The 144179-nt window shown below is 38.2% G+C and overlaps 1 pseudogene; it reads left to right on the forward strand.

Moving 5' to 3' along the window:
• The first annotated feature begins 68964 nt into the window (after positions 1 to 68964).
• Positions 68965 to 72769, forward strand: LOC101439134 (leucine-rich PPR motif-containing protein, mitochondrial-like; annotated as a pseudogene).
• Positions 72770 to 144179: the final 71410 nt, after the last annotated feature.

Consider the following 144179-nt stretch of genomic DNA (forward strand, 5'->3'; position numbering starts at 1 on the left):
CTATGAGTATATCCAATCATTACCATGCACCCTGGACATATGTTCTCTCAGCTATATATCACCTGTCATTGGTATCCCATACCAGTATCCCTCCATTGCCATTGTTGAAACACTCTGAGATCCAGAACTCCCCGAAATTTGAAGCCCAATATAATGTCATGGTCCCTTACTAGGGAATAGCATATAGCGATGGGTTTAAAGGATAGATAAAGAACTTGGATAAAGTTAGATAAAGAACTTAGATAAAGAATGTTGACTTGAAAATATTCCACATCCTATCCTTTCCCCCCCCCCCCTAATTATTCAGCATTTCTTCGTAGGAGTCCTAGACCACAGCAATGCATATATATAATATACAGCACTCCCATACATCCACCACAACACCTTTTTCCTTCCACAGCGATACTCTTACACCCTATTCACATCATATTTACTTAAGGTGATGTACAGAGTCTGAGATATTAGCTTTCTAACATGGTAATATCTGTGCTTACATTATGGTGCATACTTTAGGATACACAGTTCTTTACATTTTTAGTTCTCCTATGTTTTACATTATGGTTTACATTATCAGTCTGTCGTCTCCTATATGTTATGGTGTAATATTACATGTTTTATATCCATCCTTGTGTACTCTCAAGAAACTCCTCCCTTGCCCCCCATTTACTTTGGTTCCACACATTTAACGTCCATTTTCCCTTCCACCTTGGTGCCCACAGTGACAGCCAACCTCCGTTTCCTGAGGGGCCACTTCCAGAGATAGATGGAATAGTGTTTAGGGCCTAACTTGCTCATCAGCCCCAATGCCCTGGGCGCCACCCTTTCTCTCGAGGGATAGAGTTCCCTCTATTTGGTGGCATTAGTCCTCCCCAGGATGTGGGTCCACCCCCACTCTCACTACTTGGGATTCTGCCCCATGGTGTCACCCACTCTGGCAGAATGAGCATTTAGACATTCCCCAGGAGCCCGTCCTGCATCAGACCCTCCCCTCCGAGCATTCTAAACAGGTAACCCTCTTTATTATATTTTGATATGATTTTCTCGGCATTTTACTCTCCACCACCTCCTAACCCTCTCCGGTGTTCGTATGCTACCCCTCCCTCCCCCCACTTTTGGGCAACATTACCCAACCGTCCCTCCCCAGCCACCCTCAAACCCGTAAAGCCCCAACCAAAGGCAACCCCTTGCCCCCATTTTATCTCTTCTTTGTGTTCATACTTACCACCATCTCGTCTTAAGTTCCACCCCTGCAGACATCGGCTCATATCCTTCCTCCACCCTCCGATTTCCTGTAAGCCTATTGTTCAGTCTCTTGCTATCTAGGGCAGCTTGTTTATTTCATAGCATTGAGGTCATGTAGTATTTGTCCTTCAATGTCTAGGTTGCTTCACTCAACATAAGGTTCTCAAGATTCATCCATGTTATCACATGTGTTTGTAGTGTGTTTGTTCTTACAGCCGAGTAGTATTCCATTGTGTGTATATACCACATTTTATTGATCCACTCATCTGTTGATGGGCATTTGGGTTGATTCCAACTTTTGGCAATAGTGAACAATGCTGCTATGAACATTGGTGTACATATATCGGTTTGTGTCCTTGTTTTCAGTTCTGCTGGGTATATACCCAGCAGTGGTATTGCTGGGTCATATGGCAAATCTATGGCTAGTTTTTTCAGAAACCGCCATACTGACCTCCAAAATGGTTGGATCCTTCTGCATTCCCACCAGCAGTGGATGAGTGTTCCCCTTCCTTCACATCCTCTCCAGCACTTGTATTCTTCTGTTTTTTTCATAGCTGCCAATCTTATGGGTGTAAGATGGTATCTCATTGTAGTTTTGATCTGCATTTCCCTGATAGCTAAAGATTTGGAACATTTTTTCATGTGCTTTCTTGCCATTTGTATTTCTTCTTCGGAGAAGTGTCTGTTTAAGTCTTTTTCCCATTTTTTAAATGGGTTGTTTATCTTTTTATTTTCAAGATATAGGAGTTCTTTATATATGCAAGTTATAAGTTTCTTATCAGATATATGATTGCCAAATATTTTCTCCCACTGTGTGGGCTCCCTTTTTACTTTCTTGACAAACTCCTTTGAGGTGCAGAAGGCTTTAATTTTGAGGAAGTCCCATTTATCTATTAGTTCTTTTGCTGCTCGTGCTTTTGGTGAGATATTCATAAATCCATTTCCTATTACAAGGTCCTGTAGATGTTTCCCTACACTGCTTTCTAAGGTTTTTATGGTCTTGGCTCTTATATTTAGGTCTTTGATCCATCTTGAGTTGATCTTTGTATAAGGTGTGAGATGGTAATCCTCTTTCATTTTTCTACATATGGCTATCCAGTTCTCCAGACACCATTTGTTGAATAGGCCACTGTCTCCCAATTGAGAGGGTTTGGTGGCTTTATCAAATATTATGTGGCTATATATGTGAGGTTCTATATCAGAGCTTTCAATTCAATTCCATTGGTCTATGTGTCTTTCCTTATGCCAATACCATGCTGTTTTCACCACCGTAGCTTTATAGTATGGTTTGAAGTCAGGTAGTGTGATTCCTCCAATTTCGTTTTTCTTTTTCAGTATGTCTTTGGCTATTCGGGGTCTCTTTCCTTTCCAAATAAATTTCATAGTGAGTTTTTCTAATTCCTTAAAGAATGCTGTGTTGATTTTTATTGGGATTGCATTGAATGTGTAGATCAGTTTTGGTAGGATAGACATCTTAATAATGTTCAGTCTTCCTATCCATGAACAAGGAATAGTCTTCCATTTATTTAGGTCTTCTTTGATTTCCTTGAACAATCTTGTATAATTCTCATTGTATAAGTTCTTTACCTCTTTAGTTAAATTTATTCCTAAGTATTTGATTTTTTTATTTACTATTGTGAATGGTATTTGTTTCTTGATTTCCTCCTGATCTTGCTCATTATTGGTGTACAGAAATGCTACTGATTTTTGCGCATTGATCCTATAACCTGCGACTTTACTAAACTCATTTATGTGTTCTAGAATCTTCGTTGTAGATCTCTCAGGGTTTTCTATGTATAGGATCATGTCATCTGCAAATAATGAAATTTTGACTTCTTCCTTTCCAATTTGAATGCCTTTTATTTCTGGTTCTTGCCTCAGTGCTCGTGCAAGTACTTCTAAGACAATGTTAAATAGGAGCGGAGACAGTGGGCATCCTTGTCTTGTTCCTGAGTTTAGAGGGAAGGAGTCTAGGATTTCTCCATTGTAAACAATATTGGCTTTAGGTTTTTCATATATACTCTTTATCATGTTCAAAAAATTCCCTTGTATTCCAATCTTTTGGAGTGTTTTTATCAAGAAAGGGTGCTGTATTTTGTCAAATGCTTTTTCTGCATCAATAGATATAATCATGTGATTTTTTTCCTTCAATCTGTTTATATGGTGTATTACGTTGATTGATTTTCTTATGTTGAACCATCCTTGCATACCTGGGATGAATCCCACTTGGTCGTGGTGTATAATACGTTTAATGTATTGTTGAATACGATTAGCAAGTATTTTGTTAAGTATTTTTGCGTCTAGGTTCATCAGAGAAATTGGTCTGTAATTTTCCTTTCTTGTGATGTCTTTGTTTGGCTTTGGTACTAGGGTAATGTTGGCATCATAGAAGGAGTTGGGTAATGTTCTTTCTGTTTCGATGTTTTGGAATAGTTTCACCAGGATTGGTGTCAGTTCTTTCCGGAATGTTTTGTAGAATTCACCTGTGAAGCAATCTGGCCCTGGGCTCTTCTTAGTTGGGAGATTTTTGATAACTGATTCTATCTCTCTGCTTGTGATTGGTTTGTTAAGATCATCAATTTCTTCTTTCGTCAATATGGGCTGCTTATGTGTTTCTAGGAATTTGTCCATTTCCTCTAGATTGTCATTTTTGTTAGAATATAGTTTTTCAAAATATCCTCTTATGATAGTCTTTATTTCTGTGGGGTCAGTGGTGATATCGCTTTTCTCATTTCTTATTTTGTGTATTTGCATCTTCTCTCTTTTTTTCTTTATTAGTGTTGCTAAAGGTTTGTCAATTTTGTTAATCTCAAAAAACCAGCTCTTGGTCTTGTTTATCTGTTCAAGTGCTTTCTTATTTTCTATTTCATTTAGTTCTGCTCTTATCTTTGTTATTTCCTTCCTTCTTCTTCCTGTTGGGTTACTTTGTTGTTGTTTTTCTAATTCCTTCAAATGTGCAGTTAGTTCTTCGATTTTTGCTCTTTCTTCTTTTTTGATATATGAATTTATGGCTATAAACTTCCCTCTCAGTACTGCTTTTGCTGCATCCCATAAATTTTGGTATGTTGTGTTATCATTATCATTTGTTTCAAGGTAGTCATTGATTTCTTTTGAGATTTCCTCTTTGACCCACTGTTTTTCTAAGAGTGTGCTGTTTAATTTCCAAATCGTGGTGTGAAATCTGGGCTTCTGTCCCTTGCAAATCTCCAGCTTGACTCCACTGTGGTCAGAGATAATGTTTTGTATGATTTCAATCTTTCTGAATTCGTTCAGCCTTTCTTTGTGGCCTAGCATATGATCTATCTTGGAGAATGATCCATGTGCGCTTGAGAAAAATGTATATCCTGCTGTGTTTGGGTGTAGCGATCTATATATGGCTATTAGGTCGAGCTCCTCTAATATACTATTCAGATGTTTTGTTTCTTTGGTGATTCTCTTTTGAGATGTTCTGTCCAGAGTTGATAGTGGTGTATTAAAATCCCCCACTATAATTGTAGATGTATCTATTCTTTCACTTAGTTTTTCCAGCGTTTGCCTGACGTATTTAGAGGCACCCTTGTTAGGGGCATAGATATTTATGATTGTTCGATCTTCTTGACAGATTTTCCCTTTCACTAAAATGTAGTATCCTTCTTTGTCTCTCACAATTGTTTCACATTTAAAGTCTATTTTGTCTGATATTAATATAGCTACTCCTGCCTTTTTTTGGTTATTGTTAGCTTGTATGATTGTTTTCCAGCCATTCACTTTCAATCTCCATGCGTCTCTGGGTCTAAGATGTGTCTCTTGTAGACAGCATATGGATGGGTTATATTTCCTTATCCAATGTCCCAGTCTGAATCTTTTGATAGGTGAGTTTAATCCGTTGACATTCAGTGTTATTACTATCAAGGAATTATTTGTGTTAGCCATATTTTGATTGGATTTGTGTTTGTCATATTTTGTTTGTATATTTTTTTGGTCTTTTTTGTTGTTGTTGTTGGTCTTATACTCTCCTCCAACTTTGCCTTTCCTGTTTTTTCCTTTCTTCCTGCAGAACTCCCTTTAGAATTTCTTGAAGGGGAGGTTTCTTGTTGGTATACTCTTTCAGTTTCTGTTTGTCTGTGAATATTTTGAACTCTCCATCATGTTTGAATGCTAGTTTAGCTGGATAGAGTATTCTTGGTTGGAAGTTTTTTTCCTTTAGTACCTTGACTATATCATACCATTGTCTTCTTGCCTCCATGGTCTCAGAAGAGAAATCAGCACTTAATCTAATTGAGCTTCCCTTGTATGTGATGGTTTTCTTTTCTCTTGCTGCTTTTAGGATTTTCTCTTTGTCTTGAGCCTTGGATAATTTGATAAGTATATGTCTTGTGGTGGGCCTGTTGGGGTTTATGACTTGTGGAGTGCGCTGTGCTTCTTGGATATGTACATCTGTCTCTTTCAGTAGATTTGGGAAGTTTTCAGCCATTATTTCCTGCAACACTCCTTCTGACCCCTTTCCCTTCTCTTCACCTTCTGGAATGCCTATAATACGTATGTTTGAGCGTTTTGCATTGTCATTCAGGTCCCTAAATCCTAATTGGATTTTTTCTATCTTCTTATTGACCCCTTCTACTATCTGTTTGATTTCTGAGGTACTGTCTTCCACATCACTAATTCTCTGCTCTGTCTCTTCTAGTCTGCTGATATTTGCTGCAAGTGTATTTTTGATTTCTTGAACTGCGGTGTTCCTTCCCATCATATCTGTTATGTTTTTGCGTATGTCTGCAATTTCCCCTCCAAGTGATGTCTTCATGTTGTTAACCTCTTTCATTACTGCATCAAATTTGTCGGTGATAAATGTTCTGAGTTCTTTCATTGCTTGTGCCAAGTTTTGCTCCCCTTCGTGATTATTGGTTTGTTGATTGGATTCAGTCATGTTTTCCTGATTATTGGTTTGGTTTGTAGATTTTTGTTGCTTTCTGGTCATCTCTTTATTTTGACGAATTTAATCAGTTCCTTAGCTTCTTTGTCTGCTTTTGGAGGTTAATTAGTTGTTATTTTTGCATAGGTGTTATATCTTCTCTTTGTCACTTTTTTCTTCTTACTCAAGTTACTTGTTGTTGGTTAAGTTCACTTTAGAAGAAAGTATTAGTGTTGGGGAAAGGCAATTGTGTCAGCAAGGGTAAAGTGTAAAGTGGTATTGGTAATGTATGTTAACAAAGCAAGAATATGAGATCTGGGAGGATGGAGGTTAGATTCATGTAGATTGTATAGAGTTATAGCTGTAGGTAGAGTATCTTTTATGAAGTAGATGACTGAATATAGGCGGAATATGGTATGAACTACAAAGCTATTGTTTTCATGAGAGAGGGAAAAAGAAAAGAAAGGTAATAGTTTCAAGAGTGGATAACAGACAGAAAACAGAACAAAGGTATTAGAAATTAAGAGTTAGACACTTTGTGGATCAAAGAATGGGAGGTGGGGGGTGGAATATAGGAGAGACAGTAGATGATAGTGGTTATCAAGATGCAGGGGAAGAGGGATAGTGTAGGTAGCCTAAATCAGTTCACACAGAAATGAGGCAGTGGAGGATGGGAAAACCCAGCAAATGTGAGGTGTTCCCTGTAGCACGTATTGTGTACTTGAATTAAAATAAAATAAGTGGAAAATGAGGGACAAGAGGGAAAGAGAGAACCGAAAAAAAAAAACACTAATTATAATAAAGAAAAAAAGAAAGACAAGAAGAAAGGAAGAAAGAAAAAGAGGATAGGCAAACGGTGGGGAACAGATAGGGGGGAGAGAGATCCAGGTATACACGTGTCACAATTGCAACACTATCTAAAACAACAACCAAAAAAACCCCTAAATATCTGTATAAAAAAAAAAAGGACTTTGGGGGAGACGCTAGGAGAAAAGACTAGGGGATAATGCAATATTAGCAATCAGGGCGTCAAAAAGAGTAAAAAAATAAGATAAAGTGAAAATAAAAACAAAACAATATGAACCAATAAAGATAAAATGCAAACGTTAAGGTCCAGGGCACTCAAGGACCCCAGGTAGACCCCAGAGCGTGATGGATTCAGGGGTGGAAAGTCTGAGACACTGAAGACTCAAGAGGTGTGAGTCTGGGGTGTGGACCGCCAGAGTTCAGGGGACCCAGACCTGGCAAGCTCAAATCTGGTCCACAGAAAGCTTAGGAGCCCCGCAGTGCAACACAGCCCTCAGGGATCCCCGTAGCTGGGTGCCAGCCCTGTGGGGGAAGCCAGATCCGCGAATTTTATATTGAATTTCTGATCCCTGAAATTCACCTAACTCCTCGGGGTATCAGCCTTTGGACAGCTCCCTCCCTCTGCTCCCTCGCAACGGCCACTTGAGGGCGCCTCTACACCACGGCCAGTTCAATGACCCAGATCCCAAGCCCCGCCGGGTGGGGTGGGCTTCAGCTGGAAACGCCGAAAACAGACTCTAAGATCCGAAATCCCAAACTTCGCAAAATATCCCCCAATCAGCTTCCAGACGTGTCCTCCTCCCTCACTGCACCCTACAACAGTCTCCCAATTGTGTCCCCTTATTGTCCAAAATCCAATTCCGTTGCAGATAGGCAGCCGGACCTGTGGGGATGGGGCTCCAGGCGGAAGCGCTTTCCCCCCTGTCCCGCGACCAAAAACGTCCCCCGCTTCACAAGAAAACACCGTCTGTCTCCCCAAATCAATCTGCAAAGGAGTCTTGTCCCAACAATCCCTCACCAGCCATCCCAGTATCCGCGAATTTCTCAGCACCGCAAAGCCTCCAGATAAAGGAAAAAAAAACAAAAACCCTGGCCACCTCGGCTCCGGAGCTGCAAGAGCGCCGGCTACCGCGGCTCCGCCCACCCAAGGAGGGAACTTCCCACGCCCAGCTGGGATCTCCGTTTATATATTATAGAGGTATCCTCTCTGTTACCTTCCCACTGAATTGACGTCCAGACACCTTCCAACCAGCAAAAATCCCCGAAACAGCGCGGTCCTAAAGAGCCTTCAACGCTGCCCAGCCGCCCCCTGCAGAGACACTACCAGGCAAGCTCACGCAGCCACCATCTTGCCGAAAAGCTTCTTAACAGTGATATTAAACTACTACATTGTCAGTCACATTTTGGCAGGTTAAAGAAAATCAACATGGAGTTGGACAAAGTTACTTTAAGAGTTGTAATTCATGTTTAGTTGCAAAGATTATTACAAAGTATGAAGTAAAGTTTTAGGCATTTCTACATCTTAAAAATTTAAACTCTAGAAAATCATATAAGTAAAAGGAGAAGCAGCAGCAGCACAAAAAGTGATAATACATTAATAACAGTAACAACGATAGACTATACTATTTACCAGTCCCTTACTATGTGGCTGGCACTGTGCTAAGGAACTTATATTCATACTCTCATACAGTACCTTAAGAGGTATTATCCCCGTGTTTTATCTTCAGAAATTGAAGCTCAGAATATTTAGTTGCTTGCCCAAGATAAAACATCTATTAAGTAGCAAAATCGATACATGAAAATATGATTTTTAAAGGCCATTCTTTTTTTTTGTCCCAAGTTTTAAAAGCAGTTTTATTGAAATATAGTTACATACCATATAATCTATCCAAAGTGTACTTTATTTTATTTTTTAATTATTTATTTATTTTTAAAAATTACATTCAAAAAATATGAGGTCCCATTCAACCCCACCACCCCCACCCCCCACTCCCCCCACAGCAACACTCCCTCCCATCATCGTGACACATCCATTGAACCTGGTAAGTACATCTCTGAGCATCACTGCACCCCATAGTCAATGGTCCACATCATAGCCCACACTCTCCCACGTTCCATCCAGTGGGCCCTGGGAGGATCTACAATGTCCCGTAATTGTCCGTGAAGCACCACCCAGGACAACTCCACGTCCCGAAAATGCCTCCACATCTCATCTCTTCCTCCCATTCCCCAAACCCAGCAGCCACCATGGCTACCCTTCCCACACCCATTCCACATTTTCTCTGTGGACATTGGATTGGTTGTGTCCATTGCACATCTATGTCAAGTGGGGGCTTAGATTCCACATGGATACTGGATGCACTCCTCCTGCTTTCGGTTGTAGACACTCTAAAAGGCCATTCTCTTAACCTCTCAACTTCTACACATTCATAACTCCCAAAAGTACATATATGTACTTCACCTTTGTGTGTTAAATGGATTGTGTGTGACTTCATTTTAGATAGAACACAAACTCAATCAGAGTATAACCATGGGAATACTTGTTTTTCAATATTTAGAAAATTATGAAAACTTCACAGCAAACATTTCAAAAAGTCATTTATAAAGTACACTAGTAAGCTAGAAATTTTTAAACAGAGGCAGTGCTGTGAGTAGAAGGAACACTTTACCATGAATTTTGAGGTTAGAATGGTGTAATAAGTCTCCATATGACACATGTTTTCTTCAAGTGCATTAAATGGAAGCCTAGTGACCCAAGGCGTAACATATCTTCCATAACGGAAGTCTTTGGTTGAACTTCAGAAGACACATCACCTGGGGCCTAACATCAGGCCTGGTAAGGCAGCTCTGAATGCCTACCTTCTACAGGGAAAAATGGGGCCCAGAGGCAAATGAGTGTTACATTTATAGGGCTTACCTAAAAACACACACACATACACACAAAACCTACAAATGTATTACAGTAGTAGCAGTACTTCAAAAATCAATGTAAAAATACATTTGAAATACTTTATCAAATACCATTAAAAACAAACTATAAAAAGCCTGTTAAGAGAAAAATCTGGGTGACTACTCATTTGCTTTGCTTTAGCAACATCCCAGCTTAAACTCTGAACTGACAAAGTATAAAAATAAGTTCCAATAAACAATAACTAGGCATGTCTAACTTTCATGAGATACAATAAAGCTTCAGTGAGTGCATCTATTTATTTATAAGTAATTCAACTGTTATTTGCAATTACATTTATACATATACATTGATCATAGCACTATATTTACAAAAATATATTGAGTTTGTTATCATGTTTACCCAGTGTCTGCTGGTCTGAAAAATGTGTGTAGGGAGACATGCATGTGTGTATGCATATTTATTTTTATATAGTTAAATGCACACACAGAGAGAAGTGTCCTAAATCTTAGTACTGTTTATACACATACACACAAACACTTATATACAATTTTCATGTTATATAACATATAACATGTTTATGAGATGCATATTTATATAGGCATATCATGTTTACTTGTTGCATATTTATATTACTTAGCAGAGAGTTTCCCTATACTATCATTTTTTAAAAATCTTTCCTGGTATCTTTCTTCTAGCAGGAAGTAGAGAAAAGGGGAGTGGGATCAGAATTGAATGCTACAGTTTTCCCATAGTTAATCTGGTCTGTCTCTTGGGAATGCAAAACTAGGTAGCATATAAATTACATTATCTACCCCCAACATGTCCTCTAAGACTTAAACTATTGTCATACAACTCACCTTAGAATTACTACTTGCCTGCAATTAAAAGTTTTCTTAAGAAAATGAGCTGAATGATATGCAATGACTCCTACAGCCTCAGGAAATGGTTATGTTCATAAAATTCCCAAGCTAGGCTTTATCCCTTGCTAAAATCTCTCAGGATTCATTATGAATGGTATTTTACTCTATTCACCAAGACCACACAATTACTAAAATGAGTGATGCATTACAAGATGGCCTCATTTACAGTGATCCAGTATGGGCAAGGTGGCAAGCCCTACCTGATGTGGGTCATGGTGATGGAATTTAAGAACTTTGTGTGGCAAGCAGTGATAAGAAGAATTAAAACTATGGCAGTCACTAGAAGTCAAGTGCATATTCTTAGTCATAATGTGTGAATAACACAGAGATTAGCTCTTAAAGGTGGTTGTAAAATCAATGTGGACAGTGTAAACGACTAGGTTCCTATCCTAGTTTCTCCAATTATTAGCTATGTGACTGTGATTCAGTTCTCTAGATTATAAATGGGGAAAAATAATATCTATCTCATACAGTTGTTGAAAGGATTAAAAAAGAATATATAAGAAGTGCTTATTCTGTGTCTGATACATTGTAAATGTTTAATAAATTGTAACCTTTGTTAGCTATCACCTTTAGTGGCAAAGCGGACAATGATAAAAAGTTTTACCACCCATTTGGTGTCTGTGGGATTCACTGATGTTATTGACTATGGGGAATGCTATGAGAATCTTCCTTCAGGTGTTCAAGGCTTGTAGTTTCTTCTAACCCAATTTAAGCAACTTGAACATGTGGTCAAATTCAACTGTTTTCCTTGGAGGGACCTGTGAAACTTATAAGAGAATTGTAAATGCCAATAAGGACAGCACTGAGATATACTCCATCTTTCCCAAATAGTTATGGAACTAGATGCCTACTATGCATGGAATATTGTTTTGGGAACTGGGGATACAGAAGTAAACAAGACAAATGTTGTCCTTGCTCTCATGTAACTTATTTAATGGGGAAAAGATACAATAAGAAAGAAATAAGTAGTAGTAAGTTTTCTGAAAACAATAATACTGGGTAAGGTGAGAGTGATACAGAGGCTGGTGTATTGGACAGGGAAATCAGGGAGAGCATTTTTCAGAAAATGATGTTTTAGCTGAGACCTGAGGGATCAAAAGGAACTGATGATGGAAAAATCTGCATGAAGGAAGAACATTCCAAGAATTTGGAACAGCGACTTTCAAAACGTGAAGTGCAAAGTAGCTTAGTGTATTTGTAGAAGAAAGAGAAGGTCAGAATAGCTGAAACATAGTGAAATAGGTAGAAATATAATATGAAATGAGATCAAAGATACAGAGAGAGGACAGATCATGCAGGGCTTTGTTTTGAAGGTGAGGGTGAAGACCTTGGATCTTACTTTGTGCACAATGGTAAGGCACCAGAAAGTTTTGAGTAGGGCAGCAGCATGATAGATTTAAATTAAACCTTAATTTATTACCAAAAAAATCCTTCATTTATCACTAAATCATTTCATAGTTAGATATTTTTTAAATTTTAAATAAATAAGTTGAGATAAGTCTAAATTCACAGACTATTTCATGATACCTCTATAACTTGTTGCCCTCAATTTGAAATGGAAACACCCAATGTTTTAGTTTGGTAAAAACTGTCAAGAGCAATATACCGGAAATGGGTTGGCTTTTACAATGGTGATTTATTAGACTGCAAGCTTACAATTCGGAGGCCATGAAAGTGTACAAATCAAGGCATCATCAGGAGATGCCTTCTCCCCAAAGACTGGGACATGGCAGCATTTCCCAAAAGACTGGCACATGGCGACATCTCCCTTCTCCTCTGAGTCTCAGTGGTTCAGCTTCTGGCATCCTCTGTTCAGGGCTCCATTGATTTCAACTTCTTGTTCTCTTGGGGTTCTCTCTTTTCCTGTGGCTTACTTTGTCCCTGTGGCCTTTTTTCTATGTATATTTACCCCATTTATAAAGGACTCTAGTAAGATGATTAAGACCCATCCTGGGCTACACCTTCCTAAAGTAATCTAATGAAATGGCCTTTAACTGAATCTAATTTAATCAAAGGGTCCAACCTACAATAGGTTTACAGCCACAGGAATGGATAAATTTAAGAGCATTATTTTCTGGTGTTGATAGAAGACTCACACTACATCTAGTTAACAGAGGGAAAAATGTGGTCATCTCTGAGCATCAAATACCTTTCTCTATTTCCATGTCTCCCATAGGTAGTTAAATGAATGCACACTCTCAGAATTCTAACAACCCTTTTAATATTTGCATTTTATTGTCTTTGACTGATTAATTAATTCTTCACTTTAAAGACCCATATTTTAAGCTCTTATGCACAACAGCCTAAAAAAATAGTTGTTTACCATAGAACACTCATGGCAAGGTAAATAAGAATATCAAAATAAAATCCAGTGGGCAAGTGAGGTATAGGAATCACAATCACAAACATCTACAGGGCAAGGAAGGTAATGTGAACAGTGAAGTAGGGTGGAAGAAGATAATAGGGAGTGGAGAAGGAGGTGAGAAGTTCATGACCCATCTAAAGGAAGCAGGGGCAATGCAATGGTAGGGCTCAGGATTGTAGGCCTGGTGTTGCCAGATTTTCTTGTTTTTCAAAAGACAGAAATCCAGATTGTTCAAGTGAAGGTAACATTTTCTTAACTGTAAGATCTAATAAAAAATATCTTATGAGATATTTATCCCATGGATTTATCCCATGGACTTCCAGCAGGCAACTTTTTGGTACGAATAAACAATTTTCTTTTGTACAGTTAAAGGATGCTATCTTTCACCAAAGTGTGTTTTATTTCTTAGTTTATTATTATAGACATTCTAAAACGTTTTCATTGCACCAAACTCATTGTTGACAACTCAAGTAGGTAGTAAAGTTATACCATGCATATACAACCTCCACAGTCTAGATTTGGATTTTAACTTACTAGGTAAGTTGAGCACTGTTTTAGTTGGTTAAAAGTTGATGGGAGAGGCAACCAGCAAGATGGCAGCAGAGTAAGGAGTTCATAGAGTCAGCTCCTGTTAGAAGGCTGTTAGTAAACACCCAGAGCTATCTAGAGCTAGCTGAAGCACCTGTTAGGTGGCCCCAGGAGACCAGAAAAGCATCCTGCAACATACTTGAAGGAATGGGAGGGAAAAACTGCCCATCTGCAGAGAAGATTAGTAAGTAGAGCGCTCCACGCCACAGAGGCTGGTGCTCATCCTCCGCTGGAGGCACAAGCTGCCTCAGAAGCTGTTCTGAGGCTGGAATTTAAAGCTCCACTTCCCCAAAAATGGGGGAGGAAGAAACGGTTGAGCACAAACTTCAGCTACTGATGAGTAAATTCAGTGCTAGTAGGGACCGGCTTCTTTCATTCCAGATCAGATTGCAGCTCTAGCATAAGGCCCAACCCCACCTCTGGCAGGGAGGAAGCTGGGGGGATCTGCACCAGCCTTTCCGGGAAATTACCAGCCAAGCTGTGGAGGACGGTGATCACCCTACTTTGGCAGCACAAGCTGCCCCAGGAGCTATTCTGTGGTTGGAATTTGAAGCTCCATTTCCCAAAAATAGGTAAGGAAGAGACAGTTGTCCACCAATTTCAGCTACTGAATGGTGGGATTTGGCTGACTAGATTATAACCCTAAGATCAGCTAAAGTTTGAACTTTTCCAAGTAGGAAAGAGGCTGGTATCCGCCATTTTGACTCCAACCTCAGCATGAGGAGAAGCCAGGTGACTGAAAATCACAGTGACAGTGGGAAATGGTTTCTTTTACCCATATCAGCCTGCAGCCCCAGCCTAGGCGACAGCCCCACCTCTGGCAAGGAGGAGGGTGGTGGACCCTGTACCAGCCTATCCAGGTAACTGCAGGTAACTATGGTTGGCAAAGAACGAAAATCAGAAGTCCACTGGGGCAACCGTGGTCAGATTAAACCCACACTGCATGGACTGCTGCCAACAACTGCAGCTACATCACCACCCCAGGCAGAGGAGAAAGGGAAGTGAAGCTTCATCCATCTCTCTGGGCAACTAGAGTCTAGCCCTCATGACTTGAATTATTCTACATAGCTGTGACTGTGTCCCTACCTTGGCAAAGGAGAAAGTTGGGAGAAGCATCATTGGTTCCTGGGGTAATGAGGGCAGCTTGAGCCTCCACAGCTTAGAGCACCAACTACATCCTTGGTTCCTCTTGTACAACCAGTAAGGGAGAAATGGCAGGAAGCCCTATACTAAAGAGAAAAACTACACCCAGAATAAATACTTTAGTAAGTCAGATGCCAAGACACCAACAAAAAATTACAAACCACACCAAGAAACAGGAAGATATGGCCCAGTTAAAGGAACATGTCAACAAGAATCCAGATGACATGAGGGATTTGAGACAACTAATCATAGATGTTCAAGCAAATCTCCTTAATAAATTCAATGATATAGCAAAAGAGATTAAGGATATTAAGAAGACAATGGATGAGCACAAAGAAGAATTTGAAAGCATATATAGAAAAATAGCAGATCTTATGGAAAATAAAGGTACAATAAATGAAATTATAAAAAACATTGGAATCATATAATAGCAGATTTGAAGAGGCAGAAGAAAAAATTGGTGAGCTTGAAGAAATGGCCTCTGAAAATGAACACACAAAAGAACAGATGAAGAAAAGAATGGAAAAAATGGAACAAGGTTTCAGGGAACTAAATGACAGCAAAAGATATGCAAACATACATATCATGGGTGTCCCAGAAGGAGAAAAGAAGGGAAAAGGGGAAGAAGGAATATCTGAAGAAATAATGGTAGAAAATTTCCCAACCCTTTTGAAGGACATAGATATGCCTGTCCAAGAAACACCGTGTACTCCCATCTGAAAATATCTGAACAGACCATACTATTCAGAATGTCAAATGCCAAAGACAAAGAGAGAATTCTGAGAACAGCAAGAGAAAAGAAAAGCATAACATATAAGGGATATCCAATAAGATTAACTGCTGATTTCTCACCAGAAACCATGAATGCAAGAAGAAAGTGGTGTGATGTATTTAAGATACACGAGAAAAACTTCCTGCCAAGAATCTTATATCCAGCAAGAATGTCTTTCAAAATGACGATGTGTTTAGAATATTCACAGATAAACAGAAACAGAGAAATTCTAACCAAGAGACCAGATTTTCAGGAAATTCTAAAGGGTGTGCTAGAGTGTGAAAAAAAAAAGAAAGGAGAGAGAGACCTAGAAGAGAGTCTAGAAATGAAGATAATATCATTAAAAACAACTAAAAGTGTTAGAAGAGTGGTGAAAATAAAAACGGCAGATAAAACTCAAATAGTCAGGAATAAACTTAACCAACAAAGTAAAGTACTTGTATTCAGAAGACTGCAACTCAATGTTAAAAGAAATCAAAAAGGCCTAAACAACTGGAAGAACATTCCATGCTCATGGACTGAATGATTAAATATCATTAAGATGTCAATTCTACTCAAATTGATATACAGATTTAATGCAATCCCAATAAAAAGTCCACCGGCATTTTTTTAATTGAAAATACGATTATTAAATTTATTTGGAAGTATAAGTGGTCTTGAATAGCCAGAAACACCTTAAAAAGGAAACGTGAACTCTCCTGTCTAGATTTTAAATTATATTACCTAGCTATAGTGGTAAAAACAGCATGGTACTGGCATAAAGACAGACACATAGACCAATGGAACCAAATTGATAGTTCAGAAACAGACCCTCAGTATGGTCAAGGGATTTTTCACTAGCCTGTCAAAACCACACAGTTTGGGCAGAACAGTCCATTCAACAGATGGTGCTGAAAGAACTGGATATCCATAGCCAAAAGAAGGAAAGAGGATACCTATATCATATCTTATCCAAAAATGAACTCAAACTGGATCAAAAACCTAAAAATAAAAATAATAACCATAAAGCTTCTAGAAGAAATTGTAGGAAAATAGCTTCAAGACCTGGTGGTAGTTGCTGGATTCTTAAAAGACATAAGAGGAGGACTGAGATGGACTACTGATGTTTAATGTAGCAATTTTAATTAGCTTTACTGTAAAAGTGTGGAAATGTATAGAGTGGGTGGTGACACATAGTAACAGCTAGTTTATAAATGGGAATATGGCTGAAAATGGTAGTCTAGGTATGTAAATGCCAATTAACAGAATGCTAGAGAATATTCTAGTTACAGAAGAGCACAGCAAACCAAGAGGTAGATGAGAATTGTGATTGATGGTACAGATGTAGATAAAGATAAGCAATTAATAATATAAAATACAAGAATGTTCTTCTATTACAAGGTGTTAAGAATATCCTGATATATGGGAAAAATACAACTAATTTAACTTATAGACTATAGTTAAAACAGTAATAATGTAATATTTCTGCAGCAAAAGCAAAGAAGGTAAAAAAATGTTAAAGGTCAAAAAAGAACATGGGGTGTAATTTTATAAATATGATTAAGCATCTTTTCTTCATTTCTTTCATTAACAGGGATACCTTGCTCATGTCATTTAACCGATCTGTGCTCATTTATGTATCTTTCTGAACACTGGACAAACATCTGAGTTTGATTTTAGGATTAAATAAGATAAATGTACCTGCACAGAATTTTTTGGAGTAATGCTTCCATAATTTGTTATGCTGCCTTTCCTGTTTATTTTTTGAAGTTGAAATAAAGTTGATTTAAGATTAAAAGCAGGCCCCCAAAAGCAGGGCTGACTTATCCACTAGGCTCAGAAGGCATAAGGCCTTGGGTCCGTGATAACTTAAATCTTTGGTCCATTCATATTTTCTTATTCTCTAATTGTTCCAATTGTGTTTATTTTCTATCCTCATCTAGATTATAAGCTTCTTGACAATAAGGTCTATGCAATATACTTTTTCATGTATATACACTATGCTCAGAAGAGTACTAGGCACAGAATAGTTTTTAAAATGTTTCTTGAATTACATAAGAAAAATTAAAAAAATAAAATTTTCAAAAAATAACATGGTTGCTTCTTACTGAATTTTCTGTTTCTTTAACCATATCTTTCTTTCTTTTTTTCTTATTGATTATAATGGCGCCTACAGAAACATATTCCCAGGTTGTTTCCTCTGCAACAGTGTTCCCTAGACAAGCATCATCAGCAAAACCAGGAAACTTGTTAGGTATGAAAATTATCCAAGCCCAGCCCAAATTTAGAAGAAAAAAATCTGGGGATGGGGCCCAGCAGTATATATCTCAACAAAACTTCCAGGGGATTCTGACACACTTTAAAGTTTGAGAAACACTGCCCTACAGTTTCTTTAAAAAAGTTTCTGCAGCGATATCTAATCAACCTACTATTCATTCATTTATCCATCAAGAACTTAGTGAATGACTAATATACACCAGGCATTACATCGAAGCATTCCTGTATAATCAAATTCCAGAGTTTTAAAAATTTATTATCATATTTTACAGCAACTGGGATAAAATTTAAAATTTTCATTTTATTACAGGCAAAATTCTATTTGAATGATTAAACTGGGGTCAGAAAATCTGTTGCTTATTATGCTAAATAATGTTTTACTGAAACACAGCCACACCCATTCTTTTACATGTTTGTCTATGAATAGTTTCAGGCTATAACAGCAGAGTTGAATAGCTTCAACAGAGACAGTATGGCCTGCAAAGCCTTAATTGTTTAATCTTTGTTGTGGTTTGAAGCTGTATGTACCACAGAAAAACACTTTCTTAAATCAAATTCATTCCTGTCAGTGTGAACCCACTGTAAGTAGGACATTTTGGTGAGGTTACTTCACTTAAGGTGTGGCCCAGGCCAATCAGGATGGGTCTTAATCCTATTACTGGAGTCCTTATTAAACAAAATGAAATTCAGACAAATAGAGAAAGCCACAGGTAGCAAGAAGCTGACATTCAATGGAACCCAGAAGAGAAAGGAAAGACCAGGAATCACTGTCATGTGCCTTGCCATGTGACATGTCAAGGATTAGCCAGCAGCCAGCCCTGTCTTCTGGGAGAAAGTGTAGCCTTGATGCTGCCTCAAATTGGATTTTTCCCAGCTTCAAACAATGAGCAAATAAATTCCCATTGTTTAACCTGATCCATTTCATTGTATTTGCTTGATAAGCCCAAGAAACTAAAACAATATCTGATCTTTTACAGAAAAAGTTCCTCAATCCCTGGACAGCAACACTAAGCTGGCTCAGCCCCTAACTTAACATCCTAATACTGGCATTCAATAACCATACTAGCAGCAGCAGTAATAATTCAAAATTATCATAACAACAACAACAATAATAGTAATAACAGGTAACACAGCTTCACAGGTGATTTTTACCAAACATTCCAGAAAAAACTAACACCAATCTTGATTAAACTCTTCCAAAAAATTGAAAGAGAAGGAACATTGCCTAACTCATTTTATGATGCCAACATTACCATAATACCAAAGCCAAACACTCTACAAGAAATGAAAATTACAGACCAAGCTTTCTAATGAAACTACATGCTAATATCCTCAGCAAACTACTTGCTAATCATATTCAACAACACAGCTAACAAATTATACACCATGACCAAGTGGGTTTCATACCTGGTATGCAAGTATGGTTCGACATAAGAAAATCAAGCAATGTAATACACCACATAAACAGATCGAAAGAAAAAAATCACATGATAATATCTATAGACCAGAAAAAAAAAAAACATATGACAATATACAGCACCCTTTCCTAATAAAAACACTGCAAAAGGCAAGAAAAGAAGTAAACTTTCTGAACATGATAAAGGGTATATATGAAAAACCCACAACTAATATCAAATACAATGGTGAAATCCTAAAATCTTTCCCTCTAAGATCAGAAACAAGACAAGGATACCCACTTTCACCCCTCCTATTTAAAACTGTGTTTAAATGTCTCATGCACTGAGGCAAGAAACAGATATAAAAGGCATGCAAATAGGAAAGGAAGTCAAAATTTCACTATATGAGGAAGACATGATCCTATACATAGAAAGCCCTGAGAAATCTACAAAAAAGCTTCTAGAACTTATAAATAAACTCAGTAAAGTCGCAGGTCATAAGATCAAAGCACAAAATTCAGTAGCATTTGTGTACACCATTAATTAGCAATCTGAGGAGGAAATAAAGAAAAAAATACCATTTACAATAGTAGATAAAAATCAAAATCAAATACCTAGGAATAAATTTAACTAAAGATGTAAAAGACTTATATACAGAAAACTACACAACACTGATAAAGGAAATCAAAAAAGAGTTAAATAAATGGAAGAATATTCCCTGTTCATGGATAGGAAGTACACATATCATTAAGACGTCTATCGTACCCAAACTGATCTACACATTTATCATTTTTTAATGAACTGCAAACACTAACTATGAAATTTATTTGGAAGGGAAAGAGGCCCTGAATAACCAAGGACATATTGAAAAAGAAAAATGAAATGGGAGGAATCATACTACCTGAATTGAAAACATACTACAAAGCTACAGTGGTCAAAACAGCATGGTATTGGCACAAGGACAGACAAACTGACCAGTAGAACTGAACTGAGAGTTCTTATATAAATCCTCACATATACAGTCATCTGATATTGGGCAAGGCCACCAAGTCAACTCAACTGGTAGAGAATGACTATGCTAAACCAGGCTACCTCGGTGAGACCCTGATGGAAGTTCAAGGAAGACCTTAAATGCAGATGGTTGAATACAACTGTTGCCATCATGTCTGGCTGAGGAGCCCTGTATATCACGTAGTACCCGAAGAAATCTGTTGAGTAAGTAAGAAGATGAAAGCGACTGTAATGTTCGGAACATAGCCTGCTTGAAACACACAATGAAACATTTAATTATGAGCTGTATTAGGCTAGATGTACTTATGATTAACCAGAAAAATAGATTCATATGTTATGATTCATTGTTAATTCTGCATCAAGGTGAGAAGCGGGGAATATACACTGGGAGAAAAACTAATAAAGGAGCACCTTCTTTGAGCATACAATGGCATGTATGCATGTACCTTTTTCATGCCTCTGAGTCTTGCTGGACAAGACTCTTTCCACTTCTGAACCCCAACAAATGGCCTCTTCAACAAATAGTGCTTGAAGAACTGAATATTCATATGCAAAAGAATGAAAGAGGATTACCATCTCACACCTCCTACAAAAATCAACTCAAGATGGATCAAAGACCTAAATATAAAAGCCAAGACAATAAAGATCTTGGAAGACAATGAAGGGAAGCATCTACAGGAACTTGTAATAGGAAACGGCTTCATGAACTGCACACCCAAAGCACAAGCAGTGAAAGAAAAAATAGATAAATGGGACCTCCTCAATTTTAAAGCCTTTTGTACCTCAAAGGAGTTTATCAAGAAAGTGAAAACACAACTTACACAAAATGAGAAAATATTTTGTGACCTTACATCCGATAGGAGTTGAATATCCAGGATATATAAAGAAATTCTATAATTTGAAAATAAAAAGACAAACAACCCATTTAAAAAATGGGCAAAAGATATGAACAGATGCTTCTCCAAAGAAGAAATACAAATAGATAAAAAACACATGAAAAGATGCTGAACATCAGTAGCTATTAGGGAAATGCAAATCAAAACTACAATGAGATAGCATCTTCCACCCATTAGACTGGTGGCTAATAAAAAAAAAAACAGAGGACTACAAGTGTTGGTGAGGATGAGTGGGAATGGGAACCCTCATCTGCTGTTGGTGGGAATATATGCAGTGGATCTAAGACCCATATATAAGAGCCAGAACTATGATGCTTCTAGAAGAAAATGGCGGGAATTATCTTCAGGACCTTGAGTTAGGGATGGGTTCTTAAGCTTTAAACCCAAAGCACAAGCAACAAAAGAAAAAATAGATAAATGGGACCTCATCCAAATATACAAGCTTTGCCCCAAAAGATTTTATTATGAAAGTGAGGAGACAACCTACTCAATGAGAGGAAATATTTGTAATCCACATACCCTATATGAGTTTGCTTTAAGAATTATAGGAAGAAACCCTATAGATCAACAAAGAAAAGACAAAAATCCCATTAGAAAATGACCTTGAATTAAAGGCTCAACGCGGATCAGCAGAATATCCCTGTCTACATATAATAACAGGACTTTAAAATGCTGTTTGACCTAATGTAAGGGGGAAATGGAAAGGAAAAAATGAGTTTATATGGCTATGAGTCTCTAAAAAAGAGTCTGGAGGTTGCCAGAAGGATTGCCCTTATGCACACCTGAGCAGAGTCTCAGAGACAGATAAAGTAGATATAACCCCAGGTATTGGTTCTTTTGAGGGCTAAAGAGACCCACAGGTTCTATGGTCATGGCAGATGGGGTTCACTGCCATGTCAGTTGGCCCTTCTTTGGAGCTGGTGTCTCTGCATGATGGAACTGGACTGAGATTGGATCTCTTTTCACAAGACTTTCATCTGCTTTACTGGAATTGTATTTGGTGCTGGGGTTTAAGATGTATCTAAGGGATTTGAATCTCTGGACAGACAATGTGATAGCCACACCCTGAACCTCAACAGACTTCAACTCCTACACTCTGATTTATTGGACTTACCCCACTCAGCTAACATGGAGTTAAAGAATGTCAACCACCACTCCATGGAGCCTAGAGTGCCTACAACTGAAAGCAGGAGGATTGCATCCAATATCCATGTGGAATCTAAGCCCCCTCTTGACATATAAGTGTAATGGACACAACCAATCCAATGTTCACAGAGAAAATGTGGCATTGGTGTGGGAAGGGTGGCCATGGTGGCTGCTAGGTGCAGGGAATGGGAGGAAGAGATGAGATGTGGAGGCGTTTTCGGGACTTGGAGTTGTCCTGGGTGGTGCTTCACGGACAATTACAGGACACTGTAGATCCCCCCGGGCCCTCTGGATGGAACGTGGGAGAATGTGGGCTATGATGTGGACCATTGACCATGAGGTGCAGCGATGCCCAGAGATGTGCTTACCAAATGCAATGGATGTATCATGATGATGGGAGAGAGTGTTGCTGTGGAGGGAGTGGGGGGTGGGGGCGGTGGGGTTGAATGGGACTTCATATTTTTTAATGTAATATTTTTTAAAAAATGAATTAAAAAATGTAAAAAAAATAATACAATTTTAAAAAGGGGAAAAAAAACTGGGTAAAAGTATTGAATAGACATCTCTCCACAGATGACATTCAAGTGGCCAAAACAACACAGGAAAAGGAGCGCAACATCATTAGCCATTAGGGAAATGCAAATCAAAACCATGAGATATCATTTCATACCCACTAAAATGGCTACTACTAAAAAAAGAGAAATTATATGTGTTGGAGAAGAGGAAGATAAATAGAAACACTCAATCATTGTTGGTGGAAATGTAAAATGGTACAGCCACTGTGGAAGACAGTTTGGCAGTTCCTTAGAATGTTAAGTACTGCATGGTCCAGAAATCCCACTTCTAGGTATATATCCTAAACTAAAGAAATCAGGGATTTAAACAGATATTTGCACATCAATGTTCATAGCAGCATAATTCCCAGTTTCCCAAAGATGGAAGCAACACAAGTGTCCATCAAATGACGAATGGATAAATAAAATGTGGCATATACATACAATGGGATATAATTCAGCATTAAAAAGAATGAAGTCTTTAAGAGTTCTACTTACAGCTGAGTAAAATTCCATTGTATATATTTACCACAATTTGCTTATTACTCAGCTGTAATGAGGAATGAAGTATTCATCCATGGGAAAACATGGATGAATCTTGAAGACCTTGTAATGAGTGAAGCCAGTCACTAAAGGACAAATATTACATTACCTCACTGATATGCCCTATGTAAACTGAGCAGACACAAAGAGCTAAAGTCTAGAAAATAGGTTATCAGGAGACAAAAAGGGAATACAGTATGGTAAGCCCATGCTCACTATGTGTAAAATATATTATAAGGTGGAAGGGGGTTGGTTTGGCAATGGGTGGGGTTGATAGTGGTGCAGGGATGTGAGAAGGGTTCATGGTGCTGGACTGTGAGGGTAAGCAGGGTGGAGGGGTAACAAATGGTAAATAGGAAACCAATATACACACAATTGTAAGATGTTATTAATAGGGGAAGATGTGAGAAGGGAAGGTGTGGGTATATGGGAGTACCTTATACTTTTGATAAAAATTTTATGTAATCTAAACCTCTCTAAAATAAACTTTGAAAAAAAGCAGCATACTCAATGGGAGAAAATAAATAGAAATGGTTAAAAGCACATCTTAGGCTTGTAATTAGTAGTGCTAACATATTAGTATAATGTGGCTCATTTTTTGTTTTGATTTTTCTGTTTTTGGAGTAATGCAAATGCTCTAATATTGAGGGAATTGGTAAATGCACAACTCTGTTATTAGACTAAATGCTACTGATTGTACACTTTATTTTTTATTTTATTTTATTTTTTTTAATTTTTTTATTTTTTATTGACTTTGTAATAATATTACATTAAAAATATATATGTGAGGTCCCATTCAACCCCACCCCCCCACCTCCCCTCTCCCCCCCCCCCCAACAACACTCGTTCCCATCATCATGACACATCCATTGGATTTGGTAAGTACATCTTTGGGCACCTCTGCACCTCATATACATTGGTTCACATCATGGCCCATACTCTCCTCTATTCCATCAAGTGGGCCCTGTGAGGATTTACAATGTCCGGTGATTACCTCTGAAGCACCATCCAGGGCAGCTCCATGTCCCGAAGACGCCTCCACCTCTCATCTCTTCCTGCTTTTCCCCATACCCTTTGTCCATTATGTCCACTTTTCCCAATCCAATGCCACCTCTTCTATGTGGACATTGGATTGGTTGTGTCCATTGCACCTCTATGTCAAGAGGAGGGTCAGATTCCACCTGGATGCTGGATGCAATCCTCCCATTTTCAGTTGTAATCACTCTAGGCTCCATGGTGTGGTGGTTGTCCTTCTTCAACTCCATCTTAGCTGAGTGTGGTAAGTCCAATAGATCAGATTGTAGGTGCTGGAGTCTGTTGAGGCTCAGGACCTGGCTATCACATTGTCAGTCCAGAGATTCAAATCCCCTAAATATATCTTAAACCCCAACATTAACTGCACCTCCAGCACATTAGCATGAAAGTCTTATGAAGGGAGATCCCATCTGAGTCCAGATTCATCACACATAAACACCATTTCCAAAGAAGGGCCATCTGCCCTGGTAGTTAACCCCATCGGCCATGACCATAACTCCCATGGGTCTCTTTAGCCCTCAAAGGAACCAATATCTGGGGGTTGTATCTGCTTTATCTGTCTCTCTGACTCTGCTCAGTTGTGCATGAGGGCAAACCTTCTGCCAGCCTCCAGACTCTTTTTTAGAAACTCGTAGCCATATAAACTCATTTCTCCTTTCCATTTCCCCCTTACTTTAGGTCAAACAGCATTTTAAAGTCATGGTATTTTATGTAGACATGGATATTCTGCTGATCCGCATTGAACCTTCCGTATAAGGTCATTTTCTACTGATTGTACACTTTAGATAAATTGTATGGTTTATGAATAAAAATTAAGGGAGGGGCATGGGAAAAATACACCAAATGAAAGATATGGACTACAGTTAGTAGTAATAATATGATAATGCTCTTTCATAATTTGTAAAAAATATTTCACAACAATGCGAGGTATTGGTGGTGGAGTTATTTATGGGAACCCTGTATGATATGCATGTTTGTTTTGCAAGTTCACAACTTTTAATATACACTTACTGTTTATGTATGTTCATAGATCAATGATATACCACAATAATTTTTTAATGAAAAAAAAACCTGAATGGTCATGAGAACTAGCTTGTGTAATTGTGCAACAAAAGCTGATCTTTAACTTCTGGCCTTTGAAAAATAAGAATGAGAGAAGGCTGAAAGACAAGAATATGTAAATAATACAAAATTATAAGAGTTGTATGGAGAGAATGGAAGAGAATCTGTTAAGTGGAAGCAATCATTTAATAACAATAAAAAGAATGATGCCCAAAACAGGCCACATATATTTTACTGTGGTTTTAGTTATAACAATTGAATTTTTTTTTAAATTAGAGTAGTTATAGGTTTACAAACAATCATGAATAAAATACAGACTTCCCATATAGGGCCTTATCATTAATACCTTGCATTAGTGTAATGCATTTGTTAAAATTAATAAAAGAACTTTTAATAAATGTACTATTAACAATAGTCCATCATTTACAACAGGGCTCACTGGGTTGTACAGCACTATGTTTTTAAAAAGTTTATTCTAGTAACATATACAACCTAAAATTTCCCCCTTTGAAACCATATTTAAATATATAATTCAGTGGTATTATGTCAAGATAATCAAGTGTAGGGAAATTATAAATAAGCCTAAATTAGTTAAAAGAAATTTTTCTTGGCTTTTGTTTTTGGGGAGGTTTCAGTTATAGAAAACTTACAACTATGGCAGCGGAGGATCACTGCGGCAGGGTGTTGGTGGTGAGGGAATGTGTGGGGAAGTGTGCACGTAGGAAATGCATCTATGGAATATGAATGTGTTCATGTGGCCATGGAGTGTTACCTTAGTGGGTGGAGACCCACATCATTATCAATAAAATATTAAATTCCCATCGTGGAGAGTCCTGCTACCTTCTCTAATATAGTGGCAAGAATCTCTTGAATATGTAGGCAATGCCCAGTGAGAGCCAATATGTCAGGCCACTGAGCTTATGCTTGTACTTATGAACTTTATTCTTGCAAAACTGAAACTTAGCCTAGTAATGCCTATTACCTAAGAGTTACCGTCTGAAAACCTCCTTGTTACTCAACTGTGGCCTCTCTCTAAGCCAAACTCAGGAAATAAATGCACTGCCTTCCCTCCGGCATGTGACATACTCCTAGGGACAGGCCTCCATGACACCGAGGGATTATTACCAAGTGCCAACTAGTGATGTATTTGGAAAAAGGCCTTGAAAGAATGGGGGAAATATTAATTACAAAAGAGTTTTTATGATTAGGGGATTTCAAAGTGAGGTAGGAGGGCATTTCAGAGGTTACGCTTAAGCAGGTCTCAGGAGGATCTCACTGGCTGCCACAGTAAACAAGCAGTGATGCTCCCAAGAGTTGTAGAAATATCTGGGTACTCTAGGCAGAGCACACAACCCCGTGAAATTGGTACCCCATTGGTGGGCCTTAACTTGGAATACATGTTAACCTATTTTCCCAATATAACAAAGTTAGACTCATTTATAATTTCCATGCACGTTTCTTCTGCCCCTTTTATTTGAGCCTATAATTAGTCTATACTATTTCAGTACCTTAATTATTTCACAGAACTGCCTTCTTGCCTCCATGGTATCTAAAGAGAAATCTGCACTAAGTCTTACTGGACGTCCCTTATATGTGATGTTTCATTCTTTCCCTTGCAGCTTTCAGAATTTTCTCCTTATCTTTGGCATTTGGCATTCTGAATATTATGTGTCTTGGGGTAGGTTTATTTGGATTTATTTTAATTGGAGTACATTATGCTTCTTGGATATGTATATTCCTGTCTTTCATGAAAACTGGGAAATTTTCAGCCCTCCATCAACATCTTACATTATCGTAGAACATTAGTTACAGGTTATGAGAGAACATGATCAGACTACTACCACCAACTGTCTTTTGCATATATTTGGTATTTTTAAATACACCTCCTATTATTAACACTGTGTATTAGTATTGTATATTTGTCATAGTTCATGAAAGAACACACTCATATTTATACTATTAACCACAGTCCACACTCCACCACATGGTCCAGCGTTATACAGTCCCAGTAGAATCTATATCAATTCAATACTCAGTGGCTCTACTTTCATCACAGAGTTCTGCAGCCATCACCAAAGAAAACCTTTGAACCCTTTCCTTAGTGCCCCCCGAAAAAAAATCCCATTCCCTATTATTAACCCTTAGCATTGATACAGTACCTTCTTTGACAATGATTCAAGAATATTTCAATATTGCTTTTAACTATATTCCAAAAAGTACATTAATTGTATTTTTCTCAGACATCACTATATTCTTACCACCTTGTAATAGTGGCATATGTTTGTTCTACTTCACAGAATAACATTCTTGTATTTGTATTTTTAACCCCAATCCTCATCCAACTCTGGGTTCATTGGGATTTTCAGTCCCTAGATTATTCTCTAGCTTTCTTTTAATTGACATTTACATCCCTAGACTACCCATTTCGGCCACAATTTCATTTATAAAGCAGCCATGTTACACTCACTATAATGTGTTACCTTCAACTCTATCAACTTCCCTACTTCTACAATCAAGATAATTGAAAATACTTTGTACACTGAGCATTACTATCCCTTCTCAGTCCTCATCATGTCTCCTAGTAACCTATAGTCTAGGTTTTAACTCTATGAGTACATTTTTCACATTTAGTTCATATTAGTGATACAATACACTATTTGCCTGGCTTATTTTACTCAGCATAATGTCCTCAAGGTTCATTCATGTTATCAAATGTGTCGCAATTTCATTCCTTCTTTAATTATCATGGTATTCCATCATATGTATAAGCAACATTTTGTTTATCCATTCATTGGTTGATGGACATTCGGGTTGTTTCCAACTTTTGGCAATTGTGAACATTGCCACTAAGAAGATCAGTGTGCAAATGTCTATTCATGTCACTGTTTTTCAGTTCCTGTGGATATACTTCTAGTCAAGGGATTGCTGGATCATACAACAGTTCTGAATAAAGGTTCCAAACTGTACTCCACAGAGTACTCAACATTCCCATCAACAAAAAGGAATGTTCCTATTTTTCCACATGATCTCCAGCACTGGTTAACTGTGGGTTATTCATATATGCCCTTTATCGGGTTGAGAAAGTTTCCTTCAATTCTTATTTTTTGGGTTGTTTTTTATCAGGAAAGGACGCTGGATTTTGTCTATTTCCTTTTCTACATCAACCAAGATGATCATGTGATTTTTCTCCTTTATTAATGTAGTGTATTACACTGATCGACTTTCTTGTGTTAAACTGCCCTTGCATGTCTGCAATAAAACACACTTGATCATGATTGATAATTTTTAATGTATTTTTGGACTCAATAAGCAAGTACTTTCTTAAGGAATTCAGCATTTGTATTCATTAGGGAAATGAGCCTATAGTTTTCTTTTTCCTAATATCTTTATGTGGCTTTGGTATTATGGTGACATTGGTTTCACGGAATGAGCTTGGTAGCATTTCTTCCCATTCAATTTTTTGGAAAAATTTAAGTTTAATATTAAATCTTCTTTGAATGCTTGATAGAATTCACCTGTGAAGCCATCTGGTCCTGGGCTGTTCATTTTGGAGAGTTGTTTGATGACTGTTTGAATCTCTGCTTGTAATTGGTATGTTGAAGTCTTCTGTTTCTTCTCAGGTAAATGTAGGTTGTTTATGTTCCTAGGAATTTTCCCATTTCATGTACATTGTCTAATTTGTTGACATATAGTTGTTCACAGTATCTCCTGTGATCTTCTTATTTCTGTAGGGTCAATAGTAATGTCCACATTTTCAATTCCGATTTTATTTATTTGCATCTTCTCTCTTTTTGTCAGTCAAGCTAAGGGTTTGTCAATTTTGGTGATCTTCTCAAAGAAGCAACTTTTGGCTTTGTTAATTCTGTTTTTTTTCTGTTTTCATTTATTTCTGTTCTGATCATTATTATGTCATTCCTTCTGCTTAATTTGGGCATTGATTATTGTTCTTTTTTTAGTTCCTCCAGCTGTGTAATTAGGTCACTGACTTTAGCTCTTTCCTCTTTGTTAATGTAAGCATTGAAGGTTATAAATTTCCCTGTCAGCATTGCTTTCAGTGGATCTAGTCGGTTCTGATACGTTTTATTGTCACTTTCACTCACCCTGAGGTATTTACTCTTGCAAGTTCTTCTTTGACCCACTGATTATTTAAGTGTGTTGTTTAATCTCCATATATGTGTCAATTTTCCCTTTTTGTGTCTGGTGTTGATTTGCAACTTTATTCCATCATGAATAGAGAAACTTATTTATATAATGCTTATCTTTTCCAGTTTATTGACAACTGATCTGTGACCCAACATATGGTCTGTCCTGGAGAAAGACTGTATATCCTTTTGTTCAGAGGTGCAATGCTCTGGCTCTATATATGTCTAATATGTATGTATAAGTCATACTATTCAAACACTCTGTCTTTACTGATCATTGTCCTAAATGATCTATTGAATTGTACTGAATGATGAGAGTTGTGTATTGAAGTCTCCAACTAATATTGTAAAGACATTTATTTCTCCTTTCAGTTTTGCCAGTGTTTGCCCCATGGAATTTGGGGTATCCTGGTTAGATGCATATATATTTATGATTATTTCCTCCTAGTGAAATGACCATTTTACTAATATAAAATGTCCTTCCTTGTCTCCAATAACAGCTTTGCTTCTAAAGTCTGTTTCATCTGATGTAAGTATAGCTACTCCAACTTTTTTCTTGGTTACTGTATGCATGGAATACCTTTTTTTGACCTTTCACTTTCAATCTATTTGTATTCTTGCATCTAAGGTGAGGCTTTTGTAGACAGAATACAGATGGCTCATGTTTTCTTATTGATTCTGTCAGTCTGTGTCTTTTGACTGGGGAGTTTATTCAATAACATTCAATGTTATTATTGTAAAGTCAGTTCTGACTTCACACATTTTGACCTTTGGGTTTTATCTGTCATATCTTGTTTTCACCAATTTTATAACACTTTCAATTACTTTTATTGTTATAATCTTCATTTCTAGACTCACTTCCAAGCTCCTCTCTCTCCAGTCTTTTCTCTTCAGGCTGTAGCACTCCATTTAGTATTTCTTGCAAAGCTAGCCAATGTGTTACAAACTCTCTTAGCTTCTGTTTCTCTGTGAATATTCTAAACCTACCCTCATTCTTGAAAGAAAATCTTGCCAAATATAAGATTCTTGGTCAGCAGTTTTTCATTCATTATCTTAAATATACCATACTGATATGAGCTATGGGTAGGGGCTGTGCATCTCTTCTCAAATAACCTGGGCTGTGTGTGCTAGACAATAAAAAAATGCAGCCCCACCTTTCGTAACCATGCCAACCACTCCAATCCCAGAAAGCCAATTAAAGCTGTATAGTCTCTATAGACTTTCAATATTCAGGGAGGATGCAAACTAAATATGTTAATTCAAGCCTACCTGGAATGTGGGAAATATGTGTTATCTCAAGCTTATCTAGCAGTCAAACAAAGCACCATTTGACTCTTCACTCCTATATCCTCTGTATAAAAGGAATCAGAAAATTTTATTTGGGGCTCGGGTTTTCAAGAAGAGAAACTCCTGAACCTGGTCAGTCAGAAATTTTTTTTTTCCTTCCAAAATTATTACTGAGTCCTGGCCTTCCATATGCAATTATTGGATCTCTCTGCTTCCACAACAATACCACTACATTCTTGCCTCCATGGTTTCTGATGAGAAAAAAACATTTAATCTTATTGTGCATTCCTTGTATGTGATGTCTCTTTTCTGTTGCTGCCCTCAGGATTCTCTTTACCTATGGCATTTCATATTCTCATTAGTATGTGTCTTGGAGTAGGTCTATATGAATTTATTTGGATGAGAGTAGGTTGTGCTTCTTCAACATAGATATCTCTGTCCTTCAATAGGGTTGGGAAATTTCCTCAAATATTCCTTCTGCCCCCTTTCCCATCTCTTCTCCTTCTGGGACACTCATGACACATGTATTTGCATCATTTATTTCCCTGAGACCCTATTTACATTTTCCATCCCTTTATCTGTTCTTTTTTATGTTCACTTTCAGAGGCCCTATCTTCAAACTCACTGACCATTTCTTCTCCCTCTTCTGTCGTCACGGCACAGGAAGTGTGGGCGGCGCCATTCCTGGGCAGGCTGCACTTTCTTTCGGGCTGGGCGGCTCTCATTACAGGTGCACTCCTTGTGCGTGGGGCTCCCCTACGTGGGGGACACCCCTGCATGGGGCGGCACTCCTTGCACGCATCAGCACTGCGCATGGGCCAGCTCCACACGGGTCAAGGAGGCCCAGGGCTTGAACCACGGACCTCCCATGTGGTAGACGGATGCCCTAACCACTGGGCCAAGTCCGTTTCCCTCCAGTGAATTTTAAATTTCATTTATTGGGCCTTTCATTCTCATACAATTTACTATTTTTCTAGTATGCTTTCAAATTCTTCTTCATGCCCACCCAGTGTTTTCTTGTTTTCCTCAATCATTTTAGCCATCTCATTGAATTTATTAAGGAGATTTGTTTGAATATCTATGAAGAGTTGTCTCAACACATTTGTTTCATCTGAAAATTAATTTGTTCCTTTCATTGAGCCATAAAAGTCCTGTTTGTTGATATGGATTGTATTTTTTTCTTGGTGTCTCAGCATCCTGTTTACTAGATATATGTATTCTTTGCCCCTTTTTCCTCCTTAGTCTAGGGCTTTCTATTTGGCTGGGTCAGTGCTAGAATTATGATACTTGGTTCAACTTATTTTGAACTTTATGGTTTCTTGTGTTATGGTATTTTTCATGTTTCTTGCCCCTTCTCCCTTGCTCGTGGCTGAATAAGAGCCAAGGATGCTGTTGGTACTGCAAACTGTGAGGGTGAAGCTGCCTACACTGCCCCAGGAACAGATGAAGCTTCTCCCATCAGATGAAGCCCCTCCCAGGGAAAGGCACAGATTTGTAACCAAGTGCAGTAATCCAAGCCATGCAGATCATGACCATCTGTAGTTTCCTGGTGAGACTGATGAATATCCACAGGTGTGGGCAGCAAACTAAGCCATGCAAGACAAAACTGACCACAATTGTCCAACTAAACTGATGAAGCACCAGCCCTTCACCTCTCCTGTCAGGGGGAGGAATGGAACCCCCAGTGTGCCCAGCAATTAAGTCTGTTCAGGTCTAAAGCAACTGCATTAGATCAGAAAGAATGAGGGAGCTGGAGGCACAGATATCTCCAATAATCTAGTTTGTGCAGGCCAAAAGCAGCTGCTACTGCCCGGAGAGGTTTAGGGTGCACTATTCATCTTCCTGGCCTGTAAGAGGTGGGCATGGAATCTGAGATAAACAGTCTAGTTCATACAGGCTAAAGGTGGCTACAGTTGCCCAGAGAGGTTGAGGGAACACAGTCCCTTCTTCCCAACCAGGGGTGCAGAAAGAACCCCAGAAATGCCCAACACACTAATCCATGTGGGCTAATAGTGCCTGGAGTTGCCTAGAGAGGTGGAAAAAATACTGTCCCCATCCTATCCTATTGGGAAGAAATGTATCCACTGGTTTGCCCACCAGTCTAGTCGTGGGGGCCAAAAGAAGCTGCAGTTGCCCAGAAAGGCTGAGAGTGCACAATTCCTCCTCCTGCCCTGTCAGGGATAAGAATGGAGCCAGACATGTGTCCAAAAATCTAGTTCCTGTGGGCCAAAAGTGCCTGCAGTTGCCTGGAGAGACTGAGGGAACACTATCCCTTCTTCCCCGTCAGGGCAGGGATGGGTCCACCGGAGTGCCCAATACTGTAGTCAGTACAGGCCAAAAGCTCTTGCAGTTGCTTTAAAAGGTTGAGGAAAACACCACCCCCTCTCATTTTCAGGGACTGGAGATGTATCCACAGGTCTACCCACCAATCTAGTCCATGTGGGCCAAAAGCACCTACAGTTCCCTGGAGATGTTGGTAGTTCACCCCAGCTTCTTCCCTGCCAGAGGAGGGTTTGGAGCCTAGGGTAGGGTTGCAATGTGACCTCAGTGGAAAGAATCTGGACTATACGTTCACTGTGATTTTCAATCACCTCCACTTCCCCTCATGCTGGGGGTGGAGTTCAAATATAGGCTACCAGCCTCTTTCTGACTTGAACAGGCATATACTTAAGGTGTTAATAGGACTGAACTTTAGCCAGAAGTATTTACTAATCAGTACCTGAAATCAGTGCCTATCTCCTCCTCTTCTGTTTTTGGGAAATGGACCTTCCACCTCCAGCCAGGGAATAGCTTGAGGCAGCTTGCATCACCAGTAGGGGATGGGCACTGGCTTCTGTGGCACAGAGTGTTCTACTCATGAATTTTCACTACATATGGGCAGTCTCCTCCTGTTCTTCCAAGGATGTTGCAGGATGCTGTTCTGGTCTCCTGAGCCCCCAAACAGATGACTAAGATGGCTGTGATAGATTACCAATTGCACTGCAGAATGACCTGACTCTTGGAGTGCCTTACTCTGCCACCATCTTGCCCCCTTCTGCCTTGTAATTTTTTGCTTATGTCTAGGCATATGATTATGATGCTGAATTTACTCTGATGTTCAGGTTTTCTCTTGCCTAAAGATTGACTGTTAACTAGCTGTGTTCTACCACTGTTCTTGGTTCAACTCAATCTAAATATTTAGGATTGCCACTGTTGAACTTCTCAAACTAGGGCTAAGGACCTAGTAATGGGTTGAAGGCCACTTTCCAAGGACCTTGAAAGAGAGGAGCAGTAAAGGCACCGGATTGGCTCTTTTATGTATTTCTTACTATTTTTCCCTTCTTTGAGGGCAATTTCCTGTTCTGGCAGTAGATAGTGCTCTTCAGCAGACCTCTCAGCACAGGCCCAAGATGCAACTGTACCCCTGCATTGGTGGGTACAGAAGCAAAGTCCTCAGGGCAGGCCAAGTCTCACAATCAAACTTTCTCAGAAACTGCTCTCCTCCCTTCAAAAGCAGCATCCTCCCTCCCTCTACCAACCAGTCCTGAGCAGTAGGGAGGTGTTTGAGAAGCAAATTACCTTTAGCTTCCTGCTTACTCTCAGGTCAAGCAATGTCATGGCCCACTCGGCCTGGAAGACTGTCCCCCTCAATACATCGGAGCAAGTTAACTGGCCAAAATCTGAATTTGCCAGAGACTGTTTCCCTGCCTCTACTCTTTCTTAGGGAAGAGGATCCTTGTAACCCTCAGTCCTCAGCCATCTGACAGGGGCTAGAGGACCCTGAGCTGTTTGCTCCAAAGGAGGGAGGCGGGGTACCAGGACTTTTTCAGCTAACCAAGGGTTGTTTACTTTGCCCCTCTCTTCTGGATGGTGTCTAGCATCCCCCTGGTGTTCTAAGCCTAGAACAGTTTTCTAGTCACTTTCTGCCTGTCCTTCAGCTGGAAGAGAAGTGAGCCTCTGCCTCTCTAATCCACCACTTTCCTGAAAGTCCACTGGCTCGCTGCACAGGCACTGGTTCACCACACAGGCACTCACATGGGCACTCAGCTCACCACGTGTGCACTCGCACAGGCACTCGGCTCACCACACAGGCATGCTTTCTCTTGTTATTTGTCACCGGGAGGCCCCAGGGATCAAACCTGTGTCCTCCCATATGGTAGGCAGAGGCCTCATCACTTGAACCACATCTGCTTCCCTAGTAGGAAAAATTTCATAGCTTGCTTAACTAGAAAATATATATTGGCTTTAATGACTTTTCATTTAATGTGGTTCAATTTATATATTCTAACAAACTAATGGGTACTAGGTAATACAATAAATAAGCTTCATTTTCTTGGCTAAAAAGTACCTATTTAAATTGATAAAAGCCTCAAAGGGCATTTATTCATTAAAGTTATTTCTAGTAGTTAAAATGTTAAACTTTTTAGCAGAATTCATTTAGAATGCAAGGATATGATATTTATGCCATTTACAACAGTACACTTGAGAACACACTGTAACTTGCTCTGAGAAATGCTTAAGAGACTAATATAAAAACAATATAAAATGGGGGTTAGAAATCACAGAGTAAGTGACACCTTATTCTGATAACCTGGTAATTAAAAGGGTAGGCTATGATGTATAGCTATTATTAATGTTATTATTTTAGGACATTATGAGAACAACATTTATAAGAAATTATAAAGCATTATGAAAGGAATCAAATATAAAATTAAAGTTAATATCCTTAGATCAATAAATGTGTTTCTCTTATAATACATACATGGAATTGCAAATATAAAGTGTTGGAAGAACTCAAGAGCTATATTAATTACAAAAGGACCACACAAAAGTTTAATATGCTACTTCATACACAACAGAAAGTTTTTTTGTTGTAGTTTTTACTAGACATACATTTAATTACATCATTACTTGAAAGAATTACTTCACACTGGAGAGAGTGAGGCATAATTTTTACAAGAAAAATTAAATCTGAACCACATGTACAATACTGTGATAAATTCTGCAAGGGATAAAAAGTTATTGAAGACTAGCAATGAAAGAAATCTTATCATTGATGTGGAGACAGTGGCTAGCTATAGTAGTTGCTGAGGGCAGGAAGAGCGAAGAAGAGATGTGATGTGTGGGCATTTTTGGGACTTGGAGTTGCCCTAAATGATATTGCAGGGATAGATGCTGGACATTATATATCCTGCCATAACCCCGAGTGGACTGAGTGAGAGTGTAAACTACAGTGTAAACTCTAATCCATGTGGTGCAGCAATGCTGCTCCAAAATGTATTCACCAAATGCAATGAATGTGCCACAGTGATGAAAGAGGTTGTTAATGAGGGAGGAGTGGGGGGGTGGAGTGGGAAGTGGGGTATATGGGAACCTCTTATATTTTTAATGTAACATTTTTTGTGATCTATATATCTTTTTAAAAAAAGACAAAAAATAAGAGAGTGGAAAAATTTTCTTAAAAAGTTATTGAAGGCTTGATAAAGGCTTTGCCTTAAGGTTATGATCATCTTTAAGGGAAAACAGTTTTCTTTTTCAAGGATTTAATCCTTCTGAGTCTCATTCTGAAATTTTATATCAGTACAGGATAAAATCAACAAAACTTTTAAATGTTCTTTTCCTTTCAAACAACAGTTAAACAAAACCAAATACATATTTGCAAATGTATGCATTAGGAAAAGAAATAAAGGGATAGGGATTTAGTAGGAAAAAATGAATGATTTTGAATACACCATTTTCATAAAATGCTGGTAAGAAAGCCAGTGAGCTTCTGCTCACTTCTCACAGAATGGTTTATTATGTCCCTACACCTTACCTTAAATCTCTGTAGGAGTGTGTTTTAAGTGGCACCATGTGAAAAATACTGTTAATCTTTTTGGATCAGGCAGTGTTACAGAAAGAGGAAAAGAGTTAAGAAAACCAAAGAACATTCCTCTTAGCTTTACAATGAGATGGTCCTAGAGGACACAACACTCCTTATTCACTCCAACTTTGACCAGTAATCAGAGAGGGAAGAGCTTGTCTGGAAATATATACCGACCTATCATATTCAGAAGTAAACTACTTTCAGGAACACATAATATTCTTACCTCTGCTCATAAAATCCAATATTTAGGAAATGTAGATTTGAGGATATCTATGTATAGTAGTATATCAGACTGGATTTTAAGAAGGGACGTTTTGCTACTACCAAAAATCTAGATCTTCTATTAAGCATAATTTTTTTGCACTACTGAGACTGAAGGTAATAAGACAGATGTCCAAAAGAAAAAGAAACCAACTTCTCCCCCAAACACAATACAAATGCTAAGGTAAAATTGAAGCTTTCAGAAGTAAACATGGTAATAAGGAGACTAAGCCTTATGTCAGTATCACAGTGAAAGAGGTGTATCTGGCACTTTATTGTTAAGCAAGGACCCTCCAAAGAGAGCAAAAAGGGCCCAAGTGGGTAATGCCTCCTGGATGAAACAAACAGAAATAATCCCTGAAAGAAAACATCTCTAACTTGGGTCTCCAGATTTCCATGAACAAAAATCAATCATATATAAGCTCTTAATAAAAAATATGCATTGCACAAGGAAATAAATCATGAGCATGAATCAAGAGAAATAATGCATGACCATCAGGAACTTTAAACATTAGATTTATTGGAAATAGAATATAAATCACCTATACAAAAAAGGTTTAAAAAAATAGTGGATAGAAACACAGATATGAGCAAGCAAAACAGAGTATCAAAAATGACAAGGTTTTGATAGGTTGTGTCATAATTTTCGTTTGTTTCAAGTTAATTACTGAATTCTTTTGCAATTTCCTCCTTCACCCAATTTGTCAAGAGTGTGTTCTTTAACTTCCATATCTTTGTGCCTAATCTGGTTGACCGCTCCTTACTGATTTCCAGCTTCATTCCACTGCGGTTAGAGAAAGTTCTTTTTATAATTTCAATCTTTCTGAATGTATTGAGAGTTGTTCTGTGGCCTAGCATGTAGTCTATCCTGGAGAATGATCCATGTGTGCTCAAGAATAAGGTATATTCTGCTGTATTTGGGTGTAACGTTCTGCATATGTCTATTAGGTCCAGATCCTCTTATGTATTATTCAAGGTTTCTGTTTCTTTATTGATCCTCTGTCGAGATGCCCTGTCAAACAGTAATAATGGTTTACTAAAGTCCCCTACTGTAATTGTAGGGGCATCTACTTCTCCACTTAGTTTTTCCAATGTTTGCCTCATGTATTTTGAAATGCTCCAATTAGGTACATAAATATTTAGGATTGCTCTTTCTTCTTGATAGGTTATCACTTTTATGAATAGTGTCCTTCTTTGTCTCTTACAATAGTTGTGCATTTGTACATACAGTGGAATATTACTCAGCTATAAGAAGTAATGAGGTGTTGACACGCAGGATAGATTGGATGAGTCTTGAAGATCTTATGTTGAGTGAAGCAAGCCACTTAAGGACAAATATTACATGACCTCGCTGATATGAATTAAGCAAATTGAACAGACTCACAGAGCTAGAATCTGGAAGATAGGTTTACAGGAGACAGAAAATGAGGTTGTGGGCGAAGGCTTATATGGGCAAAATCTGTGATAACGTGGAATAGTGTACTTGTGCAATGAATGGGCATGACAGTGGTGTGTTATGGGAAACGGACTTACCTATTTGTTGCTTCCTGTTATTATAGATGATATTGCAAATGTTTCCTGATATTGTAAATGTTACTTTATTGTAGATGTTGCAGTTGCTTCCTGCTATTGTAAAAGATGTTGCAAATTGCTTCCTGCTATTGTAGAAGATATTACAAGTTGCCTCCTGCTATTGCAGAAGACCGTTGCAAGTTGCTTCCTGTAGCAAACAGGTACTCGTTAGATTTCAAATAAATACGATGTGGAAACTAGGGTTGAGGCTCTCAGTTTCCAAAGCTGTGAAGTCCTCTGTTCCCATCTTTGTTTCCTCTCTTGTGTCTTTCTGTCCTTTTATTTCTTCAGTTCTGTGTCATGTTCCCCTCGCGCAGACCCATTGCTGAGCTGGTCTCAGCAGTGGTGCAGAGATGATATTGGGTTGGGCAGTGCTGGTTTGTGAGGGGAGTAGGGTGGGAAGGAAGCGTTCGGCTTTCCATGGAACTGGGGGGAAGGCTGGGGGAGAGAGCAGGTAAACTCTGAGGACCTGCGGGTAGGTGGCTGAAATTAAAACATTGGGAATGTTCTGTGGGCAAATATGGCAGGGGATGGTTACTAGTTTAGGGTGTTGGATGTGGGGGGCATGCAAGACAGGGCACACCTGAGGCAGGCCTCTAGGGAGTGTATGAGTGTTAATCTTGTCATAATGGGTTGTGTCAATGGGTGGAGACCCACATAATGAGCAGGAAGGTTTTGGACTTCCATCCTGGGGACGCCGGCTATGTTCTGAAATAGACAGGCAGGAGTGTCTTGAAATCTTAGGCAGTGCCTAATAAGAGAAGACAGACCAGTATGTCAAGCCCTCAATCTGTTGAAAGTAACTATGAATCTTGTTCTTCAAGGAGTGAAGCTTGGGGGTTGCCATGGGTCCTGAGGGAAGGAGAGGAAGAAATAGAATAGATGGAACATGGAGCATTTTGGGGTTGATGGCATTATACTACATGATCTTGCAATGATTGATACAGGTCATACAAAATTTCATCAAAATTTATAAATGTATCGTCCAAAATGAAAACCATAATGCAAATCATTAACCATGGTTAGTAGCAATGTTTCAATATTTGTACACCAATTTTAACAAATGTACCATGCACCTGTAAAATGTTATTGAAAAGGGAAAGGTTAAGGGGGTGGATGTTGGCTATATGGGAATCCCTATATTCTGTATGTGACTTTTCTATAACCTAAAGCTTCTATGAAGACAAAATGAAAAAAAATAAGACACTGGGGGAATAAATGGAAGAAAATGTCACTGTACATACAAGACAACATATCTTACAGAGATGAAAGAAATAATGACAATTTTTTTTTAAATTTTTTCATTATTTTTATTCCAATTTTTTTAAAATTGTATTTTATTTATTATTTTTTAAAACTAGCATTATTTCATTTTCTAATTAATTGTATTTGGTTATTTAATTGACTTCATTTCTAAAGAAGTTTTGGATCACAGAAGGGTTACAACTATCACAGGGGAGGATCACTGATGCGGGGTGTCAGTGATGGGAAATACATGGGAAGAGGTTCACCTGGGGCATACCTATAAGGCATATAAAACTGTTCAACTGCTCAAGGAGCAATGTCACAGTGGGTGGAGATTCACACAATAGTCAAAAGAATATTGAATTCCCATCCTGGGGAGCTCTGCCACATTCTCTAATGGAACAGCAAGAATCCTGAGTACTAGTGAAGAATGATGGTCCACTGGCAGGTCCTTGATATTGGTGACTGTGCTTATGAATCTTTCCTTTTGAAATTGAAACTTAGCTTAGTATTAGAGGGTGCATAAGAGTTACCCCCTATAGCCTCTTTGTTGCTCAAATGTGGCCTCTCTCTAAGCTGAGTTCAGCATATAAATGCATTATTTTCAGCTCCGCATGGGACTTGACTCCCGGACACGAGTTTTCCTGGCACCAAGGGATTGCTACCAAGCACCAACTAGCAATGCAACTGGAAAAAGACCTTGACCAAAAGTGAGAAAATGTAAAGACATATGAATTTATATGGCTAAGAAACTTGAAAATGAGTTGAGGGGTCATTCCAGAGGTTACATTTATACCCATATGATAGTTGGAGGATTCCATAAACTAGATGTTCAATAGAACATTTAGATATAAGTTTGGTAAGGAAACAGAAAACATTAACAATGTGATAAATTAACTAGTATTAAAAGACATATATAGAACACTGCACTGCAAAACAGCAGTATATATATTCTTCTCAAATGCACATGGGTCATTCTGCAGGATAGACAACATATTGGGAAAAAAAAGACAAGTCTCAATAAATATAAAAAGATTGATATTATACAAAGTATATACTCTGACCAGAAGTGATTCAAGCTGGAAATATCCCAAACCGTCATTTTCTGGTTTCTCTGTGCCCAGTTCAGTTCTCAGCTTATCTCTTTCCTCTCACATTTTATTATAAGCTGCAAGAAGAAACCAGGTTTCACCTTCCACAGTTAGTTTGGAAATCTCTCCAGCACGTGTTGCTGCATCCCTTCCCCCAGCCTTTGTTATCTCCTTCCTCCAGCCGTTGCTGTCCTTCCCGCCAGTCCCGCCCACGTTGCCAATATATAATCTGCCTTCTTCCCTGGCTACTGCCTACCTCATAGCCGCCTGCACAACTCCGCCTATCCACTACCGCCCCGTAGTTAACCCGCCCCAGCTCCTGCCCCTCCCTCTACCCAACCCTATATAACCAAGTGTATTTCCGCAATAAAGCAGACTTGTTCCTGCGCTCAGGCTGTCTCCGTGGTTTTTACCGCGCGTCCCCCACGCCTGGAGAACCTAGGCCTACGCGCTGGCCTAGGGGCTTCCCGCCGAGCCGTGGAAGGCTGCCCGGACCTCGTGGGCCGCTAATCACTGCCAGCGAGCCCACAAGCACGGATATTTCATATTCAATTTCTGGCTTCCACCTGACATCAGGAGTCAATTTTGCAGTTATCTGCCACAACACATTCATTATTCCTACCTAAGGCCTCATCAGGAATACCTTTAGCATCCATATTTTTACCAACTGTCTCTACAGAGCAATCTAGGCCTTTTCTAGCAAGCACACCACAATTCTTAGAGAATCTACCCCTTACCATTTATAAAGCCATAGTCCACACTTTGGTATTTCCAATAGCAGCACCCACTCTAACAGGACCAAAATCTATACTACTTTGCTAGGCTGCCGAAATGTAGATATCATGAAATGGGTTGGCATTTAACAATGGGTATTTATTAACTTACATGCTTACACATTTGAGGCTTAAAAAAATGTCTAAATTAAGGCATCATCAGGCTATGCTTTCTTTACAGAAACCAGTTACCAGCAATTCTGAACTGTTCTGTCACATGGAAAGGCACGTGGTGGCATCTGCCATTCCTTCCCTTCTCTTCTGGATTTTTTTTGCTTTCAGCTTCTTGCTTCCACGGCTTTCTCTCTTTGTCAGAATTTCTTTCTGTTATAAAGGACTCCAGTAAGAGGCATCTTGAATTAGGTGGGTCACATCTGCCCGTAAATAAAGATCCTACTCACCAAAAGATGCTACTTACAATGGATATCCCAAGTACACCCACAGATATGGACTAACTTCACCAAATGCAATGATTGCGGCACAATAATGAAACAAGTTGTTCAAGTGGGAGGGGTGTGGGATATATGGGAACCTCATATTTTTTAATGAAACATTTTATCTGATCTATGTACCTTTAAAAAAACTTCAGTTAAAAGTTTTTAAAAGATAAATATATCTGGAGTCCATACACCTTTAAACGAGCACACAGTAGAACACCAAATAAACTAACAAACAGAAACCCAAGACAAAACAGAGGCCCAGAAAGAAAGGGAAAATCAGGCATACTGCATTCTCCTTGGCCAGACCTCCATGACAGGAGGGCTAAAACACAGAAAATCTCTGTGTTATCATGAGGTACTTAAATTATGAACAAATAGGAGGGACGGGGCAAGATGGCATCTGAGTGAGTGCACCTTATAATCTCTTCTGCAAAGAAGTGGCTGAGTAGGGTTGGAGTCCTGCTGGACCAGGCTGTTTCAGGTGTTTGCAGGGCAGGAGGTGTCTATAAGTCGATTTGGCGGGATGGTGACAAAGGAGATTCTTGTAAGAGGTAGAATTTTGGGTCTCTTTCACAGAGGTCAGGGTTGTGCGTGGGACCCTTCCCCCAGGGGCTGGCGGCCCAGGGGCGGTGATTCCTGGAGGCTTTGCTGTGCTGGGGAGTTCCTGAGCCCTGCGCAGACTGTTTCGGGGGCTTGCAGGGTGGGAGGTGTCTGGAAGTCGATTTTGTGAGACAGTGATGGAGGAGATTCTTGCGAGAGGTGGAATTTTGGATTTCTGACTCAGAGGTCAGAGGTTCTGTTTGGAGTCCCTCCTCCTAGAGCTGGCGGCTGGGCTGCAGCAAACCTGGGATCTTTGTTGTGTGCAGTGTTCCCAAACCCTGAACGGGCTGTTTCGGGGGCTTGCAGGGCAGGAGGTGTCTGGATGTCTATTTGGAGAGACAGTGACAGAAGAGATTCTTGCAAGAGGTGGAACTTTTGGTTTCTGACACGGAGGTCACAAGTTCTAGGAGGAACCCTTCCATCTAGGGCTGCCAGCAAGTCCACGGTGGTCCCTGAACTTTTTGTAGTGCAGCGGCACCCCCAGCAGGCTGTTTTGGGGGCTTGCAGGGCAGGAGGTATCTGGATGTCAATTTGGTGAGACAGTGACAGAAGAGATTCTTGACAGAGGTGGAATTTTGGGTTTCTGACATGGAGATAAGAGTTTGCAGGCAGGACCCCTCCCCCTAGGGCTGGGGCACAGCTGCAGGGATCCCTGAAGGCTGTGTTGCGTTGCGGAGCTACCAGGCCCCTGTTAACTGGATGCATGGTTGCCAGGTCTGTGTCTCCTAAACCCTGGTGGCCCACACTCCAGAGGCTCACACACCTTGAGTCTGCAATATCACAGACTTTCCATCCCTGAATCCACCGCGCCCTGAGGTCCATCTGAGGTCTTGATTATACTAGAACTCATCATTTGTGGTTTTTTTACTTTTTACTTTTTTTTTTTCTGTCATGGTTGTTAACATTGCATTATCTCCTGATCTTTTCTCCCACTTTATCCGCCAAGGTCCTTTTTTATTTAGCTTTTTTTTTCTCTTTTTCTTTCTCTTCCGTGTTTAACTCCCTTTTCTTTGCCCACCCCCTTATTTTCTCCTCTTTTTCTTTCTTTTCTCTCTTTTTCTTCTTATTTTATTTTATTTTATTTATATAATAGGTGCTGCAGGAAGTGCTTCACATTTGCTGTGTTTTATCATCCTCCATTTCCTCCTTTCTGTAAGAATTGATTTTGGCCACATACACTATCCCCTTTCCAGCACATCTTACTATCCTCCATCATCTACTGTCTCCCTTACATTCACCTGCTTTTCTTTGGCCCTCAAATTCTCTAACTTTTAATTTTAATAATACCTTTGTTCAGTTTTTAGTCTTTTATCCACTCTTGATACTATTATCTTTCGTTTTTCTTTCCCTCTCTCATGAAAACACTGCCTTCTTAATTCATACTAAGTTCCTCCCCATATTCAGTTGCTGTCTCATGATAGGTACTCTACTTAGTGCTATAACTCTACACAACTTATATGAGTCTAATATCCATTCTCCCAGATCTCACATTGTTACTCTGTTAACATTTATTACCAATACTACTTTACACATTTCTTTTCTTACTCATTTTGCTTTCCCTGGCCCTAATATTTTCCTTAAAAGTGAACTTAGACAGCAACAAGAAAATAGAGTAAGAAGAAAAAAGTGACAAAGAAAAGACGTTAGACTTATGCAAGAACAACAATTAACTAATCCCCAAGACTAGACAAAGAAGCAAAGGAACTGATTAAGCCTGTCAAGATAAAATGATGACCAGACAGCAACAAAAAACTACAAACCAAACCAATAATCAGGAAAACATGGCTGAATCCAATGAACATATTAAAAACCAGGAAGGGGAGTAGAACATCAGACAAGTAATTAAAGATCTCACAACATATATTACAGACCAACTTAATGAAGTAAAGGAAGAGATTAACAATATGAAGAAAACACTTGGAGAGGAAATTGCAGACATACACAAAAAGATAACAGATATGATGGTGATGAACACCACAGTTCAAGAAATCAAAAATACATTCTCAGCAAATAGCAGAAGATTAGAAGAGGCAGAGGAGAGAATTAGCGACGTGGAAGACAGTACATCGGAAATCAAACAGATAGTAGAACTGATCGATAAAAAGATAGAAAAATCCAGCTAGGACTTAGGGACCTGAATGACAACGCAAAATGCACAAACATAAATATCATAGGCATCCAAGAAAAGGAAGAGAGGGGAAAGTGGACAGATGGGGTGTTGGAGGAAATAATGGCTGAAAACATCCCAAATCTACCGAGAAAGATGGATGTACATGTCCAGGAAGCACAACACACCCCAAACATCATAAATCCCAACAGGCCCACCCCAAGACATATATTTGTCAAAATATCCAATGCTCAACACAAAGAGAACATTCTAAAAGCAGCAAGAGAAAGAAAACCATCACATACAAAGGACGTTCCATCAGATTAAGTGCTGACTTCTCATCTGAAACCATGGAGGCAAGGAGGCAGTGGTATGATATAGTCAAGGAACTAAAAGAAAAGAATTTCCAAACAAGAATAACCTACCTAGCTAAACTAGCATTCAAAAAAGATAGAAAGTTCAAAATATTCACAGATAAACAGAAATTGAAAGAGTATGCCAACAAGAACGCTGCCCTTCAAGAAATCCTAAGGGAGTTATGCAGGAAGAAAGGAAAAAAACAGGAGAGGCAGAGTTGGAGGAGAGTGTAAGAGCAACAATAAAGACAAAAAGAGAAGGAAAAAAACAAACAAAATATGACAAACACAAGTCCAATAAAAATATGGCTAACGTAAATAATTCCTTGAAAGTAATAACACTGAATGTCAACGGATTAAACTCACCTGTCAAAAGATTCAGACTGAGAGATTGGGTAAGGAAATATGACCCATCTATATGCTGTCTACAAGAAACACATCTTAGACACAGGGATTCATGGAGGTTGAAAGTGAATGTTGGAAAACAATCTTAAAAGCAAACAATAACCAAAAAAAGGCAGTCGTATCTGTATTAATATCAGAAAAATAGACTTTAAATGTGAAATAATTGTGAGAGACAAAGGATACTACATATAAGTGAAAGGGACAATCTCTCAAGAAGAACGAACAATCATAAATATTTATGCTTCTAACAAGAGCGCCTCCAAATATGTGAGGCAAACACTGGAAAAACTAAGCGAAAGAATAGATGCCACTACAATTATAGTAGGAGATTTCAATACACCACTATCAACTTTGAACAGAACATCTCAAAAGGGAATCAATAGGGGCGGGGCAAGATGGTGTCTGAGTGGGTGCACCTTATAGTCTCCACTGCAAAGAAGTGGCTGGGCAGCGTTCAAAATTCTTCAGGACCAGGCTGTTTTGGGATTTTGCAGGGCAGGAGGAGTCTGGACATCGATTTAGTGGGACAGTGACAGAGAAGATTCGTGTAAAAGGTAGAAATCAGGCTCTCTTTTACGGAGGTAGGGGCTGCGCGCAGGACGCTCCACCCTGGGGTGGGGGACGTGGCAGCAGCGATTCCTGGAGGCTCTGCAGTGCTGGGGAATTCATAAGCCCTCAGTGCGCTATTCAGGAGCTTGCAGGGCAGGAGGCCTGTGGAAACTGATTTGGTGAGACAGAGACGGAGATTTTTGCAAGGCATGGAATTTTGGTTTTCTGACACGGAGTTTAGCGCTTCCAGCTAGAGCCCCGCCCCATAGGCTTGGCTGCTGATCCGTAGCATCCTTAAATCAGCTGCAATAAAGAAGCGTCATCGGCAGGCTGTTTCAGGGGCTTGCAAGGTGGGAGGCGTCTGGAAGCTGATTAGGTGAAACAGCCGGAGGAGTCTTGTGAGAGGCGTGGAATTTTGGTTTTCTGACACGGAGTTCAGCTCTTCTGGCGAGAGCCCCGCCCCCTAGGCCTGGCTGTCGGTCTGCAGCATCTTTAAAATGGCTGCAATATAGAGGCGCCCCCAGCAGGCTGTTTTGGGGGCTTGCAGGGTGGGAGGAGTCTGGAAGTCAATTAGGTGAAGCAGACGGAGGAGTCATGTGCAAGACGTGGAATTTTGGTTTTCTGACACAGAGTCCAGTACCTCCGGCTAGAGCCCCGCCCTCTTGGCCTGGCTGTCAGTCTGCAGCGTCCTTAAAACGGCTGCAATATAGAGGCGCCCCCAGCAGGCTGTTTCGGGGGATTGAAGGGTGGGAGGTGTCCTGAAGTTAAATTGGTGACACAGCAGAGACCGTAGTGAGAGGAGGAATTTAGGGTTTCTGACACAGAGGTCAGAGTTTGCGGATGTGACCCCCCCCCCATAGGGCTGGGCACACAGCTGCGGGGATCCCTGAAGCCTGTGTTGTACTGTGGTGCTCCCAGGCTCCCTGTTAACCAGATTTGAGGTTGCCAGGTCTGTGTCCGCTGAACCCTGGTGGCCCACACAACAGAGACTCACACCTCTTGAGTCAGCAATATCACAGACTTCTCATCCCTGAATCCACCACGCGCTGAGGTCCATCTGAGGTCCTTGATTGTCCTAGCCCTTGACGTTTCTGGTTTTTTTTTTTCCTCTTTTCTTTTTCCCTTTTTCCTTTTTTTAATTTTGTTTTGTTCTTTTTTTATTTTTTATTGTCCTGGTTGCTAAAATTACATTACCTCCTAGTGTTTTCTCCCATTGTATCCCCCAAGGTCTTTTTTTTCATTTATTTAGGGTTTTTTTTTTGTTCTCTTTCTTCCGTCCTTTTTCTTACTTGTTTCCCTCCCTTTTCTTTACCCACCCGCCCTTTTTTTTCCTTCTTCTTCTCTTTTTTTTCCCTTCTTTCTGATCCCTCTTTCTCTTCTTATTTTATTTTATCTTAATTATACAATAAGTGCTAGAGGGAACACCTCATATTTGCGGGGTTTCCTAATCCTCCGTGGCCCCTTTTCTGTGTGAATTGATTTTGGCCCCCTACACTATCCCTTTTGCCTCACATCTTGATATCCTCCATCATCTACTTTCTCTCCTATATTCCATCTCCTTTTCTTTGGTCCCCAAATTGTCTAACTTTTTAATTTCTAATACCTTTGTTTTGTTTTCTGTCTTTTATCCACTATTGATACTACTGTCTTTCTTTTCTCTTTCCCTCTCTCATGAAAACACTGGCTTTTTAATTCACACTATATTCCACCCATATTCAGTCGACTACCTCATTATAGGTACTTTACTTACTGCTATAACTCTATACCACTTACATGAACCTAATATCCATCCTCCCAGATCTCATATTGTTGCTCTGTTAACATTTATTACCAATACTGTATTACACATTTTCCTTTCTTACACAATTGCCATCCCTGGCTCTAATATTTTCCTTCAAAGTGAACTCAGCCAGCAACAAGAAATTAAAATAAGAACAAAGTGACATAGAGAAGATATAACACTTATGAAAGAACAATAGCTAATTAATCTGCAAGACTAGACAAAAAGGCTAAGGAACTGATTAACCCCCCAAGATAAAATGATGACCAGACAGCAACAAAAACCTACAAACCAAACCAGTAATCAGGAAAACATGGTTGAATCCAATGAACAAACAAAAAACCAGGAAGGGGAGCAGAACTTTGGACAAGTAATTAAAGATCACAGAACATATATCAGAGACAAACTTAATGAAGTAAAGGAAGAGGTTAACAATATGAAGAAAACACTTGGAGAGGAAATTGCAGACATACGCAAAAAGATAACAGATATGATGGGAATAAATACCACACTTCAAGAAATAAAAAATACACTCGTAGCATATAGCAGCAGATTAGAAGAGGCAGAGGAGAGAATTAGCGATGCGGAAGACAGTACATCAGAAATAAAACAGATAGAATTGATCGATAAAAAGATAGAAAAAATCAAGCTAGGACTTGGGGACCTGAATGACAATGGAAAACGCACAAACATATGTATTATAGGCATCCCAAAGGAGAAGAGAATGGAAAGGGGTCAGAAGGGGTGTTGCAGGAAATAATGGCTGTAAACATCCCAAATCTACAGAGAGAGACAAACATACATGTCCAAGAAGCACAGTGCACCCCTATCATCATAAAGGCCAACAGGCCCACCCCAAGACATATATTTGTCAAATTATCCAACACTCAAGACAAAGAGAAAATTCTAAAAGCAGCAAGAGAAAGAAAACCATCACATACAAGGGAACCTCCATCAGATTAAGTGCTGATTTCTCATCTGAAACCATGGAGGCAAGGAGGCAGTGGTATGATATAGTCAAGGTACTAAAAGAAAAAAATTTCCAACAAAGAATACTCTATGTAGCTAAACTAGCATTCAAAAATGATGGAGAGTTCAAAATATTCACAGATAAACAGAAATTGAAAGAGTATGCCAAGAATAAACCTCCCCTTCAATAAATTCTCAAGGGAGTTCTACAGGAAGAAAGGAAAAACAGGAGAGGCAGAGTTGGAGGAGAGTGTAAGATCAACAATAAAGACAAAAAGAGAAAAAAAACAAACAAACAAAATATCACAAACACAAGTCCAATCAAAATACAGCTAACATAAATAATTCCTTGAAAGTAATAACACTGAATGTCAACGGATTAACCTCACCTATCAAAAGATTCAGACTGAGACATTGGATAAGGAAATATGACCCAGCTATACGCTGTCTACAAGAGACACATCTTAGTCCCAGAGATTCATGGAGGCTGAAAGTGAATGGTTGGAAAAAATTTTACAAGCAAACAATAGCCAAAAAAAGGCAGGAGTAGCTGTATCAATATCAGAAAAAACAGACTTTAAATACAAAACAATTGTGAGAGACAAAGAAGGATATTATGTATTAGTGAAAGGGATAATCTCTCAAAAAGAACGAACTATCATAAATATTTATGCTCCTAACAAGGGTGCCGCTAAATACATGAGGCAAACGCTGGAAAAACTAAGTGAAAGAACAGATGCATCTACAATTATAGTGGGAGATTTTAATACACCACTATCAATTCTGGACAGAACATCTCAAAAGAAAATCGCTAAAGAAACAAAACATTTGAACACCATATTAGAGGCACTGGATCTAATAGACATATACAGATCATTACACACAAATACAGCAGGATATACATTTTTCTCAACTGCACATGGATCATTCTCCAACATAGACCATATGCTAGGGCACACAGAAAGGCTCAATGAATTCAGAAAGATTGAAATCATACAAAATAATATCTCTGACCACAGTGGAGTGAAGCTGGAATTCTGCAAGGGCCAGAGGCCCAAATCTCACACCAAGATATGGAAATTAAAAAAACACTCTTAGAAAAACAGTGAGTCAAAGAGGAAATCTCAAAAGAAATCAATAAATACCTCGAAACAAATGATAATGATAACACAACATACCAAAAGTTATGGGATGCAGCAAAAGAAGTACTGAGATGGAAATTTATAGCCATAAATTCATACAGCAAAAAAGAAGAAAGAGCAAAAGTTGAAGAACTAACTATGCATTTGGAAAAATTACTAAAAAAACAATAAAGTAATCCCACAGGAAGAAGAAAGAAAGAAATAACAAAGATAAGAGCAGAACTAAATGAAATAGAAAATAAAAAAGCACTCGAAAAGATAAACAAGAGCAAAAGCTAGTTTTTTGAGAAGATCAATAAAAATTGACAAACCATTAACGAGACTAACAAAGAAAAAAAAGAGAAGAAGCAAATATGCAAAATAAGAAATGAGAACGGAGATATCACCACTGACCCCACAGAAATAAAGACTATCATAAGAGGATACTTTGAAAAACTATATTCCTACAAAAATGACAATTGAGAGGAAATGGACAAATTTCTAGAAACACATAAGCAGCCAATATTGATGAAAGAAGAAATTGATGATCTCAACAAACCAATCACAAGTAGAGAGAATCAGTCATTAACAACCTCCCAACTACGAAGAGCCCAGGGCCAGATGGCTTCACAGGTAACTCTACAAAACATTCCGGAAAGAACTAACACCAATCCTGCTGAAACTCTTCCAAAAAATCGAAACAGAAGGAACATTGCCTAACTCATTCTATGAGCCAACATTACCCTAGTACCAAATCCAAACAAAGACACCACAAGAAAGGAAAATCAGAGACCAATATTTCTAATGATCCTAGATGCAAAAATACTCAACAAAATACTTGCTAATCATATTCAACAGCACATTAAATGAATTATACACCATGACAAAGTGATTCATTCCAGGTATGCAAAGATGGTTCAAAATAAGAAAATCAATCAATGTAATACACCATATAAAAAGATTGAAGGAAAAAAATCACATGATTATATCTATAGATGCAGAAAAAGCATTTGACAAAATACAGCACCCTTTCTTGATAAAAACACTCCAAAATATCAGAATACAAGGTAATTTTTTGAACATGATAAAGAGTATATATGAAAAACCTACAGCCAATATCGTTTACAATGGAGAAACCCTAAAGTCCTTCCCTATAAATTCAGGAACAAGAAAAGGATGCCCACTCTCTCCCCTTCTATTTAACATTGTCTTAGAAGTACTTGCTCCAGCACTGAGGCAAGAAACAGATATAAAAGGCATTCAAATTGGAAAGGAAGACATCAAAATTTCATTATTTGCAGATGCCATGATCCTATACATAGAAAACTCTGAGAGGTCTACAACAAAGATCCTAAACTCATAAATGAGTTTAGTAAAGCCGCAGGTTATAAGATCAATGCGAAAAATCAGTAGCATTTCTGTACACCAATAATGAGCATTATCAGGAGGAAAACAAGAAACAAATACCATTTACGATAGTAAATTAAAAAAATCAAATATTTAGGAATAAATTTAACTGAAGATGTAAAAAACTTATACACAGGAAACTACACAAGACTGTTCAAGGAAATCAAAGAAGACCTAAATAAATGGAAGAATATTCCCTGTTCATGGATAGGAAGACTAAATATTATTAAGATGTCTGTCCTACCAAAACTGATCTACACATTCAATGCAATCCCAATAAAAATCAACACAGAGTCTTTAAGGAAGTAGAAAAACAAACTATGAAATTTGGAAATGAAAGAGGCCCCAAATAGCCAAAGACATTTTGAAAAAGAAAAATGAAATTGGAGGAATCACACCACCTGACTTCAAAACATAGTACAAAGCTACAGTAGTGAAAAGAGCATGGTATTGGCATAAGGAGAGACACACAGACCAATGGAATAAAATTGAAAGTTCTGATATAGAACCTCATACATATACCCATATAATATTCGATAAAGCCCCAAAACCTCTCAACTGGGAGAGAATGGCCTATTCAACAAATGGTGCCTGGAGAACTGGATATCCATATGTAGAAAAATGAAAGAGGATTACCATCTCACACCGTATATAAAGATCAATTCAAGATGGATCAAAGACCTAAATATAAGAGCCAATAACCTAAAGACTTTGGAAAGCAGTGTAGGGAAACATCTACAAGACCTTGTAATAGGAAATGGCTTCATGAACATCTCACCAAAAGCACAAGCCACAAAAGAACAAATATATAATTGGGAATTCCTCAAAATTAAAGCCTTCTGCACCTCAAAGGAGTTTGTCAAGAAAGTAAAAAGGGAACCTACACAATGGGAGAAAATATTTGGCAACCATATATCCGATAAGAGACTTAAAACTTGCATATATACAGAATTCCTATATCAAGAAAATAAAAAGATAAGCAACCCATTTAAAAAATGGGGAAAAGATTTAAACAGACACTTCTCCAAAGAAGAAATACAAATGGCTAAAAAGCACATGAAAAAATGCTCCAAATATTAGTTATCAGGGAAATGCAAATCAAAACTGCAATGAGATACCATCTTACTCCCATAAGATTGGCAGCTATGAAAAAAACAGAAAAATACAAATGCTGGAGAGGATGTGAAGAAATGGGAACACTCATCTACTGCTGGTGGGAATGCAGAAGGATCCAACCATTCTGGAGGACAGTTTGGCAGTTTCTCAAAAAACTAAACATAGATTTGCTATATGACCCAGCAATTCCACTGCTGGGTATATACCCAGCAGAACTGAAAACGAGGGCACAAACTGATATATGCACACCAATGTTCATAGCAGCATTGTTCACTATCGCCAAAAGTTGGAATCAACCCAAATGCCCATCAATAAATGAGTGGATCAAAAAAATGTGGTATATACATACAATGGAATACTGTTCGACTTTAAGAACAAATACACTACAAACACACATGATAACATGGATGAATCTTGAGAACCTTATGTTGAGTGAAGCAACTCAGGCACTGAAGTACAAATACTACATGACCTCAATGATATGAAATAAGTAAACCTGCTGCCTCAGCAAGCTAGAGGCTGGATGATAGGCTTACAGGAAATCGGGGGGTAGAGGAAGGACATAAGCTGACATCTACATGGGTGAAATCTATGATAAGCCGGAGGTAAGTATGTGTACAAGGAAGGGATAAAATGGGGGCATAGGGTTACCTTTGGGTGGGGCTTTGCAGGCTTGAGGGGTGTTAGGGATAGGCGGAAGGGTAATATTGCCCAAGAAATTGGGGGGAGGGTGGGGCAACATACGAACATAAGAGATTGTCAGGTGTTGGTTGAGAGTATAATGTTGAGAAAACCTTTTCAAAATAAATTAAGAAAGTTACCTGTTTAAGATGCTTAAAGGGATAATCTGATGTAGGACAGACTCCTTGGGAATATGTGAATGCTCATTTTGCCAGAGTGGGTTGTATCATTGGGTAGAGACCCATATAATGAGAGTGAAGGTAGACCCACATCCTGGGGAGGACTAATGCCATCAAATAGAGGGAACTGTATCTCTCAAGAGAAATGATGGCTCCCAGGGCATTAGGGCATTTGAGCATGTCAAGCCCTCAACACTGTTGCAAGTATCTCTGAACATGGCTCCTCAAGAAATGAAGATTGACTGTCACTGTGGGCACCAAGGGGAGGGGGAAATAGATACTGAATAGATGGAACCAATGTAAATGTGAGGGCAATAGAAGTGTTTCACAAGAGTATGCAAGGATGGATATAAAACATGTAATATTACACCAAAAACATATAGGGGCCGAAAGACTAATAATGTAAATCATAATGTAAAACATAGGATAAGTAAAAATTTAGAAAATTGTATAGCCTAAAGTATAAACCACAATGTAAACACAAATGTTACCTTGTTTGAAAGCTATTGTCTCAATATCTGTACATCAGTTTCAGTAAATATGGTATGAATAGGTTAAAACTTTTCAGAAGTTTTGGATCACAGAGTGGTTCAACAATGGCAGTGGAGGAATACTGGTATGGGATGTTATAGACAGGGGACATAGGGTTGACCGGGATTATACAGGGCATGTGTCCAGGGTGCATGGAAATGTTTGGATATACTCATAGTGGAAACAATTAAAAACAACAGCTGGAGGGAGTGCTGGGTCCCTGGCTGGGGGGGCTCTGTCGTGGTCCCTAGGGGAGCAGCGGCAGTCCCCCGAGTGCAACGGCAAGGACCAGGAAGGAATGAGGGTCCAACAGTGACTCCCTGATTCTAATGACTATGCCTGTGAGCCTATACACCTGAAATAAGAACAAGGCTTAGAGCAGCACTACAGCAGCACTGTTCCTAAGAGTTCCCTCCTGACAGCCTCCATGTTACTCAAATGTGGCCAGTCTCGAAGCCAAACTCAGCATGTAAATGCACTGCCTTTCCCCCAGCATGGGACATGACACCCGGGGATGAGCCTCCCTGGTACCAAGGGATCACTACCACGTACCAGCTGATGACGTAACTAGAAAATGACCTTGACCTTCAATGCAGACCAGCAGAATATCCCTGTCTACATACAATAACAGGAGTTAAAAATGCTTTTTCACCTAAATTAAGGGGGAAATGGAAAGGACAAATGAGTTTATATGGCTGTGAGTCTCTAAAAAAGAATCTGGAGGTTGTCAGAAGGATTGCCCTTATGCATACCTGAGCAGAGTCTCAGAGATAAATAAAGTACATACAACCCCAGGTATTGGTTCTTCTGAGGGTTAAAGAGACCCACAGGTTTTATGGTCATGGCAGATGGAGTTCACTGCCATGTCAGTTGGCCCTTCTTTGGAGTTGGTGTTTCTGTGTGATGGAGCTGGACTGAGATGTGATCTCTTTTCACAAGCCTTTCCTGTTACACTACTGGAATTGTAGTTGGTGCTGGGGTTTAAGATATATCTAGGGGATCTGAATCTCTGGACTGACAATATTACAGCCAGGCCCTGAGCCTCAACAGACTTCAGCTCCTACACTCTGGTTTATTGGACTTACCCCACTCAGCTAACATGGAGTTGAAGAATGTCAACCACCACACCATGGAGCCAAGAGTGCCTACAACTGAAAGCAGGATTGCATTCAATATCCATGTGGAATCTAAGCCCCCTCTTGACATAGATGTGGAATGGACATAACCAAGCCAAGGTCCACAGGATGGAGGAAAACTGTAAGGATTAGAGTGGACTTACTGACATTCTATTCATGAACTATTGTGGTTAGTAATCGAGAAAATGTGGCATTTGTGTGGAAAAAGTGGCCATAGTGGCTGCTGGGTGCGGGGAATGGGAGGAAGAGATGAGATGTGGAGGCATTTTCGGGACTTGGAGTTGTCCTGGGTGGTGCTGCAGGGACAACTGATGGACATTGTAGATCCTCCCATGGCCCACTGGATGGAACGTGGGAGAGTATGGGCTATGATGTGGACACTGACCATGAGGTGCAGCGATGCCCAGAGATGTACTCAAGAAATGCGATGGATGTGTCATGATGATGGGGGAGAGTGTTGCTGTGAGGGGAGTGGTGGGATGGGGGTGGTGCGGGTGAATGTGGACCTCATATTTTTTGAATGTAATATTTTTTAAAAATGAATTTAAAAAATACATTAGCTGTCTTCACAAAAGTTTTAGATCACAGTAATTCATATATATAATATACGGTACTCCCACATATCCAACATATAACACTTTGTCCCTTCCCCAGCAATAATCTTTTTACATGTTCACACTATATTTACTGCAACTGATGTACAGATATTGAGACCAAACTTAGAGCGGACTTACTGATATTCTATTCATGAACTATTGTGATTTACTAAATATAGCACTGATGTGGAGAAAGTGGCCATGGTAGCTGCTGAGGGTAGGAAGTGGGAAGATGAGATGTGATGTGGGGGCATTTTCAGGACTTGGAGTTGTCTTGGGTGGTACTGCCCAGACAGTTACCGGACATTGTCTGTCCTCCCATGGCCCACTGGGTGGACTGGCGGAGAGTGTAAACTATAATGCGGACCATTTACCATGTGGTGCAGCAGTGCTGAGAGATGTATTCATCAAGTACAATGAATGTCCCATGATGATGGAGAAGGTTGTTGTTATGGGAGGAGTGGGGTTAGGGGGGTGGGGGGTATATGGGGACCTCATATTTTTTTAATGTAGCATTAAAAAAATAAATAAAGACAAAAAACTTTTTAAAAATACAATAGAGGCATATAAAAGCAGATTTGAATTGATCAAAAACAGAATTGGTGATTTCAAAGACAGAACATCTGAACTAGAAAAAGACAGGAGAACAGAAAGTAAAGAGAATGGAAAAAATGGAAAAGAGTCTCAGGGAATTGAATGAAAACATGTAACACAAACATATGCATTATTGGTGTCCCAGGAGGAGAAGAGAATAAAAAAGGGGAAGAAAAAATATTAAGAGGAAATAATGACTGAAAACCTCCCAACCCTGATGAAAGACATAAAAATCAATATCCAAGACGGACAATGTAGTCAAACAGAATAAATCTGAATAGACCTACCCTGACACACCTACGATTCAGAATGACAAATATCAGAGATAAAGAGAGGATTAAGAAAACAGTAAGATAAAAGTAAAGCATCACATACATGGGAATCTTAATAGGATCTTTGACGTCTCATCAGAAAACATGGAGAAGAAAAGAAAGTGGTGCGATCTATTTAAGATACTAAAAGAGAAAAATGCATCCAAGAATTCTCTATCTGGCAAATCTGCCCTTCAAAAATGAGGGTGAATTCAAAGTCTTCACAAACAAAAACTTATACAATATGTTACCAAAGGACTGGAATTACAAATGATACTAATGGTAATGCCACAGCCTGAATGGAAAAAATCAAGTGTGTGAGACTGAGAGAGACTGTAGAAGATTATTAAGAAGAGTAAATTAAAGGCTAAAAAGACAGACTATAGTATAAGATGACAACAGAAAGCCAAGGAAAAAATGGATGAAGTAACACTTTTACAGTAATAGCATTAAATGTTTTTTTAAAAGACTTATTTCATCTATTTCTCTCCCCTTCCCCACCGCAGTCCGCTATCCGTGTCCATCCACTGCACGTTCCTCTGTATCCACCTGCATTATCCAGCAGCACTGAGAAACTGCAGCTCCTCTTTGCTGCGTCATCATGCTGCATCCGCTCTCTGTGTGCGCGGCACCACCCCTGGGTGGGCTGTGCTTTTTTCACACAGGGCAACTCTCCTTTTCACACAGGGCACTCCCCCACGCAGCAGCACTGGGTGTGGGCCAGCCCACCACACAGCTCAGGAGGCCCTGGGGATCAAACCCTGGATCCTCCACATAGTAGATGGATGCCCCATCAGTCGAGCCACATCCACTTCCCAGCATTAAATGGTAATGGCTTGAACTCCCCAATCAAAAGACACAGACCAACATAAGGCAGAAAAAAAAATATGAGTCATCTATATGTTATCTACAAGAGACTCATCTCAGACATAGGGACACAACCAGGTTAAAAGTAAAGATTGGAAAAAGAATGTTCCATGCAATGAGTAGCCAAAGAGCTGGAGTAGTGATATTAATATTGGACAAAATAAATTTTAAATGCAAAACTATTATAAGGGATGACAAAGGTCATTATATTAATAAAAGGGACAATTTACCAAGAAGAAATAACTATACAAAATATTTATGAACCTGAGTGCCCCAAGATACATGAGGCACACACTGGCAAAGCTGAAGGGAAAAATAAGTGTCTCTACAATAATAGTTGGAGATTTTAATAAATCACATCTGGACAGAGGATAAATAAAGAAGCAGAGCTTGAATAATATGATAAATAAACAAGACCTAACAGACATCTGTAGAGCAATGCATCCCAAAGGAGCAGGATATACATTATTTTCAAGTGTTCATACATCCCTCTCCAAGATAGACCATATGTTGTATCAAAACACAAGTCTCAATACATTTAAAAAGATGGAATAATGCAAAGCACTCTCTGTGATCATAATGGAATGAAGTTGGAAATCAAACATGGATGGAAAAACGGGAAATTTATAAATATATGGAGATTAAATAACACAGTGAAATAGAAAGTGGGTCAAAGAAGAAATTGCAAGAGAATTCAGCAAATATGAGACAAATGAAAATGAAAATACAAACATATCAAATCCTATGGGAGACCATAAAGGCAGTGCTGAGAGGAAAATTTATAGCCCTCAATGCTTACAATAAAAAAGATCTGGGAAGCAGACTTGGCCCAATGGATAGGGTGCCTGCGTACTACATGGGAGGTCCGCAGTTCAAACCTTGGGCCTCCTTGACCCATGTGGAGCTGGCCGATGCACAATGCTGATGCATGTGGGGAGTGCCGTGCCACACAGGAGTGTCCCCCATGCAGGGGAGCCCCACGTGCAAGGAGTGCGCCCCATAAGGAGAGCCGCCCAGCACGAAAGTGCAGCATGCTCAGGAATGGTGCCGCACACACAGAGAGCTGACACAACAAGATGACGCAACAAAAAGAAACACAGATAGATTCCCGTGTCGCTGACAACAACAGAAGCGGACAAAGAAGATGCAGCAAATAGACACAGAGAACAGACAACCAGGATGGGGGGGGAAGGGGAGAGAAATAAATAAATCTTTAAAAAAAAAACACAGATTCCCAGTGCTGCTAAGGATAGAAGCGATCACAGATGAACACACAGCAAATGGACACAGAGAGCAGACAACTGGGGGGGGGGGAGGGGAAGGGGAGAGAAATAAAAAAAATAAAGATCTAAAATTGAAGATCTGACTGCACACCTGGAGGAAATAGAAAAAGAACAGCAAACTAACCCAAACCAAGCTTAAGGTAAGAATTAGTAAAGATCAGAGCACAAATAAATGAAATCAAGAACATAAAACAATAGAGAGAATGAACAACACCAAAAATAGGCTCTTTGAAGATCAACAAAGTCAACAAACGCTTAGGTAAACTGACAAAGAAAAAAAGAGAGAAGATGCAAATAAATAAAATCGGAAATGAGAGGTAAGACATTACCACTGACCCTGCAGAAATAAGAGAGATCATAAGAGGATACTATGAATTGTCATATGCCAAAAATCAAGACAATGTAGATGATGCAGACGAATTCCTAGAAACACATGAACCACCTATACCAGGGGTTCTTCATCATTTTTGTTCCACAGACCCTTCTGCCAGTGAGGTGAAAACCATGGACACCTTACTAAGTCCACACTATACTATATATTATTTAATAAATACATCATACCCACACCAATATGTCCCCACAAGAATGTTTTCTGAATTTCAAGTCAAGCTCATGGACCCCTTATTAAGAACCCCTGACCTACACTGACCCTAGAAGAAAAAGAACTCAACAAACCAATAACAAGTGAAGAGATGGAAACACTGATCAAAAACCTCCCAAATATGAAAAGCCCAGGACAAGAGGCTTCACAGGTGAATTTTGCCAATCAAAGATGATCTAATACCAATCTTAATCAAGATCTTTCAAAAGCTTGTACAGGAAAGAATGCTACCAAACCCACTCTATGAAGCCAACATCACCCTAATACCAAAACCAGATAAAAGTACTACGAAAAAAGAAAATTACAGACGAGTATCACTAATGAATACAGATGCAAAAATCCTCAACAAAATACTTGCAAACCAAATCCAAAGGATTGTTAAAAAAATTATATACCACAATCAAGTGAGTTTTATTACAGGTATGCAAGGTTGATTCAACCCAAGAATATCAATTAGTGTAATAAACCACATTGATAAATTGAAGAAAAATCGCATGATCCTCTCAATTGATGCAGAAAATACATTCGACAAAATGCAGCATTGTTTCTTTAAAAAAACACTCCAAAAGAAAGGAATAGAAGGAAACATTCTCTATATGGTAAAGTGCATATATGAAAAAACCTACAGCTAGCATTGTATTCAAAGGTGAAAAGACTGAAAGCTTTCCTGTTGAGATCAGACACAAGACAAGGATGTCCACTGTCACCACTATTATTCAATCTTCTGCTAGAAATTCTAGCTAGAGAATTTAGGCTAAATAAAGAAATAAAAGACACCCAAATAGGAAAGGAAGAAGTAAAACTTTCACTATTCCCTAATGATATGATCCTATATCTAGAAAATCCTGAAAAATCCACAACAAAGCTACTAGAATTAATAGATGAGTTCAGCAAACTGGCAGGATATAACATTAATATGCAAAAATCAACAGGGTTTCTATACCCTACTGATATGCAATCTGAGGAGGAAATCGGGGAAAAATCCATTTATAATAGTGACTTACTCAATCAATTATTTAGGAATAAACTTAACCAAGGACATAAAGATCTGTGTTCAGCAAACTAAAAAGCATTGGAAAAAGAAACTTAAGAAGACAAATAAGTAGAAGGACAGTCCGTATTCATGGATTGGATAGCAATACATTGTTAAGATGTCAATTCTACCCAAACTGATTTATAGATTCAATACCATCCCAGTAGAAAATCAAACAGCCATTTCTGCAGAAATCAAAAAAGTCAATAATCAGATTTATTTGGAAGGGTAAGGACCCCCAAATATCTACAACCATCTTGAAAAAGAAGAATGAAGTTTGAGGATTCACAGTTCCTGATCTTAAAAGTAATTTCAAAGCCACAGTAGTTCTATTCATTTCTATTCAAGAGCTCAGAAATCAACCCTCACATTTACGGTCAACTGATTTTTGACCAGGTGACAAAGATCCATCAATTCAGAAAATAATCTCCTCAACACATGATGCTGGAAAATTGTATCTCCATATGCAAAATAATTAAGGTAGACCAGTAAGTACCTTACAGCATATAAAAATACCAACTCAAAATGTGTCAAAGACCTCAATATAAGAGCTAGAACTATTAAACTCTTCAAATAAAATGTATGGAAATTCTTCATTTGTATTCAAGAGCTCAGAAATCAACATATTAGAAATACTGTAGAAGTTTGACATGGTCATGAATTCCAAAAATAGATATTCGATTATGTTTGTAATCTGGTCTGTACCTAGGCATGACTGAGTTATGATTTGGGCTTTGATTGGACCACATCATTAGGGCATTGAGTTCCCACCCCTTGGTGAGAGGGTCAGAGTCTGCCTACACATCAAAGTTCATAACAACTTTATTCATAATAGTCAAAAGGTGGAAACAACCCAAGTGCCCCTCAATAGATGAATGAACAAAATATGGTATATACATACAATGGAATACTATTCAGCAGTAAAAAAAAGAATGAAGCTCTGATACATGGTACAACATAGATGAACCTTGAAAGCATTAGGCTGAGTGAACACAAAAGGTCAGAGATTGTAAAATTCCACGTTTATGAAATATTTAAAATAAGCTAATTCTTAGAAATAGAAAGTAAATTAGAGGTTAGCAGGATTTATGGGGAGGAGAGGACGGGGTGTTATTGCTTAATGGGTACAAAGTTTCTGTATGGGGTGATGAAAAAGTTTTGGTAATGAATGGTAGTGACGGTAGATCATTGCTAATGAAATAAATACCACTGAATCGTACACTTAAAAAATGGGATATTTTAGGTTATATATATGTTACCACAATAAAAATTTAAGTTAAAAAAAGGAAAAGGATTCAGAGTATATCTCTATATGGCTTGCAGAAAACAAGGATACAATGAAAAGCCCACATTAGTTTAAGAAGAGCTTTGGTAGAGAAAGGGAAGAAGAGATATGATATTGGGGCATTTTCAGGTCTTGGGAGTTGTCCTGGGTGGTACTGCAGGGACAGGTGCTGGACATTGTACGTTATGCCATGGCCCACTGGTGGACTGGGGGAGAGTGTCAACTACAATGTAAACCATTATCCATGTGGTGCAGCAGTGCTCCAAAATGTATTCACCAAATACAATGAATATCCCACAATGATGAAAGAGGTTGTTGACGTGGGAGGAGTGGGGTGAGGGGGGTGGGGGCATATGGGGACCTCTTATTTTTTTTAATGTAACATTTTTAAAAAATAAAGAGAGAAAAAAATTTAATTTAAAAAAAGAAGAGCTTTGGGGTGTGACTGTCAGAAAACTCAACAGTTCTTGAGAATAGGTAATACAGCAAACTTAATAAGGACAAGGACTAGGTTCTGAATGTGGGTGCAATATCTTGAGAAATGAGTACTTGTCACTACACCAAATACCCCAGGCCATATTGTCATTTGTGGTAGGTTTGTATATTCAATATCTGTCTCTTCCCTTCCCTATACAAACATGAACTGCCACTTTTTCTCTAATAGTGACCCCCATACATAGTCTTTGCAGAAGTTGATAATACTCCCTATTTTCTTCTACTGTAATGGTTCTAATATGCTCAGGCATGCTAGAATTATTTCTAAAATAAAAGTGAATATTCTGTAAATGAGGCCCTGAGGGACCCTCCCATGTATGAAGTACGTCAGTATTAGTTCTTATAGCTAATATAGCTCTTATAGCTTCCACCTTGTCTGCTCTTCTGCTGAGGTGTTGGCTCTGCTGCAGATTTCAGATTACTCAGGCTGCCAAATAAGTCACTTCCAATGAGGTGTTTTGTTACTGGGACTATTTTTAACCTGAAACCAGTGACGTTTCTCTAGAACCCACAAAATTATCACTTAAATGACTTTTTAAATGACAAAATATCCTGAAAATGACAACTGTGTATCCAAGCTGAAGACCACTTTCTAGACACATCACATATATACTTTTGTTCTCTCCCTTGAGACTCCAGTTGGTCCTCCTTCCTCATTCCATTTTCTTCAATTTTTTCCTCATACTTCAAGTACTTCACCTCACTCCTCTGCCTTTAGGCGTTCAGCAGATATTTCCTGTATTTTGTGATCAGAAGAAAATGTGCTTAACTAAGAAAATACAGAAAACATTTATTTTTCCCCATAACCTCTTTAAAATATGATCTTAAGGAAAAGCTTTCACTTTGTGTTAGGGAATATGAGAAAAAACACAAAATAATCAAGGTTGAGAGAATTTAAAATATTACCTCAGATGATTTTACTTGATGAAAGTCAACTGTCTCGTGATGACATTTTAATTGGAACTAAATCTGCTAAAAGAAAAATTGCATCTCCTAGCCTATTTCATATTTCTAATATATGATTAATTCTGCTTTTTAAATAAAATTGAATATATGAGATACTGCTTTTCCCATAATTTACTCAAGCGTATCAATTTAGTAAAGCAAACACATGTTAATGACTACTTTCAGCAAACTATTTTAGAATAGAAAATTATTCCAACTACATTAAAAACAATTCCAATTAAAGTAATGATTGGGGCGGCAGACTTGGCCCAATGGTTAGGGCATCGTCTACCACATGGGAGGTCCGCGGTTCAAACCCTGGGCCTCCTTGACCCATGTGGAGCTGGCCCATGCGCAGTGCCCTGCCACGCAGGGGTGTCCCCTGCGTAGGGGAGCCCCACGCGCAAGGAGTGCACCCTGTAAGGAGAGCCGAAAGTGCAGCCTGCCCAGGAATGGTGCCGCACACAAGGAGAGCTGACACAACAAGATGACGCAGCAAAAAGAAACACAGATTCCCGTGCCACTGACAACAACAGAAGCGGACAAAGAAGATGAAGCAAATAGATGCAGAGAACAGACAACCGGGGTGGGGGGAAAGGAAGAGAAATAGATAAATAGATAGATAGATAGATAGATAGATAGATAGATAGATAGATAGATAGATAGATGGATAGATGATTGGAATTATTGGAATCATTTATTTAAGAAATTGCTTTTTCTTTCATCAATTTTTTCCACTTCTGAAATACCTAAAAACAAAGTTTCACAATTGTAAACTCAAACAGCAACCTTGATAAAATCCAGAATGTGTCATCATTAAGAGGTATGAAAAACAATTCTTAAGATTAACTTCAAATAAATTATTCCCATACATTGAGAAATAACAATATACTCACTGGAATAAATCTAAAATGTATCTTTTTTCTAAATATACCAGATGCTTCCTGATGGAATTTTCTGGATCACTCACAGTATCTTCATAACAGTTTAATTCCATAGCTTGAATTACACCAAAAGCAAAATATTTATTACAAGAACTAACAGTAATTATAAGAATTAGCCCTGTTATCAGTTAAAATTTGGACCAAGATTTTTTTTAAAAATCTCCTAACAATTTAAAAAAGCTTTTTAAAATACCCCAACTTCCAATGTAACAAAAAAGAAAGGCAAGAAACATGACTCAAGTATGGTGTTACAACTATTCTTAAATGTTGTTCTCAGTTTTAGGATAGAATGGAGAGAATAAATGAATAATATTTTTGCTCCTTCCAGCTATCACTTCTATCCAGAGCCAGATTATCTAGAGCCACGCAGTTGTTTTCAGATTGGGAATAAACATGTCCCTACTGCTCTGTGAGTAATGATTCAGGTAAAACTTGAATAAAAGAATTTTTGGTTCAACACCACTTTGAAGGCTGTCTAGTTTATTCTACCTATATTCACAAATTAGGAAACAAAGCCTGAGAGACATTAAGTGTCTGGCCTTGGCCAAAGTCACACAGGTCGTTAATGACCAAGCAAAGTATAGCACCCATTTTTCACAATTATTTCTACTATTTGGGTAAACTCTGAGGATCAGTACCACTGATTCTCCTTCTGGAATGGAATGGGCCTTTTGGAAATTTACCTGCTATGTGAACTTGAGCAAATAACAACCTTTCTAAAACTCCTCTTCCACTTCTGCAAAATGTAGAGAATAGTACCTACTTCAATAAGGTTGTGAGAATTACATAAGGTTTGTAAAGTGCTTAGCACATCGATTAGCAAATAACATTCAAAAACAGGTGGCTATTATTTGTATTCCCACCCTGGAAACATGGCTGCTCCTACATCACTAAAATGGACAGTGCCCCATCCCCTAGGACTTCTTCCGCCTACTACATTGAGCACTACAGGAGCAAATTCCACCTAATTCCACCTACTACAGGAGCAAATTCCACCTAACAATATAGTTCACCGCATCTAAAATTTCACCGTTTACCAAAACAAAAAAGCAATGCCAATTTCTGCCAAATGTCTCCTGATGCATGTTAATGTTGACTTAGTCAACCATAAATTCTAGGGAACTTTCTGATTCCACCTAAAACCTGGAAAACAAACGATGGAAAAACAAGGGAAGATAAGGTCACACACCTGAACTGGAACTGACAAAAGATTCTTCTCAGATTGTGGGTGGATAGGTGGATGGTGTAAAATAGGATGCTTGCTTTCAGCACCTTAAAACGGGAATAATAGCTCAACAAAATACAATTCCCTAGGCTTCTCAACACAATGAAAAATAAACCATATCCTTGCTCCAGTAAATAAATACGCACATCAGCAGCTGTCTTTCTTGTAAAAGTGAGGATTAAGTTGTATCCGAACAAGTTTTGACCGCACTACACCCTATGACCATATAAATCTACGAAAATCCTAAGAAATAGCAAGACAAAATGAATGGGGACTATCACCTTGCAATCAACAAGGAAATCTTGTCAGGACAAGGCGTCCCCATTGATAAAATCCCGACCTTTTATTCTCATGACACCGAAAATCCACTTTTATTCAAGTATATTAAAGGAATCACCCACAGTAACCAACCTCAGCAGTAGGCACCGAACCCTACTCAAATGGCGCCAAGCACCGCGGATCCAAGCCCCTTCCCGGAGCTTCAAAGTCCCACTCCAGAATACCTTACTTCCTTCCCGTTCTCCCTCCCATGCTCGACCCCCGGCATTTCTCGGCAACCCTTGATCTTGTCAAAGAAGGTAGGAAGACACAGACCTCCTACACATAGTCGGGGAATACCAGGGCCACACTTACCCATCCCTATTACGATCACATCAAACTCCGAACGGAGATTACCCGCCATCTTGGTAAGAAGCGTGTCATGTGACTAGTGCTTGTAGAAATGAGATCAAGTTAAGCATTGCCTCAGTAGTAGGCGGAAAGGAAAATAGTGCATTCTGGGTATTGTAGTTCATTGGTTGAAGACACAGGTAGGGGCTACAGCATTACACTTGAAATGTTTACGCGATGGTTAAAAAGTTCAGTTAATTTTCCAGGCAGAATGTAGTAGCGCGTTTAGGCTGGCGGTTTGGGGTAGGAATGAAATGTAAATTTGAACTCTAGCATCTAGGATGGATGTGCGAAAACATTGGTACTCTTGCCAACGATAAAGCAAGAATTCTTAGGAGACACGGAAGGTAGAAGGAAATTGTTCTGTGAGCAAAAGAGATTGTCATTCCGGACTGTTAAACTGTCTGTTTTCCCTAGCGTGTCTGTACTTTCGTTTTGACCCTCTAGTCATAGTTTTGCACACCCATACTTTCAAACTATAGTCCCTATTCTTTCGTCTCTTTGTCTCCCTAATGAAAACTCAAAAACAAACAAACAAACAAAAAAACCTCCCCTAGTTTAGCCAGAATAGAACCTTCAACGTATCTGTATTTGTTTTAATTAATTCAAACAGACACTCTGGCAATATATAATTCAAAATCAAGCCTTCCTTTGTGGGAGGGTAAAAAGATAATGAAAGCGTAGTAAATGTTTAATAAGCATTTGCTGATTCTGAATCTAATTTTCGACACCTATAAGGCAAACTGGTGCGAAATTCTCCTAAAAAGCTCCTGCAGGAATAATAAAGGTAAAGTGGCGTTTATATTAAAGTGATTGATTTTGATAAGAGGCTTTAGGTTGTCTATGCCACGTGGCTAGCATTTGCTTTCATAAGTATTTCCCCTGACACACTGTTTTCTTTCCCGTCTTCTTGGCTATGCTCATACTATTCTTTCAGCATGGAATGATCTTCCATTCTATACGTAATATTTATCCCCAAGAGTCAGCTCAACTTCACCTCCTCCTCATTTCACCTCCTCCCCACGTTGGGCTAAATTTCCCTATATCATGCTCATAACCTGCCATATTGCACTGAAATTATTTGCATTTATGTCATTCCATACAGTACACATATCCCCAGACGTACAAAAATACAAACGGAGACAAAAAACACACTAAATTATAATCCCCTGTATATAAGGATTGTGTCTTTTTTTTTTTTACACCCTACATCTAACCTAAGCCAGCTGCCCAATAGCAATTCAACACTTGCTTGCTAAACTGAACTTAGTTTTGATTCCTTTAATAGATGGTAAGCACTATGTGGACAGGCACTGAGTCTTTGTATTGACCCACCATTATCATGTTTCTTGCATTTTATAGTTCAATACATATGCGTTAATTTTGCTAAATTCCATGAAAACGCCTTTAAACTGTATTTTTTTGTTGGTTTTTATTTTTACTGCATTACTGTTGCATTTTGTCCTAGTCATTTGGCAGCATTGTACATGTTCATTAATTTCTTTTGTGGGTCATCTTGTTATACTGAAAAATTCTTTTGTGATGTGGTCATCTGATGAAGATTTCATGTTAAAAGGTTCCTCTGAGAAGTTAATTGTAGTGTATTGTTCAGTAAATCACCCTGCCATTTGCCTTGGTATGAAAAGAAAGTTTTAAGTATTATCAGAAGTGAAAACGATCATATCTCTGAGACTCTTCATAAATTAATCAATTTCCCAAGGTAAACACAGAAAACTTTCCAAAATCCTCTTAACAGAGAGAAGCCTTAGCATGGTTGGTTATAAACAGTAATACTGATAAATAAAATTATTTCTATATTACTTTGGAGATATATACACATACATGCATGTAGGTATGTGTGTATATATACATATGCATGTATCCTTTTAAATATGGATGTTTCTAAGTTTTTAAGGATTCAGATTTTCTAACAAGTGCAAATCACATTATGAAAAAACAATTCATTAATTAATTCATTCTCTCCTAAAATATTCATTGAGCACCAACTAGGAACAAGACATTATTTGACGGGGTTACAACATTGAACAAAATAGACAAAAACCCATGTCTTCATGATGCCTGCATTTGGTGGGATAAAACATATAATTAAAAAGTAACTTCTCGCTAGTGATTATTTTCCAATCTGTTCTGATCCAAAGTTGAAGCCCCCTCTTTTTCCTGGGGATAGACAGCATGACTCTCAGAAAATATAAAATTACCACTCTGTACTTAACAGTTCTTTCTCTTAAGTTATCACACAACTGATTAACACCTTCTCTGGGCATGGAAAACTTCGTTACATTAGAAAATTTAAAACCTCTAAATGAAGAAAATGCTCAAAACACATTTTCTTTCAAATTTATTTATATTGTAGAATTTATGCAAAGTAAAGATGAGTGCAGGAGGCGATAATGTTAGTAAAAGGGCAGAAAGTAAAGCAGCTGATTTGCTGTCTATTCTATAATTTCAAGGAAGTCTGTTTTTGAAAGCTTAAATATTTTATTTGGGTAAGTCGCAGTAGAATGAGATTCTGGATACCTAATAGTTGACTACTCTGTTAAATGACAGTGGCACTAATTATGTACCTAATAATTTCCTGAGTTGAAAAATTATGATTCCCTGAATATCTACACTGTATTTAGAAGTTTACTCAACTGTGAGGTCTGACATATTGTCTTTTTACAAAACAATAATTTAATGGTCTCTATCCCCGACCTTTCCTTTGAGCTTCAGACCCATACATCCAGCACCCTGCTCAGTATCTCTTCTGAATATGTCCAACACTGAACTCCTGAGTATTCCCACCCCACTCCCAAACCTTCTGTTCATCCAGTGTTCCATATGTTATAAAATATTTTACCGAGTTACTCAAGTTAAAAAGCTAAGAGTCATCCTTGATATATTGCTGCTTTCACCCTTAAGCCAACTGATCAAAAGTCTTCACAGATTTACCTCAAAAATATATTGTGATGATCCGTCAAGCCATGGCAGCCCTACTGAGACACGTAGGTTGCCTCTTCTGTGCCTGGATTGTAGCACACCTTCTGCTCTCCCTGCGCCTACCCGCAACGGCCCAGTCCAGTTACATGCTACCCCTGGTCTGCTCGCTGCTCTTGGTGGGCCTATGGCTGTAGTCAGCCAAGCCAAATTATATGCCACTCCTGCTGAAAAGAAGGATCATCTTCAAGAGCAGCTCATTTCTGCTCATGGAAGAAATGTCAGTCAACTTAATTGGGCTCTAATGCGAGTAGAAATGCCAATTTAGTTGGGATCAAATGTGAGTAGATAATTCTGTCCGAAGGACTGGCCACATCACAAAGACCTCTGCAAAAAGTATTTGATAGCACGTACAACATAGGTAACCCAGGTAGTAATCAAGTTTTGCTTCTACTGTACAGTTGTGGTTCTCTCCTACCTGAACTAAAGTTCTCAGAGCAAACAGAATTTGCTTCGAGGATATGGGAGAAACTTCAGAAATTTGATACTGGGTATGATGTTAGTCACTACACTGCTTTATTTAAAGTCTATCTTCAGAATGAATATAAATTCTCACCAAGTGACTTCTTGGCAAAGATGAAGGAAACAAATCTTTTGCCAAATCGAATGACATACCAGAAGTTGTTCACTGCTTATTTAATCTGAAATATATTGAAGGTGCCAGCAAGATTCTTGGATTTATGAAAAACAAGAATCTTCAAATCACAGAGGCAGTGTTCAGTGCCCTTGTTACAGGGCATGCAAGAGCTGAAGATATGGAGAACACAGAAAATATTCTCACAGTGATGAAAGAGGCCAGAAGTGAGCCTAGTCTAGACATATACCTAGCATTATTGAATGCTTACGCAGAGAAGGGTGGCATTGATCATGTTAAACAGACACTGGAGAAGGTAGAGAAATCTGATCTTTACCTTATGGACCGTGATTTGTTGCAAATGATCTTTAACTTCAGTAAAGCTGGTTATCTTCAGTATGCATAAGATGTTTTGGAAAAAGTTACATATCAAAGAAGACATTTTCCAGATTTAATGAACCTCATTTTACTTCTGATCACTGAAAAGTTGGAAGAAACAGCATTCCAAATTTTATTGGTATATCCTGTATCAAGGAAGACAATTTGAGGGACTTTGGCAGTTTATTTTTACGACATTGTGTGGCTTTGAATATACCTGCTGAAAAGCTAAAAGACTACTGTAAAAAGTTAAAGGAAGCCCAGATGCACACATCTCCTTTGCATTTCACATTGTATTGCGCTTTCCTAAACAAGAAAATGGATTTGGCAAAAATTCTAATGAAAGCTTTGAAGGAAGAAGCTTTTTACTGTCAGAACTCACTATTTCTGGCCATTGCTAATTGAACATCAGAAGGAGAAAAATGTTCGAGGTACAATTTTTTTTAAGGATTTATTTATTTATTTATTTCTCTCCCCTCCCCCCCCCACCCTGGTTGTTCTTTCTCTGTGTCTATTTGCTGCATCTTCTTTGTCCTCTTCTGTTGTTGTCAGCGACACGGGAATCTGTGTTTCTTTTTTGTTGTTGTTGCGTCATCTTGTTGTGTCAGCTCTCCATGTGTGCGGCACCATTCCTGGGCAGGCTGCACTTTCTTTTGTGCTGGGCGGCTCTCCTTACAGGTCACACTCCTTGCGTGTGGGGCTCCCCTACACGGGGGACACCCCTGCGTGGCAGGGCACTCCTTGAGCGCATCAGCACTGCTCATGGGCTAACTCCACACGGGTCAAGGAGGCCCGGGGTTTGAACCGCGGACCTCCCATGTGGTAGACGGACACCCTAACCACTGGGCCAAGTCCGCCGCCTCAAGGTACAATTGAAGTCCTCAAAAGAATCTATGAAATGGGAGTAAATCCTGATCTGGAGATATGTGTAAGTTATGTTTCCATCTCTTCATAGTGTGAAGTCAGCATGTGCTATTTTGCAGGAAAATGGATGTCTGTCAGAAACCAATACATTTTTGCAAACTGAATTTAGAAGTGAAACTGTTAATGGGAACTTAGGCTATCTTTTATCATTTCTGGAATCAAATATATTGCATTTGCAATTTACTTCTTTGAGAGGCAGCTTAATTTCAGGCTTTAGGAGGTCTATGACAATAAATCTTTGGAGCAAAATAGCAGAACTGTTTGTAAAAGGATGGAAATTATTGCCAGGAGACTCTAGGATCAAAAAAACTGTTGGCTATTTTCTTTTAACTTGATTGGCAGCATAAAGGTCCCGCAGAGGTACAGGCCGAAGAGAAGTGTTTGAGACAATATTTCCATCAGCTAAAGGATGTGGATGTTAAAATTCCTCAAAATATCTATAGAAGCATTTCATAATCTACTAGATATCTATCATTTTCCTGAATTAAGAATGTTGATGTTTTGCTTGAGGACTCTCAAAACGCTGCAACAGAAGTTATCTGATTTAGAGGGTACACTTAAAAAACATGAAGCTGAAAATCAACTTATACGAAATGTCCTAAAGCAACACATAATCACTTTGTTAGAAGAGACTATGGAAAATGCCCTTGAATTAAAAGTAAAATATGAATCAGACATGGTTGTCAGTGACTATGCAGCTTTAATAAAGCTGTGCTGTCTACACGGTAATGCAGAAGATACATTGAACCTGAAACAAGCATCGTACTGTTAACATTCTAAAGGAGATGGAAAAGAAGGATGTTCTTACCAAATATTCAAAAGTCTCATCCTTTTTCCACATCCTAAATGGTCCAAGCTTAAGACGCAAAGTTGAAACAGCAAAACAGTTGCATGATGCCATTCTGACTTTTGGGTTAGCGAAACCATCCACCAACCTGTCCTCCATCAGTCACTCTTTATCTGGAAAAGGATGAATTACTGCTGCTCTTGAAGAAGCCCTTGACTTCCATGAAAAGTATAAAGTATTACCGAGAATACATGATATCTTATGCAGACTGATAGAGAAAGGCAAGACTGATCTAATTCAGAATTCAGAAAGTGATCAACTTTGTAAGCCAAGAACAAGGTGAAATATTGATGCTCTATGATCTCTTCTTTACCTTTCTACAAACAGGAAATTTTAAAGAAGCCAAGAAGATCATTAAGACTCTAGGCATTAGAGCTTGCCTTTCAAGACTTTAGTGGTTTTGTGATAGATGTATTTCAAAGTAACCAGGTTGAATTAGTGGAAAAATTCACTAATCCCTGGAAAAATTAGTGGAACTGACATAGAAGGTATTTGAATGTGATAGAGACCAGACGTACTACAATCTGCTAAAACTATATAAAATAAATGGTAACTGCCAAAGTGCTGATGCTGTCTGGAATAAGATGCAAGAAGAAAATATTATTTCTTTTGTAAAGACGATATGGTTATTGGTAGAAATACTTAGAGTAATCAGGAGGTTCCATTTGATGTGCCTGAGTTGTGGTATGAGGATGAAAAACAATCCCTGAATTCTTTGTCAACCTCATGTGTAGAAAATAGTTTACAGAGACAACCACTGAATGCCTGCCCAAAGAAGCAAAGTAAAGATGCATATATTTTCCTTAAAGTACAAAGTCAAAGTATTAAGTTTACCAATGGAACTTAAGGAAGTCTTATAAAATTAGTATAATGGAAAAATAATTTTACAGAAGCAATGTGAGTGAAAAATGTCGCTGAGACCCATGTCAAGAGTGTCACACTGGACAATGCTGCCAACAGCCTCCTCATCATAAGGGAAGTTAGGTGGGGTTAATGGAAAGACGCTCTAATAATGTTAAAAACAACCTTGAATCTGGAGCAAATACCTTCTAGGTTAGCAGTGACCTGACTTCCTTGGCCCTCTGAGCCATCTGTGTGACTTGAGAGCCTTATCACATATGGCTTCCCTTTCCCTTAGCCAATTATGTTTCCCCATCTACCTGCCCTCTCCAATTGCCCCCATGTTCCTATGTTTGTGTCAAGTAACCTTGTCTACCTTTTTGCACTTTCTGAAGGAGAACTGCAGCTTGTTTTTCCTTAATCAGCCATCTTGGAACTCTGAGTTTTTTTTTCCAAAGAAGAAAACTTGAAAAAAACACATGAAAATCTTGAATATGGGTGTTCCAACCCATTTCCTAGAGGGGACAGGTCAGGGCAGTTGCAAGAAGAAAGAATGCACCTGGCACAGAGTCACACATCATAACCTTTATTTATTAGGACTTCCGGACAGGAAAGATTCTCCAGTGATGGCAGGCTGGATAATGAAGCTAGCACTCTGTAAAGAGGTAGGAAAATGAGGGGAAATTTAAAGGGTCTCAGAACAAAGACATTTCATAACAGAGTTTCTGCAAGGATCATGTGAAGCACATAAATCGTGCCTGGTGATGTTACTGGAAGAAAGAAGTGAACAGCCTGGAGAAAATTACAGTCTATGATACCATCTGTACATTGTTTCCCTGTGAGGAAATCTGTTACATATTAGCTTGTGTCCTGGGGCATGCAAGTGGCTACAGGCTGCAAGCTGAGTTTCCCTTAGGGAGGGAGACCCAAGGCTCAGAACTTATGGAGCCCCACAGTCCACCCAGACAGCAGCTTGCATTGCCCATAGGATACACACTGCATCCACATTCCAAAACACTGTACAGTATGCAACAGAACACTGAGTCCTCCACCAAAAGCTAGTAAGTCTATAAAGACATGTCACGAGGGCCAAGATAGGGAATTCAGTGAGTATTCTTATAAGACAGTAAAGGTCTTTCAAACTTGTTGCTGGATCATACTCTGCCATGCCAGCAAGATGTTCCACACTGTGCAGTTTGCAAGAGTGACAGTCCAAGGAGGGCATGTAGCACCTGAGCATGGTAGATCAGTGAAAACCCAACATAGGGTCCAATTGTGGGCATGTGTTACCACTGAAGTCCACTGCAGAAAGATATTGGCTAGGGTGCTACAAGAGAAAAAAAAGATGTATATGGGGAACAGTGAGGGAAAGATCATGCTGCTCTAACAGAATACAAGTAATATTTTTATTAGTAGGTAACAAAGTACCAGGTAGGGGAATCCTATGAGGAGGTTTCTGATGCCATACATTTTCTCCTTCTAAATTCTCTGAGTTTTTTCACAGTGACATCACAAACTAGTTTAAGCATAAGGAGAGTCCACATATACACACATAGGGCCCCAGTTATTTGCTGTCCTTATTGGTTGTCTTTCTACCTTTACTTGTCATCTCTTAGGAACCATTGGGGAGGTCTTTCTGTTTGGAGCTGCCCAGGATTTCTTTTGAGCCCAGTACATTCAAATTGGAAATTGTAACTGGGATCTTTGGCAGGCTTTATTCTGACCAGCCACTGTCCCTGTTTCCTATATTAACCTGTCTCAACTCCCTCTTCAGAGAGTTTACAATCTTATTCTTAAGGGGAGCTGAACAGTGATGGTCATTCTTCTGTAAGTGCTTCCAGCTGGGTAGGGGTAGTAGTTCCTGCCTGAAGGGGTGTGAAACTCTCTGGATATCCTACTGAGGTTTAGGGAAGTTGGGTTTGGCACTGTGGCTGGAACTGGATGAAACCCCCACATGACTAATATCATGTTCTTGGAGGTGTTCATTCTGGAAGAAATAAACTTTTAAAATGTCATTCTGCATATGCTTTATAATAGAAGAGATGTTATAATCATTAGGTATATAGGTACAGCATTTAATAGTAATCAATGCATTAATCAATGCACAAGTTCCTCTTTGAACTGCAGTTAATACATCTTCAGGTTTACAGTACCATGCATGTCTCTCCTTGGGAGTAGGCCATAATGCCAATTGTGTTTGTTTAAGGTCTACACACATTACTCTGGTAATTATTGCTCCACTTGGTATGTCCTTTACACAACCAGCATGCTACAGCACTGTTGGACCTTGGAGGGAAGCTCCATTGTTTCATCAGCCTGGTGCACAGTCCCTTCAGTACTATGAAAAATAGCCAGTCTGGAGGCAATGTTTTTGAACCATTACTAGCTGCTGCAGGAGTCCAAACTAGCAACATAGTTTCCATTCATGCCAAGAACATGTGCAGAGGTGGTGTAGATGCGTTTATTGTTTTAGGGGTCATAGTGACCAACTTAGCCCATAACTCAAATGGAGAGGCACCATGCAGGGTACTGGGGACTAGGTTTAAATACAGAGGAGAGTTTGACAATATTGAAGTTTATGTCTTAATTTTTATATACATTTTAAAACACTTTACACTTTTACCATGACTACATTAATTAACGGGTATTTTATTTTAGCAGTACAGGCAAAAAAAAACACTACTTTCTCCATTATTTTCTGAAAATCTAAGTTTCCCAATTGAATCAAGATTGCTTTCCACTAATACCACCTTAATATGCTGATTGAGGTGGTTTTTGACAGGTTTCTTTGTTATGAAGTTACTTTTTATTATCAATATTAATTCAATTTTTATTTACTAATGGCTTCCTGGAATTATCCACTTAAATACTTCAGTTCAGAAGATGCTTTTGCAAACTTTTGATAACCATAAGTTATTTTTGTCTTTAAATAAGCTTATTAAATTACAATTAGCAGCCAATGAAATTTACATTTATCCATTTAAGTCTTGTCTTACATTTTTTATTCTGTTCTGTGAAAACTAGTTATTTCACTTTATGGCAGATTTATACTTTACTGAACATGAACTTACAATTTTCATCATTTTAAAGATTTAATACTTATAATGTGTATTTATTTTATTAGTACCTTTTAAGCTTAGGAAAATTACACCCAAGCCAAATAAAACTGGATCGATTAAAGTTTATGCAAAATGTTTTTCTTTTTCCTCCCTTTATAGAAAGCTAAAACTTCTTTTTTTTCTTTAATAAAAATTTTAAATTGTGAATAACCCTAAAATCACAATGACTTCCATGTTCTGGAATATATTATAATTGTTTAATTTGTTTTAATCTTAATTTAGAAAAGATTTTTGTATAACTTTTAAGGACTTTTTTATTACTTACTTAAATTTGGTAATCAGATTAATTACCCACATTTTAAGACTGCTAAATGGTTTAATTGGGGAATTACATGAAAACTATGATTTATAATTCCCTGGCCTAGTAGATAAGTGGTTTAAACTTACATTTCCCTATTTTGTCATAACTAGCCCTTCCTCCACTCTTCCACTTTTTCCTTATCTGAGAAGGATTTTATAGGATGCCATGCTTTAGGCTCACACCCAGTGTGGGTTATTATCCTCTGGACCTGGACTTGAGGAAGACTGAGGCCCCTAGCTCAAGCATACCTACAAGTCTTTATGCAGGTGACCAGTTAATCTTTCATCTCTGCCTGGGCCAGATGCATGTCCTTTTCTAACTTTAACTCCTATTTTAAGCAGTGAACAGAGGCTTTTGACACTTGCTCTGCCTCAGTAGCCATCTGCAAGGCTCTTTAGATGGGTCATGCTATAGCCACTGCTATCTGGTGGTCTCTCTTTTCCTTATTTAAATATGGTTGCTCTGTTACCTGCTGTACCACAGTCAGTATAACTGCTGGAGTTTTTTTTTTTTTTTGCATCCCCACTCATCCAGGGGGGCAGCTATGTCTCCCCACACAGATGTTATAGGCCAATCCGGGATTTTCCCCATGGATTCTCCTTTCTCTGAGCTCATGCTTTCTACTGCCAGTGGTCCCTTGGTCTTCTGGTTAATGGCTCACCAATTGTTCCAACCCAGATCCTGGAAGACACAGTTTGAGGCAGCTCCAAGACAAAAGAACATCTGGCATGGAGTCAGACATGAGCTTTATTTATCGGGACTTACAGACAGGAGGGATTTTCTGGTGAAGACAGGCTGGATAATGAAGATAACGCTTCACAAATAGATGGGGAAATGAGGGGAAATACAAAGGGTCTCAGAACAAAGACATTTCACAACAGTTTCTGCTAAGGTCACATGAAACATAAAAATGGGGTCTGGTGATGTTACTGTAGGAAGGAAGTATACAGCTTGGAGAAAATTACAGTCTATGAAACCATCTGTTCATTGTTTCTTTGTGGGGAGGTCTGTTACATTTTAACTTGTGTCCTGGGACACACTGGTGGTTATGGACTGCATGCTGTTTTCCTTTAGGAAAGGGCAGCCAGGACCCAAAACTAATTGTGTTTGATTTTTCATTTTCTATAAAATAAAATTTTTATTTAAAGAGAAATTTAAATCTAAAAAAATGATTGATTCTTCCATAATTTGCTGACAAAACTTCACAACAGAATTTATATTATGGTTATTCATAGTAAAATTTTAAATATTCTATTAGTTTTGTACAAGGACCCTCTCCTATAACTTCTGTTTTATTTGTTCAGTGTGTTTTTAAAATAATACATTCATGCTTTATATCAATGCAAAATAATTTTTAAATTAAATTTGGTATATACCTACAATGGAATATTACTCAGCTGTAAGAAGGAATTAAGTATTGATGTATGTGACAACATGGAACAATCTTGAAGGCCTTACGTTGAATGAAGCAAGCCAGTCATTAAATGGCATAAATTGTGTGACCTCACTGTTATGACCTAAGCATATTAAGCAGACTCTCAGAGTTAGAGTCTGGAACATAAATTATCAGGAGACAGAAAGGGAGTAGAATGTGGTGAGCCAAGGCAAAACCTATGGTAAAGTTGAAGGGGTGACTTGTAGTGGATGGGTGTGGTGGTGCAAAGACATCATTGGGCCCGAAATGCTGAAATGTGAGGGTGAGGAGGATGAGGGATTTGGGTTAGACTATTATGGAACCGGGGGAAGGGCTGGAGGAAGAATCATGTGAACTCTCGGGGTTTTGTAGGCATGTGGCTGAAATTACAATGGTGGGAATGATTTTTGGGCAAATATGGCAGGCGAGGGTCACTGGTGCAGGGTGTTGGTGGTGGGAAGATAAGTGGGAAATGATTCATCTGGGCAGGCTTCTATGAAAGATGAATGTGTTCATATAGTCATAGGGTGTCATATCAGTGAATGGAGATCCACCTAATAAACAAGAAAATATAAAACTCCTATCCTGGGGAGTCCTGGTACGATATCAAATAGAAGGGCAAGACACTCTTGAGTACATAGTCAGTGCCTAATAAAAGAAAACATACCAGTATCAAGCCCTTAATATTAATGGCTGGAACTATGAACATTATTCTTAAAAAATTCAAACTTAGTGGTTACTAAAGTTGCTGAGAGTAGGGAGAGGAAAGAATAGTTGGAATATAGGGCATTTGGAATTTTTCTACATGATCTGGCATTGATGGATACAAGCCATTATACATTTTGCCAGAACCTATAAGAGTATATGGTGCAAAATATAAAGTCTAATGTAAACCATTCACTGTGGTTAGTAGCAGTGCTTCAATATATGTTCTTCAATTGGAAAAAATGAACCATACTCATGTAGGATGTTATTGGTAAGCGAGGATATGGGGAGAAAGGGGTAAGGTACATGGGAAACCCTTATATTTTTCTCTGTGACTTTTCTATAACCTCAAATTTCTTGGAAAATACAGTGAAAACAAATAAGACAATGGAGAAATATACAAAACAAATTGTTAATGTACATGAAAGGTAACATGTTTCAGAGATGAAAGTCCCAATTAAATATTTTTATTTTATTTTATTTTATTATTTCTTTGTTTTGGGGGAGGTTTTGTATTTCAGAAGGGTTGCAACTGTGACAGGGGAGGATTATTTCTGTGGTGGCATTGGTGAGGGGGGGAATGCGTGGGGAAGGCTGCACCTGGGGAATTCCACTATGGAATATAAATATGTGCATGTGGTCATGGGGTGTTGTCTCAGTGGGTGGAGACCCACACAACAATTCATGGAATATAGAGTTCCTATCCTGGAGAGTCATGCTACATTCTCTAGGAGTAGCAAGAATCCCTGGAGTACATTGGCAGTGTCTATAGAAGAGGACAGGCCAATATGCCAGGTCCTTGATATTGATGCTTGTATTTATGAATGTTGTTCTTGTGAAATTATACTAGTAATATATATTGCTTAAGGGTTACCTCCTGAAATCCTTCTTGTTGCCCAAATGTGACCTCTTTTTAAGGCAAACACATCTCAAGAGGATTACACTGATGGCCACAGTAAACAGTGCCTCAACAGGGGCATTCCTAAGAACTTTAGAGACATCTGGGCACTATGGGCAGGGCAGACAAACCCCAGATATCAGCCTGCAATTGGTGGGCTTTAACTTGGAATATATGATAACCTATCTCCCCAATCTTTTAGAGTTAGAATTATCTATAATTTTCCTATTTATCCCTTGGGATCTAGGCTCCCTTTCAATCAGAAACAGAGTAGGTATCATGATCTCAAAATCCTCAAGATTGAGCAATGAACAAACATAAGGGGAGACTGCAATTATGAACCAAAATAGAAATTATTATTGTGGTAATGGAAGAAGTTGTAAGATTGATGGAAAGAGTGGTCACTGGAGTTTCTGAGGGGAGGGAGAGGGAGGAATAGATGTAACATGGGGTATTTCTGGGTCATTGGAATTGTTCTGCATGATATTGCAATGACAGATTCAAGCCATATACATTTCCTTGAAAGCTATAAAATTGTTCGGTGCAATGGCGAAACTATATTGTAAACTATAGACCATGCTTAATAGCAATGCTTCAATATGTGTTCATATAATGTAACAAATACAACACACTAAGGAAAGATGCTAATTGAGAAACATGTGGAAGGGGAAAGAGGTGGGATATGTGGGAATCCCCCATATTTTTGATGTTGCATTTATGAAATCTAAAGCTTCTGTAAAAATAAAGAAAAAATATTTTATTAGTCAATATTAAAAAATGGCTGAATAGTATAAGTTTCAGAGCTTTTAATTTTCTCTAATCCTCAGGGATATTGTTTTATTATCTATGTATGATTCAAATCATTAATAAAAGAATGCATGATTTCATGTTTGGAGTAATTTTGTGATGATTGAATATAATGGTGTCAATAAAACCAAATTTCATATTCAATGTTGATGCAGAATAGAGTTTTGGAAAGAAATGTGTGAAATACCTACTAAAAAGCAGGAATTGTCTCTGTATTTCTGTAGTACCATTTCTACTGCCTGCCCTATTCATGATATAGTCCCATGGAGGGAACCTCTTTCACAACCATGGTGGCAGGAAAGAGCCATGTTTTAAGTAACACGATTTCAAGCCAGAAACCACAGCACATTGGAGGACGAAGAATGAAACTGACCAAAGTGAATACACAGGCTTGCAAATATTTGTGCAGTGACTTGTGGCCTGTTTTAAAATGATAAGTTTGGAAGAGGGAATTTTCATCTCTACTACAACCAGCCAGCTTCTCCTAGGGAATTCATCAAACACCTTCATCAGAGTTCCCAGCTTGTAGCCTGCCCTATGGAATTTGGAAATATCCATACTCACAGTTGCCATTGCCTGCTAAGTGTTTGGAAAGTCTTTGAGTGAAAAATAGAGGAAGGGAGTGGGTATAGTTTGGTGGTTGAGTGTCTGCTTCCCATATACATGGTACAAGATCCATTCCCTGGTACCTCCTAAAAAACAAACAAACAAACCAAAACAGAAAGCAGTAGATGGTTGGTCTATTCACAATATAAACACTGACAATGAAGATTGAAAAAAATTGAAAGTTAAACATGGGCTATTCTAAAGGTCCAGAATAAGTTAAGTTGGACAAAACATCACAGGATGACTTTAATACAAAGCCAATCCACAATAAAATTCTAGACAAGAGGGAGAAGCTGACCTTCAGTGATAATACATCAAAAATAATCAAATGCCCAGACATTTTTTTAAAAACCTAAGAAAGAGAAAGATATAGTTCAGTCAAGGGAACAAATGACTGCACAACTCTGTGGTGAGAGTGAGAGCCACTGAGTGTACACTTTGGATACAATGCACAAGGCATGAGAAGGTATAACACATTGAACCAGGTAGTGGAAGATGGACTGTGGTTAACAGTACAAATATGAGAATGTTCACTCATGGACTATAACAAATTTACAATACTAATACAGAGTGTTAATAAGGGTGTATGGAAAAATATACCAAGTATATGCTATGGACCATAATTAGTGGTAACAGTCATGCTCTTTGATAATCTGTAACAAATGTTCCACAACAATGTAAGATGTTGGTGGATGGGTTATGTATGGGAATTCTGCACATTATGCATGATTATTTTGTAAGCTCACAAGTTCTCTAATTAAAAAACTTTAGAAGAGGTGCAGAATTTTGAACAATTAATCAAAGAATTTCAAACAAATCTCTTAAATCAATTCAAGGAGGTTAAGGACAATATGAATATAGAGCTAAAAGATATGAAGACAAAATGTGAGCCTAAAGAATTCGAATGTTTAAATGGAAGCATAACACTCTAGAGAATGTGTGAGTGATCATTTTGTCATAGTGTGTTGTATTGGTGGGTGGAGACCCACATAATGAGCGGGAAGGAGTTTGACTCCCATCCTGGGGAGGTCAGAAAATGTTCTCAAACAGAGGGCTGGGTGCTTCTTGAGAGCATGGGCATTTCCTAATAGAGGAGGACAGACCAGTGGCTGAGGGCTTAACACACTGGTCATCCTTCCCTATTAGGAACCACTCTTGCTCTTGCCTTCAGTATTGTTGCAAGTAACTATGAATCTTGTCCTTCAAGGAGTGAAGCCAGGGGTCTCTGTGCGCCCCGAGGGGAGGGGAAGGGAGGAATACAGTAGATGGAAGAAGGGGTATTTATAGGGCAATAGAAGTGTTCTGCATAATCTTACAATGATTGGTACAGGTCACCTTGAATTTTATCAAAAATCTATAGAAGTACATGGTCTAGAGTATACACCGTAATGTAATCCATTGACCGAAATTAGTGGCTATGTTTCAATATTTGTACATCAGTTGTAACAAATGTATCATCTACATATAAAAAGATTATTGATACAGGAAGGGGGAAAAGGGGGAGAATGTTGGGTAACTGGGAGTCCCCTGCGCTCTGATGTGACTTTACTGTGACCTAAAATTTCTTTGAAGATGAAATGAAAAAAGTTAGACACTGGGAAAGAAATGGAAGGTAATGTCACTGTACATACAAGACAACAGGTATTACAATGATGAAAGGCTCATATCAAATTAAAATATATATATTTTCATTATTTTTTTAATATCCCAAGTTTTAAATTTTATTTTATTTTGTTTTTCTAAATTATTATATATTTTATTTCTTATGTTTAAACCTATATTATTATTTCATTTTATTATTAATTGTATTTGGAAATATTCTTAGCTACATTTTTGAAGATGTTTTAGACCACTCTAGGGTTACAAATGTGGCAGGGGATGTTCATTGTTGTGGGGTGTCAGTGATGGGAGATACATGGAAGTAGTTCACCTGGGAATAAATATAATGTATTTAAATGTGTTCAAATGTTCATGGAGCATTGCCATAGTGGGTGGAGATTCACACAATAACAAAAAGAATAATGAATTCCCATCCTGGGGAGCTTTGCCAAATTCTCTAATGGAATAGCAACTATCTCCCAATAGACTAGTGAAGAAGGATGATCCATTGATGGACCCTTGATACTGACAATTATGCTTATGGGTCTTTGCTCTTGAAATTATAACTTAGCCGATTGCTGTAGGGTGCCTCAGATTTACCTACAGGGAACCTTCCTGGTGCTCAAATGTAGCCTCTCTCTAAGCCAAACTCAGCATATAAATGCATTACCATCTCCCCAGCTTGGGAGCTGACTCCTAGGGCTGAGCCTTCCTGGCAGTGAGGGATTACTACCAAACACAATTGAACAATGCAACTGGAAAAAGATCTTCAATAAAAGGGGTAAAGGTAAAGACAAATGAGTTTATAGGGCTAAGAGACTTCAAAGTGAATCGGGAGGTCATCCCAGAGGTAACACTTATGCATGTCTCAGAATGATCTCATAGACTACCAAAGTAGGTACTATTCCCATTACTGGGGCTCCTGAGGGCTCTGGAAACACCCAGGTCCTATGGTCATGGCAGATAGCCCTGGAGTTTGGTGCCTTGCCAGTGGGCTCTACTTCAGAGTTTGTCCTCCTGAGTTTGACAGAGTTGGGCTCAGATGGGTCTGCTCTCCACGTGTCTCTTCTGTCCCTTGTATTTGAACCTATAGTTGGTGCTGGAGTTGGTAGGTTTACATTTAAGAGACTTGAATCTTTGGACTGTCCTTGTGCCAGCTGGGCCCTGAGCCTCAGCAAAGTTGCAACACCTACTCTCCAGTTCATTAGACTCAACCAGGGCATCTAACAAGGAGGTGGGATGGACAATCATCTTACCAAGGAACTGAGAGAGTCTACAACTGCAAGAAATAGAGTCCCATCCATCAGCCATATGAGAGTGAAGCCCCCTTCCATGTAGAGGTGGAGAGGGCATCACCATCCTAGAAAACTCAAGATTGGGGAATAAATTATGGACTAGAGTGGACTTACTGATATTCTACTATAGACTTATTGGTATTCTAGAAAAAAGTAATATATTATATCATTGATGTGGAGACAGTGGCCACTGGAGGTGCTGAAGGCAGGGAGCAGGAAAAAGAAGTGTAAAATGGGAGCATTTTGGAATTGTGCTGAATGACATTGCAATGACAGATTACAGGCCATTATATATCTTTCCATAACCTACAGAATTGAGTGGGAAAGAGTGTATACTACAATGTAAACTATTATCCATGCTTAGTGGCAATGCTCCAAATGTGCTCATCAATTGCATATATGTACCACACTAATGAAAGAAGTTAGTAATGTGGGGAAGGGTGGGAGATGTAGGGAGTGGGGCATATGGGAATCTCTTATTTTGTGTGTAACATTTTGTGTAATCTAAGTGTCCTTTAAAAAATAAAAAAAAATATATATTATAAGAGGAGCATAACAAATGCTATGGGAATGAAAGATTCAATAATCAAAATTAAAAACACACTAGAGGTCTATGACAGAAAATTTGAGTATGCAGAAGAAAGAAACAATATTGTTAAGATGTCAATTCTACCCAAAGTGATTTACTGCTTCAAAAGAATCCAAATCAAAATTACAGAAACCTAATTCATAGAAATGGAAAAGGAAATTATCAGATTGACTTGGAAGGGTAAGGAGCCCTGAATTGCTAAAATAAAATTGAAAAAAGAATAATGAGCTCACGGGAATCACACAACTCACTGTAAAACATATTATCAAGGTACCTGACAGATATATTGACCAATGTGATCAGACTGAGAATTCAGATGTTGACCCTCACATACATGGTCAATTGGATTTTTGACAAAGTTGCCAAGTCCACTCAGTGGGGAAAGAATAGTCTCTTCGACAAAATGTACTGGGAGAATTGGATATTCATATTCAAAAGAATGGATGACTATTGCTATCTCATAACATTTGCAAAAATTTAGTCAAAATGGATCAAATACCTAAATATAAAAACCAGAACTATACAACTCCTAAAATAAAATGTAACTATCTTCAAAATCTTGCTATTCAATAGTTTTCTAGATTTTACACACAAAGAACAAGTAACAAATATAAAGTAGATAAATGGGGTTTTACCAAAATTAAAACTTTTGTGCATAAGAGGACTTTATCATGAAAGTAAAAAAGAAAACCTACTCAATGGGAGAAAATATTTGGAAATCACATATCTGATAATGGTTCAATATCTAGAAATATAAAGAAATCCTAAAACTTCTATAATTTAATAAAAAGACAAAACAAATGGATAAAAGACTTGAACAGGCATTTCTCCAAAGAGTATATAAAATGGCTAAAAAGCATGTGAAAAGATGCTCAATGTCACTGGCTATTAAGGAAATGAAAATCAAAACTAAAATGAGATATCATTTCAAATCCATTAGAATCACTACTATTAAAAAGACAGAAAATTACAAGTGTTGCCAAGAATGTGCAGAAATAGGAACACTCATTCATTGCTGGTGGGAATGTAAATGTTGCAGCTACTGTGGAAGACAATTTGACAGTTACACAAAAAGTTTAGGGTAGAATTAACGTATGATCCAGTAATCCTAATACTATGTATATACCCCCAAATAATTGAAAGCAAGGACTTGAAGAGATATTTGCACACCAATGTTCACAGCAGCATTATCACAATTGCCAAAAGATGGAATCAAGCTAAGCATCCATTAACAGCTTAATGGATAAATAAAATGTGGTATACACATATGATGGAATATTATTCAGCTATAAAAAAAAATGAAGCCCTGATGCATACACCAACATGAATGAACCTTGTGGACATTATGCTGAATGAAATAAACCAGGAACAAAAGTACAAATATTCTATGTTCTCACTAATGTGAATTAATTATTATATACAAACTCAGAATGTTAGAATTCAGAATTTGGATTACTAGGGGATAGACTAGGGTTAGAGAATGGGGAGTTGATGCTTAATTTGTACCGAATTTTTGTTTAGGTTGATTGTAAATGTTTGGAAATGAATGGTGGTGGTGGGGATGGTAGCACGTTATTGTGGCTGAAATTAACAACACTGAGTTATATAAGTGAATATGGTGAATAGGGGAAATTATTGTATATGTTACTAGAAAGAGATTAAAAAAATAAAACATAGTGCTGTAGAACACAGTGAACCCTATTTTAGTAAATGATCTAAGGTTAATAATACAAGTATAAAAATGTTTTTCATGAATTGTAGCAAACATATCACACTGATAGAAGGTTTTAATAATAGGTTGGTATTTGGGCAAAATACATCTAATGTAAACTGTGGACGATAGTTAATAGTACTATTTTCATAATCATTCAATTGTAACAAAGATAAATATAAAATAGTAAATTGCAAAGAAATTCTATCATCAACTGTAACACATGATACATAACTATGCAAGGTGGTGGTGGGGTGATGTATGGGAACGCTGTATATTATGTATGTCTTTCTGTAAGCCCACAAATATCTAATAAAGAAATTAATGACAAGAAATACACTAAAGGCATGTAACAACAGATTTTAATAGAAAGAATAGCAAATAGAAGACAGGAAAATGAAACTCATACAGTCAGAACAGATAGAAAAAAATAGAAAAAATTAGCAGTGTCTCAGGGCTTTGAGTGACTGCAAGAAGGGTACAAACATACATATCACTGGATTGTAGTAGTAGAAGAGAAGAAGGGAGAAAGAATATCTGAAGAAATAATGGCCCGAGATTTCTTATTAAAGATATAAATATACATGTCCAAGAAGCACAAAATAGTCCAAACAGAATAAACACAACTAGGCCAGCTACAAGACAGATACTAATTAGAATATTGAATGCCAAAGACAAAAAGAATTCTGAAAGAAGCAAGAAAAAAATGATTCATCACATACAAGTCATTCTCAATAAGACAAAATTCCAATATCTCTTCAAAAACCATGGAAGTGAGAAGGCAGTGGAATGATATATTTAAGTTACCAAAAGAGAGAAGCTGCCAGCCTCAAATACTTTACCTGGGTAAACTGTCCTTCAAACTTGAGGGAGAGTATAAAATATTCAGAGGTAAACAGAAACTGAGAGAATTCAACAATAAAAGAGCTGCCCTACAACTGACTTCTTTCATACAGATTGGTCTGCAGTCCTAGCTTAGGCTTCAGCCCCACCTCTAGCAGGGAGGAGGCTGGCAGACCCTACAACAGCATCTCTGGGTAAATGTAGGTACAGTCAGCTGGCATAGACTGAATATTCGGAATCCTACTGGGGCAAATGTGGTCATTTTGGACCCACATGGCATAGACTGCTATCCACACTTGCAGTTACATTCCTACCCAAGGCAGGGGAGGAAGAAGCATGAAGCTTCAACAGTCTGAAGAGGCAACTAGAGTTTATGCATGCACAACTTGAATTATTATGCACTACTGTGGATATGCACCTGCCCTTGGCAACGGAGAAAGTTGGGAAAAGCATAGTCTGTCATTTGGGTAAGAGGGGCAGCTTGAGCCTCCACAGCTAATAGCACCAGCTACATCCTTGGCTCCTACTACACAACCAGCAAGGAAGAAAGGACAAAAATGCCCTAAACTGAGAAAATATTTGGTAACCATATATCGGATAGGAGACTTATAGCCTGCATATATAAAGAACTCCTATATCTTGAAAATAAAAAGATAAACAATCCATTTTAAAAATGGGAAAAAGATTTAAACAGACACTCTCCAAAGAAGAAATACAAATGGCTAAAAAGCATATGAAAAAATGATCCAAATATCTAGCTATCAGGGAAATGCAAATCAAAACCACAATGAGATACCATCTTACTCCCATAAGATTGGCAGCTATGAAAAAAAACAGAAGAATACGAATGCTGAAGAGGATGTGGAGGAATGGGAACACTCATCCACTGCTGGTGGGAATGCAAAAGGATCCAACCATTCTGGAGGACAGTTTGGCAGTTTCTCAAAAAACTAACCATAGATTTGTCATATGACCCAGCAATTCCACAGCTGGGTATATACCCAGTAGAACTGAAAACTAGGACAGAAACCGATATATGCACACCAATGTTCATAGCAGCATTGTTCACTATTGCCAAAAGTTGGAATCAACCCAAATGCGCATCAACAGATGAATGGATAAATAAAATGTGGTATATACATACAGTGGAACACTACTCGGCTTTAAAAACAAATACACTACAAGCACACGTGATAACATGGATGAATCTTGAGAACCTTATATTGAGTGAAGCAACCCAGGCATTGAAGGACAAATACTACATGACCTCAATGATATGAAATAAGTAAACCAAGCTGTCTCAGAGAGCTAGAGACTGGATGATAAGCTTACAGAAAATTGGGGGTTGTAGGAAGGATGTAAACTGACACCTACATGAGTGAAATCTATGATAAGCTGGAGGTAAGTGTATGTACAAGGAAGGGATAAAATAGGGGCATAGGGTTACCTTTGGTTGGGGCTTTGTGGGCTTGAGGGGTAGGGATGGGAGGATGGGTAATATTGACCAAGAAATTGGGGGAAGGGTGGGGCAACATATGAACATAGGAGATAGTCAGATATTTGGTTGAGAGTATAGTGCTGAGAAAAGCTTTCCAGAAATATAATAAGGAAAATTACCTCTTTAAGATGCTTAAAGGGGATAATCTGACGTAGGACAGGCTCCTAGGGAATATGTGAATGCTCATTTTGCCATAGTGGGTTATATCATTGGATAGAGACCCATATAATTTGAGTGAAGGTATACCCACATTCTGGGGAGGACTGATGCCATCAAATAGAGGGAAATGTATCTCTCAAGAGAAATGGTGACTCCCAGTGCATTATGGCAGTTGAGCATGTCAAGCCCTCAACACTGTTGCAACTATCTCTGAACATGGCTCCTCAAGCAATGAAGATTGACTGTCACTGTGGGCCCGAAGGGGAGGGGGAAAGAGGTATTGAATAGATAGAACCAATGTAACTGTGTGGGCAATAGAAGTGTTTCACAAGAGTACACAAGGATAGATAAAAGACATGTAAAATTACACCAAAAATATATAGGGGCTGATAGGCTAAAATGTAAATCATAATGTAAAATATAAGATAACTAAAAATTTAGAAAATTGTAGAGTCTAAAATATAAACCACAATGTAAACACAAATGTTACCTTGTTTGAAAGCTATTGTCTCAATATCTGTACATCAGTTTCAGTAAATATAGTATAAATATGTAAAAACATTATTGCTGTGGAAGGGAAAAGGTTTTATGTTGGATATGTGGGAGTACTGTATATTGTATATATGAAGTACTGTGATCTAAAACTCTTGTGAAGATAAACTTAATAATTAGAAAAAAGAAAAGAAAATGATAGCATGTAGAATTTTTCCAAATTAATATGTACTCTATATCTAACCCTTAAAATCATCGCTATATTCCATTTTACTATTAAGGGAACCTGGCAATATATTGGGCTTCACTTTTCAGGAAGTTTTGGATCACAGAGAGGTTCAATAATGGCAGTGGAGAATAGTGGTGTGGGATGTTATTGACAGGGGACACATGGTTGGCAGGGAGTTCTACAGGGCATATATCCAGGGTACATAAAAATGTTTGGATATTTTCATAGTGGAAACAATTAAAAACAACAACTGAGGGAGTGCTGAGTTCCTAGCCAGGGGAGCTCTATCACAGTCCCTAAAGGAACAGCAACAATCCCCCAAAAGCAATGGCAAAGACCAAAAAAGAATGAAGGTCCAACAATGAGCCCTTGACACCAATGACTATGCCTGTGAGCCTGTTCACCTGAAGTAAGAACAAGGCCCAGAGCTGCAGTGTGGCTAAGAGTTACCTCCTGAGAGCCTCCGTGTTGCTCAAATGTGGCCAGTCTCAAAGCCAAACTCGGCATGTAAATGCGTTGCCTTCCCCCCAGTGTAGGGCATGACTCCCAGGGATGAGTCTCCCTGGTGCCAAGGGATTACTCCCAAGTACCAGCTGGTGATGTGACTAGAAAAGGACCTTGAATAAAAGGTTCAACTTGGACCAGCAGAATATATCAGTCTACATATAATACCAGGAGTAAAAAATGTTTTTTGACCTGAATCAAGGGGGAAATGGAAAAGACAAATGAGTTTATATGGCTATGAGTCTCCAAAAAAGAGCTGGGAGGTTATCAGAGGGGTTGCCCTTATGCACACCTCAGCAGAGTCCTAGAGACAGATAAAGTAGATACAACCCCAGGTATTGGTTCTTCTGAGGGCTACAGAGACTCACAGGTTCTATGGTCATGCAGATGGAGTTCAGTGCCATGTCAGTTGGCCCAAACACAGATGGAGTTTGTGTTTCTGTGTGATGGAGCTGGATTCAGATGTGATCTTTTTTCACAAACCTTTCCTGTTACTTTACCAGAATTGTAGTTGGTGCTGGGGTTTAATATATACCCAGGCGATCTGAATCTCTGGACTGACCATATGATAGCCAGGCCCTGAGCCTCAATAGACTTCAACTCCTACACTCTGGTTTATTGGACTTACCCCACTCAGCTAACATTGAGTTGAAGATGGTCAACCACCACACCATGGAGCCAAGAGTGCCTACAACTGAAAGCAGGAGGACTGAATCCAGCATCCATGTGGAATCTAAGCCCCTCTTGACATAGATGTGGAGTGGACACAACCAATCCAAGGTCCACAGGATGGAGGAATAGAATATGGATTAGAGTGGACTTACTGATACTTTATTCATGAACTATTGTGATTAGTAATAGAAGAAAATGTGGCATTGGTGTGGAGAAAGTGGCCATGGTGGCTGCTGGGTATGGGAAATAGGAGGAAGAGATGAGATATGGAGGCGTTTTTGGGACTTGGAGCTGTCCTGGGTGGTGCTGCAGGGGCAATTACTGGACATTGTATATCCTCCCATGGCCCACTGGATGGAACGTGGGACAGAGTGGGCTATGATTTGGACCATTGACCATGAGGTGCAATGATACTCAGAGATGTATTCACCAAATGCAATGACTGTCTCATGATGATGGAGGAGAATGTTGCTATGGGGGGAGGAGGGGGTGAGGGGGGTGGGGGTTTATGGGGACCTCATATTTTTCTAATGTAGTATTAAAAAATGAATAAACACACACAGAAAATTAAAAAAATAAAATAAAATACATAGCATCATCTTAAATTTTAAAAAAAGACCTAAATAAAGTGAGAAACTGTACCCAAATTGAATATATCTAGTAAGTCAGATGCCAAGATGACAAAAAAATTGCAATCTACATGAAGAAACGGGAATATATGACCCAGATAAAGGAGCAGGATAAGCCTCCAGATGACATAAATGAGTTGAGACAACTAACCATAGATGTTCAAACAAATCTGTTTAATAAATGACTAAAGAGAATAAGGATATTAAGAAGCCCCTCTCTGGAAATGGTGTTTATGTGTGATGAATCTGGACTCAGATGGGATCTCCCTTCATAAGACTTTCATACTAATCTGCTGGAGGTGCAGTTAACGTTGGGGTTTAAGATATAGTTAGGGGATTTGAATCTCTGGACTGATAATGTGATAGCCAGGTCCTGAGCCTCAACAGACTCCAGCACCTACAATCTGATTTATTGGACTTACCACACTCAGCTAAGATGGAGTTGAAGAAGGACAATCACCACACCATGGAGCCTAGAGTGATTACAACTGAAAATGGGAGGATGGCAGCCAGCATCCATGTGGAATCTGAACCTCCTCGTGACATAGAGGTGCAATGGACACAACCAATCCAATGTCCACATAGAAGAGGTGGCATTGGATTGGGAAAAGTGGACATGGTGGACGATGGGTATGGGGAAGGGCAGGAAGAGATGAGAGGTGGGGGTGTATTTGGGACGTGGAGCTGCCCTGGATGGCGCCTCGGGGGTGATCACCGGACATCGTGGATCCTCACAGGGCCCACTGGATGGAATGGAGGATAGTATGGGCCATGATGTGGACCATTGTCTATGAGGTGCAGAGGTGCCCAAAGATGTACTTACCAAATCCAATGGATGTGTCATGATGATGGGAACGAGTGTTGTTGGGGGGGGAGAGGGGGGGTGGGGGGGGTGGGGTTGAATGGGACCTCACATATATATTTTTAATGTAATATTATTACAAAGTCAATAAAAAAATAAATAAATAGAAAAAAAAAAGAAAGTAAAAAAAAAAGAAGTAAAGAAGTCATTGGATGAGCATAAAGAAAACAATTGAAAGCATACATAAAAAATAGCAGATCTTATGGGAATGAAAAGTGCAATAAATGAAATTAAAAATATGTTGGAATCATATAAGACCAGATTTGAGGAGGCAGAATAAAGAATTGGTAAACTTGAAGAGATCATCCCTGAAAGCAAACCTACAAAAGAAGTGATGAAAAGAATGGAAACAACTGAAAAATATCTCAGGGAAATAAATGATGGCAAGAGACATGCAAACATGGGTGTCATGGATATCCCAGGAGAAGAAGAGAAGGGAAAAGGAGAAGAAGCAATATTTGAGGAAATAATGGTGGAAAATACCTCAACACTACTGAAGGACATGGATATCTATGTCCAAGAAGGACAATGTATTCCCATTCAAATAAATCCAAACAGACCAACACCAAGACACAAACTAGTCAAAGTGTCAAATGCCAAAGACAAAGATAATTTTGAGACCAGCAAGAGAAAGGCAATGCATAATATGCAAGGGATACCCAAGAAGTTTAAGTGACAATTTCTCATCAGAAACCATAAAGGAAAGAAGACAGTGGTATGATATATTTAAAATACTGCAAGAGAAAAACTTCCAGCAAAGAATCTTATATCTGGCAAGATTGTCTTTCAAAAATGAGGGTGAGTTTAGAATATTTATAGATAAACAGAAACTGAGAGAGTTTGTAACCAAGAGACTGGTTTTTCAGATTTGCTACAGTCTGAAAAGGAAAGACAGGAGATATAGATTCTAGAAATGAAAATTGTATCAGTAAAAGTAACTAAAATCTCAAAAGATTGGTGAAAATAAAATATGACAGATAAAACCCAAAGGTCAAAATTGGCACAATAAGAACTACCTTTACAGGAATGGATTAAACCCCCCAATCAAAAGACACTGACTGTCAGAATGGATAAGAAAATATGAGCCATCTATGTGCTGTCTGCATGAGACTCATCTTAGACACAAGGATACAAATAGATTGAAAGTGAAAGGCTGGAAAAAGATATTCTATGCATTCAGTAACCGAAAAAAAAAAAAGCCAGGGTAGCTATAACTATATTAGATGAAATAAACTTTAAAAGACACTAGTAATGTGAAACCAGAGGAGGAATTTAGGGGAAAAATTCATTAACAATAGTGACTATAAAAATCAAATATATAGAAATAAACTTAACCAATGATATAAAGCAGTTGTATTCAGAAAACTACAACTAATTATTAAAAGAAATTTTAAAAAGACCTAAATATTGGAGGAGCATTTCATGCTCATGGATTGGATGACTAAATATCATTAAGATATGAATTCTATCCAAGTGGATAGAATTTATTGGGATAATGGTATCCCAATAAAAATTCCACCAGCATTTTTTAAATAAGTGGAGAACGTGACTATCAAATATATTTGGAAGTGTAAGGGTTCCCAAATAGCCAGAAACTTCTGGACTTTAAATGATATTATCTCGTTACAGTGGTAAAAACATGGTACTGGCATAAAGGCAGACTCATAGGCCAATGGAACCAAACTGATGGTTAAGAAACAGGCCCTCACATCTATGGTCAAGTGATATTAGACAAGCCTGTCAAAGTCACCTAGCTCTGATGGAACAGTCCATTCAACAATTGGTCCTTAGAGAACTTGATATTCACAACCAAAATAAGGAAGGAGGACCCCTATCTCACATATGATACAAAAATTAACTCATAATGGAACATAAACCTAAATGTAAAAGCAAGAACCTATAAAGCTTCTAGAAGAAAATGTAGGAAACCATCTCCAAGACCTGGTGATAGGTGGTGGATTCTTAAAGGAGGTAAGAGGAGGACTGAGATGGACTACTGTTGTTTAATGTATGTAGAAGTTCTAATTAACTTTATTGTAAAAGTGTGAAAATATATCGAGTTGATGGTAATACATTATAGTGAGTAACAACTGGTTTATAAATTAGAATGTGTCTGAAAAGGGTGGTCTAGGGATGTAAATGCCAATTGAAAGAAAGCTAGAGAAAAATCTAGGGATTGAATAATATAGTAAACCCAGAGGTGGATGAGAATTGTAGTTGACGGTACAGATGCAGAAGTGCACTTTGTGAGCTAGAGCAGGTGTACAGCACTTTTGCAGGGTTGTGGGAATGTGGAGAAGCATGGGAAAAATACAACTGGAATGACCTACGGAGTGTGGTTACCAGTAATAATGTAATGTTCATGAATCTAAGCCTACGATGTACTGTGTTGATAATGGCAGAGTATGCAAAAAGTGTGTCAAATATATGCTATGGACCTGATAACAGTCTGATATTATCTCACAATCTGGAACAAATGTTCCACCAGTGTGATGTGTTGATAGAGGGCTGTTGTATGGAAATCCTGCACATGTATCATTTTTTTGTAAGTTTACAACTTCTGTCATAAAAAATATATTTAAAAAATAATAATAGCATGGGTTATGGGAAAGTACATGAAATGTAAGAAAAGAACTATAGTTAATAGTAAGACTTTGATCATATTCTTTCATCATTTGTAACAAACTTCTCACAACAATGCAAGTTGTTGATAGTGAGTTGATATATGGGGCCCCTGTATGACGTTATGCATGTTTGCTTTGTAGGTTCACAACTTATACTATACACTTACTGTTTACATATGTTTATATATAAGTTATATAAAATAATAGTAATAGGGTGGTTTGGGGGGAATACATCAAATGTAAGATAATTTGATAGGTAGTAATATTTTGAAGATGCTTTTTAATTATTAGTTAAAAATGTTTCACAAACTGTAAGGTATTGTTGGTAGGATGAGGTATGATGTCACTTTATGATGTTATGTAAGGTTGTTTTGTAGGGTTCACAACTATTTATATACACTTATTGTTTATGTATGTTTTTGTATGTGTAATATTCCTCAATAAATTAAAAAAGAGAGCTTCCCTACAATAACTAATAAAGGGAGAAAATGTTGAAAGGAAAAGACTGGGGAGAGTGGCTTGGAGAAATGTGAACAACTGAAGATTTCCAGTGAAGGTAACTAATAGGGTAAATGCAAAACCCAGTTGTAGGGGAGCAGGTGTAACTCAAGTGGCTGAGCACCTGCTTCCCATTTATGAGGTCCTGGATTCGCTCCCCAGTACCTCCTAAAAACAAATAAAAAATCCAACTCTCATTGTGGAGCAGATGTAGCTCATTGGTTGAGCACCTGTTTCCCTTGTACAAGGTCCTGGGCTCAATCTCTGCTACCTCATTAAAAAATTAACCGAGTATCATTGGGGAGCAGATATAGCTCAAGCAGTTGAGCACTTGATTCCCACATGGGAGGTCTTGGGTATGGTTCCTTGTTCCTTCTAAAAAAAACAAACAAATGTGAAAACCAACTCAAGGGAGCTAATGTGGCTTAGTAGTTGAGCACTGGCTTCCTACATATGAAGTCCCAGGTTCAATCCCTGGCCCCAGTACCTAAAAAACAAACAAACACACACACACACACACACACACACACACACACAAAACACCTCAATAAACCCGATAGTAGTGTATCCTCAATATAAACTCTCATCTTTAATTCATATGAATCACAATATAACTGAACAGGAAAACCTCATATTTCCTGATAATGGACATGCAAAATTATAAAGAAGTAATGTGGGACAATAACACTATAAAGAGGGGAAACAAAAGGATATTGGAGCAATGAACATCTATGCTACTGAAGAAAAGTTGGTATCTTTTCAAATTAGTATGTTATAGACATAGGTTCTGGAATACAAACTGCAGGGTAACCATAAAGAAATTATTTTAAAAATACAAAGAAAAATGAGAAAGGGGTCAGATAGATACATCATGAAATATCAACTTTACAAAAAAAGAAGTCTGCAATGAAGGAAAAAAGAAGCAAAAGTATTACTTATAAAAAACAAAGAACAAAATATCTAAAGTATTTTACTGCCTCCAGAGTAATAACACTGAATGTTAATGGATTAAACTCCTCAACTAAAACACAGATTGGCAAAATGGATAAAAAGCACCATACAACTAGATGGTTTTTCATTTCTTTCTCCTCCCCTCCCCACCCCAATTGTCTGTTCTCTGTGTCCATTTGCTGTGTGTTTTCCTTTTTGTCTGCTTCTGTTGTTGTCAGTGGTGCGGGAATGTGTGTTTCTTTTTGTTGTTGTTGTTGTTGTTGCGTCATCTTGCTGCGTCAACTCTGTGTGTGTGTGGCGCCATTCCTGGGCAGGCTGCACTTTATTTCATGCTGGGCAGCTCTCCTTATGGGGCGCACTCCTTGCGCGTGGGGCTCCCCTACGCGGGGGACACCCCTACATGGCAGGGCATGCACATGGGCCAGCTCCACATGGTTCAAGGAGGCCTGGGGTTTGAACCGTGGACCTCCCATTTGGTAGACAGATGCCCTAACCACTGGGCCAAGTCCGCTTCTCTAGATGTTGTTTAAAAGAGACTCAACTTAGACCCAAAGACATAAGTAGGATGGAAGTGTAAGGATAGAAAAAGATAATCCAAGTAAACAGTAACAAAAAGAGCTATACTAATATAGTACAAAATAGATTTTAGGTCAAAAGCTCTCTCAGTCTAATTGAGCTGGTTTTCTATTAATTGAATCATAGTCATTTACTCTTTGTTCTTAGTTCCTAGAATGACAATAACCAGATCTTCCCAGTTCCACTCCCAGGAAAGTCAGGAATAAGATAGCATTTCATCAACACCACCAGAAACACCTTATCTGGGACATTAAACAGAAGTTTTGCATACAGGAGTTGAAACAGAAGGCCTTGTCTTCACCCACATGGCAGGCATACATCATTCAATCACCCCTTGATCAACCCCTACTCCCCATACAAAAAACCTAGACCCCCTTTTCACTTTCAACTGGTTTGGAGGGAAATTCCCCCCAGTTCCTTGCTTATGCTTTTGCAGTAAATCACCTTCCCAATGGAAAACAAAAAATGTTCTCACAAGAGATGAAGACAGTATATATTAAGAAAAGGGCCAATTCACTAAGAAGAATTCACAATCATAAATATTTATCTCCTAACCATGGTGCCCAAAAATATGTGAGGCAAAACTGGCAAAACTGAAGGGAAGAGATACCACTCTACAACAATAATTGTAGATATCAATATGCCTCTGTATTAGTCAGCCAAAGGGGTGCTGATGCAAAATACCAGAAATTGGTAGATTTTTATAAAGGGTAATTATTTGGGGTAGGAGCTTACAAATACCACTCCATAAAGCATAAGTTACTTCCCTCACCAAAGTCTATTTGGAACAAGAAGGCTGCCGACAGCTGTGAGGGTTCACGCTTCCTGGATTCCTCCTTTCCAGGGTCTTGCTTCTCTCTGGGCTCAAGGTTCCTTTCTTCCTGGGGCTGGCTCCTCTTTCCTCTGTGAGCTTATTTCCTGGGGCTCCAGCTTAAGTCTTCAGCATCAAACTCCAACATCAGAAAACCTACAACTCTGTCCTTTGCCATGCCTTTTATCTGTGAATACCCACCCACCAAGGGTTATGGACTCAATGCCCTAATGATGTGGCCCAATTAAAGCCCTCCTCATAACTCAATCAGGCCCAGGTACAGATCAGATTACAAACATAAAATTTTTGGAATTTGTAACCATATCAAACTGCTACATAAATATTACATAAAAATATGTGGAATTCCCATATGCCCTGCTCCTTACCACTCCCACATGTTCCCACATAAACAACGCCCTTCATTAGTGTGGTTCATTTTTTACAATTGATGAACACATTTTGTAGCATTGCCACTAAACGCTGATTATAGTTTACTTTGTAGTTAACACTCTTTCCCTCATAATTTTGTAGGTTATGACAAGATACATAATGTTTCTGCCATTGCAATATCATGCACTTTAAATAAAATGATATAGGTAGCTTGAAAGTAAATGGATGACAAAAGTTATATCGTAACAAACAATAAACAGATGAAGACCAGAATGACTATATATTAATCAGATAATCTATATTTAAAGATGAAATGTATTACCAAAGATGAAGAAGAACATTTCATAGTGATAAAGAAAAAGGTATTGGGATGATTTAACAATGATAAATGTGTATGGGTCCTATGAGAGAGTTTCAAAATTCATGGAGCAATTATTGACAAAATTAAGGGCAAAAGAGTCAATTCAACAACCATAGTTGGAGAATTTATTAATTTGTATTAGTTTTCTAGTGCTGAATATCAAATTACCTCAAACTATCCTGGCTTAAAGCAATAAACATTTATTTGACAGTTTCTCTGAGTCAAGAATCTTAAGCCATGCCCTCTGGTTGTGGGTCTCACAGGCTTCAGCAAGGTATTGGTTCAGGGCTGTAGTCATCTGAAGGCTTGACTTGGAGAGGATCTACTTATAAGCATACTCACATGACTGATGACATACCTGGGTCTTTTTCCAAATGCATCATCTGTTGGCACTTGATATTAATCCCTCAGTGCCAGGGCAGCTCATCCCCCGGAGTCATGTCCCATGCTGGGAGGAAGGTAGTGAGTTTATTTGCTGAATTTGGGTTAGAGAGAGGACACATTTAAGTAACAAGGAGGTTTTCAGGAGTTAACTCAGGCATTATATATTTTTAGGCTGTTTCATTGTTACAAGAATAAGGATCCTAAGCTCAAGCATTAATGTTAAGGGCTAGAGTCACAATAATGATCCTGCAGGGGCAGACACAGGACATTATATATCCTACCTATATTTATTACTGTGGGTTGCTGCTAGAACAACAGCAGCAAAAAAAATGTTGAAAGTGACTGTATGTAGAGAACAGCTAAGAGCATTCAACCAGAGTAGTTGCTTTAAAGTCATAGACTTTACCATAGCTAATCTAATAATCTATGATTCTCAGTATGATTCTTCCTCCTAGGCAGACCAGGCTCCACTGTTCCCACAATAATTATGCTCACACTTCCTGTTTTATGCCTTTTCTCCCACAATTCCTCCTGAAATCACATGTTTATTACCACTACCCACATTTCAAGTTCTCCCCAAGTCCTCTATGATATATTCCCTGGCAATCCAGTACAAAATAATCCTGTCTATCTCTTAAAACCTTTTGTATTTGTTGTCCATACTGAAGAAATATTCTTCAATAATCAGATTAAGAAACACATCTGGGAAATTACTATAAAAATTAATAAAAAGAGGTTACATATCTTAAATATTTTGTTGAAATATAAATAATGCAAGTGTATGTGACTTTTCCAATCTCTTTGCATAGGTCTAAAACATTTTCTTTGAGAAAATGTCTGCTGACTGAAGTTCTGTATAGTCAGTTACTATTTTAATTTGTTTCTTTTGTATAAAGAGAAAACTTTTATAAATAAGTCTAAGTGAAGGATTCTACAGATGATGAGTGTTTCCATTCTGTGACAAATTCCCACTAATTCAACAGAAGTTTTTTAAAAGTAATTTAAATTTCAGTCCTTTATAAATATTCAATTTAGTTTTTATAGAAACAAACCTTTTCACATAAATATACCATCATTATATATAATATGTAATCAAAGCATGAAATTGCAATAAGAATAACTGGGAACAAACACAACCAACTCTTGGTAAGTATACTATGCACCTTGTGGAGCAGAGGTATGCAGGTGTCACACTGTATTCTAACTGTAAACCTCCAGTGTGCCATAGGCATCAATCAGGATGTTGGAGGAATACATGGCATGAGAAGTATAAGTAGTAATCACAATCCTCATCTTTTCTGGTCTCTTACCATCCACTATTGCTCCAGAGAAGAAACATGGCTAGAGGGGGAACAGGGCAAATGGTTGTTTATACTTGAGCTCTCTCCTCCAAAGTTGTACTTTATCAACAATTTTAAAGATAATAATTGCATATTGACTTAAAGGTTGCTTAGATCAGTGCTTCTTAAACCATTTTTAGTGAAGGACCATTTGGATTCCTGAATTTTCTATCAACTGCAGACCAATACTTTCTAAAATACAAAAAAAAATGTTTATTAGAAAAATGAAATAGGCAGCGGACTTGGCCCAGTGATTAGGGCGTCTGTCTACCACATGGGAGGTCTGTAGTTCAAACCCCGGGCCTCTTTGACCTGTGTGGAGCTGGCCCATGCACAGTGCTGATGTGTACAAAGAGTGCCTGCCACACAGGGGTGTCCCCTGCGTAGGGGAGCCCCACGCACAAGGAGTGCGCCCCATAAGGAGAGCTGCCGAGCGCGAAAGAAAGTGCAGCCTGCCCAGGAATGGTGCTGCACACGGAGAGCTGACACAAGATGACACAACAAAAAGAAACACAGATTCCTGTGCTGCTGACAATAACAGAAGTGGACAAAGAAGACTCAGCAAATAGACACAGAGAACAGACAACCGGAGCGGGCACGGGGGGAGGGGGCAGAAATAAATACATAAATAAATCTTAAAAAAAAGAAAAATGAAATGAAAAAGAGAAAATGTAAGCCTGTTTTATTATTATATTCAACATTCATAAATTACTTTGCTAAATTATTCTAAATGTTTCTAAATGCTTTTAATTTCTGTATTTATCACATCCCAAACCAGTAACAGTTTAGGGACCAGTACTGGTGACTGGACCACACTTTGAGTAGTTTTAGCATATAATGACAAGACATCTGAGATAATGTTAATTATGCAGTTGAGAAATTAGTAGTACAACTCTAAGAAAGACTAGAGTGTATTGTTTTCTTACATCCCCACTCACCCAACAACCAAAAATCACTGGGTCTTGCCCATCCCCACAACTCTTGGGAAGCAATGTGGCATGTTCTGGTAGGCAAGGGAGTGGAAATAGAGAGGTGTTTTAGGTATAATCTAGAGGCAGCATTGATGCGCACATCAGTGTCAGTGCTACTTCAAAAATGTCCTGCCACTTTGAGCACAGATTGAGTAATACAGTCTTTAAAAATTTTCACTCTGTATAAAAGAAACCAGGAGAATTGACTAAACTATGTGATGTTTAATAGATTTGTTCTTGAAATTAGCATGTATTTACTCTTTGTGTGAAAATGTAAATCTTTCAAGCAACTTTAAGCTTATTTCTTTCCATTTTGTTTTCCTCCAGATGGCATAAATTTTCCTACTTTAAAAGATGCACAGAACCTGGGGCATCTTTAAGCCATATCAATATAGTCAAGTGTTCATGGGGCATTCATTGTCTTGGGGGGTAGAGACACAAATAATAACAGAAAGAACACTGAATTTCCATCCTGGGAAGTCCTGCTACATTCTCTCATCAAGCAGTAAGAATCCCCCACGTACATGGGCAGTGTCTGGCAAAGGAGGACAGACCATTACATCAAGCCCTCAAAATTGGTGATTGTACTCATGAACCTTTTCTTGTGAAATTGAAATTTGGCCTAGTATTTTATATTGCCTAAGTGTTACCTACTCAAAGACTCCTTGTTGCTCAAATGTGGACTTTCTCTAAGCATATAAATGTACTACATTCCCTCTGGCATGGACACAACTCCTGGGAATGAACCTCTCTGACACCAAGGTATTATTACCAAGCTCTTAATAGTGATGAATCTGGAAAAAGACATTTAAAAAAGGGAGAAATTTTAAATACAAATGAGTTTTTATGGCTAAGAGATTTCAAAGTAAGTCAGGAGATCATTCCAGAGGTTACATTTATACACATCTCGGCAGGATCTCATTGACTGCCACAGTACACAGTGCCTGAAACCGTGCAGCTGCTGAGGGCTCCAGAGACATCTAGACACTATAAGCAGTGCAGACAATCTCAGGAATTTGTCACCCTGTCAGTGGGCCTACTTTGTAATATATGCTGCCCAATGTAACAGAGTTAGATTCGTTTATAATTTCCCTATATATGGCTCTTTTGTCCCTTTTATTTGAACCTATAACTAGCAGTATACTTGTAAATTATATGTCCCAGAGACTTAAACTTTTGGTCTGTTCAAATTCCAGTTGAGCCCTGAATCTCAGCAGAGTTTCAACATCTATTCTCCAGTTCCCTGGACTTGCCCAGTACAACTAACAAAATGCTGATGTTGGACAATGCCCATCTCTAAAAGCAGAAAGTATATGCAACAGCATGCAAGACAGTTTCACCCTTCAGCCCCATGGACTCAATCAGAAACAGTGTGGTCATCACCATACCCAAATCCTCAAGATTCAGGAATGAACAATAGATTAAAGTAGAGTTATTATTATTCTATTATTATTCTATTATATATTTATTTTGCCACCAATGAAAGGACTTGTATCACTGATATAAATGCGGTGGTCACCAGAGTTCCCGAGGGGCAGAAGAGGGGAGAATAGGTGTAAAAGGGGGACATTTTTTGGACATTGGAGTTGTCCTGCATAGCATTGCAATGATAGATATAGACCATTATACATTTTTTCAAAACCTATAAAATTGTGTGGGGCCAAGTGTAAACTATAATGTAAACTACAATCCATCGTTAATGGCAATACTTCAATACTTGTACATCATTTGTAACAAATGTACCACAATAATGAAAGATGTTAATGTTGGAAAATGTGGGAGAGGGATGGGGTGGGATATATGGGAAACCAATATATTTTTAATGTAACGTTTATGTAATTGAAAGCTTCTTAAAAAAAAGATGCACAGAGAGTGAAGCTAATGAACTTTGAGTCTATAAATGAGGAAATATTTACCTAAGAAGAAATGAGCATCCACGTTCTTTCTAAATTTGAACAAATAATATGGAATTGGGGAAAGCTAGGGAGACAGTATTTTTATCTGCATTAAATATTTGCAATAAACATATTAATATACAGTAAATATCAATGGACTTGAATAATTTTCATTATTACAATATTCCACTGTGTTCCAGGGCTCATAAAGATAATTATTAAATTTTTTTCTACATTATTTTATATTTTAAAAACACTTTCTGCTCTTTGCTGCTAATATATTTACAGTAATTAAGCAAATAATTATTTAAGTTAATTGATGCATAATAATAATTTTATTTCTTTAAATTTGTGTAAGTTCCAAGAATGCAAAGATTGAGTTTTTCCGATTCACTGCTATATCCATTATGTGGCACTGTGCTTGAAACATGGCAAGTATTCAATAAATCCTTGTTGAGTGACTCACATAAATTTCCTAGGATATCTATAATATTTTGTTTGATTTTTGAAATGTAAGTTCTTAAAAATTGGTCTGTGGGTTTTAGAATCTATAGAGTATCTAACACAGCTTTATGCCATATCAATACTCAATATCACTTGTATGCAGTGATGTGCTGGTAAATATGTGGGGGTAAATACTCCCACCTAGGCCAATTTCAAGTTAACAACTTCACACTACTGGACTTGAAATTGGAAAGAGATGTGCACAGTGGGTGTTTGGGAGACAGTATGAGCTGGTTCCAGCACACAACTGCTCATAAGAGAAGATGTTAGTCCCTGTTTATTAGATTCTATCAAAGTCTAGATATTGAGAACTTCAAACTTTAGATTTAATATACACCCCTCCTAAAATAATCTTGACAAAACCTGGCATTTTATCAGGAGGTCTAGTACCAGGTTTGGCACCAGCTGAGGCACTTGGGAAGGTTTCAATTTATTAAAAAGCCTGATTGGTAAGTAATAGAGAATATATATATATATTTATATAGAGAATAAATATATATATATTAATTTTAGGAAACATTTTATATTTTGAATTTTCACTAATAAATAAATAAATAAGAAAGTGAATGAGGGAAGCAGATTTGGCACAATAGATGGGGTGTCCACTTATCACATTGGAGTCCAAGGTTCAAACCCAGGGCCCCCTTACCCATATGACGAGCTGTCCCATACACAGTGCTGATGTGTGCAAAGAGTGCCATGCCACACAGGGTTGTTCCCCATTTAGGGGAGCCCCACATGTAAGGAATGCACCATGTAAGGAGAGCTTCCCAGTGTGAAAAAAGTGCAGCCTGCTCAGGAATGGCGCTGCACACACACAGAGCTGATGCAGCAAGATGATGCAACAAAACCAGACACAGATTCTGGGTGCCGCTGACAAGAAAGAAGTGAACACAGAATAACACACAGCAAATGAACACAGAGCAGACAACTGGCGAGGGTGGTGGGGAAGGGGAGAGAAATAAGTAAAAAATAAATCTTAAATAAAAAAGAAAAACGAAAATAGATGAGGTGCATTTTCTAATAAGTGTTTTCATTCTTTCAAGTAGATTACGCTTTTTACATAAAGTAATTTGCATATGTGTGTGTATGTGTGAATGTAGTGAATTCAGGCACACAATATAGATGAAAATAGTCAGTAGTTGAGACAAAATATCAACGAGGATTATGGCAAACTGGAAACAAATAAGCTACAAGATTCAGTTGTGAGATCAGTTTTGTCGTATATCCTGAATTTTCAAGAAAGCCACAAAATCTGTATTTTAACATGAACTCTTCTGATTTTAAAATATGGACAAATACTCTTGTTGTTATTAACACTGTGTGGGCCATATAGAAGAAAATCCAAGTTATGAGTCAGCAATTAAATTTCCAGTATTCATTCATGCAGAAAATATTTATTGAACTCTTACCAGGATCCAGACCCTATTCCAATCACTAAGAATAAAATCAATGAAGTAAGCAGACAAAATACCTGCCTTCATACAGCTCACATTCTAGGAGCCTGAAACCATAATTTATAGCAATTCTTCTCATGTACCTGCTCATAAAATTTGAAAAATACAGGAAGATTCAATGGATCACATGTACAAGTGAATATGTCTTTCCACAAATCATTTTTTCTTCCTTGTCTCCAGGAAATGAATAAGTCAATGAAGAGAAGTCAAATGAGGATGATCCAAGACTTTGAAGTAAGGAACATCAAGCTGCACTCTTCCTCTAGAAACTGTGGGAAGTTAGGCAGGCTTGCTGGGCATAAAGTAAGACAGTGTTGTACGAGTGATAGGAAAGGGTACCTAGAAAACGAGGGATCCAAGGTTGGCACCGGAGAAAACAGGAGCTTCTCAGCCAGTCCTAAAGAAGAAGGGAGCATACCAAGTGGCCCAGGGGTAGAGGAAAACTGCCCAAATGGCCCTGGGAAAGAGGGAGGCATATAGAAGGCCCTCGGGAAGTGGGAGCCACACAGCTGGCCCTGGGAACCAGGAGCCACGCAGCCAGGTCTGTGGTAGAGTTCGCTACTGAGGAGTGATGCCACAGGCCTGCGTGCGCTCAGCCTACTTAGGATATAGGAGACAATCAGTAAAGCTTCCAGGTGAGCTGAGGAAAATTAGCCAGAGGGTTTCCCCGCCCTCCCCTTTTTTTTCTTTGTCCTTTTCTGGTACTGGCAGAGATGGTGACTGTGAGGTGATTAGCATGTTCAAACATCTGGACAAGAGTAGATAAATGAGTTGCTGGTGTTCTGAGAGGGAGGCTTGTTTATATTATTATTTTTGTGTGTGTATGAATGATTGATTGGCCAAAACAGGAAGGCAGAAAGGAGTAGCTGAGCAGGTCCTGGTGGTCTAAGAGGGAGACCTACATTTTAGTTTCCTTTTAGTTTAGTTTTGCTAGTTTGATTCTTCTCCTCGTCCTTATTTTCATTCCTTCTCCTATTTTTCTTTTCTTTCTCTTCCCATTTCTCTTGTCTTTTATTTTTCCCTTTTTCTTTCCCCCCTTTTTAGCTTTTATTATTATTTTACCATCTTTTATCTTTTTTCTCTTTCCTCACATTTTTATTTTTTAAATCTTTTTCTCATTTTTATCTCTTTTTTTCTTCCTGCCTTTCCATGTTTTGTCTTTCTTCTCTTCTCACTTATATGGCATTATATTTTATTTTAATTAATTAATTTATTCCCGTTTCTTATTTTTACCTTTAAATTTTTTTATTCCTGTTTACTATTTCCCCTCTTGTTATTTATTTCTTTCTGTCCCCTTTTTGGTTATTTTTCTTCCTCATTTTTAATATTTTCATTTCTTTTTGTGGATCTAATAATTTTTCTTTGGAACACAGACAGCTACAAGTATTTAGAATAGGTGGAACCAAGTGATAAAAAGGAATCCTAATACAAAAGCAAACAAAACTAAAACCCATGACTAGAAAGAGAAACTAACCAACTGAATACGCCCATCAAGATAAACAGATGCCTAAGCACCAGCAAAAAATTATAAGTCACACAAAGAAACAGGAAGGTGGAGTCAGAAAATTAACTAGACCTCCTGTAGCATGCCTGAGGGAGAGGTATCTTAGGACATCCTTTGCAGGCTTCCAATAACATATTTAGTGTTCCTGGCAAGGGGTGAATGCATTCTCTCAAGAAATTAAGAGACATTGTTTTCTGAGGAGTGATGTTCCCCAGGTACGCATTTGAATTTCTTATACATGTCCTCACACAGCCTTTCTGCCTACCTGGGAGAGAGGGATGTGAAGAAGGGAGAACGGGGGAAGGTCAGACGCCTAAGCAGTTCGTTCAATTGGAAAGGGGATTCCTTGCCTGAGGCCTTATCTGGTCTTTTTTGTTGGTTTGTTTTCTTGTTTTTCTTTCCTCTTTATCCCCCCTTTGCCCCTTTTTTCTTCTATTTTTCCTTTCTCTTTTTCTTGCTTGCTTATTACATTTTTTTAAAAATTCCTTCTTCTTTTTTCATATAAGATCCTGCAGGCAACATTTCTTATTTGCTGTGCTTCCTCATTCTCAATTTTCTCTTTTCTGTGTGTACTGATTTTTGCTACCAACACTATCCTATTTCCTTTACATCATTCTATCCTCCATCATTTATTGTTTCTCTTGCATTCCACCTCTCTTTGTCAGCCTCCAATATTTCTGACTTTTCATCTCTAATACCTCTAATCTGTTTTCTATTTTTTATTCACTCTTTATATTACTGTCTTTTCTTTTCTCTTTCCCTCTCTCATGACCACACTGGCCTTTTAATTTACACTATAGTCCTCCCCATATTCAGTTTACTATCTCATATAGGTATTCCACTTTTTTATGGTTACAACTATACACAGCTTATATGAGTTCAATATCCATTCTCCTAGATCTCACATGGTTCTTCTGCTAACATTTGCTATCAATACTACTATTATATTTTATTTTCTTACCCCTTTTGCTTTCTCTGGCCCTAATATTTTCCTTCAAGGGAACTTAGCCAACAACAAGGAAATAGAATAAGAACACAGTGACAAGAGAAGACATAAAATGCACACAAAAATTAACTAATTAAACCCCAAGACAAAGAAGCTAATCAACTGAATAAACCCAACAAGATAAAATGGTGACCAGACAGCAACAACAACAAAAAAACAGAATATACAAATAATCAGGAAAACATGGTCAAATCCAATGAACAAACTAAAAACCAGGAAGAGAAGTGGAACACTGAACAAATAATTAAAGCTCTCAAAGAATGTATCATGGATCAATTCAATGAAGTGAAGGAAGAAATTAGGTATATTAAGAAAACACTTGGAGAGCATACAGAAGAAATTGTAATCATGCACAAAAAGATAATGGCTATGATGGGGACCAACAGCACAATCCAAGAAATCAAAAATACACTCTCACCAAATAACAGCAGATTTGAAGAGGCAGAGGAAAGAATTAGTGATGTGGACGACAGTACATCTGAAATCAGATAGTAGAATTGATCAAAAAAAGATAGAAAAAAATCTAGCAGGAACTTAGGGATCTGAAGGACAATACAAAAAACACACAAACATACACATCATAGGCATCTCAGAAGGAGAAGAGAAGGGAAAGGGGAGAGATGGCGGGTTGGAGGAAATAATGGCTGAAAACTTCCCAAACCTATTGAGGGAGATGCATGGACATGTCCAGGAAGCATAATGCACCACAAACAGCATAGATCCCAACAAGTCTACCCCAAGATATACTTGTCAAATTATCCAATGCACAAGGCAAAGAGAAAATACTAAAAGCAGCAAGTGAAAAGAGAACCCTCAGATACAAGGGAGGCTCCATAAGATTAAATACTGATTTCTTATCTGAAACAATGGAGGCAAGAAGGCAGTGTTATGACATAGTCAAGGTACTAAAAGAAAAGAATTTGTAACCAAGAATACTACATCCAGCAAAGCCAGCATTCAAAAATGATTGAGAGTTCAAAATATTCATAAATAAACAGAACTTAAGGGAGTATGCCAACAAGAAACCTGTCCTTCAAGAAATACTAAAGTAAGTCATGCAGGATGAAAGAAAAAAACAGTAGAGACAGAGTTGAAGGAGAGTGTAAGAACAAGGAAAAAGACAAAAAGAGAAAAAAAAATCAAACAAAATATGACAAACACAAATCTGAAGAAAATATGGCTAATATAAGTAATTCCTTGAAAGTAATAACACTGAATGCCAGTGGATTACACTGACCTATCAAGAGACTCAGACTGGAAGATTGGTTTAGGAAATATGACCCATCTATATGCTGTCTACAAGAAAAACATCTTAGATCCAGGGATTCAAGAAGGTTGAAAGTGAATGGCGGAAAGCAATCTTACAGGCAAACAATAATGAAAAAAGGCTAGGAGAAGCTATATTAATATTAGAAAAAATAGATTTAAATGCAAAATAATTGTGAGAGACAAAGATGAACACTATATATTAGTGAAATGGATAATCTTTCAAGAAGAAAGAATAACCATAGACATTTATGCTCCTAACTGGGGTACCTCCAAATATGTGAGGCAAACACTGGAAAAACTAAGTGAAGGAATATATGCCTCTACAATTAGATAGGGGGACATTAATACACCACTGCCACCTTTGGACAGAACTTCTCAACAGAGAAGCAAAAATAAATAAGACATTGAACAATGTATTAGATGAGCTGAATCTAATAGATATATAAAGAATATTACACCCAAATGCAGCAGGATATATGTTCTACTCGAGTGCACATGAATCATTCTCCAAGAAGGACCACATGCTAGGTCATACAGAAAGGCTCAATGAATTGAGAAAGATGGAAATCATACAAAATAATTTCTCTGACAACAGTGGAATGAAGCTGGAAATCTGCAAGGGCCAGAGATCCAGATTTGGAAACTAGATATGGATGTTAAACAACACACTTTTAGAAAAACAATGGGTCAAGGAAGAAATATCAACAGAATTCAATAACTACTTTGAAACTAATGAAAATGATAACCCAACATATCAAAACTTACGGGATGCAGCAAATGCAGCACTGAGAGGGAAATTCATAGCCATAAATTCATACATGAAAAAAGCAGAAAGAGCTAAAACTGAAGAACTAACTGTACAATTGGAGGAATTAGTAAAAAAAAAAACAAACTAACCCCAAAAAAAGAAGAAAGAAAGAAATAACAAAGAGCAGAGCAGAACTAAATGAAATAGAAAATAAGAAAGTCCTCAAAAAAGAAACAAAACAAAGAGCTGGGTCTTTGAGAAGATTAATAAAATTGACAAACCCTTATCTAGACTAACAAAGAAAAAATGAGAGAAAATGCAAATACACAAAATAAGAAATGAGAAAGGAGATATCACCACTGACCCCACTGAAATAAAGTCTATCATAAGAGGAAACTTTGAAAAATTATATTCCAACAAGACCCTCAATTTAGAGGAAATGGACAAACTCCTAGAAACACAGAAGCAGCCTACATTGACAAAAGAAGAAATCAATGACCTCAATAAACCAATCACAAGTAATAAAGATAGAATCAGTCTTTGAAAACCTCCCACCTAAGAAGGACCCGTGGCCAAATGGCTTCACAGGTGAATTCTATCAAACATTCCAGAAAGAACTAACACCAATTTTGCTTAAATTCCTCCAAAAAATCGAAAGAGAGGGAACATTGTCTAATGCATTTTATCATGCCAACATTACCCTAATACCAAAGCTAAAGACATCACAAGAAAGGAAAATTACAGACCAATCTCTCTAATGAACTTAGACATGAAAATCCTCAACAAAATACTTGTTAATCACATTCAACAACACATTAAATGAATTATACACCACCACCAAGCATGTTTCATTCCTGGTATGCAAGGATGGTTCAACATAAGAAAATCAATCAATGTAATACACCACATAGATGGATTGAAGGGAAAAATCACATGATCATATCTATAGATGCATAAAAAGCATTTGACAAAATACAGCACCCTTACTTGATAAAAACACTGCAAAAGATCAGAATAGAAGGAAATATTCTGAACGTGATAAAGGTTATATATGAAAAACCCACAGCTAACATCATGTACAAAGGTGAAATCCTAAAATCTTTCCCTCTAAGACAAGGAACAAGACAAGGATGTCCACTGTCACCCCTTCTATATACCATTGTGTTAGAAGTACTCGTGAAAGGACTGAGGAAAGACCCAGATATAAAAGGGATCCAAATAGGAAAGGAAGAAGTCAAAATTTCACTATTTGCAGATGACATGATCCTGTACATAAAAAACCCTGAGAAGTCTACAACAAAGTTTCTAGAACTTACAAATGAGTTCAGTAAAGTCACAGAATTTAAGATAATACAAAAAAAATCAGTAGCATTCCTGTACACTGACTATGAGCAATTTGAGGAGGAAATCAAGAAACAAATACCATTTACAATAGTAAATTTTAAAAAATCTAATAACTAGGAATAAATTTAACTAAAGATGTCAGAGACTTCTACATGGAAAACTACACAAGTTCAAGGAAATCAAAGAAGACCTAAATAAATGGAAGAATATTCCCTGTTCATGGATAGGAAGACTAAATCTTAGTAATATGTCTATGCTACCAAAACTGATCTACAGATTCAATGCAACCCCAATAAAATCAGCACAGCATTCTTTTAATGAACGAGAAAAACTCACTATGAAATTTATTTGGAAAGGAACTAGAACCTGAAGAGACAAAGGCATATTGAAAAAGAAAAATGAAACTGTAGGAATCACACTTCAGGATTTCAAAACATACTACAAAGCTACAGTAGTGAAAATGGCACGCTAATGGCACAAGGATAGACACATTGAATAATGGAGCCAAATTGAGAGTTCTGACATAGATCTTCACATATATACTGAACTGATATTTGACAAGTCCACCAAGCCCACTCAACTGGGAGAGAATAACCTCTTCAACAAATGGTGCCTAGAGAATTGGATATCCATATGCAAAAGAAGAGGATTACCATCACACACCTTATATAAAAATCACCTCAAGATGGATAAAAGAAATAAATGTAAGAGCCAAGAGCAAAAAGACCTTGGAAAACAATGTAGGGAAGCATCTACAGGACCTTGTGATAGGAAATAAATTCATGAACTTCACACCCAAAGCACAAGCTGCAAAAGAAGAAATAAATAAATGGAACTGCCTCAAAATTAAAGCCTTTTGCACCTCAAAGTAGTTTGTCAAGGAAGTGAAAAGAGAGCCTACACAATGGGAGAAAATATTTGGTAACCATATATCTGATAAGAGACTTATATCCTGCATACATAAAGAACTCCTATATCTCAAAAAGAAAAAGAAAAACAACCTGTTTCAAAAATGGGAAAAATATTTGAACAGATGCTTCTCCAAAGAAGAAATACAAATGACTAAAAATACGTGAAAAAATGCTCAAAATCACTAGCTATTAGAGAAATGTAAATCAAAACTGCAATGAGAAGCCATCTTACTACGATAAGATTGGCAGCTATCAAAGAATACAGAGGACTACATGTGCTGGAGAGGATGTGGAGGATTGGGAACACTCATCCACTGCTGGTGGGAATTCAGAGGGATCCAGCCATTCTGGAAGACAGTTTGGTAGTTTCTCAAAAATTTAGCTATAGATTTGTCATATGACATATGACAAATCTATACCCTGAATAACTGAAGATAAGGACTCAAACCAATATATTCACATCAATGTTCATAGTAGCATTATTCACTATTGCCAAAAGTTGGAATCCACCCAAATGCCCATCAACAGATGAATGGATAAATAATATGTGGAATATACATACAATGGAATACTACTCAGCTATAAGGAATACATAACAAGCACATATGATAACATGAATGAATCTTGAGGAACTTATATTTAGTGAAGCAAGGCAGGCATTGAAGGACAAATACTACATGACCTTTCTGATATGAAACAATCAAACCGAGCTGTCTCAGAGAGCTAGAGCCTGGAAGATAGGCTCAAAGGAACTTGGGCAGAGGGGGAGAGAAGAAGGTTGCAAGCTGACACCAACATGGGTGAAGTCTATGATAAGTTGGAGGTAAGTATTTGTACAGGGAAGGGATAAGATGGGGGCATAGGGATATATTTGGGTGGGGCTCTATAGGCTTGAGACAGACGAAGGTTGGGAGGATGGGTCAGATCGCCGAAGAAAGTTGGGGGAGGGCTGGGGGAACAGTTGAACATGGGAGAATGTAAGGTATATGTTTGAAGATATAATGTTGAGAATACTCTTTAGAAAATATAATAAGGAAGGAATACATGTTTAACATGCTTAAGGGGGGCATCTGGTACAGGGGCAAGCTTCTAGGGAATGTGTGAGTGCTCATTTTGTCATAGTGTGCTATATCATTGGGTAAAGATGCATACAATGAGTGTGAAGGTTTACCCACATGCTGGGGAGGCCTGCTGATCCCAAATAGAGGGAATTGTGTCTCTCCAGAGAATAGGTGCCTCCCAATTAGTTAGGGCAGTCTAGTATATCAAGCTCTCAGCATTGTTACAGTATCTATAAATCTGGTCCCTAAGTAGTGAAGACTGATTGTCACTGTGGGCCCTGAGGGGTCGAGGGGAAATGTTTAGAATAGATGGAAGCAGGGCAACTGGGGGGCAATGGAAGTGCTACACAAATCATGCAATGATGGATATAGGACATGTGAACTTACACCAGAATTGTATAAGAGTCTATAAGCTAAAATGTAAACCATAGTGTAAAACATAAGGAAACTACAAATTTAGAAATTTTTACAGTCTAAAATATAAAAATATAAACTATAATGTAAACCAAAACAGAACCATTTTTGATAGCTGTGTTTCAAAATCTGTACATCAGCTGCAGAAAATATAACATGAACATGTAAAAAGATCATTGCTGGGGAAAAGGGGAAAGGGTTTGATGTTGGATTTATGGGAGGCCCCTGTATTGTGTATGTGAATTACTGTGATCTGAACTTCTTGAAGATAAAATTTAAAAATTTAAAAAAAAGAATGTACACACTAAGGAATAAACGAAAGTGCCTTGCCACTGTACGTACATGGCAATACCTATTAGAAAGGCAAAATGTTTGAAAAAAGCTTTATAATATTTATCATTTTGTTAAAACACCAATTTATTTTTTTTACTTTATTTCAATATTTCTAAATTAGTATGTATTTTATTTATAAACTTTAATCCCATCACTATATTTAAATTTCCTATTAATTGAATTTGGCTTCACTGTTGAAGAAGTTTTGGACCATAGAGAGGTTCAACCACAGCAGGGGAGGAACACTGGTGTGGGGTGTTATTGATGGGGGGCACATGGTTAGGGGGAGTTCTCTGGGGCATGTGTATAGGGAACATAAATACGTTAGGATATATGTTGGGTACTTTTATAGTAGTTACACTTACAAACATCAACTGAGGGAATGCTGAGTTCCTAGCCATGCGAGCTGTGTCACATTCCTCAATGGAACAACAATAATCCCCCAAGTGCAATGGCAAAGACCAACAAGAAGGATCATCCAATAATGAGCCCTTGATACTGATGACTATGCTTATGAGTTTGTGTGCATGAAACATGAACTAGGCTTAGAGCTGCAGGGTGTCTAAGAGTTACCTCCTGAGAGCTCAAATGTGGCCACTCTCTAAGCCAAACTCAGCATGTAAATGCATTACCTTCCCTCCAGCATGTGACATGAATGATGGGGATGAACCTTTCTGGTGCTGAGGGATTACTACCAATCATTAACTGGTGGTGCAACTAGAAAGAGACCTTGAATAAAAGGTTCAACTCCAATCAGCAGAATATCTCAGCCTACATGTTGGATCAAGTGTTAAAAACCACTTTTTGATCTTGAATAAAAGGGGGAAATGGCAAAGACAGATGAGTTTATATGGCTAATAGTCTTCCAAAAAGAGTTGGGAAGTCATCAGAGGGATCATGCATATGCGCACTTCAGCAGGACCCCAGAGAGAACCAAATTAGTTACAATACTAGGTGCTGGTTCCCCAAAACTTTATGGAGATTCACAGGGTATATGGTCCTGGCAGATGGATGGAGCTCTGTGCCATGTCAGAGGGCCCTATTTTAGAATTTGTGCTCCTGAGTGTGATAGAGCTGGACTCAGATGTGACCTTCCTACTCATGCCTCTTCTGTTACTTTTACTCAACCTGTGGTTGGCACTAGGGATGGTGCATACTCAGGGGACTTGAATCTCAGGACTGGTCATGTGCCAGCTGTGCCCTGAGCCTCAGCAGAGTTGCACCTCCTAATCTCTGGTTCATTGGATTTACCCAGGTCAGCTAACAAGGAGGTGAAAGTGGTCAACCACCACACCAGGGATTCAAGAGTGCTAACAACTGCAAGCAGAGGAATTGCATCTATCATCCATATGGAATCTAAGCCCCCTCTTGATCTAGAGGTGGAGTGGACATCACCATCCCAGGGTCCACAGAATGGAGGAAAAAAATATGTATTAGAAGGGACTTACTGGGAAACGGACTTGGCCCAGTGGATAGGGCATCTATCTACCACATGGGAGGTCCGTGGTTCAAACCCCAGGCCTCCTTGACCCATGTGGAACTGGCCCATGTGCAGTGCTAATGCACACAAGGAGTGCGGTGCCATGCAGGGGTGCCTCCCGCATAGGGGAGCCCCATGTGCAGGGAGTGCACCCCGTAAGGAAAGCCACCCAGCACGAAAGAAAGTGCAGCCTGCCCAGGAGTGATGCTGCACACATGGAGAGCTGACAGACACAGCAAGATGACACAATTAAAAGAAACACAGATTCCCATGCTGCTGACAGCAACAGAAGCAGACAAAGAATATGCAGTGAATAGACACAGAGAAAAGACAACTGGGAGTGGGGGGGGGGGAAGGGGAGAAAAATAAATAAAATAAATCTTTAAAAAAAAAAGAAGGGACTTACTGATATTCTACTATAAAACTATTGTGACTAGTAATAAAAGAAATTGCAGCACTGAGGTGGAGAATGTGGCCACGGTAGTTGCTGAGGGCAGGGAGAGGAAAAAAGAGACGTGATGTGGGAGCATTTTTGGGAGTTTGAGTTATCCTAAATGATATTGCAGGGTCAGATGCTGGACTTTATATATCCTGCCATATCCCACTGAATGTATTGGGGGAGAGTGTGAACTACTGCATAAACTATGAAGTGTGTGGTGCAGCAGTGCTCCAAGGTGTGTTCACCAAGTGCGATGAGTGTACCACAATGATGGAGGAGGTTGTTGGTGTGGGGGGAGTGAGGTGGGGATGTGTGGGGTATACAGGAACTTCTTATGTTTTTATGTAACATTTTTTTGTGATGTATGTATCTTCAAAAAATACCATTTACACAAATGATGGGGTTGGGGGTATCTCTTATGTTTTTTTATGTTTTTTTAAAATGTTTTTTAATGTAATAGTCTTTGTGATCTATTAACTTTAATAAAAAGTGTAAAAAACAAAAGTGAGGGGAAGTTCAAAATATTCACAGATAAACAGAAATTGAGATAATTTACCAAAAAAGTCCTGCCTTTCAAGAAATAATTAAAGACTTCTGTAATTTGAAAGGAAAAAAAGAAACAGGAAAGAGAGGGTTGGAGGAGAGTGTAAAAAAGAAATATTATTAATAAGAGTAACAAAAAAGATAAAAAAATAAAACTCAAATATGACATTTATTAGCCAAAGAAAAAATGCTAATGTAAGTACTGCTTTGATGATAATAATATTGAATGTTAATGAGTTAAACTCTCCAATCAAAAGACACAGATGGGCAGAATGTTTAAGGAATTAAACCCATCTATAAATTGTCCACAGTAAACTCACCTTAGGCCCAGAGAAATGAACAGATTGCAAGTTAAAGTTTGGAAAACAATTTTACACACAAACAATAACCTAAAAAGGGCAGGAGTAGCTATATACTACTATAATATTGGATAAAAAACAAATTTAAATGCAAAATAGTTTAAGAGACAAAGAGGGACACTATATATTAATGAAAGGGATACTTTACCAAGAAGACAGAACAATTATGCATATATATATGTGATGTGCATGCGGTTGATGTTGCTGGAATGTGAGGGTGAGCAGGTATGAGGGTGGGTTGGGCTATCTATAGAACTGGGAAAAGTGCTGGAGAAAAGAACAGATGAACTCTGGGGAGGTAGAGGACTGTGGTTGAGAATACAATTGTAGGAGGGTTTTTTTGGCAACTAAGGCAGAGGAGGTTCATGAGTGCAGGATGTCAGTGGTGGGGGAATGGATGGCGAATTGTGCACCTGGAGAATGCTACTATGAAATATGAATGTGTGCATTTGTTCATAGGGTTTTATCTCAGTAGGTAGAGACCCATACAATAACTAACAAAATATTAAAGTCTCCTCCTGTGGAGTCCTGGTATGTTCTCTAATAAAGGGGCAAGGATCACTAGAGTACATAGGCAGTACCTAATAAAAGAAAGAAACCAATATGCCAAGACCTCAATATTAATCATATAACTATAACTTTATTCTTGTAAAATTGAAACAGCCTAAAAATAACAATTGCCTAAGAGTTGCCTCCTGAAAACCCCCTTGTTGCTTAAATAGGGCCTTCCTCTAAGCCAAACTCAGCAAATAAACTCACTACCTTCCCCCCAGTTTTGGGCAGTAGTCCTGGGATGAGCATCCCTGACAATAAGGATTATTACCAAACACCAACCAGTGATGCATTTGGAAAAAGACCTTGACCAAATGGGGGAGAATTAAATACAAAAGAGTTTTTATGGCTAATACACTTCAAAATGAGTTGGAAGGTCATTCCAGAGGTTACATATATGCACATCTCAGATGAATCTCACTAACTTAGACAGTAAATAAAACATCAAACAGGGGTGCTCTTGAGAGTTCTAAACATTTAGATACTATAGGCAAGGCACACAACACCATGAAATCAGCACCCTGTTGGTGGATCTTACCTTGGAATATATGATAACCTATTTCCCCACTGTAACAGACTTAGGCTCATTTATAATTTCCTTACACATGATTTTTCTCCCTTTATTGGTACCTATAAGTATCACTCTATCCATTAAATATATGTCCCAGAGACTTAAATCTCTGTCTTGTTTATATGCCAGTTGAGCCTTGTCTATCAGCAGAGTTGCAGCCAACACCTACTCTCTAGTTCATCAGATCCCCATCCCCCAAAATAAGAGTGCATCTTCAACTGCAAGCAAAACAGCTCATTCCATTTGCCCAATAAGATGCAAGCCCCCTCTTAATCTGAAGCAAAGCAGATATCACCATCCAAAAATTCTTAAGATTGAGAAGTGAACAAACATAAGGGGGCAATGCAACTATGGATGGGGAGGGAAAAATAGGTGGAACATAGGACAATTTTAGGGCATAGGAATTATTCTGTATGATATTGTAATGACAATTACAGGCCATTATACATTTTGTTAAAACCTAAAAAAATTTATTGTGCAAAGTGCAAACATAATGTAAGCTATAGACTATGGTTAGTAGCAATGCTTCAATATTTGCTTATCAATGTTAACAAATATACCACATTAATGTAAGATGTAAGAAGTTATTTATAGAGGAAAATATCAGGGAGGTGGGATATATGGGATTCCCCAATATTTTCTTTTCTTTCTTTTTTTAAGGTATCAGGTGGCAGGGCTTGAACCCAGGACCTGCATGTGGGAAGCTGGTGCTCAACCACTGAACTACATGGGCTTCCCTGAGTTGTTTTTTTCATTTGTTTTGCTTGTTCTGTTTGTTATTTCATGAGGCACTGGAAACCTATTCCAGGACCTCCCATGTGGGAGGTGGGATCTCAACTGCTTGAGCTACATCCACTCCTGTTCCTATTTTTTAATGTAAATTTTCTGTAATCAGAACTGTCTTTAAAAATAAAGTTTAAAAAAGAAGGCAATTGAGTCGTTGATTGGATTTTGAAATTTATAACAGACACAGTAAAAAAACCAAGCCATTTTGATTTATAAGAACCTGGTATTTAAGATATGGAAAACATCAATTTTTCTTTTAAATATTTAGGTATGAAGTTGAGAGCATAGAGTTCACATCATACGCCATTAAGCTGAGAAGAATGAATGATGACACAGAAGCTATTTGCTGATTAATGAAATAAAGGATTGTCAAGCAGATTGGAAAGATAGGAGGTTTAGGTGTTACTGGATGCCTTAGAAAATGGTTTCCGCACCCTATAACTTAAGAAGGTGATAATGGAATTGAAAGCCTGAGTCATATTTAAGAGAATTGGACTAAGAACACAGGAGAATTTTGTTTAGCTCTCCAAGGTGTAATGTCCTGAAAACTAAGTTTTATAGGAATGTATCTCATCAATAGATCAGCAGTGATGGTGGGATGTGTTCAGGAAAATAGAACTGAAAGCACCTTGGATACCTCATACATACCTCAATAAGGTGAGAGGAATAGGCCAAATGATCCTGAGCACGAATAAATGGGAAAGAAAGTGCTGACATGACTATTTGTGAAGATAAATAAAATGGAGGAAAGTGATAAACTCAAGTTCTAAACTGACATTTAAAACTAGGGTTACATTGATTTGGCAACTTTAAGTTTTCTGTCAGATGAAAAATGGGATTCATGAGATAATTTCATGAGTTACAGTAAAATAAACTTACTGAACTTGCATAGTTGTCTTTTTGTGACAGTGAAATTCATATCTGCTACATCAGTTTGGAAGAAATAAGGCAGACTTCAACAATGCTACTAGAGAATTGAGCAAGATTAAATGTTCAGGGAGAAAGATCTTGGGTAAAGATCTAAATCAGCAAGACTGGGCACTAAGGAGAAAGAAGGCAAATGAGAAGAAGGGAGAGGATGGAAGAACCTAATCAACTTCCCGAGTACACATTGATAGTATAACCAGAGAAACGTGATACGAAATACATGTCTATTTGGGATTCTTGTTATTAAATGCTATGGACTGTGCAATGTGAACCTCCCTGTGTTCCCACAAATGCTCAGTAAAACTCAAAACAAATAAATAAAAACAATGAAAAGCTCAGTATGGTGAGAGTTTTTCTGAAAGTCAAAGAAGGAGTTGAGTTGTTGCCCAGGTTTAAATGTGGGAGGCCAAAATACAGTCAGTTTGAAAAATATGGATGTGTAGCCAATAAGTGAGTTATAAAAATTAGTTCTTTGTGAGGGATTTCAAAAGAAAATTATGTCTCAAATGTCTTTGTACCTATAAAACTAGGACAATGGTATCTACCATTAGAGGTTGTTAGAAAGATTAGAGATAATGTATGGAAAATGCATAACCTAGTGCTTGTCACAGCCTCCCTGTAAGCAGTGGTGATAATTGCCATATATTTCATATACTTATCATTGTTGTCACATAATGCCTTTAATATTTAAAATCAATATACCTTTTCAAAATTAAAAATTATTCCACAGGTAAAAACTCTACCTTTAGCCCTTATGTTATAAAGGAACAAATGTAAACTTACCTTCATCAAACTATTATTTTCATTATTAGAGAAACTGTGGGTTTACTGAAAATCATATGTAAATACAAGATTCTCATATATACCACTTTATTATTATTGAAAACTAGCAGTGATGTGGAATATTTCTTACAATTGATTGCATTTTTATAATTCTACTATGAACTATTTGTGTAGTGTTGTACCATTGATTTAAAAAGTATTTTTATTCTGTTACTGTACACAAAATCTAACATTTCATCTTTTAATCACACTCAAATACATATTTCTAAATGTTGTTAATTACTTTTACAATGTTGTGCTACCATTACCACCCTCCATTACCATGACCTGTCCATCATTTCAAATAGGAACCCTATACATTTTAAGCCTTAACTTCCCTTTCCCTATCCACACCCCATCTCCTGGGAAATTATATTCTACATTCTGACACTAAGAGTTGCTTATCCAAATTATTTCAAATCAGTAAGAGTACAGTATTTGTCCATTTGTGCCTGGCTGATTTCACTCAACATGATTTCAATGTTCATCCATGTTGTTACATATATCAAGACTATATTCTTCTTTATGGCTGAATAGTATTCCACTGTATGTACATAAGACATTTTATTTATCCATTCATTAATTGATGGACAAATGGGTTGCTTCCATCTTTCATCAATTGTGAACAATGCTGCTATAAACATCATTGTGAAAATATCTGCTTGACGCCCTGCTTTCAATTCTTTTGTGTATTTTCCTAGTATTGGGATTGCTTGGTCATATGGTGGTTCTATACTTAGATTTCTGAGGAACCATGAAATTATGTTCCACAGTGGTTGCAACATTTTACATTGCCACTAACAGTGGATGAATGTTTCTATTTCTCCACATCCTCTCCAATGCTTGTTATTTTCTGTTTTTCAAAAAAAATTGCCATTCTAATAGGTGTGAAATGATATCTCATTGTGGTTTTGATTTGCATTACACTGGTGGATAATGATATTGCACATATTTTTATGTTCTTATTGTCCATTTGTATATCTTCTTTGGAGAGATATCTATTGATATCTTTACCTCATTTTAAAAATTGGATTGTCTTTTTGTGGTTAAGTTGAAGGATTTTTTTAAAGTATATTCCACATATTAAACCTTTATCAGATATGTGGTTTCCAAATATTTTCTCCCTTTATGTAAGCTTTCATTTTGCATTCATTATAAATTTCTTGAAAGTTTTTAATTTTTATAAGAACACAGTTTTTTATTTTTCTATTGTTGTTTTGCTATGGGTGTAAAGTCTAAGAAACCATTGCCTAACACAACCACCTTCCTGCATTTTCTTCTAGGAATGTGATAGCTCTACCACTTATATTTAGGTATATGAGCCAGCTTGAGTGGATTTTTGTATATGTTGTGAGGTAGAGGTCCTCTTGCAAAAGGAGATCTAGTTTTCCCAGGACGATTCATTGATCAGAATATTCCTTCTCAAAATAGAGCTTTTTAATCCCTACTCAAAAATTATTTGGACATAAATGTAAAGCCTGAGCTCTCGATTTGAAACCGTTGGTCTATATGTCCATCCTTGTTCAAGTACCATGTTGATTTATTACTGTGATTTTGTAATAAGTTTTAAAGTAGGAAATGTGAGTACTGATATTTCATTCATATAAACTTCATGATTGGATTTCCATTTCTGCAAAGAAGGTCCGTGGAATTTTTATTGGCATTGCATTGTGTCTATAAATTGTTTTGGGTAGTATTGACACATAATATTTAGTTTTCCAATCCATGAATGCAGAATGCACTTCCATTTATTTAGGCCATTTTTTATTTATGTTGGCAGTATTTTTGCAGTTTTCTGTGTACAAGACCTTTACACCCTTGGTTAGATTTATTTCTAGATATTTGATTACTTTAGTTGCTATAGTGAATGCAATTTTCTTGATTTCTTCTTTTAATTGTTCATTCCTTGTGTATATGAACTCTACTGAATTTTAGGTTTGGATTTTGTACCCTGCCACTTTCCCAAATTTGTTTATTGGCAATAGGAGATTTATACTGGATTTTTAAAGGATTTTCTATATACAGAATAACGTCATCTGCAATAGGGAAGGTTTTAACTCTTCCATTGAAAATTCGACCCCTATTTACTTATTTGTTTTTTTTTTGCCTCATTATTCTGGCAAGAACTTCCAGTACAATGTTGAATAACAGTGGTGAAAGTGGACATCTTTGTCTTGTTCTTGATCTTACAAGGAAAGGTTTCATTATTTCACCATTAAATAGGATGTTAGCTTTTCATATATGTCCTTTATCATGTTGAGAAAGTTTCCTTTTATTTCTAGTGTTCTAAGTGTTTTTATCAAGAAACTGTGCTCAATTTTGTAGCATGAATTTTTTGAATCAATTGAGATGATCATGTGATTCTTTTCCCTTCATTCTGTGAAGGTGGTATATTACATAACTTAATTTTCTTATTTTGAACCAATTATGCATACCAGCAATAAATTCTACTTGTTCATGTTTTATAATTCTTTTAATATGCTGTTACATTTGTTTTGCCTGTATTTACTTGAGGATTTTTGTACCTATATTCCTAACAGATATTCGTCTGGAGTTGACTTGTGGTATCTTTATTGGGCTTTGGAATAAGGGTGATGTTGGATTCATAAAGTTCCCAATTCTTAAATTTGAAGAGAACTGGAGTTAGTTAAGTCTTCTCAAAATATTTATTAGAATTCACCTGTCAAGACTTCTGGTCCAGAGCTTTTCTTTGTAGGGAGATTTTTCCCCCTTTTTAAAACTATTTTATTTTATTTTATTAGATTGTTTTCTTTTTTAAAAAGATACATAGATCACAAAAATGTTACATTAAAAAATATAAAAGATTCCCACGTACCCCACCCCCAACCCCCACTTCTCCCACATCAGCAACCTCTTTCATCATTATGGCACATTCATTGCATTTGATGATTACATTTTGGAGCACTGCTGCACTGCCTGGATTATAGTTTACATTGTAGTTTACTCTCTTCTTCAGTACATTCAGTGGGTTATGGCAGGGTATATATTGTCCAGCATCTGTCCCTGCAATATCATGTAGGACAATTTCAAGTCTCAAAAATGCCCATCTCATCTCTTCTTTCTCCCTGCCCTCAGCAACTATCATGGCCACTTTCTTCAGATCAATGCTACAGTTTCATCTATTACTAGTCACAATAGTTCTATAGTAGAATATCAATAAGTTCACTCTAATCCATATTTTATTCCTCTATCCTTTGGACCCTAAGAAGATGATGTCCACTTCACCTCTATATTGACAGGGGGCTTAGATCACACATGGTTGATGGATGCAAATCTCCTGCTTGGAGTTGTAGGCACTCTTGGCTCCCTGGTATGGTGGTTGACCATCTTCCCCTCCTTGTTAACTGACCTGTATAAGTCCAACAAACCAGAGAGTAGGAATTGCAATTCTGCTGAGGCTCAGAGCCAAGCTGGCACATGACTAGTTGAGACATTGAAGTCTCCTGTATACACCAACCACAGCGCCAACCACAGATTCACTAAAAGTGAAAGAAGAGGCATGTGTAGAAAGGTCACATATGAGTCCAACTCCATCACACTCAGGAACAAAAATTCCAAAGTAGGGCACACTGAAAAGCCACTGACTTCCAGAGCCATCTACTATGGCCAAAGAACCTGTGTGTCTCCATAGCTCTAACAAGCAGCAGGAACTGGGGTTGTATCTACATTGGCTCTCTCTGGGATCCTGTTGAGGTGTGCATAAGCACGACCCCACTGATGACCTCCTGACTCTTTTTTTGAAGACTATTAGCCATATAAACTCATTTGTCCTTACCTTTTCCCCCTTTTATTCAAGGTCTTTTTCTAGTTGCATCACCAGTTAGTGATTGGTAGTAATCCCTCAGCATCAGGAGGCTCAGGCCGGGGAGTCATGTCCCATGCTGGGGGGAAGGTAATGCATTTACATGCTGAGTTTGGCTTAGAGAGTGGCCACATTTAAGTGACATGGAGGCTCTCAGGAAGTAACTCTTAGGCACCCTGCAGCTCTAGGCCTATTTCAAATTTCAGGTGCACAGGCTCATAAGTTTAGCCTTCAGTATCAAGGGCTCATCATTGGAGCATCCTTTTTCACAGATCTTTGCCCTTGCCCTTGGGGGATTGTTGCTATTCCATTGGGAGATGTGACAGAGCCCCCTGGCTAGGAACTCAGCACTCCCTCAGTTGTCCTGTATTATTGTAACTACTGTGAAAATACCCAGCATCAATCTGAACATTTTTATGTATCCTATATACATGCCGTGGAGAACTCTCTCCCAACCATGTGTCCCCCATCAATAACACTCCACACCAGCATTCATCCCCCACCATAGTTGAACCCATCTGTGGTCCAAAACTTCTTAAAAAATGAAGCCTAATATATCACCAAATTCAATTAATAGAAAATTGAAATAGTAGTGCTATGTTTAAATATTAGAATTAGAATACATACTAATTTAGAAAAACTAATATAAAGTAAAAATATTTTGGGGTATTAAAAATGAAAAATATCATCAAACTTTGCTTTTTTTTCTTCTTCTTTATTTTCTTTTAATGTTACATTAAAAAAAAACATGAGGTCCCCATATACCCCACACCCCAACCACACCACCCCTCCCACATCAACAACCTCTTCCATCATTGTGGCACATCCGCTGCACCTTGTGAATACATTCTGGAGCACCGCTGCACCACATGGACAGTGGTCCACATTGTAGTTCACACTCTCCCCCAGTCAACCCAGTGGGCCATGGCAAGGCACAAAAAGTCCAGCATCCATCCCTGCAGCACCACCAAGGACAACTCCAAATCCTGAAAATGCCCCCACAGCATATCTCTTCTTCCATTTCCCTATCATCAGCAGCCACCATGACCACCCTCTCCACATCACTATTACAATTTCTTTCTTACTAATCACAATAATTCCTCAGCAGAAAACCTATAAGTCCACTGTAATCCATACTCTATTCCTCTGTCTTGTAGACCCTGGGATGGTTATGTCCAGTTCCCCTCTACATCAAGAGGGGGCTTAGATTCCACATGTATGATAGATGCAATCCTTCTGCTTGCAGCTGTAAGCACTCTTGGCTCCCTGGTATGGTGGTTGACCCTCTTCACCTCCCTGTCAGCTGGCCAGGGTAGTCCAACAAACTAGAGGCCCAGGGACTGGCTGTCACATAGACAGTCCAGAGAGTCAGGTCACCTGAGTATACACCAACCAAAATACCAATCACAGGTCCAGTAAAAGTAACAGAAGAGGCATGTGTAGAAAAGTCATATCTGACTACAACTCAGGAACATAAACTCCAAAGTAGGGCCAACTGACATGGCTCTGAACTCCAGAGTCATCTGCCATGACCATAGAACCTGTGTGTCTGTGCAGCTCTCAGGAGAACCAGCACCTGGGTTTTCATCTACCTTGGCTGTCTCTGATATCCTGCTGAGGCATCCATAAATGCAACCCCTCTGATGACCTCCCAGCTCTTTTTTGGAGACTCATAGCCATATAAATGGACTCATCTTTTCCATTTATCCCTTTTACCCAAAGTCAAAAAGTAGCTTTTAACACATGATATTACATGTAGGCTGAGATATTCTGCCAGCTGAGTTGACCCCTTTAATCAAGACCTTTTTTCTATTTACATCATCAGCTGGTGCTTGGTAGTAATCCCTCGGTACCAGAGAGGCTCATCCCTGAGAGTCATGACCCACGCTGGGGGAAAGGCAATGCATCTACATGCTGAGTTTGGCTTAGAGAGTGGCCACATTTGAGCAAAGTGGAGGCTCTCAGGAGGTAACTCTTAGGCATCCCACAGTTCTAGGCCTAGTTCATATTTCAGACACACAGGCTCATAATCGGAGCCATCAGTATCTAGGGTTCATTGTTGGACCATCCATCTTTATTGGGCTTTGCCATTGCACTTGGGGGATTTTGCCTTTCATCAGTATAATAGGTGTTGCCCTGTATGTACATTGGCAAGACAAATTCCTTCATTTCATCCTCAGTGTCTCCATCCTTTCTTTTTATTCCTAATTTTAAATTTTATCTTCAAAAAATTTTTAGATCATAGTTAAATCACAGATATAATATAGGGGACTCCCATAAATTCAACATCGAACCCTTTTCCCCATTCCCCAGCAATGACCTTTTTACATGTTCATGTTATATTTGCTGCAGATGATGTACAGATATTGAAAATTAGCTATCAAACATCTTTCCATTTTGGTTTACATTATGGTTTGTATTTTAGACTGTAAAATTTTCTGAACTTTTTGTTACCTTATTTTTTACATTATGGTATACATTTTACTGTATAGACTTTTATACATTTTTGGTGTAATTTAATATATCCTATATCCATCATTTCATGAACTTATGGAACAATTCCATTTCCCCCCAGTTACCCTGCTTCAATGCTTAGGGCTTGGCATACTAGACTGCCCTCCTGCCTTGGGAGACACCAATTCTCTCGAGAGACACAATTCCCTAAATTTCAGAACATCAGGCCTCTTTTGGGAGATTTTTGATGACTAATTCAATCACTTTATTATTAATTGGTTGAGATATTCTACTTCATCTTGTGTCAATGTAGGTAGCTTGTGTTTCAAGGAATTTTTCCATTTCATCAAGGTTGTCTAATTTATCAGCATAGAGTTGTTCATAATATCTTCTTATAGTCTTTTTATTTCAGTGGTGTCAGTAACAATGTTTCCATTTTCAATTCTGCTTTGCATTATTTTTATCTGCTCTATTTCATCAGTGTATCTCAAAATTTTTTATTGAATTAATCTTTTCAAAGAACCAAAATTTGATTTTGTTGATTTTCTCTATTGTTTTCATTTTTCTATTTTATTTACCTCCACTCTAATCTTTGCTCTTTCTTCCCTTCTATTATTTCAGGGTTTAGTTTACTCTTTTTTTCTAGTTCTTGCAGTTTTTTAAAATTCATTTTTTAAAAAAATTACAATAAAAAAAATGAGGTCCCCATTCACCCCCACCGCCCCCACCCCACCACTCCCCCCACAGCAACACTCTCCCCCATCATCATGACACATCCATTGCATTTGGTGAGTACATCTCTGGGCATCACTGCACCTCATGGTCAATGGTCCACATCATAGCCCATACTCTCCCACGTTCCATCCAGTGGGCCATGGGAGGATCTACAATGTCTGGTAATTGTCCCTGCATCACCAACCAGGACAACTCCAAGTCCCGAAAATGCCTCCACATCTCATCTCTTCCTTCCATTCCCCGCACCCAGCAGCCACCATGGCAACTTTTTCCACACCAATGCCAGATTTTCTCGATTACTAACCACAATAGTTCATGAATAGAATATCATTAAGTCTCACAAGCATAGTCATTAGTATCAGGGGCTCACTGTTGGACCCTCATTCCTTCTCGGTCCTTGCCGCTGCACTTGGGGGACTGCCGCTGCTCCCCTAGGGACCACGGCACAGCACCCCCGGCCAGGGACCCAGTACCCCCCCAGCTTTAGTTTTTAACTGTTGCCACTACGAGTATATCCAAACATTACCATGCACCCTGGACATATGCCCTGTATAGCTCCCTGTCAGCCATATATCCCCTGTCAATAGTATCCTATACCAGTATTCCTCCGCTGCCATTGTTGGACCACTCTGGGACCCAGAATTTCCTGAATATTGAAGCCCCAATATCATGTCAGGATCTCTTACTAGCAAAATGGGATATAGAGATGGGTTTAAAGGTTAGATATAGAATACGTGTTGACTTGGAAAAATTCTACAACCTATCTTTTTCTTTTCCTTTTTTTTCCCCCCTAATTATTGAACTTCTCTTCACAAGAGCACTAGACCACAGCAATTCATGTATGCAATATACAGCACTCCCACACATCCACCACAAAACCTTTTCCCTTCCACAGCGATACTCTAACAGCCTATTCACAACATATTTACTTAAAGTGATGTACAGAGTCTGAGACAATAGCTTTCAAACCAGGTGACATCTGTGCTTACATTGTGGTACATACTTTAGGACACGCAGTTTTCCAACATTTTTAGTTATCCTATGTTTTACATTACGGTTTACATTATCATTCTGTCATCCCCTATATGTTTATGATGTAATATTACATATTTTATATCCATCCTTGTGTACTATATGCCTGAAATAAGAACAAGGCCAAGAGTAGCACTGTGTCTGGGAATTTCCTCCTGACAGCCTTCATGTTACTCAAATGTGGCCAGTCTCGAAGCCAAACTCAGCATCTAAATGCAATGCCTTCCCCCCAGCGTGGGACATGACATCCGGGGATGAGCCTCTCAGGCACCGAGGCATCACTATCAAGTACCAACTGATGATGCAACTGGAAAATGACCTTGAATTGAAGGTTCAATGCGGATCTAGCAGAATATCCCTGTCTACATATAATAACATGACTTTAAAATGCTGTTTGACCTAATGTAAGGGGGAAATGGAAAGGAGAAATGAGTTTATATGGCTACGAGTCTCTAAAAAAGTCTGGAGGCTGTCAGAAGGATTGCCTTTATGCACAACTGAGCAGAATCTAAGAGACAGATGAAGTAGATACAATCCCCAGGTATTGGTTCCTTTGAGGGCTAAAGGGACCCACGGGTTCTATGGTCATGGCAGATAGGGTTCATTGCCATGTCAGATGGCCCTACTTTGGAGCTGGTGTTTCTGCGTGATGAAACTGGACCCAGAGGGGATCTCTTTTCATAAGACTATCATGCTACTTTACTGGAATTGTAGTTGGTATTGGGGTTTCAGATATATTTAGGGGATTGAATCTTTTTACTGACAATATGATAACCAGGCCCTGAGCCTCAACAGACTCCAGCTCCTACAATCTGATTTATTGGACTCACCTCACTCAGCTAAGATGGAGTTGAAGAAGGACAACCACCACACCATGGAGCTTAGAGTGCCTACAACTGAAAGCAGGAGGATTGCATCCAGTAACCATGTGGAATCTGAGCCTCCTCTTGACATAGAGGTGCAACCAATCCAAGGACCTCAGAGAAAAGGTGGCATTGGAGTGGGAAAAGTGGACATGGTGACTGATGGGTATGGGGAATGGCAGGAAGAGATGAGATGTGGAGGCGCCTTTGGGACTTGGAGTTGCCCTGGATGGTGCTTCAGGGGCAATCACCAGACATTATTAATCCTCCCAGGGCTCACTGGATGGAATGGGGGAGAGTGTGGGCCATGATGTGGACCAATGACCATGAGGTGCAGAGATACCCAGAGATGTACTTACCAAATGCAATGGATGTGTCATGATGATGGGAGTGAGTGTTGCTGGGGGGGGGAGGGGTGCGGTGGGGGTGGTGGGGTCGGATGGGACCTCATATTTTTTTAATGTAATATTTTTACAAAATCAATTTAAAAAAAAAGAATATCATTAAGTCCACTCTAATCTTTAATATATTCATCCTTCCTGTGGACCTTGGCTTGCTTGTGTCCATTCCACATCTATGTCAAGAAGGGGCTTAGATTCCACATGGATACTGGATGCAATCCTCCTGCTTTCAGTTGCAGGCACTCTTGGCACCATGGTGTGGTGGTTGACATTCTTCAACTCCATGTTAGCTGAGTGGGGTAAGTCCAATAAACCAGAGTGTAGGAGCTGAAGTCTGTTGAGGCTCAGGGCCTGGCTATCATATTGTCAGTCCAGAGATTCAGATCACTTAGATGTATCTTAAACCCCAGCACCAACTACAATTCCAGTAGTGTAACAGGAAAGGCTTGTGAAAAGAGATCACATCTGAGTCCAGCTCCAACACACAGAAACACCAACTCCAAATAAGGGCCAACTGACATGGAAATGAACTCCATCTGTCATGACCATAAAACCTGTGGGTCTATTTAGCCCTCAGAATAACCAATACCTAGGGTTGTATCTACTTTATCTGTCTCTGAGACTCTGCTCAGTTGTGCGTAAGTGCAATCCTTCTGACAACCTCCAGACTTTTTTAGAGACTCATAACCATATAAACTCATTTGTCCTTTCCATTTCCCCCTTACTTTAGGTAAAAAAATATTCTTAACTCCTGTTACTAAATGTAGACAGGGATATTCTGCTGGTCCGCGTTGAACCTTTAATTCAAGGTCATTTTCTAGTTATGTCATCAGCTAGTACTTAGTAGTGATCCCTCGGTGCAAGGGAGGCTCATCCCCGGGTGTCATGTCCCACCCTGGGGGGAAGGCAGTGCATTTACATGCTGAGTTTGGCTTCGAGACTGGCCACATTTGAGTAACACAGAGGCTGTCAGGAGGGAACTCTTAGGCACAGTGCTGCTCTAGGCCTTGTTCTTTTTTCAGGTGTATAGGTTCACAAGAATAGTCATTAGTATCAGGGGCTCACTTTTGGGCCCTCATTCCTTCCTGGTCCTTGCCGTTGCACAAAGGGACTGATGCTGTTCCCCTAGGGACCACGACAGAGGCCCCCAGCCAGGAACCCAGCACCCCCCAGCTGTTGTTTTTAATTGTTTCCACTATGAGCCTACTCAAACATTTCCATGCACCCCAGACACATGCCCTGTATAACTCCCTGTCAATCCTCTGTCCCCTGTCAATAACGTCCCATACCAGTATTCCTCTGCCGCCATTGTTGAACCACTCTGTGATCCAAAACTTCCTGAAAAGTGAAGCCCAATATAATGCCAGGTTCCCTTAATAGTAAAATGGAATATAGTGTTGAATTTAAAGGTTAGATATAGAATAAATATTGATTTGGAAAAATTCTACATTCTATCTTTTTCTTTTCTTTTTTCCTAATTGTTAAGCTTCTCTTCACAAGAGCTATAGATCACAGTAATTCATATATACAATATACAGTACTCCCACATATCCAATATAAAACCTTTTCCCTTCCACAGTATAAATCTTTTAACCTATTCATACCATATTTACTGAAACTGATGTACAGTTATTGAGACAATAGTTTTCAAACAATGTAACATTTGTGTTTACATTGTGGTTTGTACTTTAGGCTGTACAATTTTCTAAATTTTTAGTTATCTTATGTTTTACATTATGATTTACATTATTAGTCTGTCGGTCCCTATATGTTTTTGGTGTAATATTACATGTTTTATATCCATCCTTGCGTACTCTTGTGGAACACTTCTATTGCCCTCACAGTTACGTTGGTTCCATCTATTAAATATCTATTTCCCCCTCCCCTTGGGGCCCACAGTGACAGTCAATCTTCATTTCTTGAGGAGCCATGTTCAGAGATACTTGCAACAGTGTTGAGGGCTTGACTTGCTCAACTGCCCTAATGCCCTGGGAGCCACCATTTCTCCTGAGAGATACAGTTCCCTCTATTTGATGGCATTAGTCTTCCCCAGGATGTGGGCATACCTTCACTCTCATTATATGGGTTAATACCCAATGATATAACCCACTCTGGCAACATGAGCATTCACAAATTCCCTAGAAGTCTGTTCTACATCAGATTATCCCCTTTAAGTATCTTAAACAGGTAACTTTCATAATTATATTTTAAAAGGGTTTTCTCAACATTATAATATCAAACAACACTTGACAATCTCCTATGTTCATATGTGGCCCCATCCTCCCCTCAATTTCTTGGGCAATATTACCCATCCGCCCATCCCTAGGCCCCCTCAAGCCCGCAAAGCTCACCCAAAGGTAACCCTATGCCCTCATTTTATCCCTTCCTTGTACACATACTTACCTCCAGCTTATCATAGATTTCACCCATGTAGATGTCAGCTTACATCCTTCCTCTACCCCCGGATTTCCTGTATGCCTATCATCCAGTCTTTAGCTCTCTGAGATAGCATGGTTTACTTTTATCATATCATTGAGGTCATGTACCATTTGTCCTTCAATGCCTGGATTTCTTCACTCAAAATAAGGTTCTCAAGATTCATCCAAGTTATCATGTGTGTTTGTAGTGTATTTGTTCTTAAAACCAAGTAGTATTTCATTTTACGTATATATCACATTTTATTGGTCCACTCATCTGTTGATGGCCTTTTGGGTTGATTCCAACTTTTGGCGATAGTGAATAATGCTGCTATGAACATGGGTGTGAATATATCAGTTTGTGTCCTTGTTTTCAGTTCTGCTGGGTATATACCCAGCAGTGGAATTGCTGGATCATATGGCAAATTTATGGTTAGTTTTTTGAGAAACCGCCATATTGTCCTCCAGAATGGTTGGATCTTTCTGCATTCCCACTAGCAGTGGATGAGTGTTCCCATTTCTTCGCATCCTCTCCAGCATTTATATTCTTCTGTTTTTTCATAACTGCCAATCTTATGGGAGTAAGATAGTATCTCATTGTAGTTTTGATTTGCGTTTCCCTGATAGCTAAAGATTTGGAGCATTTTTTGATGTGCTTTGTAGCCATTTGTATTTCTTCTTTGGAGAAGTGTCTGTTTAAATCTTTTTCCAATTTTTAAATGGGTTATCTTTTTATTTTCCAGATATAGGAGTTCTTTATATATGCAAGTTATAAGTCTCTTATCAGATATATGGTTGGCAAATATTTTCTCCCACTGTGTGGGCTCCCTTTTTACTTTCTTGACAATCTCCTTTGAGGTGCAGAAGGCTTTAATTTTGAGGAAGTCCCATTTATCTATTTGTTCTTTGGCTGCTCGTGCTTTAGGTGTGATGTTCATGAAGCCATTTCCTGTTACAAGTTCTTGTAGATGTTTCCCTACACTGCTTTCCAAAGTCTTTTTGGTCTTGGCTCTTGTATTTAGGTCTTTGATCCATCTTGAGTTCATCTTTGTATAAGGTGTGAGATGGTAATCCTCTTTCATTCTTCTACATATGGATATCCAGTTCTCCAGGCACCATTTGTTGAATAGGCCATTCTCTCCCAGTTGAGAGGGTTTGGTGGCTTTATTGAATATTATATGACTATATATATGAGGTTCTATATCAGAACTTTCAATTCGAATCCATGGGTCTGTGTGTCTCTCCTTATGCCAATATCATGCTGTTTTCACTACTGTAGCTTTGTAGTATGTTTTGAAATCAGGTAGTGTGATTCCTCCAATTTCGTTTTTTTTTTCCAATATGTCTTTGGCTATTCAGGGTCTCTTTCCTTTCCAAATAAATTCCATAGTTATTTTTTCTTGTTCCTTAAAGAATGCTGTGTTGATTTTTTATTGGGATTGCATTGAATGTGTAGATCAGTTTTGGTAGGATAGATATCTTAATAATATTTAGTCTTCCTATCCATGAACAGGGAATATTCTTCCATTTGTTTAGGTCTTCTTTGATTTCCTTAAACAGTCTTATGTAGTTCTTTGTGTATAAGGTTTTTACATCTTTAGTAAAATTTATTCCTAAATATTTGATTTTTTAATTTACTATTGTAAATGGTATTTGTCTCTTGATTTTCTCCTGATCTTGCTCATTATTGGTGTATAGAAATGCTACTGATTTTTGTGCATTGATCTTATAACCTCCGACTTTACTAAACTCATTTTTGAGTTCTAGAAGCTTTGTTGTAGACCTCTCAGGGTTTTTTTATGAATAGGATCATGTCATCTGCAAATAATGAAATTTTGACTTCTTCCTTTCCAATTTAAATGCCTTTTATATATGGTTCTTGCCTCAGTGCTTGAGCAAGTACTTCTAAGACAATGTTAAATAGAAGGGGAGAGAGTGGGCATCCTTGTCTTGTTTCTGAATTTAGAGGGAAGGATTTTAGGATTTCTCCATTGTAAACAATGTGGCTGTGGGTTTTTCATATGTACACTTTATCATGTTCAGAAAATTTCCTTGTAGTCCGATCTTTTGGAGTGTTTTTATCAAGAAAGGGTGCTGTATTTTGTCAAATGCTTTCTCTGCATATATAAATATGATCATGTGAATTTTTTCCCTTCAATCTGTTAATATGGTGTATTACATTGATTGATTTTCTTATGTTAAACCACCCTTGCATACCTGGAATTAATCCCACTTGGTCATGGTGTATAATTCATTTAACGTGTTGTTGACTATGATTAGCAAGTATTTTGTTAAGTATTTTTGTGTCTAGGTTCATTAGAGAAATAGGTCTGTGATTTTCCTTTCTTGTGGTGTCTTTGGCTTTGGTACTAGGGTAATGTTGGCATCATAGAAGGAGTTAGGCAATGTTCCTTCTCTTTCAATTTTTTGGAAGAGTTTCAGCAGGATTGGTGTTAATTCTTTCCTGAATGTTTTGTAGAATTCACCTGTGAAGTAGTCAGGCCCTGGGCTCTTCTTAGTTGGGAGGTTTTTAATGACTGATTCTTTCTGTTTACTTGTGATTGGTTTGTTGAGATCATCAAATTCTTCTTTCTTCAATATAGGCTGCTTATGTGTTTCTAGGAATTTGTCCATTTCCTCTGAATTGTCATTTTTGTTGGAATATAGGTTTTCAAAGTATCCTTTTATGATAGTCTTTATTTCTGTGGGGTCAGTCGTGATATCTCCTTTCTCATTTCTTATTTTGTGTATTTGCATCTTCTCTCTTTTTTCTTTGTTAGTCTCACTAAGTGATCGTCAATTTTATTGATCTTCTCAAAAAACCAGCTCTTGGTCTTTTTTATTTTTTCAATTGCTTTCTTATTTTCTATTTCATTTAGTTCTGTTCTGATCTTTGTTATTTTTTCTTTCTTCTTCCTGTGGGATTACTTTGTTGTTTTTTTACTAATTCCTCCAAACATGCAGTTAGTTCTTCAATTTTTGCTCTTTCTTCTTTTTTGATGTTTGAATTTATGGCTATAAATTTCCCTCTCAGTACTTTTTTTTGCTGCATGCCACTTTGGTAAGTTGGGTTATCATTATCATTTGTTTCAAGGGAGCTATCAATTTCTTTTGAGATTTCCTTTTGACCCACTGTTTTTCTAAGAGTGTGCTGTTTAATTTCCATATCTTGGTGTGAAATCTGGGCCTCTGGTCCTTGCTGATTTCCAGCTTCACTGCACTGTGGCCAGAGATATTATTTTTATGATTTCAATCTTTCTGAATTCATGAAGCCTTTCTTTGTGGCCTAGCATATGGTCTGTCTTGGAGAATGATCCATGTGCACTTGATAAAAATGTATATACTGCTGTATTTGGGTGTAATCTTTTGTATATGTCTATTAGATCCAGCTCCTCTAATATACTGTTCAAATATTCTTTTTCTTTAGTGATTCTCTTTTGAGTTGTTCTGTCCAGAGTTGATAGTAGTGGATAAAAATCCCCACTATAATTGTAGATGCATCTATTCTTTCACTTAATATTTCCAGTTTTTGCCTCAAGTATTTAGAGGCGCCCTTGTTAGAAGCATAAATATTTTGATTGTTTGTTCTTCTTGAGAGATTGTCCCTTTCACTAATATGTAGTATCCTTCTTTATCTCTCACAATTGTTTCACATTTAAAGTCTATTTTGTCTGATATTAATATAGCTAATCCTGCCTTTTTTTTTTGGTTGTTGTTTGCTTGTAAGATTGTTTTCCAACCATTCACTTTCAGCCTCCATGAATGTCTGGGTCTAAGGTGTGTCTCTTGTAGACAGCATATAGATGGTTCATATTTCCTTATGCAATGTCCCAGTCTGAATCTTTTGATAGGTGAGTTTAATCCATTGACATTCAGTTTTATTACTTTCAAGGAATTATTTATGTTAGCCATATTTTGATTGGACTTCTATTTGTCATATTTTGTTTGTGTGTTTGTTTTTCTTCTCTTTTTGTCTTTTTTGTTGCTCTTACACTCTCCTCCAACTCTGCCTTCCTTTTTTTTCCTTTCTTCCTGCAGAACTCCCTTTAGTATTTCTGGAAGGGGAGGTTTCTTGTTGGCATACAATTTAAATTTGTGTTTATCTGTGAATATTTTGAACTCTCCATCATTTTTGAATGCTAGTTTAGCTGGGTAGAGTATTCTTGGTTGGAAAGTTTTTTCTGTTAGTACCTTGACTATATCACACCACTGCCACATTGCCTCCATAGTTTCAGATGAGAAATCAGCACTTAATCTTATGGAGCCTCCCTTGTATATGATGGTTTTCTTTTCTCTTGCTGCTTTTAGAATTTTCTCTTTGTCTTGAGCATTGGATAATTTAACAAGTGTATGTCTTGGGATGGGCCTGTTGGCACTTATGATGTTTGGGGTGAGTTGTGCTTCTTGTATATGTACATCTGTCTCTCCCGGTAGATTTGGTAAGTTTTCAGCCATTATTTCCTGCAACACCCCTTATGAACCCTTTCCCTTCTCTTCTCCTTCTGGGATGCCTATAATACTTATGTTTGTGCGTTTTGCATCATCTTTCAGGTCCCTAAGTCCTAGCTGGATTTTTTCTATCTTTTTATCGATCAATTCTACTATCTGTTTGATTTCTGATGTACTGTCTTCCACATTGCTAATTCTCTCCTCTGCCTCTTCTAATCTACTATTTGCTGCACGTGTATTTTTGATTTCTTGAACTGTGGTGTTCATTCCCATCATATCTGTTATCTTTTTGTGTATGTCTGCAATTTCCTCTCCACGTGTTTTCTTCATATTGTTAACCTCTTCCTTTACTTCATTAAGTTTGTCTCTGATATACGTTACTTGTGCAAAATTCTGCTCCCCTTCCTGGTTTTTAGTTTGTTCATTGTATTCAGCCATGTTTTCCTGATTCCTGGTTTGGTTTGTAGTTTTTTGTTGCTGTCTGGTCATCATTTTATCTTGACAGGTTTAACCAGTTCCTCAGCTTCTTTGTCTAGTCTTGGGGATTAATTAGCTCTTGTTCTTGTGTAAGTGTTGTATCTTCTCTTTGTCACTTTTTTCTCCTTATTCTAATTTCTTGTTGCTGGCTGAGTTCACTTTGAAGGAAAATATTAGGGCCAGGGAAAGGCAATTGTGTAAGAAAGGAAAATGTGTAAAGTATTATTGGTAATAAATGTTAATGAGCAACAATATGAGACCTGAGAGGATGTATATTAGATTCATGTAAGTTGTGTAGAGTTATAGCAGTAAGTAGAGTACCTATAAGGTGGTAGTCTACTGAATATGGGAGGAATATAGTTTGAATAATAAAACCAGTGTTTTCATGAGAGAGGGAAAGAGAAAAGAAAGACAATAGTATAAAGAGTGGATAAAAGACAGGAAACAAAACAAAGGTATTAAAAATTAAAAGGTAGACAGTTTGGGGATCAAAGAAAGGAAGGTGGAATATAGGAGAGACAGTAGATGATGGAGGATATCAAGATGTGGGGGAAAGGGAATAGTGTAGGTGGCCAAAATCAATTCACAGAGAAACAAGGAAATGGAGGATTAGTAAACCCAGCAAATTTGAGGTGTTACCGCCATCATCTATTGTATAATTAAGATAAAATAAGAAGAAAACGAGGGAAAAGAAAAAAAAGAGAAGAGAAAAAAAGGGTGGGCAAAGAAAAGGAAGGCAATCAAGCAAGAAAAAGAAAAGAAGAAAGAGAGAGAGAGAAAAAAACACCTTAATAAATGTAAAAATTCCTTGGGGGATACAATGGGAGAAAAGACTAGAAAATAATGCATTATTAGCAACCAAGACAATAAAAAAAGAAAAAAGAAAAAAAGGAAAGAGAAAAGGAAAAGGGAAAAAACCCCACAAACATGAGGGCTAGGACAATCAAGGACCTCAGATGGACCTCAGGGTGTGGTGGATTCACGGATGGGAAGTCTGTGATATTGCAGACTCAAGAAGTGTGATTCTCTGGGGTGTGGGCCACCAGGGTTTAGGGGATATAGAACTGGCAACCTCAAATCCGGTTAACAGGGAGCCTTGGGAGCACCGCAGTGCAACACAACCTTCAAGGATCCCCGCAGCTGGGTGCCAGCCCTAAGGGGCATGTCACATCCGCAAACTCTGATCTCTGTGTCAGAAACCCAAAATTCCCCCTCTCAGAAGAGTCTCTTCTATAGCTGTCTCACCAATTCGACTTCAGGACACCTCCCACCCGGCAAGCCCCTGAAACAGCATGCCTGTGTCGCCTCTTTATTGCAAGCAATTTAAGGACTTCTGCAGATCAGCATCCAGGCCTGGGGGGGTGGGGGGCTCTAGCCAGAAGCACTGATCTCCATGTCAGAAACCCAAAATTCCATGCCTCGCAAAAAACTCTGTCTCACCAAGTTGGTTTCCAAAGACCTTCTGCCCTTCAAGCCCCTGAGTAGCCCACTCAGGGCTTATGAATTCCCCAGCACCGCAGAGCCTCCAGAAATTGCTGCTGCCATGCCACCCACCCCAGGGGGGAGCGTCCTGCAAGCAGCCCTATCTCCATGAAAGAGAGCCTCAATTCTACCTTTTACACAAATCTTCTCTGTCACCGTCTCACCAAATCGATGTCCAGACACCTCCAGCCCTGCAAAACCCCAAAACTGCCTGGTCCTGAAGAATTTCCAATGCTGCCCAGCCACTTCTTTGCAGGAGAGACTATAAGGTGCACTCACTCAGACACCATCTTGCCCCCTAGTTCTTGCAGTTTTGATTGTAAGTGTATGATATAAAGTCTGTGTTATTTTGTAATATAAGCAGTTGGAGTTAAAATTTTCCCTCTCAGAAATGTCTTCACTGTACCCCACAAATTTAAGTATGTTCTATTTTCATTTGTCTCAATATATTTCCTAATTTTGCTTTTATTTCCTATTTAACCCATTGGCTATTTAAAGCATGTTTTTTTCCTTTCCACATAGTTGTGAAATTTCCATTTCTTCTTCTGTTATTAATTTCTAGATTCACTTAGTTTTTGTCAGAGAATATACATTGTATGCTTCCAATATTTTTAAATTATTGAGACTTGTTTGGTGACCTAACATATGATCTATCTTGTAGAATGATCCATGTGCGCTCAAGAAGAATGCATATTCCTGTTCTTGGCTGAAATGTTTTATATGTCTGTTAGGCCTAGTTGGTTTACTGTACAATTCAAGTGTTCTATTTCCTTATTGATCTTCTGACTAGATGTTCTAGACAGTATTGAAAGTGGTGTATTAAAGTCTCCTATTATTAATGTAGGACAGTCATATTTCCCTTCAAACTTGTCAGTATTTACGTCATATTATTGGGGCTCTGCATTTAGGTACAAGCATACTGAGAAGTGCTATAACTTCTTGTTGAATTGTCCCCTTTATCAGTGCATAAAGACAATCTTTGTCCCTCAACTTTTTTTAACTTAAAGTCTATTTTATATATTAATATAGCTACCCCAGCTCTCTTTGGGTTATTAGGTTGGTGCAAAAGTAATTGTGGTTTTGCATTGTTGAAATTTTCCATTTCATATTGCTATATAATCTTAAGTAAATGTGGTTATATTATACATTATTTTAATGTCCATTTATCCCTTTATGATTTTTTCTCATGAGTTATTACTTGATATTTATTTTATATTTATTTTAGACTATGTACATGATGTTAGACAAAAAGCAAATTCAAGTGATTTTCTTATTTGAGTTCAAAATGGATTGTAAAGCAGCAGAGACAACTTGCAACATCAACAGCCCATTTGGCCAGAAACTGCTAATGAACATATAGTGCAGTGGTGGGTCAAGAAGCTTTGTGAAATAGATGAGAGTCTTGAAGATGAGTGGCCAGCCATCAGCAGTTGATGATGACCAGTTGAGAACAATAATTGAAGCTGATTCTCTTACAACTACATGAGAAATTGCTGAATAACTCAATATGGATCATTCTATGGTCATTCAGCATTTGAAGCAAATTGGAAAGGCAAAAAAGCTCAATATTGGGTGCCTCATGAGCTGACAGAAAATTTTAAAAGTCGCCATTTTGAAGTGTCATCTTCTCTTATTCTAGGCAGCAACAATGAACCATTTATCCTTTGAACTGTGATGTGTGAAGAAAAGTGGATTTTATATGACAACTGGCAATGACCAGATCAGTAGTTGGACCAAAAAGAAGCTCCAAAGCACTTCCCAGAACCAAATTTGCTCCAAAAACAGCTCATGGTCACTGTTTGGTGGTCTGCTGGTGGTCTGATCCACTACAGCATTCTAAAACCCCTTGAAACCATTATATCTGAGAATTAAGCTCAGCAAATCAATGAGATGCACTGAAAACTGCAATGCCTGCAGCTGGCATTGGTCAATAGAAAGGGCCCAATTCTTCTCCACACCACTGCCCAACTGCACATCAAACAACTAATGCTTCAAAAGTTGAACGAATTAGACAATGAAGTTTTGGCTCATCTGCCATATTCACCTGACCTCTTGCCAATTGACTACCACATCCTCAAGCATTTTGACAACTTTTTGCAGAGAGAATGCTTCCACAAGCAGCAGGATGCAGAAAATGCTTTCCAAGTGTTCATCAAATCCTGAAGCATGGATTTTTAGGCTACAGGAATAAACAACCTTTTTCCAAATGACAAAAATGTGTTGATCATAGTGATTACTATTTTGATTAAAAAAGATATGTTTTAGCCTAGTTATAATGATGTGAAATTCTGGATCCAAAACCATAATTCCTTTTGCACCAACCTAATAATGCATATATGGTAGTCTTACCATCCTCCATCCTTCACTTAAATCTATTTATATTTATGAATTCGAAGTGAGTGTCTTGCAGACAGACTATAGTTGGATCATGCTTTTTTATCAACTCTGCCAATATCTACTTTTTGACTGCAGCATTTGAAACTTTTACATTTAAAGTCACTGCTGAAACAAAGAAAAAAGAGAGAAGATGCAAATACACAAAATAAGAAATGAGAAAAGAGATAGGACTACTGAACCCACAGACATAAAGACAATCATAGGAGGATACTTTAAAATACTATATTCCAACAAGAAGGACAATTTAGAGGAAATGGACAAATTCCTAGAAAAACATAAGTAGCCTGCATTGATGAAAGAAGAAATTGATGATCTCAACAAACCAGTAACAAATAAAGAGTTAGAATCAATCATTAAAAACCTCCCAACTAAGAAGAGCCCTGGGCCAGATGGCTTCACAGGTAAATTCTACAAAACATTCTGGAGAGAAATAATGCCAATCTTGCTGAAACTCTTCCAAAAAATGGAAACAGAAGGTACATTGCCTAACTCAATCTATGATGCCAACATTACCCTAGTACCAAAGCTAAACAAAGACACCACAATGACACATCCATTGCATTTGGCAAGTACATCTCTGGGCACCCCCGCACCCCATGGTCAACGGTCCACACCATGGCCCACACTCTCCCCCATTCCATCCAGTGGGCCCTGTGAGGATTTACAATGTCCGGTGATTGCCCCTGAAGCACCATCCAGGGCAGCTCCATGTCCCAAAGACGCCTCCACCTCTCATCTTTTCCTGCCTTTCCCCATACCCATCAGCCAAGAAAGGAAAATTATAGACCAATTTATCAAATGACCTAGATGCAAAAATGCTCAACAAAATACTTGCTAATCATATTCAACAACACATCAAATGAATTATACACTGTTACCAAGGGGGATTCATTCCGGGTATGAAGGTATGTTCAACATAAGAAAATCAATCAATGAAATACACCATATAAACAGATTGAAGGAAAAAAATCACATGATCATATCTATAGATGCAGAAAAAGCATTAGACAAAATACAGCACCCTTTCTTGATAAAAACACTGCAAAAGATTGGAATACAAAGAAATGTTCTGAACATGATAATGGGTATATATGAAAAACCCACAGCCAACATCATTTAAAATACTGAAATCCTAAATTATTTCCCTCTAAGATCAGGAGCAAGACAAGGATGCCCACTGACACCTGTTCTATTTACCATGGGCTTAGAAGTACTTGCTCGAGAACTGAGGCAAGAACTAGATATAAAAGGCATACAAATTGGAAAGATATAAGTTAAAATATCATGATTTGCAGATGACATGATCCTATACATACAAAGCCCTGGGAGTCTAAAAGAAACCTTCTAGAACACATAAATGAGTTCAGTAAAGTCACAGGTTATAAGATCAAGGTGCAAAAATCAGTAGCATTTCTGTACACCAATAATAAGGAAGCTCAGGAGGAAACCAAGAAAAAAATACCAGTTACAATAGTGAATAAAAAAAATCAAATACCTAGGAATAAATTTAACTAAAGTTGTAAAAAACTTATACACAGAGAACTACACAATACTGTTCAAGGAAATCAAAGAAGACCTCAATTAATAGAATAATATTCCCTGTTCATGGATAGGAAGACTAAATATTACATGATGTCTATCCTCCCAAAACTGATCTACACATTCAATGCAATCCCAATAAAATTCAACACAGCATTCTTTAATGAACTAGAAAAACTATGGAGTTTATTTGGAAAGGGAAGAGAACCTGAATAGCCAAAGACATATTGAAAAAGAAAAATGAAATTGGAAGAATCACACTACCTGACTTCAAAACATACTACAAAGCTACAGAACTGAAAACAGTGTGGTATTGGCAGAAGCACAGACACACTGACCAAAGGAAATGAATTGAGAGTTCTGATATAGATCCTCATCTATTCAATAAGGCCACCAAGCCCTCTCAACTGGGAGAGAATGGTCTCTTCAACAAATGGTGCCTGGAGAACTGGATATCCATATGTAAAAGAATGAAAGAGGATTACCATTTCACACCTTATACAAAAATCAACTCAAGATGGATCAAAGGCCAAAATATAAGAGTGAATACCGTAAAGACTTTGGAAAGCAGTGTAGGGAACTTTCTACAGGACCTTGTAATAGGAAATGGCTTCATGAACTTCACACCCAAAGCAAGAGCAGAAAAAGATCAAATAGATAAATGGTACTTCATCAACATTAAAGTCTTCTGCACATCAAAGGAGTTTGTCAAGAAAGTAAAAAGGGAGCCTACACAATGGGAGAAAATATTTGGTAACCTTATATGTGATAGGAGACTTATACTCTGCATATATAAAGAACTCCTATATCTTGAAAATAAAGAGACAAACAACCCATGTAAAAAATGGGAAAAAGATTTGAATAGACTCTTCTCCAAAGAAGAAATACAAATGGCTAAAGAGCATGTGAAAAAATGCTCCAAATCCCTAGCTATTAGGGAAATGCAAATCAAAACTATAATGAAATACCATCTTAGTTCCGTAAGATTGGCAGCTATGAAAAAAACAGAAGATTACAAATGCTGGAGAGGATGTGGAGGAATGGGAACACTCATTCACTGCTGGTGGGAATACAGGAGGTTCCAGCCATTCTGGAGGACAGTTTGGCAGTTTCTCAAAAAACTAGCTATAGATTTTCCATATGACCCAGCAATTCCACTGCTGGGTGTATATGCAGTAGAACTGAAAACAAGGACACAAACCGATATATGCACACCAATGTTCATAGCAGCTTTGTTCACTATTGCCAAAATTTGGAATCAACCCAAATGCTTGTCAACAGATGAATGAATAAATAAAATGTGGTATTTACATACAATGGAATACTACTCAACTTTCAGAATGAATACACTACAAACACACGTGATAACATGGATGAATCTTGAGACCTTATGTTGAGTGAAGCAACCTAGGCATTGAAGGACAAATACTACATGACCTCAATGATATGAAATAAGTAAATCAAGCTGCCTCAGAGAGCTAGAGACTGGATGATAGGCTTAAATGAAATTGGGGGGTAGTGGAAGGATGTAAGCTGACACCTATATGGGTGAAATCTATGATAACCTGGAGGTAAGTGTTTGTACAAGGAAGGGATAAAATGGGGGCATAGGTTTACCACTGGGTGGGGCTTTGTGTGCATGGGGGGGGTAGGGATGGGAGGATGGGTAATATTGCCCAAGAAATTGGGGGGAGGGTGGGGCAACATATGCACATAGGAGATTGTCAGGTATTTGGTTGAGAGTATAAGCTGAGAAAACTTTTTCAAAAATATAATAAGGAAGGTTATCTGTTTAAGAAGTTCAAAGGGGATAATTTGACACAGAACAGGCTCCTAGGGAGTATGTTTGTGCTCATTTTGCCATAATGGGTTATATCATTGGATAGAGACCCATAGGATGAGAGTGAAGTTATAACCACATCCTGGGGTTCTCAAATAGAGATGTTCTCAAATAGAGGGAATTGTATCTCTCGAGAGAAATGTTGGCTCCCAATGCATTAGGTCTGTTGAGCATGTCAAGCCCTCAACACTGTTGCAAGTATCTCTGAACATGGCCCTTCCAGCAATGGAGATTGATTGTCACTGTGGTCCCTAAGGGGAGGGGGGAAAAGGTGTTGAATAGATGGAATCAATGTAAATGTGTGGGCAATAGAAGTGTTCTACAAGATTATGCAAGGATGGATATAAGACATGTTAAATTACACTAAAAATATATAAGGGCTGATAGGCTAAAAGGTAAATCATAATGTAAAACATAAGATAACTAAAAATTTAGAAAATTGTATAGTCTAAAATATAAAGCACTATGTAAACCCAAATGTGACCTTGTTTGAAAGATATTGTCTCGGTATCTGTACATCAGTTGCAGTAAATATAGTATGAATATGTAAAAAGATTATTGCTGTGGGAGGAACAAGGGTTTTATGTTGGATATGTTGTAGTATTTTATATTGTATATAATGAATTACTGTGATCTAAAACTTTTGTGATGATAAGCTTAATAATTAAAGAAAATAAGAAAAAGAAAGGACGTAGACACTGAGGAAAAGATGGAAGAAGTTTCTTTGCCAATTTGCATACAGGGAACACTTATTGCAGTGATGGAAGGCAAAGCTTTTGCATTTTTAAATTTTTTGATATCCCAATTTATTTTTACATTAATTTTTCCAAATTAATATGTAGTCTATATCTAACCTTTAAACTCATCAATTTATTCCATTTTACTATTAATGGAACCAGGCAATATATTGGGCTTCACTTTTCAGGAATTTTGGATCACAGAGAAGTTCAACAATGGCAGGGGAGGA

Source organism: Dasypus novemcinctus, chromosome X (genome assembly GCF_030445035.2).
Source record: "Dasypus novemcinctus isolate mDasNov1 chromosome X, mDasNov1.1.hap2, whole genome shotgun sequence".
In the NCBI taxonomy this organism is placed as follows: Eukaryota; Metazoa; Chordata; class Mammalia; order Cingulata; family Dasypodidae; genus Dasypus; species Dasypus novemcinctus.